The following is a 143,431-nucleotide window of genomic DNA, read 5'->3' as shown; positions in this document are numbered from 1 at the left end:
GTTTCATCCCAAATGAAGGTTTTCACAAACATTTCTCCCCACCTCACCCCAAGCTAGTGCCAGCATCAAACATTTTTAACCTCACAAAATATTCCATCCGTTTTTACTCTCCTAAAAAAAGTTTTCTGTTCTCCCAGCTTTCTTGAGACTGTTACTAACATGTTATGCACATTTTTTTTTTCCATTTTGAAGGCGTTTCTATAAAAATTCTCAGATATCTAGACAAAACCACTGACAATTCTTCCCCAAAAACCACCAGCTGGTTTGGTTTGATGATTTCAAGACTAAACCAACAGTGAGCATGGCATTTTTTTCCACATTTCTCAGCCAAAAACATTGCTGATCTGGAGAGGTTTCTTGGTGACTTTAGGAGCATCTCTGAGACCTGTGGTGGGGCCAGGAGCAGCAGCAGCACCTGCACAGGACGTGTCACCACCAGCATCACACGGGCCAGAGATGTCAGGCAGGTGGAGCCACGTGGAGCAGGCTCATCTGGAAATCAGAGATAATCACATTTTCCTGGCTGGCAGGCCCATTAGGGGATATCTTCATTAGCGCTGGGGAGGCAATCAGAACATCACCACGATGATGAGAGCCATAAAAAGCTGTCCCTGAATCGTGTCAGTCACAGCCAGCCCAAGCCCAGGCCTACCCTCTCTCCTCCTGTCACTCAAGTGAGACAGCCCAAATTTAAAAGCCAAGGAGCTGTCTGCCATTTTCTCTGGTGTTTTAGCCACTGGGACTCAAGCTTTGCCAACTGTTAGCACCTAATGTTGCAACCAGCACATTTCAGCTTCAGCTTGTGAGATTTCTGGCATTTCACTTATAAAGATGCTGAATTCCTAAAAAAAGCGCTTTTTGCAATGGAAGCTTCTCATGAAAAATTATTCACACCCATTTTTTTCACCAAAGTGTGTTGAAAGCCAAAGAAAAAAAGCCAAGAAGAAAGCAGCAAGCAAGCAGAGCTGGAAAACTCCCTGGGGAGATGAGACCCTGGCTGGTGTCACGCCAGTGCAATGCTGTGATTCTGGTCTCTGCTTTTCAGGGTTGGGACCTTCACAAGTTTCTCCTGTCCAGGAAAAGGAAGAGCTGAAATTATCATCCCCAAGGGACAGGGCCACAGGAGATCCTCCTTCTGGGACCATCACTGGCACAGGGATGCTGGTGCCATCCCAGACACTGGCTGGGCTCTGGGGTGGCTCCATTCTGCTCTCCCTGGTTTTCAGCAGCTCCTGCAGGAATCAGGCACCTCCCAAATGTGTTCTCACCTCAACAACCGAAATCCCAGCTCTTCCAAACTGTTTCTTCAGGCAGCACCCTGCCCTCCTCCTCACTCTGACAGCTCAGGAGAGAAAGCACATTTCTGGGTGCAGTCTGACACCAGGCCAACCTGAAAGCTGAAAGTCAAAGTGGATGAGAAGTGGATTCATTATAGACTAATTAATCCAGCAAAGGACTCCTGCACAAAGGTTGATGACATTCACTTCAGGATAATTTTGAAATAAATATGAGGATTCATAAAGGAAAAAAAAATACAGTCGGGAAAAGATTATTTTTGAAGCACAAATATAGCTCATTTCTAGCCCCCCTCCTCCACATATCAATTAATGAAGCAAATCATCTGTCTGAATCAAAGATGTGGGAGAAAAACACAGTTATCTATTTGAACTACAAAAAAATTAAAGGATTTAAAATGAAACATATAATTAGCCTGTAGGACTCTCCGCTGTAGGTTATTGAGGCAAAAAAGAAAAAGTCCCTTACTAACTTTCAAAAAGGCCTCGACAGCTACAAGAACAGCTTTTGCTGCTCTACAAAAGAGGGAAAATGTTCATCTGCTGGAGGCAAGCAGGTCCAGCCAGAGCCCAGCCCTGGGCTGCAGCGTCTGTAATTCTGCCCTTACACGGGCTCCAGCTGTTGTCAGGTTTTGCCTGTTTTGTGTTCTTTTACTGGTCTTAATTTTATTTGTTTTTAGCCTACTTGCACATGCAGGAGCATCTCTGCCCACGCTGCTGCCACCAGGGACTCAGCAGGTGCTGATGTGATGAGGTGAACACTGGTCTGGGCAAGGCTGACTCTGGCTTCCAGAACACTCCGTGGCATCTTTCTTCCAGAGATCATCGCTTGATAAACATGAAATACCTGTGGGTGGCGTCTGAAAAGGCCTGTTATCACCAGTGTTTGTTTGGGAGTGCAGGGGCTGTGGTGCCAGGCAGGACAGGCAGCACTTTTCCTCCCCAGGCCTGGCTCCGTGCCCAGGCTCCAGCGAGGCTGCGGAGCCTCCGCTGGCATCGCTGCCAGAACAAGCGCACAGCGCCCTGGCAGGCAGCTGGAACCATTCCCCTCAACCCTTGTGCCACTGGAAACACCTCAGAGCCAAGGGAAACTCCTGCTGGTGGAGCTTTTGGGGATGGGCAGCTCAGCATAACCCAGCGGTGCCCAAGGAACAGCCCAACACTTCTGCAGGTAGAGCTGAGGTTCCGCCAGCTCACTTAAAAATTTACCAAATCACTTGATCATGATCTTAGGAAAAAAATACCACAGTGAACTGAAAATTATTCCCTCACAAATAAGATCACTTTGACTAAGTTACTTGCTTCCCCTTCAGAGGAGATTTAAGGTTTTCCTCTCTTCCTCTGCAATCTGGCTCCCTTTTGAAGTTAAAAGAAAGAAAGGTTCAGGGGCTTTTTTACTTAAGAAGAAAAAAACAACCTACTCCTCTTTGAAACTATTTCTTTTAGACAATTGCTGTCTCAAATTTTAACAAATATTCGCTAATTTGCACCTTGTTCAAAAGTGAAACAGTAGTTTGATTTTTTTTATTCTATTTTTTTTTTTTGCATACTGAATGTTACTTTCCCTTTCTTTGTCTTAGTGGCAGAAGGGAGAGTCTTAAAGAAATCAAACTACCAGCTCCCTTCCAGATTTTCACAATTTGTTATATAATTTCTTAAAAGGAGCCATAAGGCCACTTGGAGGGAAAACAGAAATCTTCTAAAAAGAAAAAAGAAAATAGATTTTTTCACCCATCTTCTTGTAGATGAAGTAGATGAGACTAAAAGAGGCATTTCATTTGAAACATTGAATTCGAGCCCAAGAAAAAAAGCTGACAAGGTGTCCCTGCTAGGAAATTCATTCTCAGCAAGCAGACAGAGGAAACCAAGACACTTTCTTCAAGGACAAAAAGAAAAGAAGTTTGGAAAAATATAAGGTCAACTTAAAACACCTTTTTTTGTGGGGTTCTTTTTTTGGGGGGTGTTAAATTTCTTTTTCCCAAGCTGTATGAGAATAGATGTGTGGGTTTGTTTTCCCCAGGAGCAGAATTGGGGTTGTGTGTGTCCCAGGATGATGGGCAGAGCTCTGTGTGTGTCCCTGCAGGCTCTGATGCTGGAGCAGGATTTCAGGAGCCAGGTCCTCGGGGCTGCTCTGCGTTGCTCCAGCAACAAGGAGCTCATCTCCTTGAGCTGAGCCACTGAGGTTTCCCCTGCAGGAGCAGCCCCAGCAGGATGGCACAGCCAAGGGGACAGGGGTGGCCCAGGAGCAGGGAGCAGAGAGGCTCAGCACCGCGCTGCTCCTGCAGCTGAACCTTTGGGGTGGCTTTGGGAGCACTGTCAGACACTGCAGCTCCTCTCTGTGCATTATCCCATGTGGAGAGGCTGGCTCCCCTGTCATCCTCCAGCCTCCTTCATCCCTGAGTCTGCCTCCTCCTGCTCCCTCCACACAGCTCCATCCATCGGCAGGCCCCCAAGGGAAGCTGGTGGATGCTCCCAGCCTGTCCCTTCCCAGAGGGAACAATTCCCTGCAGCTGCTGTGATGGAGCACGAGCAGCAGCTCCCCCAGACCCAGACCACACCAACAGCCCCAACAACTCCATCTCTTCCAGAGGGGCATCTCCTGCAGAGGGGCTGAGAGCTCCTCCTGCCCAGCCCCAGCAGGGAGAGAAGCCCCAGGGCTGCTGGGCTCTGCTCAGGCCAGGGGGAGTGGGGAGGCAGCGAGAACACAAACTGAGAGCAGAGGTCAGAAGGATAAAGGTGTTTCTGGGTAAGACAGGCTGATTTTCACAGCCAGCTCTGGAGCTGGGCAGGGGTAAAGACTGGGAAGGAAAAACCAGCCCCTGGCTTGTTGTTGTTTGTGGGTTTATGAGCACCAGTGTGGGCGGTGGTGGGTGTGTTTGCACAGCTCTAATCAGCTAAACAGTTTGTCTGTAGCCCAGCAAGAATGGCAAATTAACCCAGGATTCTGGTGCTGGAGACGTTTTGTACTGAAAAGATGTGTTTGGTGGCAGACTCACAGATTCCCTCCTGGATCACACATTTCCATCAAGGATGTTTTCTCTCCAGTATAAAGCGAGGGAAAACAAAACCAAACAGCCAAACACCCTTTCCAATAAAAATAAACGAGCTTAAGCATCAAAACATATCTGCTATTTGCTTACAGAAAAATATAAAGTCAAAGCCATCACTAGCAGACTTTCAGGTCTTTTCAGCTCAAAAATGTCAGTTCATTTACAAGTTTCTTCCAATTTTTTTAATGCTTCCAGATGAAAACCAAACCAATATTAAACCAAATGGATTTTCCCTTTCTCTTTCCATGTTTTTTCATTGAATTTTCCCTCTGGGACTGTCCCCATCAGTTCTCTCCTCTCCAGGGAACTCTGCAGATCCGTTCAAGGATGCACAGCCAAGACCAAGGAGTTTCCACTGCCCTGTTCCTGCCTGCAGCACATCAGCTGAACTCTGCATGAGGTACATGGAATGTCCAGTCCTAGGCCCAACTGCCCCACCTGTGCCTCTGCTGCTCTCAGACAAGAGGATTGACTCATTTTCCCTGCTGTGTCTCAAGCTGCACCTCCCTGGTGAGAGCAGCACAGCAGCCTCCTCCGAGGAGCAGGAACACGGGCACCTGGTCAGATCCTGTCAGGGGTAACTTGATAATGTCATGCAAATGAAATTGTTCTGCATTAACAGAGCCTGGCCATGATGCTGTTACGATGAAGAGAGCAGCCCTGAGCTCTCACTGCACCAGGGAATGGCTTTTGGCCACATCCTGCTTCATCATCAGCAGCCACCCCGGCCCCATGCAGGCATTAAAGCTCTGGGGGTGTCAGGGGGATGGGGACAGGTGAGCATCACTTCAGGGACCTCTTCCTGCTCCTTCAAGACACATGGGAGGTCACCACTGCTTGCTCTTCTCCTCTCTCTATTCTTTACCTGCTTGGTTTTCACAGATTAGAAAACCAGGTCTCAGCTCTGCCGGCCCAGAATGTTCCTCCCTCCTCCCCAGCCACATTAAAAACCACAGGAGGGTATTTATACAAGGAAATCTTTGCAGAAAATCCCCTTCTTGGTCCCTGTGGAGCACTGGGTTTGTTCTTCCCCAGCTCCATGCAGCAGAAAAGCTGCTTTCAAGCCTACCTCCTGCAAAGACAGCTCTGCCAGCCCCAGCAGTGATGGGCTGCTCCTGCCTGCACAGGGATCACTCCATGCCTGCATTGCCCCACCCTGGGCACATCCCAGCCCTGCTTTTGGTGTCCTGTGGGATTTCCGTGGTCCTGTAACCCTGTTGTGATGCTTGAGGCTGCACCTCTCTCTCCACAGCTTGTGGGACTGATTCCTGCCAGCAGCTCGACAAGTATCTCAACACAGAGACGTTTCTCCAGTTATTATTTTTTCTTAGCTTTTGGTAACAAACTAGGGGAAGCAGAAGATGACGTCTCCTCCTCCTCCTCACTGCTGGCACCCTTGTGTTCCCAGGCAGGAGCCATTCCCACAAGCCCTCTCTCCAACTATTTCCCCAGGCTGCTTCCCAGCACCGAGGGGAGAGGAAAAGACCATTATTGCTTTCAAAATGAGACTCTGAAGAAAATATACAACCAGCCCAAAACAGTAATTGTGTTTCCCAGAGCGGCCCTTTGCTGCCAGATACTCAGGAACCCAGCTCTAGCTCTGGCTCCTCATCCACAGCCATCAGTCCCCAGGGCACTGCTGCCTGCTGTGGGGCAGGGCAGGGAGGGCAAGTCCCTGGAAGTGTTCAAGGCCAGGTTGGATGTGGCTGTGAGCAACCTGGTCCAGTGGAAGGTGTCCCTGCCCATGGCAGGGAGTTTGAAATGAGGTCACTTTTAAGGTTCCTTCCAACCCAAACCATTCACGAGCCTGTGGTTCTGTGATTCTTTTTTTGTGATTCCATGGGCTAATGGTGCTGCCTGCTCTGTAGGGACGGGGCTGAAAGCTGCAGCCACAGCCTCCACCACTTCTTCCACAGCCCCAGGGTTGGGCTGCAGGGTGCTACACTCCCAGCTGCCATCAGCAGGCTCACCTGGGACCCTGAGGAACCTGTGCCTCGCTGCCTCTCCTCCAGCCCAAAGCTCAGGGGGAGCTCCCCATGGGTCCAGCCCAAAGCTCAGGGGGAGCTCCCCATGGGTCCAGCCCAAAGCTCAGGGGGAGCTCCCCATGGGTCCAGCCCAGCAGCTGCTGCAGCCCTTTTCCCCCATGTCCGGCGTGGTCTGCAGAGCTGTGTTTGTCTTCCTTCCCCACAGGCTTCCAAGAGTGAATGTGAAAGCTGGGGATAGAGCTCCTAATGCCCCACATGTTTCCACTCAGGAGCAGAGCTATTCCTTACTATGCTTTAGACTTTTAAGATGTTGCAGCCTCTTTTTTTTCCCCTCCTCTCTGCTGCAGAGGCAGGAGCTGGGCTCGGGGAGCAGCTGAGCATCCCCAGCCCCAGAACAGGGAGCAGGATGGGGCTCACGGCTCCTGTCCCACAGCAAGCTGGCCTGCCTCCTCCCAGCAGCTGTAATGCAATGCTTTGAACCTAAAAATGAAAAGAGAAAGGGAAAGGATGTTCCCTTTCCTCCCCTGACACGTCCCCGCGCACGCACACTCTCCTGCGGACTTCTCCTTCGCCTGCTATATCAAATGGCCGTGTCTTTTTGAAGTTACCATGGCAGTGAGAGCAGAGCAACAGCACAACTCACACAGGGGGAGAGAGCAAAGGAAAAACGCAGGCACAGGGAAGGGGAGGACAGAAAGGGGCCGAGAAGATCCTCTGATGTCTACAAGATGTGGTGCAGAAAAGGCTTTCCCACCGGAGAAATTAAAATAAGCAAATAAATATCCAGCCATGAGAGGGCAGACAAAAAGTAAAGAAAAGCGAGATCTAAGAGCAGTGCTGGGAAAAGGACTGAAGTAGAAGCCAAGCAGAGACAGAAATTCAACTAATTAGAGAACAAGGTGTGTACAGAAAGAAAAATGGATGAAGGTGAAAGAGGATTTGGCATCTAAACCTAGAACAAGGATAATTTCAGGAGACAAAGCAAGAGGAACTGCCAGTGACAGGTTGCTTTGGAGCAGCCAGTTCTGCCAACAGTCTCAGGGTCCCCTCCCACCCTACACCCAAGGGAGCACCTCTGCCTGACCTCAGACTCTCCAAGCCCAAGACTCTCCACCCGCCACCCTCCTGGCTGGGTTTGCTTGCACCGAGCGGCTCAGTGCGAGGTTTGAGCTCAGGGGGTTCTGCACCAGGAAAACCCCACAGCTGCTCAGCCCCGCACTGCTGGTGCTCCCTGCAAACCCCACACACCTCCAGGGGCTGCAGCAGGGAGGGAAACAGTGCATGCTTCAGAAAGCTGGCACAGCACAGGGTGGGGAGAAGGAGGGACAGCCTCATCTCAGCAAGGTGCTGCTGCTGCTGCTGCTGCTTGCACAAAGTCACGCTGCAGCGCTCCAGCTCCTCTCCGTGCTGTGAGGATGGAGCTCTCGGCTCAGAGTCCTGTCCCCACCGAGTGAGGAGCCAAGCCTTCCCTCTGCACCTGATAATGGGAAACTGGGGGCTCTGGGGCACTCGTGACCGGCCTAGAAATGCCTTGCACAGCTGGCTGGGAAAGCACCAGTGACCTCTCTTCCAGATTAGGTATCTCCTAGCATGGATCTAATCTACCCCAGCAACAAAGACTCGACATTTCCCTCTTGGGCTATTCCACAGATTTCCTTGCCAGAGAGTCATTCAAAGCATCCCATTTTTTCTCAGCATGAGCCTGTACTCCCGGTAGAGCCATGCTAAATAATTCCTTTTTTGCTTTGGAAGTTTAAAATCTTCATCTGTCATTTTGGCATTGTACCTTATTTAAAATGGTTGACATTTCTTCAATTCCAGGCTTACCTGGAGGGTGCTAAGCAGAAGACCAAGAGACTGGAAAACTTTGCAGAGAAAAAATCTTATAGAAGAGGAGTGTGGGATGAAAACAGCATCCCACGCATACTTAAATACCAGCATCCAGAGTGAGCAGGATTATGACTGCTTGGCCTGAAACAAATGGTTCCATTTGCTGCTGCTAATACCATTAAATAACCAAGAGAGCGAATGTCACTGATTAGAAAATAGCACAGAGCGTTCGCAAGCGCTAATCAACTTCACAGAAATGTTAACTTCCAGACCTAAAAAACCCTTGGCAGTGTCCCTGTGAAGTTATTTCGGGTGAGGCTCTGCATACCGGAGCTGTCCCTTCGCATTAGGCTTGATCCCTGCTCGCCGTGCTCAGCACGGTGAACCCTTAATGCTTTTCAATTACATGACAAGCAAAGCAACTTATTGGTGCTCTTTATGTTAATGTCCCGATATTTTTCATATTTATGATATCTAATTACATTTGCTCCTGAGAGTGATGCAATGTTTAGGTATGGAAGATTGAGAAGACCGCTCTAATGTTAATATATTTACATTATGAAAAAGTAATACATTACATAGGCAGTCTGCTGCGTAGGGCTGGATTTCCAGATGAGCTCTCAAGGCAAATCCATTATCTTCTCCCTCCTCCTGTCCCCTGTACAGATTCTGATAACTGGCAGTGTTTAAAGTGACTGCAGCTGGTATCATGGTGCCAAAAGGGAAAAGGTATCTTACACATGCATGAAATTAAATAGGCCCAAGGGTCTCAGAGGACCACACTGCATTTCCAGGCAGAGGAATTCAAGACGTTAGCTGAGAAGATCAGCATTGCAAAAATGGTGCAAAAAAACCCTCAAGAGAGCTGGAGAAAGGCAGGCTCCCTGTGCAGTGCCATCAGAGGCCCTGTCTGTGAAAGTCTTTTAGCTGGGAGAGAAGTCTCCTCAAGCCCCTTTGGTTTTAAACTGTCTTTTCTCCTTTGGCCAGGGAATGGTGCACGCCTGGCAATCATCAGGACATCCTGCACATCTTATTGCCCTCTCAGATGAGGAGGAATGATGTATTTATAGGAGAGGTTGAGCTGCTCTGTTCCCTAAGGATCACCTTCTGGGAAGGACACGTTCCCTTCGGGACTGTCTCCTCCACAAATGCTTCCTCACCAATCGCATCTTCGAAGTTCACCGAAGAAGCCAAGAACCAGGCTGGTGCTTCATACATTTTTTAGACACACCTCCAGTAGCTAACTCAGAGCTAAAATGTGTTATTCAGTATGAGATGTCTGGTTGACTCAGGAAAGATGTCAACTGCAAACGAAAATTGGGGGGAACGGGAGGCAGAAGCTGAGAGCAGCCTTTCTCCAGGGAACATTCGCCAACCCAGCGGGTGCTGAGCATCTTCATCCTCTGCTCTGATCTGTGAGAGATGAGCTTGAGCCACACCTCCTCTAAATCCAACAGCTCAAACACTGGCTCCACATCAAAACCCCTAAAGAGCCCTTCTCTGACAGCGAGAATGAGTGAGAAGCACAAGATGTCCAGCAGCAGCAGCAGGGCTGGAGGAGGGACCAGCCTGTGCAGGGCTCATTTACAAATTCCTGGTAAATGACAAATCGGTTTTTAATGAATAGCAACTGCAGCAGCAGTCTCAAGGCTCAAGTGGTTGACACTGAGAACAGACAAGTCTGGGGCACACAAGCCCTGCTAATAAACACGAGGTAACAGAACAAAACAAAACAAAACAAAAAAAACCAAAAAACCCAACACTAATAGTTTCAGAATCTGTACCAACTTCAGCAAGTCTACCTGATCACCCATGAGCTGCTTATAAACAAGAGTTTGTGCTGTCAGGTACACATTAGAAACCTCCTGGGGCACTTGCTCTGTAAGAGACCCTGAGAGCCCCCTGGAAGGGCAGGTTGCCCCTGGACAGGTTAACTGGACAATGAGGAGATGGGGAGGTGGCCCTCCAGCACCAGCTTCACTCCAGGGATTTCCATTTGGTACAACAGGCTCACATCTTCCAAAAGGAAAGCACACAAAACTAGGTCTTCCTGGCTATTTCTACTGCTCTGGATGTAATTTCTGTCTCCTTAGAGTGATGTGTGCTTACACTGAGGAATTGGGAATGACTCCTGAGTCAGTAATAGTGGTGGGGAGGAGGGGGGTTGCCTGCAAGTCAGAACTCATCTACATTGACAGAGAAGTTGTAAGGCAGCTTCTGTGATTTCCACCCAAATTAAGCCTAGCACAAAGGAGGATTCTCAACCTCTTCTTTTAATGAGCACAGAGCTATAAGGACAATTACTCTGAATGAAATAAAATTAATTAACGCACACATTTGGGGACTAAAAATGCTTATTATCTAATATGTATGAATTTGACCTAGCTTAAAATTAATGACAGAGCCAGGATGTACATGGCATTCAGGTTACATAAAACTGCAATAAACATGGTGCAAAGAGAGATGTTGCTGATCCTTTTAATATCAGCACTGTAAGAGCTCAGAAGAGCGGATGAAAGCATGTGCTGTACATAATTTTCATAGAAATTTGCTTCAGTTGAGCTTGTACTTTACATGTGTTTTAACAACTGAACTTGCTGGCAGGAGTGAGCTTGGCAAAGTGATTATTAGGTAATACTTCTATGAATATTTTCTGGGGCTGGAATTCTCTTTTGGAAAAAGGCTTGCAGGGTGCAGCACTTCTCTTTCCGGGATGCCAATAGCACTCACGTAATTGATGGAGTTTGTGGTTGTCTGCATCCTGGCATTTCAGCCTGCATGCCTGCTTTAAATGCTTGATCAGGAATTTTTGTTCTTGGAGGATTCTTTCAAGGAGAAGCATCCATCCAACCTGAGAACATAAGTACACCATGTGGCCTCCTGATCCAATTAGACTGACCAGTGCACTTAAACTCCAGCATCCAGAAATATGCAATTAATTAATCACTTACATGCAGTCAACAGGCCACAACTTATTCATCCAACTCATCTAGTAAGAAATAACTGAATTACAAGGAAATTCAAGAACATCATAAATTGTTCGTGGATTACAGCAAGGCAGAGTTTATTAAATAACTAATCCAAATTACTTGGGCCGTTTTATGTAAGACAGAATAATTTTTGTGTGTAAGAACTTCTTGGATGATGTTAAAGGGCAATTCTATCTGGATAGTGCCTGTGAAATCACATTTGGCATCTTGAGAACTCCAGCTCAGCACGCTTCTCTTATTCCAAAAAAATGTAGAAATGTGTAGTTTTACTCATTGGTCCAAAAAATGAGCTTAATGGAAGTGAGGCACCACGGGCCTGCCTGTGCTGCCTGATAATGTGAGGCAAAGCAGAGGAGAGCTCCCAGCCACCCTCACTGGAACCCCTCAGGCCTACACTTGGAGAGTGCTACCAAAAACCACCCAAGGATGCACAAACGACGGAAATAAATCCTGCAGTGGTCGTGTTGAGGACAGAAGAAGATCTGTGCCTAATTATAGTGCCCATTTCCAAGGCCAGGCTCCTTCCCCAGCGCCTCCCCCGCCTCCAAACCCGGGGGAGGGAGGAGAATTGGATGCACATGGTTCAACAGGATTTGGACCAAGGATGGCTGAAACTTGGCAAGTCTCGTGAATCCAGCTGTCTCCTACACACACAAATCCAAACCCATGTGAAAAGAGCAAAATAAAATCTCCCCTGCTTGTGCACACGTGTCTGCAAGAACCAGGCCCGCCTGGACCCGGAACCCAAGGGAGATGCAGGAAGGATAAAACAGAGAGCTGACTTCCCAGCCCTCTGCAGACACAGCTGTTAAATGCTCCCTTGGGAGCAGGTTTCTCAGGGTGGCAGTGGCCAGGAAAGGGGAAAGGCTGGCGAGCAGCTCTCACTCCCTGCGTGAGGGTTCCTGGCTGCCCCGGCACTGTGCCAGGGAGGATGGGCTGTCTGCAGACCCCAAACACACCAGGGGGAAAGATTAATGGAGAAAAAGCCTTTTCCCGTGGCTGTGATGGGTTGAGGCAGCTCCAGGGACACAAGGGTTGTCTCACAGCACCAGTGACAGGGAGTGGCAGTGAAAAGAGAACGAAGACTTGCCATCCCTCAGTCAGGAGGCCACGGATAAGAGTTTTCTGAACTAAGCCACAGGTTTATGTATGTAACCCCATTTTTCTACAGTGAAATCTCCCGTGTGTAACTCCCATGTAATTCCTTATTCAATACTTCTATAATCCTATTTTTCTTCTGGGGAGATTTCCTTGGCTTTGTCTGCCCCCAGATCCACATCAGGATAGAGGCTTGATTTATTCCTGAGGGAGAAGACTTCCACCACTCCTCCCAGCTGCTGTGAAGCAGTCTCTCAACCCTGCAGAGGCAGGACCCTTTCCTACTCATGTTATTAGCATTCCCTACTACTTGCATGTTATTTTTCTTTTACCTCTTCATTCTCTCTTTTTTTTAAAAAAAAAAAAAATTCTGCAGTGAATTCTGCTTCAACACCCACATGTCTGCTATTGAAGCCAATCAGCAGGATTGACTCAGGTAAGTTCTTTTATTAGGTACTGATTTCTTTGTGTCTGATGTCTTTATCCAGACTCCTTTGAAAATCCCATTTTGGCTGAGCATATTGAAGCAAATGCCTCTCTCACTCTCTTTCATTAGCAATTTTAGGGCAGCTCTGGCAGGTTTTTCACTCCTCTCTCTTGAACTCAGGGAAAAAAAAGAAATTCTGCAGTAGTTTTATCTCTTTTCACTGTCTCTGGAGGATGTCCTGCCAACACTCCCACACCCCCAAAATTGGACAGAAAAATGTAGGTCTTGGGTAGTCTGATGGGCTGAGATTTGGAAGCAACAACATTTCACAACACTGGCTTTCTAATTCCCTCAGACTAGAATTAGTTCTGCCACCAACATTTTGCCCAGGGCCCCCAACCCCAGGAGTGCTCACAGTGTGTGTCTCTCTCACATATTATTATGCTCCAATGAGGATGTTCCTAGCAGAGCTCTAACGTGTCTGGCACGGATTCATGTTATATCTAGGTTTTGACATTGGGCCTGCTCCTATAGAAGTCAACGTCAAAATTCCCTGTGAGTGTTCAAGCACAAGGATCAGGCCCGCTTCCCTGATTTATGCAAGTTATTTTTATATGATAGCGAATTGGATGCAGTATTATAAAGCCTGGAATTAATCTGCATTCTAATACATTATAAAAACCAGCAAAAAAAAATTTTTAAAAAATCCCAAATTAACATCCTCCTTAACCTTTATTTTTATCAAGTGTACTAAATCAACTGAAGAATAATTGCTCTGAGGACTATGCCAAATGAGTGCACATTTAGTTTACATATTCCCTAATGTAGTATGAATTGATGAACTTTCTGAGATACACATGATATAAATGATCATGATGTGCCATTCTTAATTTCTTTCAATTGTGTCTGCAAAAACACTTTGCTCTTAGAATGAAAAGTGAGTTACGTGCATTCTGGACCCACAGGAGAGAAGGAAACACTCTTGTAAGAATTTGCCCTTTTGGCAAGAACTGGAGCTCTCCTAAACGAAAAGGTCAAAATCCTGCTGTACAGCCACTGGCTGGGACTTGGCCTGCTGCAGTGAGAGGATTAAAGTCCAACCCCTCTCAGCCCCTACCTCACCTTGTTGGTCCTTCCTCCACATCAGCTTCCTCTGAATGCCCCAGCTCAGCTCCCAGCCCGACCCAGCCCTGTGCGAGAGGAGAGGAGGGGAGGATGCTGCTCCCTGCGCACGTTAGCTCGGCTCTGGGGCCAAGTGCACTCCCACCCCAGCCAGAAGGGTGGCTGAGCCACAGTCCCACCCTGAAGAAGGGCAAGCAATGAGCCACTGCTGTCCCCCTGAGTGTGAGCTGTGTCTGCAGTTCAGTGAAGGCAGCAATGCCTGCCCTGGCAGCCAGCTCCCTCCAGCCAGAGCAAACAGCTCCACGAGCACGAAGACCTCACAGTGACCCTCTCTGCTTCTCCTGCTGACCACGGGCACAGACTCTCTGTGGCACCATTGCACTACCACATGCAATTACCAGATGTTGTCCATACCCTCTGAGTCTCCCAACCTTGTACGACCTTGGGCACCTCTTCTCTGGTCTTCAGTTTGCCATCTGTTAACTGGGGCATGATAATGTGTTACAGGTTTTAGAGCCAAATAGGATAAGCAGTCATCTGAGTTGGAGTGCTGTATAATAGAGGCCACTGGACTTCCCTGAATTCTCTTTTCAGTCAAAGCAAACCTCCTGGAAAATGTTTCCTGCTTTGATTTGCTCATAGCTAGACTCTGAGGATGCAAAGGAAACGTGGTAAATGGTGCCAGCGTTAATTAGCGTCACAGGCAGATATGTCTGTGCTCAGCTCCCTGGATGGACTCCTGGACTTTGCTGACCAGAAGTGCCCAGCAGAAAGGTTTGCTGCCCAGATAGCTCAGCCCACAATCAAAGCACCTTTCCTTTCCTGTTATGGCACTGAACTGTACTAATAACACACTCTAATAGTAATATTTATCAAATGTTCCAGTCCCTGCCTTCAGCCATATGGTTCCTCCCCGGCTCGTGCCAAACTCCCCTCAGAGGGTTTGGCACCAGGGAAGGGATGCCAGAGCTGAGCTCTTCCCTCTCGCTGTCCTCTGCTCCAGATGATGGCTCCTGCACCAAGGGGGTCCCATCTCCATTAACCTTGATGGGCCCCCCAGCAGTGACAATAACAGCACCTGGGGGATGGCAGAACCCGCTGCCCAGGGAGAAACTTTTCTTCTCTGACACCTGTGAGCAATCTGGGGCCATTAGCCATTTCACTCCAATACTAATGATGCTCCCTTCAGTCATTATCACTTATTTTTTTTCTGTAAAACCCTCAGTAAAGCTGAATCTAACAGGTCATTAAAAGCCCAGGGAAGCCCTGACTGACTTGATCCCAATTGTTCCTTATGTCTGACAAGATTTTCCCTATTGAGCATTTGACTTGCATTTTATGTTGCCTCATTAAGCTGTGCTAGACTTTAATCAAGGTCAAACAGGGGCAAATCTGCCTTTCCAGAATCCAAACAGCTCTTACCAAGGTGCTGATCTGCAGCTTCTGCTCTCCCCATGGATGGAGCCCAGTGGATTTCGTTAACCTGGGGCACGACCCACACCCCACAGGGCCCGTGGAAAAACCAGGACACACGGTTGCTTATCCTTCATTAAAGCCTCATCCAAACCCTACCCCAATGCCTCTGAAGTTAAACGCCTGGACAAGGAGATCAGTGAAGGAAGAACGCTGTGGCACAGCATGAATAAAACATATTCTAATTTTATCAACACCTAGAGTCCCAGTCTTTAAAATCCTGAGGTATTTTTTTTTTCCTTTATAAGGTATATGATGAACAGCCGATTACATTTTTGATGTCTTTTAATGATCATAATTAAGTATGATCCATCATTGTAATTTCACCACTAAATCAAGGTAGATCACCATAAAAGTCATGATAAATCTTGCTCTTTGCACAACTATTCCTGAGGATGAACCAGAAAATGAAGTTAGAGGACTTGGGAACCTCTTGGCTCCGTCAGCAGGAGCCTGAGCAGCAAGTGCATCCCGATGTGATGAGTGGAAGTTCTGGGCTCCACTGGGATCCCTGGGCTGCACGGCTCCTGTCGAGACCTGTGCCTCTGGCCCTGCTCTCCTCCATCCAAGGAAGTGCATCCTTGGGCTTCTCTTCTGCTTCTTTCTCCCCCTGAAAGTCCAGTGGTTCTTATTTAAAGGAAGTTGGTATCCACAACACACAGCTCCTTGGGATATTCCCTCTGCACACCCTCATTCTGACAGAACACTGCTTTTAAAGAGTAGGAATACATGTGCAGTCCCCCCAGTCGTGGCTAAAGCCCAACTCCTCCCCACTGGAGGTCAGGTATCACCCCATAGCCCATCCAGAGTATCAACTCTTTAAATTACTCTCTAAGGAACCTTACAATGGGACCATTACAGCTTCCACATCGCTTCAGATATCTCATCACACGTTCCTTAACAGCAAAAATCTTGGTGGAACTAACAAAATTAATCTCCCTTGGCCAAATTCAAGCTTGAGGGTCTACATGAAAGTCTTTTCCAGACTTTCATCTGCAATTTCAGTTCTGTTAGACACTGTTCTGCAGTGTTACATGCCACAGATGGCTGCCTACCCAAAAAGTGTGATAAGAGCTCCTGGGAGTATAAAAAGCAAAAATCTTATGTAAGTTTCTCAGCCCAAAAGTTGAGCAAATAAGTGCTAAAGTATCTTGTTGACTGCTCTAGAAGTCTCTGGAGGAAAAATAAATAGTGGCACTAATATAGAATATTGATTTTTCCATGTAGTTTTGTGTGATGGAGCATGCTACAAGTTCACCAACCCAAGCTCTTAACAGCTCGTATAAGAGATGTACAGTACTCATCATCCAACAAATGGGGAAACTGAGTTCTGTGGATGTCAAATGCCGTTGTACAGGATGCCAGTGACCAACTTTTTCCAGGTACTAGAGATGGTTTCCTCCTAAAGAGCACAGAGAGAACAGAATGAGGTCCCTGGAGAGGACAGTAAAATGGTAAATTTCCCTCATCATGGCCCAAATGGAAAGTACAGTAAAGGCCATACATCACAGTGAGATTCCCCACTCTCCTGCAAGCTAGCAGAGGGCTCCCATCACTCTCAGACTTCTTTCTCACATTTATTTTAATCAAGTTTCTGTCATTTTCTGGTCCGGGTACAGCACAATCAGCTCGACCTGCCTTTGGCTCTGTGTCAGGGGTGTCATATTATCCATCCATGTTACACTGGCAATGCTTGATAGCCAGGAAGGTCATTTCATCTCTAATAATTCCCCCAAAGGGGATATGAAGGTAGAATGATTACAGAGTCATATACCTTCTTGCAGAATACCTCATCTTTGTTCCTAGATTATTTAAATGATAAATGGAAATTGGCCAGGGAAAATCACTTAGAAATGAACTGTGGTCATAAGCCATAGGAAACACATTCAGTTTCCAGAAAAACAAAATAAAAATCATCATTATTGTCTTTACTGGATACAGCCTAAAAACAGATGTTTAAAGTATTGTAGATTTCACACCACATACTCTTATTAGGGAGGGAAGCACCGTGAGGCAGAGTTCTGGTTTTACAGGGGTCCATCTCTGCACAAATGGCCCAATAATCTGAAATAACCTGTCCAAACCTGGAGCTGCTACTCTGATGATCTAGAGAGAAGGCTTGTGAACAGCCAGGCTCCGTAAGGCAGAGGCACTCACATGCTAATCTTAGACTGTGCCAAGTTAAGAGGAAGCAGAGATGCTCCTACATAGCTAAAAAAATAAGCTGGGAGCTTAGATCTGAGCTCTTTCCAACTGAGGATGACAATACAGTAATTCTAAAAATGTATTATAATTTTTCATCCCTCTGTCATCTGAAGTTTTGCTTTTGCCGCTGCCTTTGTTCACATGCTTTGAAATACAAGTAAATACCTCTCCTAATCATCTCTTTGTGCAGTCAGCTGGGAGAAGCAAGCACAGGAATGCCAGTGAGGATGGCAAGGTTCACCCCCTGACGCTGCCCCTGCGCAGCCAAGTAGCCCTGGGCTACCCAGCCCAGCCCAGCCAAGCTGTCTCAGACCTCCTGATTGCAAAATGAGATTGCAATAATCCTGCTGTGGCTCTCTGATGCTTAATTAATGGTTGGGAAGATCTCTGCACGGTATCTGCTCTGTCAAAATGCCAGTGCCTTTGCCATGTTGCTTATGAGAGGAGCAAACGACAGCAGGCGGCTTGTGGCAGCCCGCGCCGCGCCATCCTCACCATCCACGCTCCTCCACCTGCTCCTGCCCCTCTCCCGTCTCCTGGCTAATGTTTAAACCATAAATCATAAATTTAAGGCATTCCTTGCTCAGGATCAGCACGGATGGGATCTTGGTTTGTGGCTAAAGCTTGGGGGCGTTGTGGGAGTACAAATATTATCGATGTAAACAGTTCCCTGCTTAGCGGCACAGGTTGAGTTTGTGGCCATGTACTGAAATCCACCTGCTTTTCCCCCTGCTCTGGGCTTTTCCTTTATTGACAGCTTAATCACCATTGTGTCTGCTGCTGATCTTGGAGGATTTGCTATGAATTGCATTCACTTGCTTCCACTGTGACAATACCTGCTTTGCTAATTAACCGCCTGCTGGACACGGTTACAAGCCACAATAAATATTTTCTGTCCCAGAGAATAATCACGATGCTGCCATTTGACCTGAGGGTTTTCACATCCTTTGATTTTGGGGTTTCCTTTTTCCTTTTCTTTTTAATTTTGGTCTTAAAACTCTCCTAGGTGTCTCACTGAAAATGCAAACAGATGTTTCACATCTTATGATCCAATGGCCCATTCCACAAACCTAAAACACTAAAACTTCAGGCACGGATGTTTCTATCAAATGAAAAGTCCATATACTCCTTCCAGCCTGGTACAAAAGATAAAAAAACAAAGGTTAGCTTAGGGAAGCTTAGTCTCCAAAAACCACCAAATCCTTGGAGACTACCAACAATATTAGTAATTACTGCTCAAAGCAAAGCTGAGTTGGCATGGAGACCACCAAGAGCTGGGTCTTTAAGAGATCAGCTCCTATTCAACACCTATATTAAGTGCTGTATTAAGCACCTACTGAACCCCAGAAAAAATATAATCACAGAATTATTTCTAAATGGACTTTATAGTTTTTCATGTCAAGAAAAGGGGGCCATGAATAGAAAGGGCAAAAATCAGCATGGAGAAACATTTACCTCAGCCTCTCTGGGTGCCATTAATCACCCTTTCTGGAAAGCCTGATACAAAAGCCATTAAAATTTAAGACAGGAAAAATCACTGCCATTCCTACTGCTACAGCTATTGCTGCTGCTACTACTCTTAATTAAGGTCTGAGAGCAGTTAAACATTTAAATATGATAAGGCTTGGAGGTGAGCTGAGTTGCCAAATGGGGAAAGAAAACATTGTCAAACAGAATCAGGGAGAGGAGCCCGGGCAGGAAAATGAGAGGAAGAAGAAATGCAGGATGCGCTGCCAAGAGCCTGCACTGAGACCAGGAGTGAGGCCAAAGTTATCGTGGTCTCAGACACTAAAAATGAACACAATTCTGAAGGGCTTTTCTGCTCAGGTACCCTAAGACATGGCTCAGAGGAGATGGGTTTTTTTGAGGGCCACGTAGCACAAGGAAGGGCTGAACACAACCCCACGGATCCTTCCCTGGAGAAAAGCCCAGGTCAAGAGCCAATATGAAATGAAGAATCAGACTCACAGCCAGATGTGTCACATTTTCAGCTGTAGAAAGCCAGTCCTGGAAGACCTCTGGGTGATGGAGGGGGTTTGCAGCATTGCTGAGCACAAACCACTCGACATAACTTGTGCTCAGAAGCGGCTCTGGGCATTACCCGTGAAGTTATTGTCGTATTGTATAATCCACATTTGCTTTATGATGACACAGTGTCTTCCCTGCTGGATATTTTGCTTTTCAAGCAGTAAGACAATAAACTACAGTCCCTGACAAGAAATGTTTTCATTGCCATTGTTTTAGAAACACATGTTTTCTCATTCACTATCAGCACCACCTAAATCAAAAGAGGTGACTTTCACAATAAATCAGATAAGAATGGCTCAAAAACTGATATCTGCCAGCTTGTTTTCTCCCTTAATGGTGCTCCTGAGGCAGGCTCAGATGTGTTTTCCCCGAGCAGCCCAGGGGATGGGTGTGAGGAGGATGGCAAGGCGCAGACAGAGGCAGACTGTGGCATCACAGCGGTGCCCTGGCTGGCGTGGGTGATCACTGAGCACCCCTCACACTGTGATGGATGGCACTGCATAAACTGGAGCTCTGTGGGAAGAATCCAGAGAAAAACAGGAGCTATTAACCATTTCCCAGCCCTGTATTAACCAGTTCCCAGCCCCAAAAAGGGCACTGCTGAGCAGCTGTCTCAAAAGTCACGGTGAGCCCACAGTACAAGAACAGGCACTGGCAAGTGCCTTAGGGATCAGGACAGACTTTTGGCTGCCAAAATGAGGATGCAGATGCTGAATAAAATCCAGTGCTGTGGTTTTGATGATCGCAATTGATGGCTTAGGATCCTCTCCTCTTTCCCTACAGGATCCTGGGACACACAGGATAAACATAAATGACCAAGAGGATCATCTCCTTCAAGCACCTAAGCAGACGTTTGCCCAGCTGGGGATAAGCACAGGTTGTCTCAGCAGCTGTGAGCTGCGCTGCACGCTTGCACTCTGCATCCAGGGATGAACAATAACCCTGCAATATTCCTGCTCGTGGATGTTGGAGAGGTTTCTGGAGGATGAAAGAAGGGTAAATGGAGGAGCTGTGTACTGCAATTCTTCATCTCAGTCTGCCTCAGCTGGTGAAGCACCACGCTGAAGTGAGGCATTAGCAAAGATGCCTGAGAGGAGCAGGTGGGTGGTGATTAGAGTTATTTCTTCTCTTGCCCTGGGTGAATCTTTTCTGTGCTAAAAGAATGTTTCTCACACACAGGCAAATAACTTATTCTTTCCATTGTCTGCTGTCCTCATTTTCCTCCACAGACAGTGGATCCAGTTTCTCTCCTCAAGGCAAGGACATTCCGTGCCCTCATGTGGTCATTCCCTCCTTCTCAGACCATCACTGGTCATTAGGGCACCTTACTCAGACACAGCTTCCCCTTGGAGCCCTTTCAACCTCACATCCAGAGCTTGTCTGAATTTTTAAAATTCTGGATCATGTTCCCTTGCATTCTGCACTCATCTGCATCACCAGAGCTGTTGTCTGGACTCTCATTATCTCAGACCTCCATTAACACAACATCCTCCATTAAAGCTCACAGTGAATATTGATGCTGAAATCAGCACCTTTCCTGAGCACATCACAGCCTTCCCAGAGCCCTGTGGCACCATCTGTACCCTGCACCCATGCCTTCTCCCCACGACTAGCCATCACTCCCTGTCCCAGCTGGCACTCTCCATTTTAGCCTGATGGTTCAAACCTCTGCTATTCTGTTCCCTGGGAAACCTTTCCTTACTTCCTCTTCCTACCCTTCAGGACAGCAGAGAGTCCTTGTAAACCTTCACCTTGTTCTCCTCAAACATTCCTTAAGATGCCAGTTTGTGCTATAAAAATACAGACATCAATTAGGCTGTTCATGTGTTGCAAACAGCATTTAAAAGGGTGTCTTGCATGTCCAGACATTATCTTCTATTTTTCCACCTCAATGTCTGCATTTCTGTTTGTCTTGTCTTTTAAACAAAGTTTCATAAGGTGGAGACACTTTTTGTAGAGAAACTTGTACATGATGATCCTGCTCCAGAATATAGAATATAGAATATAGAATATAGATTAGAGAATATAGATTAGAGAATATAGAATATAGAATATAGAATGGAATATAGAATATAGAATATAGACTATAGACTATAGAATATAGAATATAGAATATAGAATATAGAATAGAATATAGAATATAGACTATAGAATATAGAATATAGAATCTAGAATATAGAATATAGAATATAGAATATAGAATATAGAATAGAATATAGAATATAGACTATAGACTATAGACTATAGACTATAGAATATAGACTCTGTGCCTGATGCTGCAGGGATAACAGGGAAACTGCTCCCTCCTCTTGGCAATTTTCCAGTGCAATGCAGGGATGGTGTCTCCCTTGGATGTTTTCTGCTGGTTTCTTCTCCTGTTCAACCCTTGCCTATTTCTTGTCTAGTGCCTGCTCTCCAGTACAAACTCCTTCCCTTCTCAGTTCTCACCTGTCCCCAGGTTTTTCTCTCCCTTTGGAGGTTCTGTCCCTCTGCCTTTCCACCACTCAATCCCCTTGCTTCCATCACTCAGGGCCTACCCAAAGCCCCACTTTTTTCCTGCCATCTCCTTGTCTCTCGTTCTGCTCTGTCTCCCTGCTGCATTCCCTCTTCCCTGGGCTCTCCTGCCTCCCTGTTCAGTCTTTCCACTGATAATCCACGTTGCTGCTCTCTGCTCATATCTTGAAACACAGGCACATCTCTCACAGATGGAAATAAAAATATATGAAAAGAGGAATGAGAGATAAGACAAGGCCCATTGCCTGTCTCATCCAGCACACTTCCACTGGCACCAGCTGTTCCAGACAAGAGTATTAAAATCCCCTGAGCAACCTTAGGAATCAAACTCCCCCAACAGGAACATTCAACTGTAATCCCTAATAGTTACAGATCATTTTGTGTCTTAAGGCAGGAAGTTTTATGTGTCTGTATTAAAACATTATAATTCAAGGCATGGATATCTCATAACCCAGATGTGGGAAGTAAAGCAGGACTTGCTGCTTTTCCAAATCATGACTTAATGCAAGAAGGGGGATCAGGACCTGTACTGCTCCTGCCCTGCTGTGCTGGAGCACAGAGGGAGTGACTTCAGACAGAAAGAGGGTGGGGTTAGGCATTAGACTCTTAATTAGATATTAGAGAGAAAATCTTCCCTGTGAGGATGGTGAGGCAGTGGCACAGGTTGCTCAGGGAAGCGCTGGATCCTTGGAGATGCTCCAGGCTGGGCTGGATGCTCTCAGCAGCCTGGGATAGAGGAAGGGTTCCCTGCCCAGGGCAGGGGGGTTGAAGTGGTTAATCTCTCAGGTCCCTTCCAAACCATTCTGTGATCCTACATCCCAACCCAGGCACCCCTGGAATGTGCAAAAGGACCCCAGAACCAGCACAAGTTCACCTGGAGGGTGCCAAACCCCTGTGCCAAGCCCCACCATCCCCTGTGACTGCCCAGCACGGGAAAGGGCTGCTGGCAGTGTTTGCTATCAGCAAGTGACAGCAAATTTGCTGGTTCCTCTCACCCAGGTCATGCAAGATTCACAAGGATCCCACACTGCCTGGCTCTGCAGTGCTGGAATTCAGGTTTGCTGTGATTCTGGACTGAGCTTTCAGGTTGCAGCAAACTCAAGCTTGTGCCTTACAGACCTCATTTAAAAAAAACCAAACAAAACAAAAAACAAAACAAAACAAAACAAAAACCTTTGCACAGTTCTAATTTTCATTTCAGCACCTCCAGGCTTACTAGAAAGCTGAGTTTGTACCGGCAGAGACATTAATTTGTATACAGCAACAAAACAAAAATTCCAAATTAAACATATGAATTCAATTGCCGAAAACCACCCTTTTACTGAGGGTTCAAATGTAATGACACTATCATTTAGAATAGCCTCATGTGGGTGTGTGCCTCCCCAGAGCCATGAGAGGGAAATAAACCACATTAAAATACAATTCCTCCAGCAGCTTCTGAGACGCAATCACAACCTTACAACAGGGATTTTTCAGAAGACAGGGTTCTAGCTCAATAAAATCTATAGATGGGGTAGTCCCAAATGGCTCATGTGCAATTTTTATTCTAATCTAAAGGTGGAAATAGTCTTTATGTATACTCGTGTGTGCACAGAATCCTCACCATCAGAACTGCTGAGTGCCTCATGCTTGGATTCTTGACCTTGTGGAGTCTGTGTAAAACCAGAAATTTAGGATGTGGGGCAAAGATTGAGGCATAAGCACTGATGTCACCTGTGTGAGTACCTTATGTAGCTGCTCTGTCCTGGCAGGTACCTGTGGGGAGCATCCAAACCAGATTATTTCCCCCTGGTGTGGGAATCAGGGGGATGCAGCTGATGTAATCCATGGGAGTCCTCAAAGAGCTGCTGGCACCAAGGGGCTTGAAAGAAACTGAGGAGCTGTGCTGCAAAAATCTTCTCTTGAAACCACAACTGTTCCATAGAAACAAAGCTGAAAAAAGGAATAAATGGCCAGTGCTTGCAGCAGAGGTTATTTGCACTCGGGACTGCCCAGCATATTTCTGTTTGAAATGGGAAACGCTCTGCTTTGGTCTGCAGCTTCTGAACGTGTTCAAGTGGAAACAATAAATAAAGAGCACAGATGTGGACATAGATGTGAAAGGGCTTCCATCCAAGAGACCATTACCCAGGCTGGGATTCCCTACTCCCAGAAAAGAGATACCTAAGGAGGCTATAAAATCAGGAATGTCATGTAGGAAAAATAAAGGGGGCAATTATTTACTGTTTCCAACAATATAAAAAGTAGAAGACATAGCTGTCTGGAAATGATTTGCAGCTGACTCAACAGAAACTGAGGAAAGCCCTTCTTCCCATGCTGCAGAGTTCAGTTCAAGTCCAACAGGCTCCCAGGTGCTGCTGGTCACTGATGTCCAAGGGGTGGGAGGACTTTTTCTATCAAACAAAACATATCAAGGAAGATTCCCTAGGCACACAGGGGCATGGGCTTAGTCAAGCCTGCAGAAGACAGGACTTGCATGACAGCCCCTCCGTAAAGCCCAGCACCCTGAGCAAATCCCATTTATTCTCAGCTTCATTCAGTGCAAGGACCTTAGAGGGACCGTGTGAAACCCTGATATCTTGCTCCTTGTCTCTCCAAGTTGCTGGGTGTGATCAGAGGCGACGACTCCCACCCAATAATCCTGCAGGCTTTGACCAGCCTGTTCCAGTGACGTTTGCATCGATCAGACAAATGGAGAGGAAAGTATTAGTAGGATTATGCTCTGAAAACAAATCCTAAATACCCATCACATTTAGTATCCTCTGGCTTACCCAGCGAGAGCTGCCACCATGGTCTGCAGCAGAGATCCTGGGTGTATTCTCAGACAATCTCTGTGCAGTTTTCAATCAGATCCGCTCCTGGTGCTGGGCTCACCAGCGCACATGACTCACTCCCAGAGCGTTAGGAAGCATGAAGCAGAAAAACATCCAGAAAGCATTAGATCACAATCCCAGTGACAGCACTGACGATTACTAAGGGGGCAGAGAAAAAGGCTCATATTAAAGACTTTAGCTAGGGTGAGTATTTTGCAGCATTTAAAATTCTTTGAAGATTAAGTCTGTGTTAAAGACACCCTTGCTCAGAAAAAGCCAACCTCTGGCTGGCATTATATGATACAGCTATGTGGCCATCCGGATTTTGACTTCAATCATTTCCATTGATTCACAGGCATTTTGAAATGCTTATGTTACTACATTGGATTTAAATTTTGTATCAATGTTGTCGTTGCAGAGCTGCTCTGCCTTAGAACACTGCTGAGCAGTGCGTGGCTGCGAGGGGCTGAGCTGGGGCTGGCACCTCTGAGCCAGACAGCTGCTGACCAGCACCTCTGGAAGCTTCTTGTGCTCCCTCTGCTTGTAACCTTCAAGGTTTTGGGTGTCTTGGAAGGCACGAGGCCTTTGCACATTAAATTCTCCTACTCTCTAATTATCAACTAATTAAGGAACAAACGGTGTCGGGGTGTTTTGGTTGGTTTGTGGGTGGTTGGCAGCTGCTTCCCTTCACCCCTGTGCAGTGTGGTTGGACAGTCATCACTGTATCTGCTGTCCCCAGCACACCTGGACCACTGCAGGTGGCAGGAGCAGCCTCCCCTCAACCTCCTCCCTCCTCTTCCTCAGGCCAGGAGCTCGATGAGCAGCGCTGGCCCAGCGTGGAGCCAGCCTGTGCTATGTAGGGCACAGCAGAGCTGTGTGCTGCTGGGAGCCATCCTCTTGTGCTCAAACACAGTCAGCCACAGGTTCTTGCTCAGTGATCTGCTCGGTGCGGTGAAGATGAGCTTCTCCCTCAGCCCTGACACCATTACCCCGCTTGGCCTGGCTCCCTGGCCGGAGCTCTCCTTCCCCTGCCGGGCCAGCTGCACGCTCTGGCTGGGCTTTCTCCTTCTCCTCTGCCCCATGCTCGGCTCTCCAGCAGCCCCTACAGAGGGGATATTAGCTCAACCCCCCGGTGCCTCTTTTCCGGAGCTTGTGCAGGGAACGGTGCTAATTACTGCCTTACATCCTGCAGCTTGAAAGGAATTCGCAATGAAGCTGACAGAATTGGACTGAGCACGGTGGAAGAAAGTGAAACTTGAGTGTCAGCAGAGCTGTGACAACACCACAGGAGATAACTCAACCAAACGCATCTGCCACCCTGGGCCCTTTGCCCCGTAATAAAAGAAATGAAGATTTTGTGGTGAGCCAGGGCCCCGCAGCAGTAACAAGAAATACAGCTCCTCCTGCCTGTGAGGGGCTGCCCAGGCTGAAACAAAGACTTGTGCCAAGTTACATGTGGACAGGTCTCAACCAGGACTACATTTTTCCTTCTGTATTCAGTACAAAAGTGGTTCTGTTTCACAAAGCTGGAATGGGGAAAAAAGCCCACTTCCTCCTTTCAAGCTGCACACAGTCACTAAATCTTTGTTGTTCCCTAAATGCCTGACATCAAACATTCCGAAATCAGAGGAATTATCTTTTCCCCAGGCTTTCAGGTCTGTTCTATGGGGGTAAATCATGGCTGACATGTTAAAAGCCAGCAAACTTTGAAACAATTTTAGGAGATTCTTCCTCTTTTCCTGCCCTCTCGAATGCATTTAGGGATTGGTATCCAGGGCACCTATCATGAGAGTCTTTAACCAGAATCAATAGAAGGAGAAATGTGTAATCAATACATTGATGAGTACAGCTTGACCTTTCCACAAGGACTGCGGGGACAAGGAAGCATTTAAAGAAAGTTTGGCTAAGTTTTCATAAAACAAATTTCAGATTTTGAGAAAGTTCTCAGCTATAAATAGATCAGGACAGGGAGCAGACATCAAACAACTGCATATGCAAAGGGCCTCTGGCCAGCTTCTGGTCTAACCCTGCCACACAGCCCATCTCCCAGCCTATTTGCACAGCAGCCCATGGCAAAAATATAAGATCAAGTAGGGGGAAAGAATAAAATCCCAATCCCCTGCTGTGGCTGCAGAGAGCTCTGGGGCAGGTCGAGCCCCTCAGCAGTGCAGCAGGGTGATCTCACCAGAGCGGGGCTGGCCCAGCACCTCTGCCCCAAGAGGGACAGCTGGGGAGTGCCTTGGCCTCCTCAGCAGAGAGAAATGCAGAAACAGAGGCAAAAGCCGTCCCTGGCAGCTCTGGAGCTCGGCAGCAGAAAGGCAGGGCTGACCCTGCTGCTTCGAGAAGGCACGCTATCGCTGCGGTGCCCAGGGCAGCAGCACAATAACTCCCTCAGAGAAGTGCACAGCTAATTAATTCCCCACATACTGTGCTGTGTGTGTGCTGCTGAGCAGCCACCACTGCAACCAGAAATTAGCCCGAGAGTGAGCACGACCCAGCAGCCAGGAGCTGACTTACCCTGTGCCCATCATTTGGGTGATACCGACCTAATGAGAATTTATGAGCAGCCAGGGAAGTTCTCCTGGGCTGGAGGATGGCTCATGGGCCTTGGTTCGTGGGTTTTTCTTTGCTGAGAGGGCAGGTGTGCCTGGTGCTTCTCCTGGGGAAAAGGACAAGCAGTGCCAGCACAGACCAGAGCACAGCAGTGCCCAGGCTGCCCCCAGAAGAGGAGAAGAATCCCGTGGGAGCTGCCCACAGCCTCTCTGCCCAGCAGCTCCCCTTTGCAGGGCTCAGCATCCTTTGCTGGGAGTCCCTGGGCTCAGCTCTCCTGCCCAGCTTGCTGCAGGTGGGAGGCAGAAGGGGATGAGTGCAGGAATGAGGCAGGGCAGCAGCAGCTGCACAAAGCACCTCACATCTGCAGCCAGGGGAGCAGGCTGTGCTCCGAAAGACATTCCAGGAGATCCAACTGGAGCAGCAATCAGCATCAGGAACCGCGTCATCTTTCGCTATAGGTGATTTTGCAAGCAATTATATAATTACTGCTTTCAAGATTGGCATAAAAGCACCACAGAACTGTGCCAAACTGAGCTCGGGACTTAAAAACACTTGGAAACCTTTGACAGAGACAAGAGGTGGGACAGGGTCATGGCTGCAGAGCTTGGAGGGGACTTGGTGACAGAGGCTTCATTTTCTACTCTGCTGCAGATTTCCTGGATAGGACCAAATATATAATTTATCTCCATTTCCAAAATGGAAATAACCTATTTCTATTAATTTGCAGCAGCACCATGAGCTGCTGGAGGCAGCTGTGTGTTGCCCAGTACAGCAGGGTGTCTAGCCCATTAAAATAAAAACCTCAGCCTTACTAATTGTGGCCAATTCAGGACTTGTATGACAGGCTCAGAGTTTGAAAATTCCAAAGAAATTCAGAAAAGAGCAAGGCTCTGTTTTGCACTGACAGTATATTTGGTTAAAAACATTATAGACAGATAAATAGATATTACAAAGTATATGTTGCATATACATATGTATACTCACATACTGAATTTTTCTTTAAAGCATCTCTGTTACATTTCCCCTGTAAGTGCTATTGCTTTTCCTGTGCAACTTCAAACCCTGAACCACGTATTTTAAAGCAAAGAAATTATGACCAAAGGTATAAATACATCTTAGCCTACCACTGACTGACAACATGAGCTTCATTTTCATGCTTTATAACACCACCTGAATCACTAAATATATTTCTGTTCTTGTAAGACAGCATTCCACATAACTTTTATTTGTGAATAAAAGCAGAAAGATGCGCACACGCTGTTGAAATCAGGAATAAATTATTTTGGCAGGGTCCATTACTCTGGGAAGCAGTCGGAATACCTGGCAACATAAATACAGAGCAAGACTCACGCTAGTCTGTCAGCAGCCTTTGCAGTGCTCGTCCCAGCTCGGTACCTCTGCTGGGCAAAGCCTGCCCTGTGAGCCCTCCCCGTGCTGCCCACAGGCCCTGGCTCAGCAGCACGTGCCCCAGTGAAGCCACAGCCTCACCCCTGGGCTTCCACCCACTCCCAATTCACAATTCAGCTGTGCCAACACCCCACGGACACGGTGCCAGCGCTGCCCCTGCAAGCCTGGGCACTCACAGCCCATGGGCACCCCAAACAAGAAGCACTGTGGAGGGATGGGGTCCCTCAGGAGGCAGGATTCATAGCAGACACTCCTCAGGAGGAAAGAGAATACATTGGCATATTTAGAGAAAAAACTGGGAGCAGCTGAGGAGAACAGCAGTAGAAAAATAGTGGATTTTCATCTGAACGTGCAACCGGCAGGATTTTTTAAGAAATGCTGAATGACAGTAAAGAGAAACATCAAAACATCCTTCAGTCACTCTCCTCTTGCATTCCATGCCCTTTTCCCCAGGCAGAGGAGGCTGTGTCCTGCTGTACCACTGCCCGTGCTGTGCCACCCTGGGCCACCACACACCCACGGCAGCCCTGCTCAGAGCCCAGCTCTGGCCAGGCTGCTGAGCTGCCCCTGGGCTTTGGTGTGAGCAGACAGACTGCAGCTGTCCTGACAGCTCCTTCCAGCCGCCGTGGGCCGGGGATCCCCCGTGATCCTGCAGGGAGGGCTGGCTTTGTGGGAGCTCTAAACGGGTGACGCGTTCCTGCGGCGTCCAACAGCGTCAGCCGGTGACAGTGATGTATGGAGCCGGGTCCTTGTGGCTACACCTGAGCTCTAATCCATGTTCATCTTCCATCAGACACGAGAACAAACGTGTCTGAGCTACATCTACTGCCCAGCAGTGGACGTGGAACGATCCCTGTTTGGTGTCAGCCCTGCTCCAGCCGTGACACCAAAGGCCAAAACCGGCTACAGCCAATATGTGCAGGAGTATTTTCTCAGATATCTGTGAGCATTTATTGCAAATGCTGTTCAGCTCCTGATGACTATATAAGTTATCACAGTGCCCCCATCTTTCCTGTCTATCCACTATCCAAATGCCTTTTTCACGCCAGTCTTCTCAACAGCAAAAGATACCTTCAGGGTATCCTCGTATTTCTAAATATCCCAGAAACTGCAGATGATTTACTCTCACAGTCCTAATGTAGCTCAATCCATTCTCATTTTCTATTTGTGACAGCAGTAGTTTGCTAAAGAACATCGGCTCCTATCAGTTCATATCGTTCATGACAACTTTACAGTATCTGATATAATTTCTAATTTTTGTGCCTCCGACGGCGGAGCGCAGCCCGGCAGCTGCGTGTTCCGGGGAAGTGCGAAGGCACAGTCTGCATCCCCCAGCAGATGGTTCTCCATATGGACACAGCAGAGGAGGACACACTGGTGCTGCATCACCAGTGGCAATCCAGACCCTTCCCCCAGCTCTGTCCATGGGCTCCACACGGTGCTGGGAATCCTAAAGCTCAAGTGCTGCCACACAGACCCAAAACGTGTGTGTGTGTGTGTGTGTGTGTGTGTGTGTGTGTGTGTGTGTGTGTCCCTTCACTTCCCTGCTCCAGGGAGTTGCAGGCAAGCGTGGCCACCCTATTTGTGTGCACTCCACCCCAAGCTGCTGTTCTGAACTTGTGCTTCTCCACTTGAGCCAGGAGCTCCTGAGCACCATCAGCTCCAGCCCCCTGTGGAGACAGATGGCATTTCTCCAGGGACACGTGTCCCAGTGTGGCTCAGAGGCCACAGCCCAGCTGCCACTGGAGTGGAGCAGATAATCAAAGCCCTGCCTGCTGCCAGCTAGAGGAGATCCTGGCCACAGCTCCTTCTGCCAGGGCAGAAGAGGGAATCCCAGGGTAGTAGCCAGATCCCAATGTCTGTAATTACTTATTGACCTGAACATCTTCACTTGTACCTTCAGGTAGAAAATCTGTTTGAAATTCTGGAGCAGAACCTTCCAGACAGGATGATTGGACTGTCACCAAGGAGATTATTTTTCAGTGAAGTAACATACCCATCTCTGCATGATCTATGGATCTGACAAACCTGTTCCTGGAAGTTCCCCAGTGCCCCTCCACAGTGGATATTCACTTCCACACACAAGCACTGGATTTGGTTTTACTTCCATACGCAGAGACCAGCACTTGCACACCCAAGTTTCTTACAGAGCCTGTCTGCAAAGCACATCCCACACCCTTCTTCCTCCACTTTCCTGTTGCTGATGGCACTAAACACAAAGAAATGTCACCCAAGTCTGTTCCTGGAGACAGAGCACAGAAGAGGAACGTGTCTACTTTTTCACTCTGTGAGGAAATGGAGCATCTTCTGAGCCACCAGTCCCAGCAAAGCCCGTTAGGAATGAACATAGATGAGGTCTCCTTTAGAGCCAGTGGTCATCAGAACTGTGGCATGACCAGCACCAGGTATTCCAAAATCCTAATTCACTACCTCAAAATGCTTGAATTCAGCTAAATAAGCACAAAGAAAATCAGTGCTGGGCTCTTGGTCACTTCCCTGCTCCTGAGCACTGAGGAGGCTCTGCCTTGTCATGCCCAGGAGCTCTCCTGTGAGCCCACCTGCAGGGCCTGGGCATGCAGCAGCAGCCTGCAGCTGGGGCAGCAGCTCTGAGCCAGGGCAGGGGGTTCAGTGCCCAGAGGCACGAGGAGACCCCCACATCCCCTGTGCCCTGCTGCTGGCCCTGTGCAAGCCTGCTCTGCCTGCGCCTTGCTGCTTGGCACCCGAGGAGCTGCAGGACAACGCCAGGCTGGAGGTGATGCCTGCTCCTGTCTGAGGGCTGAGGGAGGGGAAGAGCCAGGCCTGAACGAGTGCTGGCTCCCAAACCCTCCCCTGCACAGAAACTGCTGAGGCTCTGTGGCCTGAAATCCCACTGGGCAGCAGAGCAGCCTGACAGCTCAGCACAAACTCGGGACAGCATCCCTGGGAACAGGAGCTCCCAACCCCAGCACCGTGGTCCCACAATTCCACCATCCCCTGAGTGCACAGGGAGCCAGCCAGCCACTGCAGCCCCTTTGATCTTTGCTGGAATAAAAGGCTAAAAAAGAACAGATTGTTTTCTTAAAATGAAGGGGGGGGAAGGAAAGAGGGTGAGAAGGAGCAAAATTGGACTGCTAGGTTCATCTCAACCATAAGAAAAAGTATTTTTAACTTCTCTTAATGAGGACTACTTTTTCCAGATACTACCTAATTATTGCAAATTGCTTCATCTTTTAATTGTTACTGCAAGGCAACTAAACATTGTTACGTTGATTGCTCAAGAGTGGATTGTTAATGGCTTTAATCATTTGATAATCCAGTAATACAATCAGTGTAACTCTGCACCTTGTAGGAATAATTTTTGGTTCCACACGCTAGGAAAGATATCTTGCCTTACCATATGTCAGGCACCACAGGCCAGATCCTGCCAGCCCTCCCCACATGCAGCTGCACGGAATCCTTGGGAGCTCGGCTGACCACCAGGGACAGGGACAGGACAGGACAGGGACAGGGACAGGGACAGGGACAGGGACAGGGACAGGGACAGGGACAGGACAGGGACAGGGACAGGGACAGGGACAGGGACAGGGACAGGGACAGGGACAGGGACAGGGACAGGACAGGGACAGGGACAGGGACAGGGAAAGGGACAGGGACAGGGACAGGGACAGGGACAGGGACAGGACTGGGACAGGGACAGGACAGGGACAGGGACAGGACAGGACAGGGACAGGGACAGGGACAGGGACAGGGACAGGGACAGGGACAGGGACAGGACAGGACTGGGACAGGACAGGGACAGCCTTTCCCTCACCTCACTTGATCCCCCAGCACAGATGTGGGTGGCTTTTACTGGTGATCACGGAGGCCAAAATACAACTTTGAGGTATAAAAACACCACTGGAAGGTGAATTCCTTCCGAATCACTGGGAGTGAAGGGAGGAGGGGCACAGCCTGACAGGCTCAGTCAAAAAAGTCAGTTCTGACAGACAGCAAGGAGACTAATGAACTAAAGGGTTGCTTTGATTTAGTCTTCAAGGAAAAGGAGACAATTAAGAGGCTCTGTAATTCAATAACAGTTAGCAGGAAAAGGAGCTGTCACAGGCACAAGCAGCAGTGCCAGAGCACAGACACCCTGCAGAGGAAAGGAGCAGTGGGACATGGCCTGGCACAGACCCCAGGAGTGTCCCCAGCACCTCGGGGAGGAGGAGGGGAGGTAGGGGGCAAGCGTGCTGTATCCCAGGAGGGCGAGGGAAAGCAGGATAAGCACAGCTCAGCCTCCCTCCAACAGCAGATAAAATTAAAAGGGCATTAAATGAAGCATGTGCATTGGGGAAGGTGCCACACATAAACTAAAGGGATGGAAATCAGGCAAGCCCCATCCAGGAGGAGGCTGGCAGAGCAATTTATCCCCAAATTTTCTAAAATGCTCTCCAGATCAGTAGGATCCATTTCTACTAGGGTTTAATTTTCTCATGTGTTGGGAGCATATTGTCCATCAGATGTCAAGGGCTAGGCTGATGTTTGCTGGCCAAGACTCCATGGTGTTTCCACACATGCAGTGCTCCCACTGGGGTCAAATCTGCCTGCAATTAAAAGAGAAACGAGCTCTCCACCCTTTGGTGATGGCTCAGAGCAGTCAGGACCAAAGCTGAGGGATGCTCTCAGGATGCACTGCCCTTCAAGCCTTCTCTGGCCATGGCCAATGGAGCAGTACCCAGCCCTGGCAGCAGCAGCCGCCCAAAGCAGGAGTGTGAAATGCAAGCTGGTTCTGGCACTCAAAAGCACATCACTGAATTACTGAGACGTCTTTTTCCTCTGTCACCCCTCCCTTTAGTTAAAGGTAACTTCTATCCCCAGGAGAGTGAGGAAAACATGCTAAAGATGAACTCTTTTGCAGAACAGAGCGTCTGGCAGGGAGCTGAGACCACCCAGGGGCTGGGACAGCCAGAGAAGGTGTGAGACGCCACCACCTGCCCCAGACCTGACCCTTTGGGTGATCCCCTGGCTGTAGGGGGGGTCTCATCCCCTGGCAGCAGCTTGGCACAGCCCCTGCCCTGCAAACTGCTCCTTGGTGCTCTCACTTGTGGGCAGCACCCACAGGGCTCGGGGTGAGCCCTGGCTAATGCCACAAGCTCACAAATGCAAGCCCCAGCATGGCCAGGGTGTGGGGCAGGGAAGCTCTGGAGAACAGGGGAGTCTCCTTACACGATCAAGGCCCTGGAGAGGTTTTTTTTGACAGTGCAATAGGATATTTTGATTTCAGAGTTTACACAAGTGCTGTTATGGGCAGCTCCTCAGCAGACAAGGGCTCAGAGAGAGCCGTGTCAGATGCTGTATCTATCACCAGCAAGATCCTCAAGCGGGAGGCTGGAGCTACACAGATCATAATTTTTATTATCAAAACATCATATGGCTCCTTACATAGTGTAAATGAGATGAACTACGGGAGCAAAGATGTAGTGCTGATTAAAAATACATGTGCATGTACCTCAACAGGTCAGAGTCCAGTGGGCAGAAATGTTAAGTGGGGTCCCACTGAGTGCCCTGCAAGGTCAATACGATTCAATAGTTTTATTAACAACTTGGAAGCCCAACCAGGGGTATGCTAATGAAATCTGAGCATTTTACCAGGATGGGAGGGTAGCAAATAATTTGCAGGACAGGAATAAAATACAATACGAGCTTGATGAATTAAAGAAGTGGCCTGCAATCAATACAAAGAGATTCAGCAGGACAAATGCAAAAGATTAACACATAGGAAGGAATAAACAAAAGGAGAGAGGCTGTATGGAGATATCTGGCCAAACAGCTATCCAGCAGAGAGTGGGCTGGGGGGATGATCGATTGAACAGAAGTCAATACCACCAGGCTGCTGCATCCCTGCAAGGTAATTATTCTGCTCTTCCCAGCACTCGTCAGGCTGCTGTTTGAAGCAACACACCCAGATCTGGGCAGCACGTTCTAACAAAGACAGACAAGCCAGAAGGAGTTCAAAGGATGACAAAAAAAAATGCCAAAAGAATTGGGAAAACAAAAAAATCTTTGTGTGCATGTGAAAAATGAGCAGCCAGTGCGAGGCCTGGCTCTGCCTTTGTTCCCTGCCATTCCCAGGACCCTGCTGAGGTACAGCCCCAAAACTGAGGCTGGGCTCAGACACAGCGTGAGGAGGGACATGTTAAACAACAGGGTGCTACAGATGGACTAAAGGGACACAACACAGATGCTGGGATTAATTAGGGCTCATTTTGCCCCTGGTGAAATTGCAGCACTGGGCCAAAGCTCCAGCAGAGAAAATTTAGGGGGAACTTAACTCTGTAGTGTTTCCGAAAATTCAGGCAATGGAAAGCAACGGAATACCAGAACCCTCCTCTTGGATGGAGCTGAGACCAACCAGAACACAGCACAAAAAAGAGAGAAAAAGAAGAAACCTGGTCCCAGTGCCCAGAGAAGTCTCTGGTTGGAAATGCTCTGCTTGCATCTACCTATCACACCCAGTCCCCACAGACCCTCCTAGGAGGGATTCTTGGATGCTGCAGAAATCCCAGGGCACACAGGAGCCCCAAAAACTCAGAACTGAGACTCACCTGACCCCCACAGAACCAAAGTACCACACATCCAGTGCTCCCACCACCATCAGACCTGGCCCAAATTAAATCAGAAACGAGCTCCCCAGCCTTTGGTGACTCAGAACTGTCAGGAATGAAACCTTGGCTGCAGCTGGAGCAGGGACCCATCAGAGCTCCCTCTGCCCCAGCGCTGAGAGCTGGAGGAGGGAGCAGGAGCTGGAGGAAGGCAGAGCCTGGAGAGGAGCCAGAGCATCACTCAGTGCTCCAGCGTGGAGACGGAGGTCTGCAACTCCACAGCACAGTGTGCAGACTCCTGCCAAAAGCCCAATTGCACCATCTGCCAAATTAATATTCCTATTTTTAATATCTCGTTTAAAGGGAAACATTAAGGGGGAAAGGGAGAGAAAAATAGAATACCACCTCAGTGATTAGATTTACAAGCTCTGCAAGGAATCGCACCAGACATCGGGTCTGCTTCTTTCCTGTCCTCCTGTGATCAATCCTCTCTCCAGAGGTGCAGGGCTGCCGGGTCGAACGCGGGGAAATGCACCACTGAACACCAAGCTGCTGCTGCCACTGCCACTTAGTGAGGAGAGCAGAGCGGGGAGACTTGAGGAGATGAATCAACATGGTTCATTTCTTCCTGAGGAGCTCTTGCCCTGTCCTATTTCCATCCTGGAAGCAGCCCCTGTTCCAGGAGACCTTGTTCTCCTGGAAGGCACGCAGGCATTGCACCCTGGGCACGAAGGGGAAAGTGGTGAAAGTGGGGAGGAGAGAGAGAGAAATAAAGAAGGAAAATCCCTCCGGTGAACAGAAATGGAATGCACAAGCCATGTGTCAGGGAGGAGACAGCCTGTGGAGTGGGCAGCAGCGGCTGATGCTGAATTAGCGGGGGAGCACAAACAAGAGGCAGATGCTGGGAGCCACAGCAGTGTTAACAATGCTGTGGAGCTGGGGCAGGGGCTGATCCTGGCTCCTGGCCAGCCACCGGCTCCCCCTTCCCAAGCAGCACCTCCTGGGGCTCGCCCAAGCCGCTCCCCGGCTGAGCAGCAGCCACCGCCGCTGATGCTAATGGAATTAAACATTTATATGCTAAACAGGACGAGGAGTGAGAGAGGGGCTTGGATTTCTCTAGGTAGCGGACATGTCTGAGGTTAATGCCTGCCAATTCTTATTTGCTCTGCCATGTCAAAATCCATGTCGTTATTAGGCAGCCCATCAGTCCCCCGAGGCCAGGAGCCCATTAGTTGTGTCCTGCTCCTCGCAGCACTTCACGCTCTCAAAGAGGCAGGGAATTCATGGCAGAGCTGCTCCCACCTGGGAGCCTTTGCAGGGGACCAGCCTGGGGCATTAGGAAGCCAGCCTCAAACGAAGTGCTCGGGAGGGGCCGCTTTTACCTCTCTCAGCCCGGTTTGGGGGCAAGCACGGTCACCCTGACACGTTCTTTGTGCTCCGAAAGGTGAGACGGCTTCCTGACCTTCCTCTTCCTCCTCCAAAACATTCTGTGTCTGCTCCTACTCACTCATTGTTGACTTTACATTGCGGGTCCTGTGGAACACGAAATTTCCTTGGCCAGTAAAAGGTCCGAGTTCAGCCTGGAGCCACAAATTCCGTGTGGACAGCTTCCAAAAAGGAGATCACCAAAGACACCGTGGGCAGGAAATCTGCCTTACCTCCCGAGCAAATACTTCCGCAGAGGTTTCCCCCCCGTACAGGCAGGATCCTTCCATTTATTTCTATTCCCAAGGCTCAGATTCAGCTGAACTGAAGCAGTTACTTACCTTTAATCAGGAGCATTAGTCGCTCCATTGAAGTCAATGGGACTTCTCAGGTGCTTAAAGCAAGGAATGTGCTCCGAGTGTGCTGCTAAGCCAAGGCAAGTGGTGGCTGATGGAGACCGAGAAAAAGCAGCCAACAAATGAACCAGAACCATCTGCAAATGACTCCCAACTGGGCAGGCTCCCTTCTATGGCCTCAGACTGCTTTGCTTGCTGAAGAATTTTTCATTATGAATGCAGAGCTCTTGCTGCTGCTACTGCTTTTAAACGATGCTTAGCAATGCCAACCCCTCGGGGTATCCTCAGCCACATCTGGAGCCTCTGGGCACCTCCAGCCCCAGCCTGGGCTGGTCAGTGCCAGGGAGGCCAAAATACTTTAATCCAAATGGAAAATAATCCCACAGCCACCGGATGGGGAATGCTGTGATGGATGCACTCCTGCCTGAGTTAGGCTGGCTCAAAGCATGGCCCAAACATGTTGGTGAGGTCTAGGACACCATGATGAGCTCCCAAAGGAGGGCTATGAAGAAGGTGAAGGGTCTGGAGGGGAAGCCACACGAGAGAAGCTGAGGTCACTTGGCTTGTTCAGCTTGGAGGAGACAAGGCAGACCTCAGAGCAGTCACAACTTCCTTAGGAGGGAAAGAGGAGGGACAGACACTGATCTCTTCTCTGTGGTGACCAGGGACAGGACCTGAGGGAATGGCCTGAAGCTGTGTCAGGGGAGGTTTAGGCTGGATACAAGAAAAAGGTTCTTCCCCGAGAAGAGCTGGGGCTCTGGAATGGGCACCCCGGGACAGCGGTCCCAGCACTGATCCTGACAGAGCTCAGGAAATGTTTGACAACACTCGTGTGACCCTTGGAGCTGTCCTGTGCAGGGCCAGGAGTTGGACTGGGGGTGCCTTCCACCCCAGGATCGTGTGTGACTCGATGTCCTCCAGGGCCAGCTGGCAGGCAGGGACGAGCACCTCGCAGCTCTGCTGCTGCCGTCATTTCCCTGCTTGAGCTGAGTCCGTGTGAGGGCACCTTGAGGAACTCTGAACGTTCTCCCCATCTGCCTTCCTGCCTGGTGGAGTGGATCCCTCCACGTTTAGCACAGCTGAGGGAGCAGCTCAGAACCGGCACGTGGGCAGGTGGATTTGTGCTCTGACGAAATTGTGTTAAATCCTGAGGTGTGCGGGTTGCCGTGGGAAGGTGGCTGTGGACACCTGGGACAGAGGGAGGGAGGCTCTGCAGTGAGAACTGTGCCTTGCTCAGCCACCTGTGACCCTGGCAATGAACACCTGGGAAAAACAGTTCTTCCTAAAAGCTCAAAATTCATGTTTTACAAATAAGCCCTTAAAAATTCACCGTTTTCTGCAAGTAAACTGCCATAAAGTATTTACAGCTTTCAAAGTGAATCTGAATGCAAAGCAATTCTTCCCTTTTCCAGGTGAGAAGTTTCAGAAGGTCTAGTCCTAGAGCTGTTTTCAGTGTAGATTCTGCATGTTCTCTATTGCTTTTTAAAGACATTATAGGTGGCAGTTTGATTTTTATTAATTATTTCTATTGCAGCAAAACACAAGGCTGATGTGATGAGGCTCTTATATTGTGTAGGAGTAGCAAATAATGAGATTATCAAGTTGTGTACTGCCTCTGAAATGCTGTATTGGGGACTTGTAACATTTGTTGCAACATACCCTGTAGACAGTATTTATCAGAGCAATGCAAAAAGAATCCACAATATTCGGCTGGCTGTTGCTGCCTCTGTGCTGTGATTGCTGTGGGAATTCAGGGAAACCGTCTGAGTGTCCTCCCCACAAGGCCCACACACAACAACCACCATGAACAGTGAAATGAGCTTCCAGCCTGTTCCAGAGCGTGTCCTTGAGCAGAGATGTAACTCACAGATGTGCCAAGGCTTGGAGGTGACCTGAAACATCCTGGAGGAGCTGCTCCCCTTCCCCAGCACCCATCCCAGCAGGCAGCACCCACGGGGGGCTGGCAGTGCTGGGGCTGCCAGCCTCCCAAACCAGCAGCCCCTCCGTGTCTGCAGCCAGCCCTCGCTGGCAGAGATGCCTACATGCCAGACAGGAGATGGATATCTGTTCCAGAACGGGATCCACCAACCATGAAGGGAGAGAACTGCTGACAGAGAGAGTGTAGCTTACTATTTAAATCCCACTTTAAAAAATGTCTTTCTTAATAAAATTTCCTTAGTGGAGTCTCTCTTGTGTACACAAAGCCGTGGGCAGATTTCCCAAAGGGTACAGCAGAGATTACAAGATACAGCTTAGGCTGGAGCATCAGGGGGTGGATGCTTTGAACTCAGGGGGTTTCTAAAAGCACAAGGGAAATTATTCAAGAGTTGAAGTATTTCACAATGTTTTAATAAGGGACAAATCACTCATTTTTTCTACCCTCTGCAGATCTGTCCAAAGAATCACAAACATTTTTCCTCCCTCAAATCATTCTCTAGTGAGAGTGATAACAATACATCCCCAATAGCCTTACTCCACCTATAGATCTCAAAGCACTCGATAAAGTTTCACAGGTTTCATGAAAGCTGTTTTCAGGGGCAGGGAGAGGTGAAGTGACTTCACTAAAGACCTAACCTAAGTAGTCGGATCAAAAAAAATCCCTTATTATAGTAACACAAAAGCTTCGTTTAAGATGCTACAATTTGACATCATCCCAAAAAATATAATGCTTTAGGGCATGACTCCACAGCCATTAACGTTTGTGGAAGGCTTTCCATTGACATCGGTGGAAGCCAGGTCTGCCTTTTAAAAGCTATCCCTTCATGCACTCAGACAAGCCTTTTTTTTTTTCCCTTCCCATTTGCAGCTGATGTTCTCCAGCCTATTTTCTGGAAAGCGACGACTTTTCCATTTTCACATAGAGCAACTTTATTTCCATGGTATGCCAGTGTGCTTGGGATGTCATGGCGTGGCTCCCAGAGAACACTAACGTGACATGACAGGCAGATGCAACTCGCCTCAGCAGGACAAGCCAGGGAAGAAGTTTAAAGCAGCTTTATTCCGAGGAAATGTGATGGGGAGGGAGGAGAGAAGGGGAGGACTGAATCCCCCATTTCTGCTTCCAGAGAGGCTGGAAGTTTTCCAGCCAGGTTTTAATGCCAGCACGGCACCATGGCCCCAGAGCCACTGGGGACAGCACAGAGGGCACTGTCAGCCCAGCCAGGGACAACTGCAGCATCCCAAGGCAGGGTGACATGTGTCTCTGCTTGATTTACCAGCTCACAGTCACACAGCCAAGTTGTGTGCAAGCTCTGGGATGCCTCCCTAAACACCCAGGAGACATGGTCAAGCAGAGGGGCAAAAGGAGTAACCGATGTTGCCTACCCAGGCTGTGATGCCTCGGAGTGACAGCAAGACACTGAGGCACAGGGGTGAGTGACAGAAGGACCATCCCACAGCTGTGATGGCACGGAGAGGCTCGTGGGTGTCCAGGAGGGTGAACTCATCACCCAGCTGGGCTAAAGCAGCAAGAGGATCTGCATCAGGTCCCCTCTGGAGGAGGGTGGGTAGAGGCTGGGGACCTCCTCGCCTCCCTTCTCTGCCAGCTGAGGAGCAGGAGCTGTCCAGCTCTGGAGGTGTGAGCAGCCCCCAGGCACCCCCTGCCCTGCTCCCTCACCCTCTGCAGAGCCTCTGGCTCAGCCAAGCACCCTGGCTCTGTTCTCACCTCAGCCACGCAGATTTCTTCGGGAATATTCCCCATCATCCTTCATTTTATCTCCCCTGCTTTCCCATGCCAGCCTGCAAGTTTACAGATGAGAAGGCAGAGGAGTTATAAAGTACAGGTTTCAACCCCTGCTCTCCTGCAGATGTGCAGGGCATGTTTCACTTCTCCCACTGTGCATAATCTCACCTGACCCCCTGGACAACCAACACTGCAGAAACATCAGCTCCAGTGCAAGGCTGCCAGCACGCCCTGCTCAGTGACAGCAGAATTAAAGCTAGCTCGCATCTTGCAGGGCCCCAAACATGCACTTTTCAGAAGCTTCAAGCAGGCTGAGATAATTAATATCAATATTTATTCATATTCATTAATATCCTTTCTATACAGCGTGGAACACATTCTCAAAATCCTGCCGAGTGCTCTCTGGCTCTCTCTCGGAAGGCACGACTGCTTCTTCCAGCAAGTTTTGCGGGACTGTAGCTCTGCAGGCACCAGGAGAGCCCTGGGCTGGGCTGGGTGATGCCCTGCTCCCCCTCCCACCTCCGGCTGAAGCCCGACCCTCTCCGAACCTCCCCAGGCAGGGACACGGCTGTGAGGTTTGTGGCTCCCTTTGGCTGTACAAAGCCTCAGGGGTTGGTGGCTGCTCTCTGCGGGGTCTGGGGGTCTGCCTGATGTCGCCCCACCGGTGTCCCCCTGGCACAGGAGGGTCCGTGTCAGAACAGCGGCTGAGCGCCGGGAAGCAGCACAACAGACTGCCGACGCAGAAATTACTCCAGGCACAAAGAAAACACCAACAAAGATCCTACTCGACAAAGAGAGGCAGGAATTTCACAGCAGAAGAGAAGAATAAAGACTTTAAAAGCTGCTTTCATTTCACTTTGCAGCTCTGTCCACGGACAGTCGAACTCCAAAAACGTTAGGGCTTGGGGCACACTGCAGGTCACCAGGATTTCCTCATTTATTGCTTATTTCTTATATGAGCTCACTACAAACACAGGAGTCCTCGTCCTCTTTGCATTGTTTGGAAACAGCGAGACTGAATGGGATCTTTTCTCTTGCTCTCGTTCTCCTCTGAAGGGCTGCAGTAATGAGCAGAGGATGCAGTTCAGTTCGCTGAGAGGGGAGGCTATTAGAGCTGCTGCTCAACACCCACATCAGAGCAGCAGCTGCCTCCTCTCCTCCTCCGGGGACTCACAATCCAGCAGCTCCCCTCAGGAAGCTCCAAGAGGAAGGTGCTCCTGAAGGGCACTGCTGAAAAGGCTGATTCCTGCCGGTCCCACGCAGGAGCAGCTCCTCTGCTCGCAGAGCTTCGGAGCGGGGCCAGCCCAGCTGGGATCCTCAGCTCAGGGAATGCCACAGGCACTGGCCAGATGGATGCCCCATCATGCCAAGGAATTTGGGTTCTCTGAAAACTGTCACAGGGCCAGGCTGAGATCGCTGTGACCCTGAAGAGATTATCACCTTAAAGTAGGTTAGTGTGTTAATAAATTAATTATGCATGGAGGTAGCCAGTTGTCTGAGGAGAGAAGGATTAAAATTACCTCTTAGATAAATTAGGAGCAAGACATCCTGTGGGGAAGGTGAAGAAAGGAAGATGTGAACCCGAAGGATTCCTGCAGGAAAGCCAGATGTGGCCAGAGGTGAGAGCTGCCCCGCCGCTGGTGGTGCTGTGCCTGGAGCCAGCATCCTCCGTGTCCAGGGACTGCCAGAACCACCAGCCGGGACACAAACCACGAGGGGGACACGAGGGATGGAGGTGATGCCAACCTGCAGCTCAAGCTGCCGAAAATTCAAAGGCTGTCACCAAACTCTGGGTGGGATGAGATAAACGCTCTAGGATCCTCCTCCCCCGAGAAGGCAGTGATTACTGAGGACATTTCCATGAGCGGTGCATGATCTTTATTTTTTCATGCACAATGACCTTTAAAAGTACTGGCTAAGCTATTTGCATTGCCTGGCCCAGAGTTCCAGCAGACAGCAGGAAGACGAGCATTAACCTTAATGGCTAAATCACTTCATGCCACCGCAAAGATGGAACACTCCCATGAGTCGACAAAAGGCTGTTTTCATTTGATTATTATCTATTTGAGCAGCAACAAACATGTCTTAGAGCTCAAAGCTGCAAGCCACCCAGTGCTTCCCTGGTTTTCTGGAGGGCCAGCCCAGGAAACACTTTGGGATACTTTGGGAAGGAGGCAGGACAGCTTCAAAGGCAAAGTTTGGGGATGAGGTGGGGTGGGAGAGGCCACGGGCCAGAACAGTCACACCGCCTGCAGTGGCTGCTCTGCTCCCACCATGCAGGAGAGCTGCAAATCCAGGTTTGACCCCCAAACCACCCTGTGGCACTGACTGAAGGGTTGTGACTCCTTGGAACTGGGATCTCACACTTTCTTTTCAGCCACACAGTAAGGTGTGAGTTATATTTAAAACCACAGTACAGAAACAGCACACAGAGGTGTAAATAATATCACAGTGCCCTCAGCACGTGACTTAGGTGAAAACACCTTCTTTGGAGTGGGTTTATTTATGTGTACATACACATAGAACCCAAAAGGTGGAAGCAATGCTGAAATGAATTCCTAGAGATTGCCCTTGGCAAAATGATGTGTTATTCAGCCAGCTCTGATAATTAAAACCTCCCATCCAGTCAAGGTCAAAATATGGCCCTCATCCAAACATATGTACTGCCATGGAAAGGTTTGAACTGATCCTAGAGATTCCCACAAGGGATCCATTTGCTGTACCTCTGACAGGCACACAGCCACCTCCAATCACACGGCTGTTTCCTAGCAGCTCCCAGAATTGCTCTGTGAAGATTTTGGAAGGAAGACAAGAGCAGAAGCTACAGAAATCAGCCAGCAAGAGGTGGGAGAGTGAGGGTGTGTGCTCGGACCCAGCCAGGGCACCTACTCGAGCCTCTCCCCCTTCATCACATCAGCTTTAATGACTGGTCAGGACCAGCCCTTGCAGAGATCACAACATCCCGAGCCACAGCCAGTGCTTTAATTCTGGCCTGGAGTACTGTCATTAAGCCACGGACATCACCTCTCCTGGCTTGCAGCCCCCCAACACCGAGCAGCACCTCTCTCTTTGAGTATCTGTGTGTGTTCCATGCTGAAAACACCTGCAGAGCAGCAGGTCTCACCTCTGCCTGCTTGCTTCTCCCACTCACCCTCCCGAACCCAGGCTGCCCAGACAAACACATGCCCAAGAGAGCTCCAGGATGCAGGAACTTCCAGGCTCACTGTCCACTCCCCACACAGACCTCAGGGATGGTGGGAGAGTTGGAGCAAGGTGATATTTAAGGTCCTTTCCAACCCAAATCATTCTGCCATTCTATGGCAATGTACCTGGCCCAGCCAAAATGCAGACACAAGATGAATCCCGGTGATGAGTCCAGACCTGGAGCGTAGACACGGAGGGGTGAGCGTGCCCAGGGGATGTGCAGGCACCTGGAAAAGCCAGCTGCCTGCCCGAGAGGTCAGGGGCTGTGGCAGAGGGCACAGGAGACACCGGTAACAACTCCAGGGACCGGGAAGATTTGACACAGGACATCAGTCAAAGCCCTCCTACTACAAACTACTCAAGAGGAAGCATGTGATGGTATTATTGGAGCTTGTATTGTGCTGCTGAGCAGTGCTATTCTTCATGTCCTTTTGTCATTTAAGAGAGACTTTTGTGACAGCATTTGCCTATCTCTTGTAATTCCGTGCAGGTTTGTGAAGTGCCCTTTTTTTTAAAAAAAAAAAAAAAAAAGCCATACATTAGATTTCCCCATTCTCATTTTTCATGATGTACAATACTGTCTAAATCAGTTTAAGATCAGGTCTGTACATCATCTCTGGAAATGAATACAAATACCTCTTATTCCAGTCAAATTAAATAATCAGGAGATACTGTGGCCACTCGCATATTGAATATGAAGAAACACAGAGCCTGGAGGTTTCTGCTGCTGTGAAAGCACCCACACTGCAGCCTCTCTCTCCTTCCCGGGGTCACCACCCCAGGGAGAACCAAGGCCAGCCCTGTGTCCTGCAGCAGCCTGGGGCCAGGGGTGGTCTGCAAGGGGGTGCTCAGGGAGCCCCACTGCCCCTCTCCTCTCCAGAGGCTGCAAACACCGAGCTCCTCACCAGCAGGTTACGGGGACCTGCGGGCTGCCCCGCTCACATTTACATTTTTATGCACTTTTAATCCAAAACATCACTCAGCGTTCACTGTCAGTCATGCCTGCCTGACCCAGCAGAGGCTGGGGGGGCTCCCCAGCCCCTCACTCTCAGCACCAGGACCTGCAGCCAGGCTGGCACAGGGCTCTAACATGGGACATGGGGACAGCACACAGAGCCCCTCTGGAAACCATTACCTCCTTGGAACTAGCTGCACTTATGCTAATTGGATGGAAAGAGGAGGAGCAGGTGTGGAGGGCAGCAGGAGGAGGCTGGGGGGCTGCAGGTACTGACCCCCAGCCGTTCCTGCCTGCAGCCACGGGCATCTCTTGGCTGGTGATGTGAACCCTCCAGGGGCACCCTCACCCTGCCCTGAGCACCGCACCTGTCCCCACGGGCAGGGAGCACTGCTGGGCAAACCCCATCTCTGCCTGCATCCTGCATCTCCCCAGCTTCTTCTGCCCCTGGTTCCGCACTCAGCTCAGCCACCCAGCTCCCGAGCCGTGTTTGGTATGCCCAGCCATGCCTCCAGCCATCGGTATTAGCTTCCTCCTCAGCTGCTACAGCATGATTTTGTTTGGGTGATGGAAGCTGAATGCAGTAGTCAAGGCTGACACATAACGCTGATTGATATATTGGCGCATAAGAGTTTTTATGTTACTGGCAAGTGACTATCAGGCAGTGTGACTAGCTGCCTGCCCCTTTTCAACTCACCAGTGAAAAAATAAAAAGTAAAGCAGCGGTGGATGTGGCAGGAATGCTAAAGGAGATGCTGGCCTGCCAGCAGGCTCTGGGAACTGCCTGCCCCAGCCATAGAAGCTGTGGCCCAGCCCGAGGACAGGAACATCTGCCCAGCACAGCAGTGAGGAGCTCGGCTCCTAAAGGAACCTACACGTAAAGGAAGTGCTGAAATTTGTGCTTGGGATGAGCAGGACCACAGAGGCTCAGCACCAGCAGCATCCTGCCCTCTCCCTGCCCAAAGCTGGCCAAGCACACCCATGTCCCCCTGTCCTTGCTGAGAAGGAGCTGAAGCATCCTCATCAGAAGCGTTCCTGGGCTCACAGCAGCCCCAGGGCAGCAGCTGCTCTCCCTGCACTGCCCAGCTTCCCTGCAGCACCAGCCACCATCAACCCAGTCCAGGCAGCCACTGAGGGAAGTAGACTCAAGCATGGGACTTGAGTAGTAGCTTTTATGAGCTTTACACAAAAAAAAATATGCCTTTATAAAAGCTTAACAGCAGGTAGGCATAAGGCCATGAGAAACAGGGAGGTGGTAATGGTCTTTTGAAAGTAATTCCTTTCAACCATAAAACCAAGACTTGATGAAAATGATAAGCCATGGGATGTGGCTGCCTGATAGTGTATTAACATAAATGCTTCAAGCAGCAGCCGCTGCGGCCCCGTGAGCCAGAGGGAGCGGGGGAATTTGCAGCCTCATCAGCCAACATGAGGAGCTGCTGCACAAAGAGCCCCGTGAGGAGCATGGCACTGATAATTAATTGTTTAGCTGGAAATAGGCCAAAATGGGTCCATCTGCAAGAGCTGCCCCTCCTGCTGCCCACCCAGACAGGACAGGGAGTGGTGCTGGGACTGAGAACTAGACCTGGTCCCATCCCATCTCATCCAGGCAGAATTCACATCAGCCCGTGATGTGCACAAGAGCAGATCTTGTTTCTACGTCATTTACCTTCTCTGCATTTTCATTGCCCTGGTCCCTGGGGGACAAGCACACCCCTGCAGAGAGGCTCTTAGGAGGCTGTTTCCAAATTCAGATCACCTTTCAGCAGGGAGATTTTCACCTCCTCCAGACCATGGCAGCCTCTGTGCCCTGCACTGCACAAAGCCCCCCTGACTGTTTCCTGGAACACAACTTCTGACAAATGAATTTCCAGGATTCCAGTGTCCCGTTCCCTTACAAAACTAATATTCCAGTTCACTGGTGTCCCCGCCAGCAGGATGTGATTTGGTTGCACAGTCTATTATGTTCCAGAACGTGAAAGGTCAGGTTTAAATGGGATTTTTCATTGTAAAAGTCACCTACATGAATGACACGCAATACCACCACAAGGCATTTGTAAAGCAGACTCCAGGATTATGGATGCACCATTTACTTCTGTTTATCCCCCAAACAGGAAAGGAAAATATTTGCCTCTCCACACCTCAAACTTAAGAAATTTCCCGTAGCTCTGTGGACTTTGGTGGCAGAATGTCAAACAAACAGGAATGCAGGGAGCAATAGACAGAGCAGGACTGAAATCCTGCCCTGAAGTTTCATTCCAGCCGGGCTCCACCCCAGGAGCTCTGAAGGTGCTCTGTGCTCCAGGTGCTGGGATGCTGCAGGTGCCAGCACCTCCCAGTGCCAGTGCACAGGGATGGGACACATCACTGCCCACACGTGAGGAGACGCAGGAACTGAGCTCGGTGTGTGCCCCAGTGTGTTCTCCTCGCTGCTCAGCAGCACCCAGCCCATCCCAAACCTGCTCTCCCTGGGTGAAGCCCCATCTCTCGGTACCATCGCCCATCTTTCTCTTCACGCTTCCAGTTTTCACTGCCAGGATAAAAGGGTTTTGAAAGCAGACTCCTCCGAGGACTAAGGGAAAAAAAGGATCAAGATGTGAGACTCAAGGGGAGAGGGGAAAGGTTTTGGGGACAAAAGAACAAAGGCACTTTGGCCTTTCAGGATCACGCGTCTTGCTCTGGCTTACTGCAGAAGATGCAGAAGAAAGGGAGAGCCCTTTCAACACAGAAAAGCAGAGAAAGGTTCAGCACAGGGAGCAGCAGGAGTGAGAGCAGTCCCATTATCTGCCAGAAGTAGAAATAAGACTGGGGGAAAGAATGACTTAAAAATAAAAGGAACATTAAAACTGATGTTTCCCGGAGCATACGTGTGTGTGTTTCTTTCCAGGAGGAGGGCATTTGGAAGGATAAGCAGGGTTAAAGAGCCTCATTCATCTTCCCCTTACAACTGTGCTGACTCAGAACCTGGTCAAACAAGTTTAATCTTTTTAGCAACAACAAAGAGAAGTGGAAGGAGGGTGGAAAGAAGCCAGCCTGGATGGGCAAAGAGGGAGAAAAAGAAAGCAGAGAAAGAAAACTTCCTTTTTACAGCTTTTGGTTATACATTCCACAGTAGAAATGTGTCCTGATAAGCTTGGGAAGAAAACCAGTGTCCCCAGAGTTGTGGCTCTCTGACTGTGCTCCTCCCTGGTGCTGTCCTGCAGGAGGGACAGTGGGGACCAGGTGGGGACAGCACCAGTGCCGAGCTCAGGGTGGTGGGGGGTGGCAGAGCAGTCAGAGGCACAGTGAGGAGGACATTTGAGAGCTGGGGATGGAGCTGGAGTCTCCTTGTTCCCAGGCTCACACACTGACACACACAATGTGTCACACATGGTGCCAGCCAGATGCTGGCAGCCCTGGCATCCAGCAAACCTCAGCTTCACCGCAGCCCGGAATATGTTTGAGCTCCCTGGGCCAGAGGAATATCAGAGCAAGGCAAAGAAACTGCTCTTGCCTTTTTTTTTTGGAGAAGAACAGCATGAGGACACCACCGTTGTGTTTTTCCTGAAATGGAGGTGTTCATTAACAGCACTGCTCTGGAAGGAAAATGGCCATCACAACAGGAGAGAGAATGCTTTAAAAAATCAAATACACCGTACAAAATAATCTTGCACTGGCTGGAAGATGAGGTCTTTTTCATCCTTAATTTCTGTAATTCCCAGTCATGCTGAGTATGATGCATCCTCATTTATAATGTAAGAGTTAAAGTTGGGGCAACAATTATTTTCAGGATCCTATAATCTCAACTGTAAAATTTCACCCCAGGCTGAAAATGAAAGAGCAAATCCTTCACTTTGGCATGAGCTGTGTGAGACACAAAGCAGTTCCACTGCTAGCGAGTTACGCAAATATAAATGCACATTAGATTCCCCACTTAACTTTTTTTTTCTGATCTTGAGCCAAAAATAAGATCTGAACTGAAATATGAATTTTTCATTGCATGTTTCTGATTCAAGATGTAAAAACAGACTTCCGAGGCTGCAAGCATCTACCTGTTCCCCACCTCCAGAGCCCCGGAGATGTTTTTGCTGAGCACACACCCTGCAGACAGCCTCGGTGTCTGGCTGTGCTGTCGGCTGCTGTAGATCCTCTCTGGAGCTGCTCACTCCAGCCCAGCTCTGGAGCCCTACCTGGCTGCACACTGCCAGTCAGCTTCAGAAATTAAAGGGAAAAAAGCCTGGTGAGTGCTGCAGAACACGGCCCCCCGTGGAAAGCTCTGTGCACAAACAGATCCCAGCTCAGCAGCCAGCGTGCCTGGCACCATCTGAGCCCAGCCTGGCTCGGGTCTGTGTTGTGCTGAGCTCTCCTGCCCCAGCCACGCTGTCTAGGGAGCAGCAGCCCTGGAAGGGAGAGCCTTGGATGGGAAAGCTGGTGCTCTCTCAATCCTGCCGACCTCCAGACCTCAGCAGCCCATCTTTGTGTGGGAAAGGGGTGCTCTGATGTGAGGCTGTTTTGCAGATGCAGACACGAGCCCTGCAAAGCACACCAAGAGCTGAAATGGTGAGAGGCTGGGGATGGAACGAGCAGGAATCCACATGGATTGATGGCAGTGGCAGATCTTCATCACATGCCACCAGAAAACACCCACAGGTGCAGGGACACCTGGCAGGCCACATGAGCCCTCTCCTTTGGTTTGGTTTGACTGTTTTTTCCTCCCTTTAAGGAAAAGCAGCATTCCCCACCAGGGTTGGCTGCCCAGCATGTTGGGCAGGGCAGGCAGAGTCAGACCTGTCCTCCTGGCCCAGGCAGGAACAGCAAAGGAGCCCGACAAGGCAGAAAGACCAAAGTCCTTCTTTTGGTCATAAAATCTGGCAGTGCTACGACAGGCTGGGGAAACATCAATTACTGTTACTGTTGCTCTGGCCATTAAAAGGAGGAATGGCCCCTGCTCTGGAGAGGGCTGCCCTGGTCTGATCTGGGAAAGCATCCCAGGACAGCCCTTAAGCACCTGCTTAAGATTCAGCTCATGTCAAAGTGTTTCCCTCACTTGGGCTGGAGTAAGCAAGCACTTAAGGGATTTTTTTTTTTCCTCCAAGCAGAGACAAACCATGGCCACACAGACACAGGGCTGGGAGGAAAAACAACAGGGGAGGCTTTTCCCTTTCAAAAGACCAAGATGATTTGAAAGATGGCAAGAGTGAGTCTGCAGAAGAGCCTGTGCCGTGGGACACAGGGCAGGTGCATCTGCAGGCCACGAGGGAGAGGGAAGCGCTGAAGTGCTGTGCAGCTGCAGACAGCTGTGGGTGCAGCTGTGCTGCGGGGGCAGATCCTCATCCCCCACGCCTGCACCCACCTTAGCTCAGGAAAGCACACCCAGAATGACCTCCAGGCAAAACCCTTCATCATGTTCAGCTTAAGAGTGTAAGGGACTGATCTGAAGCAGCCTGGCTTGCCTGGAGTGGGTGGTGGCAGGGGCTGCCCCATCTGCAGGTGGTGAGAGTGGCTGAATAGCAGAGTGGGACATGCCCCAGTACCTGCCTAGAGCACGGGCTGAGGATGGACACCCCATCCTTGGGCACTCTGCAACAGCTCCAGTCATGCTGAGAGGGAAGTCAGACACCAATTTAAACCTGACTGCAGCATTTACACACGTTCACACATTTACACACATTCACACATTTACACACATTACACACGTTCTTTTGTCCCCAAAGCCTTTCCTCTCTCCCCTTGAGTCTCACACACATGTACATAAGGCTGAGAGATGACAGAATTATATAATTTGCTTGGTACAGATTTGCTGCTCAATTTTGCAAAATGTAGCGTGTGATGCAGATTGCTATGAGTGTTTGTTTTTAAATACCAGATTAAATGGGCACATAAAATTACCGTAGCCTTGAGCTGATCCATTGCTCTATGACATTTAACGTTGGGTTGCATCAGTCATGCCATGTTGCGTTGCATCACATAATGTAATGTGACATGACTGATGAATCCAGACCTCCTGCTCCATCACCAGGGAAGGCTCACCAGCCTGAGAGCCATGGCTGGTGCTGCCACACTGCTGCTCCTCCTTGGGCTCCCCAGCCAGAGCCCCCCAGGATGTGCAGACACACACAGGAGGGATGAGCAGGGTTTCTGGAGCCTAAACATGCCATAACAGGCTTTTCTCCATTTTCAGCTCCTTCTCTTGGCTCTGGAGTTGCCCCACAGAGTGCTCATCTGGTGCTCAGCACCCTCAGCCCTGCCTGGGCCCCGAGGAACCCTCAGTACAGGAGGGGCTGGCAGAGGGCTGCACACCCTAAGTGGGCTGGTGAGATGGGGATGGAAATCCACACTAAGCTGCAGGGAAGAAAAATGGATTGGAGAGAGCATTAGCTAAATCCCTGAGTGAAAGGAGCAAGGGGGCTCGCTGTGCCGCCGATGCTGGCTTTGAAGCACGGGAGATAACGCTCCTCCTCGGGCTGGGAGGGAAGAGACTGCCTGGGGACCTCATGCCAGCTGGAGGGAGGTGCAGGAGAGAAGAAGGGTGCTCTAGAGCTGCCAAAGGCTGCCCTGCACCTCCTGTCTGTCCTAAACATGCTCTGAGAGGGAGGCAAAGAAAATCACAGGATTTTTTGCCAAACCCATGGGGAGATGAGGGACACTCTGCAGCACCAAGCCCACCTCCGCAGGCCCAGCTGTGCTGCAATGATGCAACTCCTCACTCTTCACGAGATGGAAATACTGTGCCTACACCCTGGAGGCCTCTCCTTCACCCCCACTGTGGCTGCAGCCTCGCCTGGGATGCTCAGCCCCCACGGCTTCCCTCTGCATCCCACCTGCCTCACGCTCCTTCTGGGCACAGCCTGGAAATCAGATCAAGGAAATTATCTGGGCTAAAAATAACCTAGATATAATCCTTTAAACTGCCAGAGAGGCAATCAAAATTACGATATTTAGGGATTTGCAGGCAGTAGCTAAACGGAGATTATGGTATTTAAATTAGCAGGGGAAGGAAGGTCCATGGGGCCGGGCCCCTCTCTGAGCAGCCCCGTCCCAGCAGGGCCAGGCCCAGACACTGCCCAGGCTCACTGCCCCCTCACTCCCGGCACAGACACAGTTAATGGCAGTGAGATGGGAGCGGTGGAGGAAGCCAAATTGGAGTTCAGTTCTTGGAAGAAGCGTTATCCCACAGAGCAGGCACGGCTCCCTTCCCAGAGGGCTGGGCGCGTTCCCTCAGCCAGCGCGGGGCCAGCGCGGCCCGTTCAGCCATGACCGCTCACACAACTTTTACAGGTGACTGTCCCCTCTCTGTGCCGCTCTGCCTGGACACTTGGCAGCAAGGACACGGCCAGAGCGGGGTCAGCCTGGCTCTGACCAGCACACCCACAGCAGCACACACTGACCCAGCCAAACACCCCGGGGGAGAGAGCCCCTCACTGCACCCGCTGGGCTTCAGCCAGTGCGTAAAGCCTCCTGGAACATGCAGGGCTTAGGCCCCAAAATGTGGGGGATTTAGGAGCCACAGCCCTGCTGAGCCCAGGGATATGGGCTGGGGTACGAGCCACCCTCTGCTACCTGTGTACAGCCCAATGTACATAATGTAATTTATATATTGTGTACATAAAGAGGATGTAATGTCCATCCTCAGTATGCACACCCCAAACCACAGCAGAAATTATCCACGGAACATCAAATACTGAACCAGGAAACTTCCCTAAGCCCAGCATGGGGTTAAGCTCTGAAATGTCTCACCACAGGATTGTACAGATGATTAACATTTACTTGAGTTCAAGAAAAGAAAGGAAATGAGTAGGAGAAAATTCCCTCGTGGGCTGAAATATCCCAACCCATCCCAACCCATCCCTTTCCAGCTCCTCCAGCCCACCGCAGTGCTGGGGGTGGTGAGAGCCCTCGGGGAGACAACGGGGCAGTTTTGCTCTTCCTACGCTCTTCCCAGGGCTGTGGGGCCAGAGCCCCTCCCAGGCTGGCTGGCCCTTTACTATGACCTGTTATGACTGCTCTTAAATCCTTAAAACAGCTTAGTTTAAATGTCAGTGAAAGATCACTGGGAAGAGCACATCCACAGCCGGTATCAGGGCTCTGCTGACAGCAGGTGATTTGTTATGTTGCCGTAACACGATCCTATCTCCAGCCAGCCCTCCGACGCTAACATCAGTTCTGAAAATGCAGTATGGGCAGCCCAGACAGGAAAGGCTCTGGAAAACTTTGCCCAGGATAGAGGCACTGCCATCAAATCCTCCAGGACATAAAATCCCTCCTATCCCTTCATTCCCAGTAAAGGTGGGGTTAAACATCCCTCTGTAATCCTACAAGGACAGGTGTGGTGGGCTTGGAACTAGGTGATCTTTAAGGTTCCTTCCAGCTCAAACCATTCTCTTACTGAATCCTCTTCCAAGAAGACTTTCCAAGTTTCCCAGTACTGGAGGGTGCTGAGGACTGGGGCACCACAGGGCAGGGAAAGCCTGGCCGATGGAGCTGAACTGCCCACGAGCACAGGCACATGGGCCCAGCTCTTTTCTAGGATTCTCTGTAAATAAAATCTATTTCTAAGATCTCAAACCAATGAATTTTCCCAGTGGATCTTTACGAAGTTATTTAGCTGGAGCCTCTTGGTAATTGTGATAGATTGAGACAATCGTCCTGGCTGGAGAGTGGGCAGCAGCAGGAGAGGGGATAAACATGGACAGCAGCTCAAGGCCCTGGAACAGATTTGATTTACACTGGGGACATTCATCAGGGCACAGCAGCCTGAGAGGCACAGTCCATCTTCAGCTCCAGGGGGAACAGCGGTGGGAGGCACAGCCCCGGGAACGAGCCTGCGTCGAGGGCTGAGCAGAGCCCGGCTAAGGATGGCAGCCTTCCCCTTGGGACAGCCTGCAGGTCTCAAATGGCAAAGGCACCCGTCACCCCAGATCACTGCAGTGATCTAAAAGCCTCCCAAATCCAATCCTTTAAGGAACAAGATAGAAAACTATAGAAGTACTGGGAAAAATAAGTGGCTAACACCCCTGCTCCCAAGAGTCAGCAAAAGGAAGCAGCAAGGAGGATGCTATGGCACAATCTGCTGTAAGGTTTGATGCTAAAAGAGAAAGAATTAAATGCATAATTTTACACAGCACTTTAAAAAAATCTATTTTCATTTTCAGAGATTGGATTTCCTTCTGTCCCTCTCCCAGGTAATTTTCTCTCTACTCGGCCTTATGCTGGTGATTTCTCACCATGCTTTCAGCAAGTGTGAATGGTGAGCTGCTTTGCAAACTCTGTTCCCTCTAGACTCAGATTATTATTCACTATTGATTCATTGCATCCATCCACAAAGATGCGGACTGCAAAATATCCAGGAGCAATACAAGAAAAGCAATACAAAATACCATTAAAAATGTAAAGAGCCAGCCACCCAGACACAGACGTGGGATATGAGCAATGGCAGCATCAGCAGGCTGTGGCACCAGCTCCCAGCTTCCCTTCAACAAACCCAAGGGAATCTGAGGCAGAAGAGGACAAAAAGCTGGTGTCTAATCCTGACTTTGCCCACAAAAGCTTTCCAGGGGAGTAAGGGCAGCAGCCCTGGTCAAAGGCAACAGCAGCAGGTCCAACTTCTCCCCAGTGCACCAACGGTGGGAACACAGGAGGGTGCTGTGCCTCACAGCAGCAGGGAGAGATCCCAAATCCCCTAAGTCCTAGGTATCCCACTCTGTCTCCTGGTGATCTAGAGCAAAAAAACTTCCACCCTGTACAGCCCCACACTCTACAGCAGCCCCAAACCACCGGTGATGGGAGCTCCCTGTGTGAGACCATGCCCAAGGTTGTGAGAGGAGCCTCAAAGTGAGATTTCCTAGAAAGGTAGGCAGGATGCCAAGGGACTGATCCTTCTGCCGTGCCTTTGTGGAGGTGAGGAGCCTGGCTTTCCCCTGGCCAGGGCTCAGGCATGGCAACTAACCCAGACATCCTCTCCGGGCAGGGCAACAGCAGGCGTTTCCCCACCACCCTCATCCTCCCGGCTGCAATTCAGATTGAAAGCGATTTAAAGCTCGTCTTTGCAGACTCCCCCCTGCAGACTCCCTGTGAGCAGCACCTCACAGCAACATTCAGAGGGCACCAGAATTTCTCCATCTCCTTCCCCCTGTAAACCCTTCTCGTGAAAGAGAAAAGAAGAGGAAAAATACATGGCTTACTGCATACTCCAAGCAGGAAAACCTACGTACACAGAGCACAGAAATAATCTAATTCAGGGCTTTGTTTTCAAGAGTTTAATATTCATAATGCACCTATTTTTATATTAGCGCTACCCATGAATATAAGTGAATAATTGCAGCTGATTAAAGACAAAAAAAGAAAGGAAATGTTAACACTGAGACAAACAAACACTGACTGTGTGGTAAATAGAAACACTCAAGGATTGAATTCCCTGGATAAGAAGTGGGAGGGGGCAGTGAGAGCAGAGAGTTCCTGCCACAGAATTCCTCACAACTGATTGCAGCTCGTGTTCCTGCTTGTACCTTCCGACAAATAATTTACAGTGCTAATGTAGTTTTTGCTGTCCAAATGGTCTCAGCCCCAGTGTAATACTGTGTTTGTCTTTTCCTATCAAACACCAGACTGAATTTGTGTTCCCTCCTGTGTACCCTTCCACTGGTGCTTCCACACAACTAAACTGGGCAGGCTGGGACCACTTCAGCTGGGCAAAGGGAAGGCAGAGCCCAGGGGATGGGAGCACTGGGAAAAAGTTCCCTTCCCTCCAGCTTTCCATGCAGCTGTCCCTGATCCTCACACCTCTGCATGGGGAGGTGCCACCAGCCCTGGGAGATGCTCTGTGACCCCTGGCCCTGAGTGAGGGGCACCCATGGGTCCCTCCTCTCTATGGCACCAAAACAAAAGTCTCTTTGTCTTGAAAAAATACAATTGGTTTTCTGACTTCTGGTCAGATTTTCCACCAAATTTAACACCCTACATGTCGTGCTCAAAACAGAGCCTCTAAGAGCATAAGGCATGGGGTGTTAAGGTTTATTTTATTATACAATATTACAGCCATTCGAGATAGATTGTATCCCCTGGCAGTTTCAGAAAAGTTTTTTCCTTGTATTCATTAGAAGGAAAATAAAGTGCTTGCAAAGACTGGGAAATCCCCAATTTCAGTTAAATTGAGTGCATTTCAGGGACTTCACCTTCAAGAAGGCAGCAAGATAATTTACATTCTGACCTAGATTTCTAACCCAAATGTATTTGCCTGAATGGGAAATGACATTTCATTTGCTCAAGGGTTCTATTTATTTAATTAATTATCAAAGGAAAGGGATGGAAAGAAAGCCTTTCCAGATTTCTACCTAAGAGTTGGGAAGAGATGAGACTAATTCTCTGGTCACACATAAGAGGGGGAAGAGTGGTCCCTGTGAGGTCACTGAGCCTTCACTGTGTGATACCCAGGTCCAAAAATCTGTGCTGAAGCTCGAGTTTTGGGTCAGTCAGTGCCTCTGCCCAGTGGGACCTCAGCCCACAGACACCCTGTGCTCTGGTCCATGTGACAGCAGGAGCTCAGACAGCAATGGCAAAGCCCAAAGATGTCTGGGGATACACAAGACGCTCCACAAATGTTTCCAGGAAGCTGGAGTCCCAAACAGCATGAAATCAAGGGGGTTGCATGTAGGAAAAAATACTGTCTCCATCTAGGAAAAATGCTATCCCCATCTATGGGAGAGTCCATGAAACAGCTCAGAAGGACCTTCAAGCACTGATCCATTTGCCTTCACAGCTTGGGAGCTTCTGGATTTCTTTCCCAGCTCAGTGCTGAAGAGGGACCACAGCTGCTGTGGTTTGTGTTTTGCAGGATGGAGGAGCAGCAGCCAGCAACAGGCAGAGAGAGGAGTCCTGGTGACCCCAAGCCTCCTGCAGACACCTCCCTGTCTCCTCCTGAATCCCTGCTTCCACATCCCTCCAACTCACGGCATTGCTGCTGCCCTTCCAAATAGCCAATCTCACCCAGAACAGCACTGCACCGTCCCTGGCTCCCAGCTGCTCTCCCTGCATCTCTTCTCCCTCTGCACATTCCTGATGGAGTCATACTGAGTCAGATGATTTCCTGCTCCGGGAGGAATGAGGGCAGCAGCACATCTGAGTCAGACAGCCACAGGACCCTCCAGCAAGGCTCTTTGAAGCTCCTCACCTAACAGACTCTGCAAAAGGCACGTAAGGAGGGAGACAGAGCCTCATATTGCACCACAGAGCTAATCGCCATAAGAGAAAAGCCTTTGTGCACCGTGAAGTGCAGGTCAAAGCAGCTCAGCTCGAGTGCCATCAACAGCTCCTTGTTGTGACACAAACAGATGCTCATCACAGAGCGATAGACAAATGGAAAAAGCAGGACAAATTGACATAATCACAAAGTAGCACCTTTAAATATGAGTGTGCTAAGATAAAACCTGCCCCTGCTCTCCACCTGCGTTCTGGCAGGTCCCTGGAATAGTTATGGCTGGTACATGACAAAAACCAAGTCATTAGCTCAGTATTTGCCGGCAGCCAGTGCCAGACCTGTGGAATTCATCTGGCTAAGAGGTTTATTTTCCTCTGCTTCACTCCTGACAGAGCCATCTTTCACCAGGCACACGTTTCTCCACCCTCCAAGCAGCTTAGTGCGGTCCCACTGAGGACAGGAGCCGCTCAGGAAGATTTCCCAGTGAAATTCCTGAATTGCACCTTCTCTCCTCTCGCCAGGGAGCTGCTCCTCAGGCTGCATACACAGCCTCCAACACCACTTAACAGCCATTGGGAAATAAAATCTCCCCTTTGGCAAGCGTGGGGTGACTCTGGGCAAAGGGGGGATAAGGAGGGTGGTGTTTGTGCTCCGCGGAGCTCCCATTGTTCCCAGCCCTTGTCCCCCTGCCCGATCCTCACTGGCCAGCTGCCTTCCTTCCCAGCCTTTGGAAGAGGATCCTTCCCTTCCCTTTGTCCCTGCCCCACTCTGCCGGCAGCACTGAGAGCCCAGCACTGACCTCTGACAGGAGCCAGCAAAGCCACAGGGACACGGGGACACAGGGACACAGGGACACAGGGATATGGGAACACAGGGACACAGGGACACAGGGACACAGGGACACAGGGATATGGGGACACAGGGACACAGGGACACAGGGATATGGGGACACAGGGATATGGGGACACAGGGACACAGGGACACAGGGACACAGGGACACAGCCTGGCCAGGACAGGGAGCATGTAGCACGGGTCAGGGCTAGGCAAAGAGTGGAACTCGCATACTAAAAAAGAATAAAACAAACAGAGCAGAAGAAAAGTGTGAAAATGAGCCCGATGTTGATTATGGGAAATATTCCTACAGCGGAGGCTCCTCTTAAATTATCCAGGAGCTGCTGGATGAGAAGGGCAGTGAGCCTGGCAAGTTTTCTGTGCATGCCCAGGCTCCAGGAGCAGCTGCAGTGAGAGTGGCCGTGCCCACCGCCCTCCCTGTGCTCCGGGGGCCCGGGTCACACAGCAAAGGCTCCGTCTGGGAGATGGCTCCGACCCGGGCAGCGAGACAGGGATTGCACATCGGGGATCAGAGCATCCCTCAGCCACAGCCAACCCAGATCACCCAGCTCTGAGCGTGGCTGGCAGCACTGTCTGTCGGGGGATGCAGGCTCTGCATCTCTCTCATGCTGTCTGGAGCCGTGAGTGTCTGTACAAAACCCAGTGCCACCTCCTTCTGCCCTAGTGGTGGCTCCACAAGGCCACAAGGACTCCAGCCCACTGCTGGCAAGGATAATCCTTCTGCTGTGAGTGCCTCGTGCCCCTGCTGGGCTGACTCCAGCTGCCCAGAGCCCACCCTGCTCCCAGCTGGAGCTCCTGCCCCAGCCTGCTCCACCTTGCCAAGCTCTCCTGCAAGGGAGGGGGAGCAGCACCTCGGGCACCACCGAGGAGAGCCTCAGCTGGCACCAGCCAGGAACAGCACAGCCTCAGCAAGAGGAGGCTTTGTAGCACAGGTCTGTTCCCACACCTCCAGCCCATCCTGGGAGACACAGTGACTCTGCTCCACACAAGCCACATGCTCCTGCACTGCTCTGTGCTAAGGACAGGAGACAAGTCTTTCCGTGGGCATAAACCCGGCACACAAAAATAGATAATTCTCTGCTCCAGCCTCCAGACTGTGAATGTCGTTGAGGTAATAAATTGCCCCCAGCTACCCTGTGCCCTCCTGACCCCAGCCCACTAAGGTGTTTGCAGGTCACCGTCTGGCTCACCTGATGCATCCCAAAATACCAACCTCCTCCAGAGAAAACCATGGAGCTGAATCAACTATGGGAATCAGCTCCACACACTGCTCCTAGCACGTGCAGGCAGCTCCTGCCGCCTGCAGAGCCGGGCTCCATGCTGAGACAGCCCTGCCTGCAAGGACCTGCCCAGCTCTGACCACACAGCCCTGCCTGCAAGGACCTGCCCAGCTCTGACCACACAGTCCTGTCTGCAAGGACCTGCCCAGCTCTGACCACACAGCCCTGCCTGCAAGGACCTGCCCAGCTCTGACCACACAGCCCTGCCTGCAAGGACCTGCCCAGCTCTGACCAGGTAGCTCTCTCTCTGCAAGGACCTGCCCAGCTCTGACCAGGTAGCTCTCTCTCTGCAAGGACCTGCCCAGCTCTGACCAGGTAGCTCTCTCTCTGCAAGGACCTGCCCAGCTCTGACCAGGTAGCTCTCTCTCTGCAAGGACCTGCCCAGCTGTGCCCAGCTGTGCAGCACGACCCTCCCGGTCCCCGGCTGCCCTGGCCGGGTGTGGAGATGCCGTGCTGCTGCAGGAGATAACTGCTCTGGGAAGCTGCTTTACACTGCAGGGAGCATTCCCATACAAAAAGGCTTACAAAAAGCTGGTGTAAAGAATCTCCTTACTGCCGTAGCTCCAACCTAGTAGGAGTATAACGTGTACCCCGACATACATCTGCTAAGACCTGGCACTGTAGGGTTTATTTTTTCCCTAAGTTATTTTTTACCTCCCTCTGGTCCTTGATTTACCCTGCATGGGAGGATTTATACATTCCAAAGAGCCTGCAAAACGCTTTGTGGAAGAGTGCAAAAGAAGGGTAAAACAGCACTGGTGTCTGCTTCTCCCATGGGCTGGAGACAGCCGGCCAGGGGGGAAGGAGGGGAGTGCGAGAGGAATCCAAGGGCTGCTGGGGTGGCCACACGAGCAGCCCCATCCCAGTTCCCCTCCCAGCTTCGCAGTGCCTGTAGTGGACAGAAGGCAGGACAGGCTGGGGAAAGCATCACCTTGGCTGGCCGAGGGTGCAGCTGCAGCTCACCCAGCGAGGGATCCATGGGATCACCCAGCGAGGGATCCATGGGATCACCCAGCGAGGGATCCATGGGATCACCCAGCGAGGGATCCATGGGATCACCCAGCGAGGGATCCATGGGATCACCCCCGTGTGCTCCCCAGCCCGGGGACCTGGCAGGGACACCCGGCTCATCCCGGCCTTGGCTGTGACCACAGCCAGTGGCCTTGGCCAGCACAGCGGCTTCCCAGGGATGGAAGGACAGCAGGGCCAAGTGCCCTCGAGGATTCTGGCACTGCTCCCCAGCAGCACTCGCAGGGACGCAGCTGTGGCAATGGGAATGTGCCGGCAGAAATCCCCCGGTGTCAGCGAGGATGCGCCAAGGGGGGAGCCTGTCCCCCAGCACAAACACTGCCCAATTAACACGTCCTGCTTCTCATTCCCACACTGCTGGCACATTCTCCCCGGGCCCTGAGGAAGCAGAGGAGCTGCTCTCACCCTGTTCAAACCAGGGGGCCACTGCACAAAGAAAGGGCAGGGAAACCCAAACACCATTTTACCCAGATGCTTGACACTGGGTGATCAAAGCCTTGCTGAGAGGAGCGGCCCTCCATGAACTTGCGGGGAAGCATTTAGCCCAATTTCCTCAGGAAATGAGGCTGGTTGAGTCACAACTATTAGTCACAGTGCCTAATGAATTCTGAGCCCCTCGGCCAAGTTCAAACACTGTCTGGAAGGGGAGTGGGTGCGGTGTCACATTCTGAGGGGTTTTGGGGGGCTGCAGAGCGGGGCTCAGGAGCCACATCCCGGTGTGAGCGCTCCCAGGATCAGCTCACGCTGTCCCACATCAGCCCCGAAGGGAGGCTGACCCAGCTCAAACACCCACAGCCCGCTTTTCCCCCTGCTGTGTCCCCCAGGAGCAGGGACACCACCACGGGCAGTGTCTCTCCGGAGGGACCGGCAGCAGCAGCAGCCTCCGTGCCCGGCCAGGAGCTCGCTCCGCTGCAGCCCACGGCTTGCTGATTTATGTTTAAAACACAGACAATTAAATTACATGGGAGCTGATGCCGCTAAATGCATAAAGGCACCGAAATGCCAGGCCTCATCGGGTTGCCATGTAAATCACCATGGTTAAGCTGGTAACTGAGAGCACAAATAGCAGGGCTGAGCATGCATCACCCAAAACTCCCTGGCAGCAGCAGAACCCGGGGGCATTTCGGGAGAACCTGCAAGGATGAAGGGGCACGATGGATGGGCTGGCAGGGGGGCCTTGACCCATCGGGGGGATTTTATTTTGGGGATTACACCCCAGGTCAGAGCCACCGGGGAGGGAGAGCCAGGCTCCAGCAATTTACACACCCAGCAATTCAGGTTCCAGTGAACTAAAATCAATACAAATAAAGGAATAATAAGAGACATTGCAAGGATGGATGGGAAAGAAATAGCCAGCTACTCTGGTAGGAAAAAAAAATGACAAGTCCTGCTGAGCTCCAGGCAGTTCCATGGAGGTTTAGGGTGCTGTGGGGCAGATTTAGGGCGCTGTCCACATCAGGGTCCTCTGCAGATCACAATCCAAGCCACATCAGGATTTTCTCCTACAGGGAAATTTTTGCTCCTCTCCAGCCTGAGAAACACCTACAGATGTGCCAGTGCCCTGAATGCTGCCTCAGAAACAGCCCAGAAGCCAAAAAAGTTGAGAATGTTTTCTTCAGTGCCCTTTCTTAACAGCTCTGAGCACTGGACTTTTGCTGCTCATTAATTAACTCGTTGTTAATTAACGAGCAGCATTCCTGGCATGTGTCATTGAAGAGGAGCTGAGTGCAGTGGTGGGGAAGGCATGGGAGAATGGGAGAGGGGAAAGGCATGGGAGAATGGGAGAGGGGGAAGGCATGGGAGAATGGGAGAGGGGGAAGGCATGGGAGAATGGGAGAGGGGGAAGGCATGGGAGAATGGGAGAGGGGGAAGGCATGGGAGAGCAGGGGAGCAGCTCCTCTCAGCAGATTTTCACAGCAGGAGTGACGGAAGGCACGGAGCTTTGGGGATTTCTCTGGAAACATTAGTGCTGCCAAAGGTCACCCATTTCTGTGAGAGCTCCACAATTCAAACAAGCAGCCCTTGCAAGCCAATTAACAGCAAATGTGACAGATCTGGATTTTATTTATGTAGCATCTAGCAAACAAAAGCAGATTTCAGCCCCATCTAACAGGGCCACAGAGCCTGGCAGGGCCACGAGCTGGGTCGCCTTGGCTTGCTCGGTGCACTCAGCACGTCCCCATGGGTGTCAGGTCTTCCACAGCAGCACAGGCTGTGGCAAAAAGAACAACCCACAAATTACCACCCGTGCCACAACAAGTACATTTAAACTGAGAAAAAAAGGCAACCCGCTTCCACCCAGAGCACAATTACACGGTGCAGTTTATTGCCACCAGATGTTGCGGTAGCCAAGGGCACAAGCTGCTTCAAAAGAGACAGCACACACCAATGAGGGAGTGGATCAGCTGGCTAGCACGCCTGGCAGCCTGGCTGCCATCCCTGGCTTGGGGCATCCCATGTCTCTGCCTGCTGGAAGCCAGCAGGATCTGCTGCAGGGAAACTTGGGACCTGTGTCCAAGACCTTCTCCCAGAACCTGCTGGGCACAGAGCTGAGTCCTGGGCTGGGCTCAGAGCTGAGTCCTGGGCTGGGCTCAGAGCTGAGTCCTGGGCTGGGCTCAGAGCTGAGTCCTGAGCTGGGCACAGAGCTGAGTCCTGGGCTGGGCACAGAGCTGAGTCCTGGGCTGGGCTCAGAGCTGAGTCCTGGGCTGGGCTCAGAGCTGAGTCCTGAGCTGAGTCCTGGGCTGGGCTCAGAGCTGAGTCCTGAGCTGAGTCCTGGGCTGGGCTCAGAGCTGAGTCCTGGGCTGGCCCAGGCAGCCTCGGCTCTGCTCATGGGTGGCAAGGTGCTAAAGAGCAGAGCTGGAGTCAGTGGCACCCTGGCAGGAGCTGGAAGTGCTCCAGCTGTGCTCTGCAGGGCAGGTGTGCAAAGGAAATCCAGATCCAGGCCACAGCTGAGCCCTCCTGGCTGGGGGCAGCCACCTGCAGAGCTTTTTTTTGTTTGAAATCACGATACTGCACCACAAGTCAGCTCAGCTTCACTCTTCAGGCTCTTCGGGGGCGCTGCAGCATTTCCCACACCGCAGCTGGACCTTGGGCACACAAGGGACACACCTGTGACCCGCTGGGCACACAAGGGACACACCTGTGACCCGCTGGGCACACAAGGGACACACCTGTGACCCGCTGGGCACACAAGGGACACACCTGTGACCTGCTGGGCACACAAGGGACACACCTGTGACCCGCTGGGCACACAAAGGACACACCTGTGACCCGCTGGGCACACAAGGGACACACTTGTGACTTTAAATTTAAAATAAAATTATATAAATTTAAATAATAAAAATAAAAATTATATAAATAATAGAATTTTTGGTATAATTAAAAAAGTTTAATAAAAAGACAATCAGGAGACAGAAATAAAGCAAGTAGTTAAACCAATGAATAAATATGGCTGGGTGTCTTGACATTTAGCCAAGAGCACACCTTGCTAACAAAGACTTGTTTTTTAGAAGCTCTGGTCTGTTGTATATTTATTGATCTTTATGCATGATTCAAATTAGTTTTTTAAGTTTAGATGTTCTTTTGTTTAGTTTTAACTTCTCCCCCCACAGTAGATTAATCTTTTTTTGGCTTTGTTCAGTCTCACAGTTCTTGAAAACAGGTTCAATAAATTCTTCCCTTGGAGCTCTGGTTACTGTTATCTTCATCTGGATAAGATAATCTAAGAATTTGGGGGGGTGAGTTCTGATTATCTTTTCATTTTTTGGGTTATATGAATGAAAGCAGTCTTTATTTTAATACTTTGTTATACCTTAAGAAATATAATAATATTATATTTCTATTATATATCATAAATATATAAATATATAAAATAAATGTATATAAAATTATATAATATATAATATAAATATATAATATAAAATATTTATATTATATATAATTATAATATAATATATATGTGTCACATATATATTACATATATATTATATACAAATATCATATGTATACAATATATATGTAATGTATACATGTGATATATATATTATATTATATTTATATAAATATAAATATAATATGTATGTATCATATATAAATTACATATATATTATATACATATATCATATGTATACAATATATATGTATCACAGTACTACTTCTAAGTTTGGTTAATAGCAGAAATAAAAGAAACTATATTAATACAGCAAAGTTTTCTAACATCATGCATGTAGCATTCATTTGAACATTTGCAAATAGCCAGTACTAAAACCTGTATTTATAACACAGCAGTGCCCCACCCCAAAGTGGTCCCCAGCTGAGGGTGAGGAGAAGGACTCTGTCCCCTGTGCCAGCCCTGGCATGCAGTGCTGCAGCAGCAGGAGCATGCAGTGCTGCAGCAGCAGGAGCATGCAGCGCTGCAGCAGCAGGAGCATGCAGCGCTGCAGCAGCAGGAGCATGCAGCGCTGCAGCAGCAGGAGCATGCAGCGCTGCAGGAGCAGGAACATGCAGTGCTGCAGGAGCAGGAGCATGCAGTGTTACAGCAGCAGCAGGAGCATGCAGTGCTACAGCAGCAGCAGGAACATGCAGTTATGCAGCAGCAGGAGCACGCAGTGCTACAGCAGCAGCAGGAGCATGCAGTGCTGCAGGAGCAGGAGCATGCAGTGCTGCAGCAGCAGGAGCATGCAGTGCTACAGCAGCAGCAGGAGCATGCAGCGCTGCAGCAGCAGGAGCATGCAGCGCTGCAGCAGCAGGAGCATGCAGCGCAGCAGCAGCAGGAGCATGCAGTGCTGCAGGATTCATCAGTGCCACTCGCTGCTGGGGCTCGCACACACCTCAGCCCAGCAGGGGCACTACCCAGCTTTGTCGTTGCAGAAGTACTTTTCAAATATACATATAACAAACCTAACATCAAAGATCCTGAAAGAGAAACTTCTTTCAGATGATATCCAGGGCTCAGCGTCTCCAGAGCACAAACAGAAGGGATGAATGATGCTAGAAACAACAAAGAGAAGTAAATTGTCTCCTCTGGATGAACTCAAGCTTAAAATCTCCAAAAGGAACTTGCCTTGCTTTTGTCTCTGCTGAAAATCCACCTCCTGCCTGGACAATACACGGCTATTCAGGAGGCAAGAGGCAGCCAGAGAGCTGCGCTGGAGCCTGGATGAGCTCTGTTTACAGCCCCAGAGCTCTCCAGGGGAACAGCTGAACCTGAGCATTTGCTTTGCTTGGCCTGTTCAGATCTCCATCATATTAATGTAATATGTTGATTAACAGCAACAGGTCACCCTCTGAGGAGCCTTTCGTTCAATGATATCGACAATTCCACCAGAGCTCATCTGCACCCCCCAGAACCAAGTTACACAAGGCTCCCGTCTGCCCCTTTGAGCTGGTTGAACAGAGGGAACCTGGGCTGAAGTGGGATTTGTGGGACAGCCCTCAAACCCTCCTGGATGGTTCACACAGGAAAATGCCTGGAGCCAGCCAGAGCAGCTTCAAGCCCTCCCCACAAGAGCTGCAGCCCCTAAAGGTGGCAAGAGTGGCCCAGCAGCAGGGCCCACGTCCCCTGGGCAGCAGCAGAAGGGGCAGCACCCATCTCTGAAAGGCAGCAGGAGCCAGGCTGGGAGCACGGAGCAGCACCCAGCTGCCGTGTGTCACGTAAGGAGAGACATCCCCAGCCATTACATAAATTGCTGATTCGCCATTTAACAAGTTAGCATTAATATTTATTGCAGCATGTTCACAATTGTAAAGATCTTCATTTAAAATGTTTTGTGCCTCACACCCTGTCAGCAGGGAAAGCACTATAAGGCAGGAAGCAGGCTTGCAGGCTCTAATGCAAAGTGATGGCTCTGGCTTCAGAAGGGAAGCCTATTTCCAGCAGGAACATCTGCTCTCGGCGTGGAAAGTGGGTACCTGGTCGAGGAGACCGGGAGCAGATGGAACGGGAAAGCTTCTCCTCCTCTTGTCACAGACCCACAGCAAGTGAGGTTCCCCACCCATCCCCGTGCTCCCCTCTCCTCCTGCTCCAAAGCAGCCGTGGAGCAGGGGGTGGCAAAAACACTTGAATTGTTCAGGCAGCGAGGCTCTCCCAGTTTAAATCCAGTGCCAGGAGCCACGCTGCTGCTGGCAAGGCACTTCCCCATCTCTCACACTCCTGCAGAGCCACAGCCAGGCTGGGGAGGAGAAGAGATTGGCATCTCCGACCTCGGGGAAGGTGAGAGCTGTCAGCACACCCGGAGGAGGGAGAAGGAGAGGCTGAGCTGAACCAGGCAAGGGAAAGGTGAGAGGACTGTGAAGTAAAAGAAAGATTAAGGTGGAAAAGTGAGAAGAACTTAATGCTAAGATCTGTTAAACCTCCCTCTTGCAAAGTCTTATGCAGGTGCTTAACTTTGCAGGCTGCGAGTAATCCAATTTAAGTCTCGGCAGGATTTAACAACTTTAATTCAGGGGAATTAATGATAGTGCGCAAAGTTAAGCGCACGCTTACTGGGTAAAACAGTGTGAAAAATGCTCCTTAGGAGAGAAAGCTTCGTGACTTGGGACTTTTAGAAGTGGAAAAAAACACCATCAAATATATCGAGAAATAATCTTGCGCTGGGTTGGAAGAAGCGTTTGATGTGACCTAAAAGTCTCTTCCATCTCCGACTTCTATTAGTCTGTGACAAGACTTAAAAGGTCAGCCAGTCCACCCCTTTGCTAATGCAGGATTATTCCCCTCAGCACAGAGCCTGTTACTTTGCCCAGTCCAGTTTCAAATGAAAAGCCTTGCAAAACTTCCTCTTCCCCAGGACCATTATCCTCCCAATTCTAATGTGTTTCTTTTTGTCAATAGTTCTGTCAGTATAATGAAATCCTCACTGTGCTAAATTGCTAAAAAAGATCTAAAAGTCGAATCTTCTTCTAATATGACATGAAAGTGCTAGTATAAAAATAGGATTGTATTAGCGATTCTCCACTGTATTGTATTAACATCCTATTTCACTTAAGGGAGGCAGGACTGAATTATCTGCGGATTCCTCCAGCCACTGCTCTTACAGAGCTGTGTATTTGGGGTTCAGAGCTGCATGACTTCCCATTAAAGCAATACAATAAAATCCTCTGCGGCATGCAAAGTGCTGAGGCAAGCGTTGGGGCACGTGCCAAGCCCAGAGCCCAGCCCTGGTGTTCCTTGCACCCAAGCAGAGCCCACAGGCTCTGCAAAGCGGGGATGTGGAAAGCGCTGCGGGGAGGCTGGTGGTGAAATGTGACGGGGTAGGAAAGAGGACGGAGAGGAAAGAGAGTCTAAGGAAATGCCAGGGTGAAAGTACCCATTGTGACAGCACAGGAGCTCTGGCCCAGCCCAGGTGAGAGAAGGGAAGAGCTGGGGGCAGAGCCCCTGCATCCTCAGTGCAGTAAAACACACATCTGTAGCCAAGAAATTCACTTGCCAGGGAGGGGTCTGATGCTCACATCACTCTTCAAGGAAAAAAGCTCTGGCATCCTTCAGGAGGGCTGGGGAGCAGCACTGGAGGGGTGGGGAGCAGCACTGGAGGGATGAGGAGCAGCACTGGAGGGATGAGGAGCAGCACTGGAGGGATGAGGAGCAGCACTGGAGGGATGAGGAGCAGCACTGGAGGGATGAGGAGCAGCACTGGAGGGATGAGGAGCAGCACTGGAGGGATGAGGAGCAGCACTGGAGGGAAGGGGAGCAGCACTGGAGGGATGAGGAGCAGCACTGGAGGGATGAGGAGCAGCACTGGAGGGATGAGGAGCAGCAGACACCAGAGGTGATGCTCACAGCTCTCTCAGTGCTGCCAGCAGACCCTGACCCGCTCAGCAGAGCGCTGAGCACAACCTTTGCCTGCTGCTCAGTGACAGCTACACACAGCTCTTCCCCTCTGCACCGGGCTCTGAACTGGCTTTCAAGCGAGAAACTTTGTACATCCTGTTCCTATCAGGATCCAACAGAGGTTAATACAGATTTTTGCATTACCTTGCAATAAAACTCAATGCTACCATAGCCCCATTTTCCCAAAAATCAACTCTGAATACTTGGAAAGCCACTGAGCTCCGGTGAAGCTGTGGGGAGCATCCCATTTACCAGGAATCTGGGGAAAAAAACTGTTTCATCTTGTTTCAGCCCACTTCTAGTCACTATTCCCAGCATGTTCTGCAGCCGTGCCCTCCCTGGGATTTACTGGGGCTTATTTTCCCAACACATGCTCCTTCATTGCTATTCTTTTTCTTCTTTTTCCCTTTTTTTCTTCTTTTTTTTTCTTCTTTTTTTTTTCCTTTTTTTTTTTTTTCCTTTTTTTTTTTGTTAACTGCATAGCAGAAAGCTATTGAGCAGAAAGCCAGTGGGGAGCCACAGCTATTGTATCTCTGGTTTAGTTTCTTATCTGCTGAGGGGTCCTTTTGTGATTGTGTTGTGGAAGGACACGGAGACAGCGCCTTTTATCACCAGCACAGCATCTCTGGAATGAAAGGAGAGGCAGCGGGGATGCAGATGTGACGTTAAAGTATAAAAATCCACCATATGGTAAAGATTGCTTCAGCTACAGTCTGGTCAAGATGTTGACACTTTGGTTATGAAAAGCAATATGTATCTCTCTCCTGGTGGTTTCTGTTCAAATTAAATGTTTTGTATCAGGCAGAGAACTAATAAAGAGCCAGGTTTTCCCTCGACAGAGGACTAGTAACAAATATGGAGTAATGTGAAAGCTGACTTGAAAATTACTATTCCCAAAGATGCAATAAATGCAGAGATAAGATTTGCTTTGAGGACTCGAATGAGATAAATGCTAAAGGTGCTGCTGGTGGGAAGGGAGTCCAAGGGGAACGAGCAAAAGTGAAAAAGGAGCATTTAAGAAACACACTCTGACCTGTCAATGTTTCTGTTAACACTGAATACCTCCCGGACACCAGGTACTGCTTCAGCCTCCTCCTTCCACAGCTCAGCACGAGCAAAGGACCAGGAAAAGACAAAAAAAAAGAAGTTATCTGGGTGTCAACCACTGAGTGTTGAAGCAAAACTCAGCTCCAGGCTCTGTCAGGGCTTTGGGCAGGGCGGCGGTGCCCAAAGGATGGGATGCTGGGGAGGTCGAGGCACAGCGGGCAGGGCTCGGTACAGACAGCCAGGGGCGCACAGGGACCGGGGCTGAGCTGGAAATGAGAAACTGAGGTGTAAAACCAACGTGAAACCATCCCAGGCTGCTCCTCCATTGTGGAGGAGCAGAGGTTCCAAGCTGGCTCAGGCTAAAATAAACTTTGCACATCAAATATTGAGGAGGCCGAGCCCTCCTCCCGAGGCTGCGGGCCCGGGCTGCGCGCCCCGGGCGGGCTCGGTCCCGCTGCCGCTCCCCGCATCCCCAGCGCTTAATGCGAGCTAACAGCCCTGCCAATGACTTATTGAACAGCAGATCAAGAAACATCCCAGCTCTCTTTGGAGACTTCAAAAGCAGCTGAACACTACCAGTATCCTCCGATAAAGACACAGCTTTGCTGTACCATCTGCCTCGGGGGAGCTTCCCTCCGCCGGCGCTGCGGAGGGGAGAGGGGCTGCCGGGGGAACATCTCTGGGCAGAGGGGACATCTGTGGGCAGAGGGGACATCTCTGCCAGGGGGGGACATCTCTGACAAGGGGGGGACAGCTGTGGGCAGAGGGGACATCTCTGCCAGGGGGGGACATCTCTGCCAAGGGGGGGACATCTGTGGGCAGAGGGGACATCTCTGCAGTGGGGGACATCTCTGCAGTGGGGGACATCTTTGCCAAGGGAGGACATCTCTGCCAAGGGAGGACCCCGCCACCATCCAGTCCAGCAGCTCAGGGGACCCAGGGTGACCCTTCCCCTGACAGGATCATGGCTGTCCAGCCAGCCCCCATCACCTTCAAGGAGGTGGATGAATTTACTATGGCAACAAGAAGGAAAAATTAAAAAAAAAAAAAACAGTATAATAGTAAAAAATTATTTTCTTTTTTCCTTTTCGCTGGGAGACCCTCTCAGCATGGCTGTGAGTATCAATGCTGGACAGCTTCCCTAGGCCATGAGCCAGGGTGAGGCACTGCAGGATGCAGAGCCATGCTAGGGTTTGGAGACTGGGACTAACGATGGAGGAGGGAGGGTAGAGAGCCAGAGCTCACTGCCAGCTGAGCCAAACTCCTGCCTCACCCAGCCAGGCCAGCCACTGCTGTGCTGGGCCTTCACACCCACCAGCACCTTCCTGACAGAGGTGGAGGGTGAACCACAGGAAGGCAAATGGCAGCAGGTTGGAGGCTTTCCCTTGGAATTTAGAGCTGGAGACTTTATCCCTTTTCTCAGTCCCAAGCACAGGCAGGCAGGGCTGGAGCAGGAAGACAGGAGAACCAGTGTGCTCTAAAGGAGACCTTGGGACTCACTTGCTGAGCAAGGAAAGAATGTCCTCCATCAACAGATGACATTTCCCACTGGGAAGCAGGGAACCTAAGTTCCATGACCAAAGTCTCTACCCCAGGCTGAGGTTGATAGGAGATTTGTTATTGATTCACTGTGGCCAGAATTTCATCCTGTGATTTAAACCTAACTCCTCCAAAGAGAATAAGATCAATTTTACAGAGAATCAAATACATAAAGAACAGCCTTTGAGCTGGTGTGCAGCAGACACAGAGAGGGGAGTTTAAAAAAAGGTTCTTTCCCTATCAGGAGAGTTAGGAAAGGGAAAAAAAAAAAAAAAAAAAAAAAAAAAAAGGGGAAAAAATAATCTGGAGATTGTTTGCTCATTTTCCCTTTCTCAGTCAAAACAGCCCTGTCTCTGCCTCCTCTCCTCATGGGCACCAAGGGAGGTTTCTGATGGCAGTGCCAGGATGAAGCTGCTGCAGTCCCCACCCCTGGAGCCTCCTGCGCAGATCCCCACCTCACATCCAGCCCTTCCAAGGTGGTCCCTGCCCCTTGAAGCTGCACCAGCACCGCAGTGGCCAAGCTTGTCTGACCTGCTGGGGTCTCACATCCACCAAGGCTGGACCAGGTGATGGGCAGCCCTGAGGGTACAGGGGGACCCTGCCCCAGTGACCTCCACGTTTGGGGATATGAGCTCCCACCAATCAGCCTCCATTCCTCCTGGCTGGGAAGCTGAAAACCCTTACACTAAGCTTCTCCCTTGGAGGTTTTATTATCATAATTCCTTTTTATTTTTGCCTTGGAAGACAATTCATCACCCTCAGGCAGCATAGATTGGCCTCTGCCAAGGCTGATGATCTGCTTCTGTGCCGCTTTCCCCTAAAGCACAGGACCAACTTGGAGCTCCTGATGTCCTAAATCTGTGCAAGGCATCAGCCTGGTGTTTGACCCTCTGCTGCCATCCCAGCCACCTTCCCTTGCCCTGGCAGGAGCACCTGCCAGCACCACGGCAGAGGCTTCTGCATGCAGCCACCCCCTGCCCATTATTTAACTGCAATCCAGAGACAATTTTTCTTGGGAAAAGCTTTTAAGCTTGATCAGTGATGGGGTTAATATTGTTTGCCCTGTGTCTCAATTTTTTATCTGTATTAATGGAAACTGCCACGGCAGGGTTTTCCACAGCGGCACCACAGTGCTGCTTTCTTGGGTTGTTTTATCTTCCAGGCTGGGTTGCAGTGACTGATCACAGCCATGTCCCCACAGAAGCTGCCCAGACCCCACCAGTGTCGCGATGTCCACCCTAAAGCCCAGAGCTTGTCCCCAAAGAGCCAGCTGTCCTGCAGAGGGGAGGGCTGGGCAGGAGGGAGCAGGGCTGGGAGCAGAGGTGAGCTCTGTCATTGTGCACCTGCCTGTGTTTGTTCTGCCACGGCTCTTCGGGGATGCTCGCTTACATCACGTTCAGGAGGAAAGGACGACACCACAAAACAAAAAGCAGCTGAAGTTAAACAAGTGGAAGCTCGCTGGGGCTGCTGGGGAAGTTGGACACTGGTTCCTGCCCAAGGCAAGCAGGCAGCTGGGCCAGCACCTTCCCCACCAGCACCAGACACGGGAGCAGAACCTGGATCCAGACAACAGAACAGCAGAACAGCGACCACCACTTGCCCCTCTGGGCCCACAACAAGCCCTGAGCAGAGCCCTGCTTCAAAAAGAGAGATGTTAAATATTTTTTGCTCTGTGCTTTCACGCCTTTGATTCCTCCAATTTATTTATTCTTGTCTTTGTGGGCTTAACAGTCAGAGTGTACAATAAGTCATTGCTTCTTAATCCAATTTGGCTCTATTTAGATATTCCAGTTTAATATCAAATGTAATATAGAATAATGTCCAGAAGAAACAGGAACAAGATCCATGTCTCTGAAGCAGCTCTGAACCTTGCCCAGTGAGGGCTGCCTGCTTTCTTTGCTAATTTGCTAACCCCGGGGTGGGTTCAGCACCCCCAGAAACTCTCTGCCATGGGGGAGGGACAGCCAGACCCCTGCCCAGCCCCAGGAACCCTCTCCTGGGGAGGGTGGGGAGCTCAGGGGACCAGGGATGGGATCCCACCGGTGCTGGGGGAGCGCAGCCCATCTCCAGCTCTCTTCCTGCTATCAGCAGTGTCACAGCCAGCGCTGCCCGGCCGGAGCCCCCTGGCCCAGGGACATCCCTGGGGCTCGCTGCACCCCGGGATCCTTCCCTCGGCACCCAGCGGCTGCCAGCGTGGGAGCCAGCACATCCCTAAGGGCCAGCGGCGTTTCCAGACAGAGCGATCCCGGTTTCATCTGCAGCAGATGCTCAATCCCTCCCTCGGCCCTTCCCGGCCCTTCCCGCTGCCTGGGCTCAGGGGACCCTGCGGGGGACAGGGACAACCGGCAGGGACACGTCTCCAAGCTGCCATCCCCAGCCGGCACAGCGAGGGATGGACGGGGGGATGAAATCAGGAGCAAAGCCAGCGCTCCGGCAAGTGCTGGATGGGGCTGGGATGCCGCGAGAAGAATCTTCCTCCCGGGGGGGTTTCAGCCCCATCCCATCTCTCAGCCCTGGGCCCCCCAGTGAACCCCACTCAGCCTGGGCAGCCCCAGACGCTGCAGGGAGCTCACCTGGGCACTCCTCCCCAGCCTGGATCAGGTCCTACCTGGGCATCTCCTGCCTGGGTATCTCCCACCTGGGCATCTCCTACCTGGGCACTCCTGCCTGGGCACTCCTGCCTGGGCATCTCCTACCTGGGCATCTCCCACCTGGGCATCTCCTACCTGGGCACTCCTGCCTGGGCATCTCCCACCTGGGCACTCCTCCCCAGCCCGGCTCAGCTCCCGCCTGCCAGCTGAGTCCTTGGTGCTGGCACGGTTTGGCCCCAGCTCCTGGGTGCAGGCAGGGTCACAGCCTGGGAATGTTCCAGAGCCTCCTCGGGCACGGGAACTGCTCTGCTGCAGCACTGCTGCTGCCCAGACCGGCTGCAAACCCCCCCCAAACAAACACCAAGCACCAAACAACCCCCCCCAGCCCAGAGTGATCCCCTTCTAGCCAGAGGGTGTGAACAGGCTGTAGGTGCTGGCACCGGGCTGGCTGTGAGCCATCACCTGCGGTCTCTGTGACAAAGCTGAGCCCAGGCCAGTCAGACCCTGCTGGTTTAAAGTGATGGGGCCTCATCCAGGTGTGGTTACCTGTGTGCAGCTGACCTCTGTTCCTGTGTGTCCCTGTCAGGCAGGATGATGCAGCTCAAGCATCTTCCCACCCCAGGGACAGGGCTGATTCCCACATCACTGCTCCTGTTCCTGTTCACCTTGGTGTCACCCTGACTGAAGCACTGGGCGAGCCGAGACCTTGTGGGAGCATTTAGTCTGGTGGCCACAAGGTGCTCAGATGCTCTGTGTGTAGGAGTGGCCCATGAAGCACTGCTAATTCAGCAGTGGATGCTCCTCACCATCACCAAAGCACTCTCCTGAAAAACTACAGAAAAGAAATTCTTCTCTGCCGTGCCTCTCATGGAGAAGTGTGCGCTGGGGGTGTTTGCTCACTGTGCTCATCCCTCTCATGGCCGTGTTTCCCGTGCAGGTGAAGGTGGCAGTGCAAAGGACCAGCACCGTGCCCAGTGTGGGGGCTCAGAGCCTGCCTGTCCCGCTCCATCACCGCTGGGGATGGTGCTGGTCCCTCCTCAGGAAGGACCATGAAAGTTCTGCCTGAGGTTTGCAGCCTCTTGGGTGCCGAAGCTGAGCAGCTGTGGGACAGGGACGGGGCTGGGGTGGCACCCAGCCGTGCGCTGGCTTCTGCAGGAGCAGCACCTGGAGCCCGTCAAAGCAAACCCACTGAGGCGTATTTAACCAAACACTTACTTTCCATTTTATTCAATAATTGCTTTAATACTAAAATGCATTAGATGCTCAAAGCAGAGAAAAGAAAATCACATTTAGGTGGAAAACAAAGTTCTCATCAGATGAAAAAATCCCAATGTGGCAGGTACACCATTTGGAAACAGAATCATAATAATTTAATAAAGCTGCTTTATCATCTTCATAAAATAGACAGAATGGTGATTCTTTTTTTTTTTTTTTTTCCTTTTTCCATTTTGTTGTTTACAATGATTCAATCACTGTGAAAATGTACATAACATACATATCAGCATATACAACAATTTATTCTTCATATACTCGGCAACGGAGACACCATGACGAGACGTACCGCGCTCGGTGCCGCGCCCGCCGGGGAGAGCCGGCTCTGAGGGTGTCTGGAGCCGGCTCTGAGGGTGTCTGGAGCCGGCTCTGAGGGTGTCTGGAGCCGGCTCTGAGGGTGTCTGGAGCCGGCTCTGAGGGTGTCTGGAGCCCCCAGCCCAGGCAGCAGCAGCTGAACATCAGCTGCCAGCGGCGGAGGCTCCGTCTCAGTCCCGGCACAGCTCGCAGCGGGGGCGGCTGGGCTTCTCCCCGGCGGGGACCGCAGCTCACAGGTTGGATCAGAGATTACCCATAGCTGCAAAAGCAGCTGGAGCAACAAGACCATCAATTTTCCCCAATGACAGACAAATGTGTTTCCATTCAAAATTAATTTTTTTTTTTTCCTTCCCCCCCCGTCCCCAAGAATAATTTCAACATATTCATCAGACAGTGTATTCTTCACAAAAGCAACTCGTTTCCTATTTGGAAAAACTAAAAAAAAAAAGGAATTCACTTTTGCACAAAGTGTGATCCACAGGCCACCTCCAGCTCACAACAAACAGGGAACGGCAACAACCTCAGCAGACAGTGCTTGGGGGGGGATTTTTCCAGCCATCAGTTGTGCCCCCAGGCCTCCTCCATCCCTCCTGGCACAGCCCTGCAGCTCGAGGGGAAGGCCGGGGGCTCCAAGGGAAGAGCTTGGCGCTGGCCCCCGGCCCCAGAGCTGCTCCAGTCGGGGTCCTCGTCACGCTCGGGGGAGAATCCTCGCTGCTCGCCGGGACAAGCAGGGGAGCAGAGCAAGTTTGCCTGAAGGAAACCGACAGATCCCAGTGATTTTTCCTAAACCAAATCTGAGGACAGGTTTAAGTTATTAAAAAGCACGATAATTACATCTGGAACCCTTCCAAAAAGCCTTCCTGCCCGCCCTGCAGCTCGGAACATTTTTTGCATGGCCAGTTTCGATGCAAGTAGGAAAAAAACCAAGAGACTGCGATTTGCCCAAGAGCCTGAACTCATCTCGAGTGACACAGAGGGACAGTGACAAGAGTACCAAAATATTCTGGAGAGGGCCAAGGCAGCAGAGCCAGGGCTGCTCCCTGGGTCTCCCCTTGGCCCTGCACAGCAAGGCTGTGCCAGGGAAGGGCCCCTCGCTCACATCCCCCGCTGCAGCCCGGGTCAGCCCACAAAACTGGTGTTTAAATGATTTTCTTGGAGGCATAAGGGTTTACTGACCTCTTTAATGCCCCCTTTTAATACAGAATTATTTCACATTCTATATCTGCTGTGCTTTTATTCAGAGTGGCAAGGAACGTTTCCTCTGGGTAAATTAGAGAAATGTTTCTATTTTTTCTTGTTGTTTTTTTTTTTCCCCCTCTCTTCCTTTTCAGTTAGCATCTATTTTTCATCCAGAACACGAGGCTGGTGGTGGCAGCTCTGCAGGCAGGGGGCAACGCTCGGCAGGAATTAAGGGCTGGTGCTTTTCCAGGCAGCTGGGGATGATGATGGGGCACCGGTGGGACCCCCACTCCCCACCACGGGCCATGGGGAACCCGGGTCCCCTCCTGGCAGAGGTGTGGGGTGGTGCTGGGGACACATGGACACGTTGTTCTGTGAAACCAGGAGCACCTGACAGATGGGGCATCGCAGGCTCTGCGCTTTCCCTCCCCCCCAAAAAAACCTCCCAGAGCTGACAAAACCAGGTAACATCAGAATAAACTCAGCTTAACAGTTACAGAACACCCAGTTACTCCAACAGCCCCGAGCCAGCCCCTCTCCCCTTCGCTTGTGTTGTAATAAAACACACATTTGGGGAAAAAAACCAGAAAGAAATGACAGCAGTAACAGTACACAGGCAGGAAACAGAAACAACATATCCCTGAAAAATGGGCTCAGAATCCAGAAGAGGGGAGAAAACCCCCAGTTTGCCTTCTGGAGGGATGCAGGACATCGTGGTGACGCGTGGGACGGGAGCTGAATGAGGTAGTCATCACACCAGTGACGGAAGCATCACAAATTTCATTAGACAACTGTTTTTTTGTTGATTCTTTCCCAATTCCTGGCCCTAGCAAGTGGCAGGGGGAGCAGGCTGACTCTGGATCTGTCTTGGACCAGCTGTGGCTTCAGGCAAGATAAATCTGCCCTAAAGAAATAAATGGCTGGAGTTCAATTTTATTTTGAGGATAATAACAACTGGAACTTGTTTTCTTGTTGTTTTTCATTTAAGTAAATCAAGTAACAAATACTTTATCATGATATGTAGACCTAGAAAGACTCTTTCTCTAGAAACCACTAATTTCAACTTGCTGGTACAGCAAACATTGGCAAGAGCTATATATTTTTCCTTCCATAATCAATTTAAAATTCTAGGAAACATTACTGAGGGTAGGAAAAATCTGCCCAGTGAAGGGTTAATAATAATAGCAATAATAATAATAATAATACACTAACTGAAATCCTCCTACCTTACTCATACCTCACTGAGGAATCATCGCTGCAAGAGAGCAGAGAGCTGTGGAATCCCTTCCCTCTCTCCCTTCTACAAAATGGCTATTAAAGTAGCTCAATTTTCAAATCAATTTTATATGAGTAGATTTGTACCCACACAAAAAAGTCCTTAATTATGAGAAAAAAATAAATAATTGCTTTAATTTTTTCTCCATTAAGAAGGCACATTAATTGAATTAGTAGCGTTGTTACATATTACCTGTCTGCCCCTAAATTAACGTCACTATTGCTCATTCCATACTTATTTATGATGCAGGGATAGAAAGAAATCGGAACAGTCTAAAATCCATGCCATGATGTCATACCTACATGCACACTCTTGGTGCAATCATGGCTAGGAAACGCTGACTTGGAAGTGTGTGTGTCTAATTGAGAAGTTAATTTAGATCTCTTAAAATAATTCCATCTCTTTGACTTGGAAATGACTGGAGGCGAGGGATATCTAAATCTGGGAACTGGAAAAAAACCAAAATAACCAACTTCTGGAAAAAAAAACCTTTCCATGCATTGCCTCGAAATTATGCAAAAGAAACTGGTAAGGGGAAAAGTTCAGCACAGTGCATCCGACAATTGCAATCCAGGCAGGGTTTTCCCAAAAATGCCTTCCCATAACGCCCTGTCCTTTTCCTGCAGGAGCTGGGGGAGGCTGCAGGCAATGGTGGGGGCTGGAGGAAGCGCTTGCTCCACGGGGGCTGCAAACTGCAGGCTCCCCAAAGTTTAATTAAGATGATTGTGATTTATTTTTTTTTTTATTATTTTTTTTTTTTTTTAAGCCTGAAAGCCTTTTGCCATCACTAGACATACAGTAATTTGCAATATCAAATACAATAATAGTACAGGTAAGTATGTGACAGCAAAAGGATTCATAAATGCAGGGGTGTCCATAGCAAAACACCAACACCTTAAAATACAAACAACCTCGTGCTGGGTGAATTTGAACCGAAACTCACCCGACTGCCACTTTGAACAGTCCCACACAAGAAACAGCCGCGACTTCGTCCGCTACAAAACCGCCGGGGTGGTAACTAAAGGTGTCCGAATAAGGAATTTGCCACTCAATTCTCTCCAGGAATGGAAATTTATCTTCGTTTTGAGATACAAAAATATATAAACTCCGAGGAGGGGGTACCGAGCGCTCCTGAGGACTGGGGGGGTCTGGCTGTGCCCCCGCCACCCGCCGCCTCCCGGCAGGAGCAGAACAGCGGCTCCTCCGCTCCGGCTGCACACACCCTGCCGCCTGGCGAGACACGTGCGATTGTCACATTAACGATAGCTTCGCTTATAAACAATACATTTAGGGAAAGCTTTTAAATACAGCAATCTGTGAACCATTGGTAAGCGATAAAAACAATCTGCGCTGGGAGTCGTGCGGTCCCTCGTCCTCGTCCTCCTCCGGCCGAGCGCCGCTCAGAGGACGATGTCCTTTAGTCTCCGGGCGCCGGGCGAGTCCTTTTCCCGGCGCTCCTGCAGGAGCGGGTTGCCCTCCTGCCCGCTGCTCTCGCTGTCCGCGCCCCGGGGCTCTGCCTCGGAGGGCCGGGAAGGACCAGTGTTCCCCAAGGGCTCCCGGCTGCCGGCGCAGTGCCCGGCCCCGTAGGGCGCTCCCGGCTTGCCGGACAAGGGGCTCTTCAGGTGCAGGGGCGAGGTGATGGGGCTCACGGCCTCGCAGCCGTTGCCGGCCTCGCGGACGGCGCCGCTCACCTTGGGGCTGCAGGCGGCCGAGTCCACCGTTCTTTTGCCTTTGGGGTTGGCGAGCCGCTCCTCGGCCGGGGGCTCGCCGCCCTCCTTGCCGAAGGTGGCGAAGGTCCTTTTTGTGCTGCAGTCTGCGTAAGGCTCTGCGTCCACCGCCGTGGCCTCGATGGACAGGGCGATGACGTTCCTGCCGTGCTCGGGGGACTTGGCGCGGCTGGGCACGGCACCGCGGGGCATCCAGCACCTGTCCGAGTGGCCCAGGATGCGGCACTCCTCCCGGCAGTGGAAACCCTCGCTCTGCTCTGCGGGGAGAAAACACGAGGCACGGTCAACGGGGTGCCCACAGCCTGGCCTGGGGGAGACCACGCTGAGCCAGGCGCTGAGCTCTGTCCCCCTCCCGAGCCGCGGTGATCCCACCCCAAACCTACACCTCCAGCCGTGACTGCGCCTCAAACTGCCGCTCTACGGACTGGAGCTCAATCTCCAATAGGTCGTGTGTCACCTGTCAGCACCAGAACAGAAGCCTGGCGAAGGAGTGACGGCAGCAAATCCATCACGACAGGGCTGTCCATGTGTCAAGCCCTCAGAACCAGTGGCTCCCGGGTTTAGTGACCAGTGTTAAAAGCCACCGTGTTTTAAGCTTGGTTTGACGTGACATTTAAGCTTGACTTTTTGCAGAGAGGGGAAAGGAACAGAGGGAGGAAAGAAAAGGGGGAGGAGGGAAGGTTCTTCGTGGTTCTGTGTATATGTGTGTTTTAACTTGTTGCTTAATCCCCAGCTGACCTCTCACACAACAAAGGCTTTATAAATCTACAAGATTGTCCACTCCACTGAAGATTAAATGTGTCATTCCCAGTGCTGGGGCTTTATTCATACAGGAGCAATAAAGATTCCCTCTCTCGACTTGGGGCTGCTGTCCCACCACCACTTTGCAGTGCTGAAATATGGACTGGTGCTTTAACCCCTTCCAAGGACCCTCCATGAGTAGGTCCAAGGGCTCCCAGGTGAGTGCAAAGCCTCGTGCCCGGGGCCTGCGTGCATTCCTGCGCTGTCAGTCAACCCCAGAGGACTGCACAGCTTCACCCCCACATCACAGATGGACAAACTGAGGCTCGGGGAAGCAGCCAGGCTCAGCCAAGTGCAAAGCTGGAAATCAAATTCAGCAGTTTCACCATGCCCAGCCTTTGCTGAGCATCCGACCGTGGCTCCTGCCGAACGCCGCAGGATCCTGGCTGCTTTTCAGTCTCAGCTTTTCCTTCATTTGATAAGAGCCTGTAATTGCAGCCAGCCCTCATAAAGCACAACCCTTCCCCACGCAGAGACGTGGCTCCTTCCTCCCATAACCTGCACACACTCGCAGCAATTTCGGCTCTAATGCCATTAGCCGGACGAGCCCACGCTCGGCCGGGGCCGCTTTGATGGATGGAAGGAGGCAAAGGTGCAGACTCAGCCCGGGTTTCCTCCCCGTCCGTCTGCGAGCCGTTCATTCTGATGCTCTGTACATCTGTGTGCATAACCTCCGCTCCTCAGACACATTGGTATTTCCACCACATGCGAGCACCAGGGCAGCTGATAAAAATTCTCAGCACATAACACAATGCACCAAAATATGAGCAGCTTAACACTTACAGAGAATAAACGAGTAAAAGGCAGACCTCAAAAAAAATAAAAAAAAAAGAAAAGGAAAAAAAACAACAAGGAAAGGTTTTTTTTTTTTTTAAAAAAGAGAAGAAGCCAATTAATTGAAAAATATATGGGTAAAACATCAGCTTTTACTCTACATCAGAGCAGCAAGCCAGCGATGTGGAGCACAGGGCTGGGTGGAGGGGCGGAGGTCTGGCTTTTGGCAGCTGCCTTTACAGCAGCTTGAGAGAAGGATGCCCAGAGCCCTACACACAGAACAACCAGCACCGAGCTCTAAAAGCCCATGATCTTATACTTTGATTCTGTTAATTTCAAGTACTTGAGCTAAATAGAAAGAAAAAAAGAAAAATTGCCTAAAAAATGTTGCTGTCTCCCTATTTATCCACAGCTTAACTTCAAAAGGGTGCTACAGGCATACAAAGTTGTGTAGTCTGGCTGTGATAGCAGAGGACTTGGTGATGGCTGGAGGGGCTACAGAAATATCTTGGATTCTCATCCCCGATGAGACACTGATTTATTGTGCTGTGTGACCTTGGGCGTGCTGCTGGAGCACACATCACTTCAGTCTCACCACAAACATGAAAAGCTGGATCTGGGAGTGTGCTGGGCTGGCTGGTCCAGCACAGGGAGGCACAGGGGAGCTGCTTCTCCTCACCTTCCCTGCCCAGCAGCACAGCTCAGCCCCAGATCCGTGGCACTGCCATAGCCAAGGCAAACCTCACTCCAGAGGGAGCACGGGCAGGTTTGGCTTGCCTTGACCCATTTATTCCAAACTGGCACATTTTACAGCTAGAAACTATTGGAGATCTTCCCTGACCACTGCAAGTGGACATTGCTCAAAGCCTAAAGAGGCACCTGTGCTTTAGAGCAGTTCATTCAAGGGCACTGGCCTGGCACCTCTCTGCCAGGGAGATGATCAGCTTTGGACATCACCATGCTTGTCCAGAACCTGCAGCAGCTCAAGTGCAGGGAGGAAAGGAGCTGGAAAGCATTACATTAAATTGCACTGTTTCAATCTTTTGTATTAGGAAGGGAATGATAACAAGTATCAAAGAGGCCAGGCTGACAGGCAGAGGGGCACAAGTCACCATCATCCACAGACCTGAGCCAACAGGTAGTTCCATGGCACATTCTGTCACTCTGCTTCTGTGCTCAGCACACATCTCAGCTTTGAGACCATGCCCTGCAGCCAGGAACCATCCAGCTTTCGGGGACAACATGTGTCTAGGCTGCCCAGAGCAGCCTGACCTGGCAGCAGACACAAGGACCAGCACAGAGCCCCAACCAGCCGTCTCTTCTCCATGGCAGAATGGGGATCTTCAGCTACCCACCCATCCATCGCTGTCCCAGCCCTGTAGCTGATATAAAATACTATTTTTATGCCTCAAGCAAGGCCTGTTGATACATGGAAACACCATTCCTCTGCTATTCCAGGTCCACAGCCATGCACAGCAGGGTCTGAGCTCCTCAGTGGCTGACCCCAGGGCTGGTCCCTGCACCCTCCTCCTGCCCCAAGCAGAGGCAGGCAGGGAGCTCCTGGTGCTGCCCTTTGCAGCTCAGTCTGACTCACCCAGCCTTGATGGCACCCAGGATGGTCATTCACGTTCACATTCCATCACTGTGCTGCTCTGTATTGTTCTTTACCACTTTAACAACCAGAAACTGGACAACAGGAAACTCTTTCACAGCCCTAGAACTGCCCTAGTCAATACAACTGTTACTGTCTGCACTGACAAAATGTTCTTGATGCACGGAGCAAAGCCCAGGTAACAACCACCACACACAGGGCACGGTGAGCCAACACAGGCTGTCCCCACCCCTGTGCCAAGGACCAGCAGCTGCAGGAAGACCTGGTGGGAGAGATAAACCCCCCCCACCAAGCCAAGACCCTCAGCACTTCCCAATCCCACCGTGCAAGCTCTTGCTCAGAGGAGCAGGGACACAGGGAGGATGCCCAAAAGCCAGAGCCCAGGAGGAGCTGGCAGAGGACATGTGGTGGCCACTGCAGCAAGAGCCTCCAGCTCCACGCAGCAAGGGCTCTTCTCTCGTTACAGGGGGATTAAGGAGTGTCCATGGTGCACAGAACCCCTGTCTCCTGTCCAGCACCCATGCACCTGCAGCAGAGCGAGGTGCAGCAGGCGCGCGAGGGCCCGTTCAGCTCTCACAGCAATTGAATTATCTCCAGTGGAATTGCAGCGCTGGCCAAAGAGACAAAGTTAAATCGTAGCAAGGTGCAAGTGCCTGGGAATGTAATATTCCTGATAAATGGCCAGATGACATGTGCTGTTATACAATCTAAGGTGCAATTTGGGCGATGACAATAGTCCCTGGAGTTTCCATTTCCAAACAGCCGCTCAGTTCAATCCAATCCATGTCAGAGCAGCTCTGCCGAGGTGAGTAAGTAGAGCTCATCTGTGCTATTACACGGGGAGCAAGGAAGAGGAGTGGAGGAGCTGCTTGAAAACAAAAAGGGGAGCAGAAGAGGGACTGGAAGAACCCCAGGGTGAGCAGCCCCAGCCCCAAGCCCCCGTTCCCACGGCGGTGCCTGGACCTGGGCAGTGCCACAGCTGCCTGGTGCAGGAGCCTGGCTCTACCTCCACATCTCGGTGTTTCTTCAGCAACCCCATGATTATACTGTAATCACGATGACACTGCTCCTGGGTACAGCAAACAGCACGATCATTAAAAAATTCATTTCAAAATCTTCCTGGAAGCTAATAAATTTTACAGCAGTTTCAATCCTTTCTCATTGCAACAAAGAAAAGCTTAGTTCCAGACAAATTAGAAGTAAATTGATTGCCTTAGGGGAATCTATTCAAATATCACTTTTCCATGTTAGAAATCTCTTCCTGAAACAAGAAGGGGAGAACCAGGGAGAGCCAGCACGGGAGCAATGTGGAAAAGCAAATCATTAAATCTCAGTTCATGAAACTGAGGGGCTGGGGGGGGGGGAATCAAACTTAAAATAAAATGCAAATGTCTCACTGGGGTGCAGGCCCAACATTTGTGACAGAATTTATGAATAATAAATATGAATAAATAGTAAACACGAAGGGATCAAACACTGTTGTGGATGTTTACTCATGGTTAGCCATCTTTCATGGACAATGTGCAACTGCATTATTTAACACTCCTCTTCCAGCTACTTCAGGGTTTCTTTTCAACTCCAGCACCTTCATTTTCTTGGGGGTGCACGCACACAAGGTGCAAGGCTTGTCCCACAGCCCCTGTGCAGCACCCAGCACCCAGCACAGCAGAGTCCCCTCCACCCCTCCAGGAGTGGCTGTTCCCAGCTCGGGGCACTGAGCACCACATTACACTCCAGATAAAATATAAGCTCCAGCAAAATACAAACAGTCCCCAGCCATGGCTCATCATTCTCTTGTAAATTAAGACTCTGCACCTCTCCCTTATCTCTTCTAATAGCATAATATCAGGAAACAAGAGGTGGGGAATAGTGTATTATGTTTGTGACCTATGGGCTTTACAGAGCCTTCCTCGCCTTTCCTAATAAGAAATCTCCAGTCAATGCTAATCCTGGCGTGGCTTCCCCTGCACAATGCTCAGAGGATACTAATAACCAGGGACAGTGACAAATGCTCTTTACCGCAACAAGAAGCCTTTCTTTCCCTCTCTTTCACCATTATTCGGGATTTATGCAAGCTAAAAATGCTGTATTTTTAATCCTGGATTGTCTGTCCTAACACAGAAGGTCAACAGTGCTTGGGCAAAGCACTGGAATTAGTTTAATGGAACAAGGGCTGTGATTTAGATTAATTTATTGGGCAATTGCTGCTAAGGAGCCATGGCTGCATGCAGCTCACGGGCAGTGTTTGTGCAATGGTCAGCAGAGGTGTGCGAGAGGGCTCGATCCAGCTGCTGCAGACACAGACAGCTCCCAGGAAATGCTGAGGATTGCCACTGATTTACACCAGCCACGAGCTGGCCCACTCACCTGTTCCCCTGCTCCGTGTCACACCAGTGACCCCCTCTCTTCTGCACAACTGTCCCTGTTGTGTAAAACTCCTGTTTTACCAAGGAGGGCTGAGGCACAGCCAGGCCTGGGTGCCTGGCCAGCTGCAAGCCAGAGGGGAAGGAAGGACAGACCTGATGCAAAGGATCTTCTCTGGGGATGCTGATGCCTTTGGGATGAGAAGCAGGCTGTGGGAAGCAGGGTGATCACCAGAAGCAGAAGGGGCTGGAATGTGGGTATGCCGTGTGCTACAGCAGACCCAGCAGGTATTATGGGCTGGAATGCAATTTAATGCTGGCTGCTCCCCTTTATCCAGGACCGCAGGCCAGTCCCCACCTCATTCACAAGGAAAAATTAATTCCCTTTCAGAAGGCTGGCGGAACACACCATTTAAACTCCAATTAATCCTTTCCTTAAGTGGTCCGTGGAGCTCGCGCCGGCCCCTGAGCGGCGGGGATTTCACCTCCGAACCTCCACTGCTCCTGCCTCCATACAGGGCTCATTAACATCCTAACTGGTCTGGGATGTGGGATCCAGCCCTGGGAGAGAGAGGAGAGCACTCTGGGCTCTGATGGACCTCTTCCATCCCGAGCCATTACTGCTCCACAGCTGATGGGCGCCGCTCCCATTAAGGCTGCACGGGCGCAGGATGCAAGCCCTGACTTCATTACTGGAATTCAATTTCATTAGCACCGGATACAGAGGGATTGTCCTAAATACACTCTTCCTTATACTCTTTTCATGTTAATGCAACCATTTGAGTATATTATACCCTGCAGAGATGGAAACATTTCTAGTCTGTTTAAACACATTTCCCACAATTGGGAGCAAAACTTTGTCTCAGTTTATGCCTCTGACACCAGCTGCCTTCCATTTAATGGGACTTTAGTCACTGAAACAAATTAATCCAAAGGTTACTGTTCTCTGCTGTTGTCATAGACAAAGCAAATTCACATATTCTGTCAGGGAAAGGCAGGACCAGCCAGGCAGCCACATTCCAACAGCAGCAATAAATCAAATTATTACTCTGTCCTATTCAGAATCAGGCACTGGTCAGAAAATGGCAACTCAACGATTCTGATAAAAATCCAACAAAACAGAAATTACAGTTGGGGAAGATAAGAAGCAATTCCTGGATGCCTGTGCTGGGCCAGCTCCTGGTCTCGGGGGGCTCGTGGTTCGTGTCTTACTTCAACCAGCACCTCCCGTGGCCAGGACAAAACAGAAGAGCCCCTCCTGATGGTTCTCCTGCAGGGATGTGAAGGCCAGGGTGCTGCAGGGAGGCTGCCTGCCCCTCCTGCTGCCACCCGCCCAGCACGGCTCCCCCGTCCCTGCCATGTTTCTGGTGGCTCCACACAACAAGTGAGAAATAAAGGAGCCGAGGTTATAAACGCTGATACATAATTTACTCCTATTATCAAGATTAAACACATCTTTGCATGCTTAGCATAAAACAACTGCCTTTCCCCAGATTTCTCAAGGACATGCATAAACTTCATTATTATCTAAATAATCAAAAGAGTATTTCAATAGAATATTTAACTGTCTGCCTCCTGGAAACTCACAGCCTTAATCTAACACTGATCCTCTGTTGTCCTTCATGTAAATATTGTTGGGACGTCAGCCAAAGCCTAGGGAAGTGAGCTTCATCTTGGTGGATGGGAATCTCTCGTGTCAGATACAGTCAGCCTGACTAATGAGACCTACAGCTTGCCAAAACCTACAGCCTCGCTGTCTGTTCCAGCCATTGAACGCGCTCAGAAACCCAGTGGCACCAGCCCAGCAGTCTACAGATCCCAATCAACTATCAATAGCTTAAGTGTAAGTGATTGTGTATGAAGTACGAGCCAAATGTGTTTCCTTTTTCAGTTTTAGGACCTTCAGTATTGTTATTGCACCAGTAATGCTTGCACGGAATTAATCATAGACGTACCCACAAGGCAAAACATTATGAGAAGCTCTTTGTACTTTCTAAAAGTGTGCAGCTCAGAAGAGTGGAGGGAGCTGGAAGGCTTCCCAGCACAAAGGGGCGTTCCCCATCATCAAGAGAGAGCGAGGGAATTTTACGCCTTTTCTTAGAAAACCGAAATGTTGGTTGCTGGCCATCTCTCATCATGACATTGACCTCTCATGCCTCCACCCTGGAGCTCAGCATTATCCCCTCCCTGCTGCTCTACTTTGAGTCTTTTTCAGATGAACACGGGGGTTTTTCCATGCTGGTGGACCTTTACTCTCAAGTACAGGGATGCACCACGACGAGATGTTTGCCTGGGGGGGCAAACCAGAAAATCCCACAGGGATGTGGGACAGCCGCAGGGACAGGTCTGCAAAAGCTGCTCTACATTGTCCTGCACCCAGGAGTGACCAGCCCCATGACCCACAGGGACACTCCTGCTCTCTCTGCATGGCCATGGAGCTACAGAGAGGGCTCAAATCCAGCTCCACACCAACGAGGCAATGCCAGGGAAATGCCAGCTGTGGGTTACACTGGCCCCAGGGCTAACAGAAGAGATGATAGAATTGCCAAAGTCTGAGAATCTGATCCATTTAATTAGATAAAACTTTGTTCTGGCAATTAAGTTTACCTTCATTAATCCAGAGGGGAGACAAACGTGCATGTAAAACTACTGTAAGGTCAGTAGTTAAATCTAAAACCTCTTTATAAGCTTGGGGAAATGACTTTACCTGTGAGTCACAGACAAGCTCAATTCCAGCAGCCCAGCTGGGGTCCCATCCTGTCCCACCCCACCCCGTTCCGTGGGCCCCACAGCCACGGGGGTGAGATGGAGAACAAGCCCTGGAGCATGTCTGGGGTTGTCAACTGCAGAGCCACAGGGAGATTGCTGAACAACAGGAATGGGAAATAACTGCGTTTTCATGGCCTGCACTGCAAGGAAAGCAGTCGGGCTCCACAGCTCCAGCCCTCCTGGCCAAGCTGCTGCCAACCCATGGGCACCTGGGCAGGGACTCTGAGTGCTGCCTGGGGGGCTGCACACCCCACTGGGATGGTCCCACACAGCCCTTGCTGTGGCTCCAACACAGAGGTGGGAGGCCCCTGTTCCCCAGGGTGGGGAGATGGCTCTGCATTTCTGGTTTCCCGAGGCACATTCCTGCAGCGCTGCTCCGAGGTCAGGCTGGATTGTGTTGGCTCCTGGCCCCAGCTCACAAGGCTGTCAGCTAAATTGCACCACAGCATCGTTACTCCCAGTGATGGTGTGACAGACAGACAGAGCCCAGCTGGATTTTCAAAACCTAAGCACTTCGCAACACTGACAGGCAGGAAAAAAAACAACCACCAACCCACAACCCTCTTAGTCTGAGCAGGTTTTATCTGGAAATACCCAAAGCTAGTCAGCACAGGACCCCACAAAGTCATTCCTCCCGAACCACTTTCCTGACCAAACCTTTTAAGTGTCACAGGGAAATAAAGAGCGATAGGCACCAGCCCCAGCGGCGTTACCTGATTAGTCTGGTCCCCACCGCATCCTCAACACCACCCTCCTTCAGAGGGATAAAGCAAGGCTGAAATGCCTGATGTCACTGGTGCTTTCAGACAGTCAGCACAAGGAGAAGAGTCAGGCTCATCACCCTGGAGTTCAGCACGGGGAGCAGTGATGCAGAGCAGAGATGCCCCAGCAGCGAGTGGGCTCACCCCAAACGTGCCCCTCTGCACCAGAGCCAGCCTGGTTCTCCCCCTGAGCACGGGGAAGGCAGAGGGGAGGCAGGCAGCACAGTCCTGCAGCAATTCTGCTGGAGCCTCTCTACAGGGACCCACCCTGGCTGTCTGCAGCACAGGGATGTAATGCTGCCTCTCTGCCACTGCTCGCTCGCCTCATTGCTGAAACACTTACACATGCAGCATGCATTAGAATTAAAAAACCATTAAACCTCGGAAAGGAAAAACTTTGACAGGATGCGTAATATACCAAGTATAATTAATTAAATTGGATGAGGCACTGGGGGACGAGAGAAGAGTGGATGGAGACTGTTCTTGGAAAAGGGATGGTAATGCACTAATGTTCAGTGTGTGCCATTAAAAACCAGCCTTGAAGAGGCGAGGATGAGCGACAGGGGCTTCCAGGGATGGCACCAGCCAGTTGGGCACCTCGGATGAGCAGCAAAGGAGGCGAGAGGGTGAAATGCAGCCAATTAGAGTAATAAAAAAATGGTAATGAGGGTGGAAAAGGCACAAGAGAGATGGAAAAGCAGAAATGGCAGCAGGCTGCTAAACAGCAGTGCCCTACCAGTGAGAACCTCCTCCAGAGAGCTGCTCTCACCAGGGCACAGACAGCAGACCACCTTCACCAACCAGCTCCAGGCTGCCTGGGGCCGGCACAGGCGAGAGGGGATTCATCCTGGAAAGCATCTGACTCTCTGTGGGATTATTCTTCAGCTATTTGTAACTGCAGGTGCAGTTCCTTAGCGTGGGTAGCACCCTGCTGCATCCATCCATCGCCTGGGGTGGGTGAGAAGCAGCAACCAAAGCTGGGGCCAGGGTGGGAGCATCAAAGGCAGCCCCAGTCAGCACAGCAGGCACAACATGATGAGACAGGCACAGTCTGGCTGTTCAGCAGGACAAAGTTTTAACAGGCTTAACAGCATCAGCACTGATCATTAGGCAATTACAACTGCTGAAAGTTGACAAAGCACCAGGACCAAATGAATTATCTCCCCAAATCCTGCAGGCAGGAGCATGGAAAAGAGAAAAGTCATTGTCAACAGCCTCTGATAGCTCACTGGGTGCAGAGCAGTAACTAAAAACTAAAGGGCTGTTCATTTACTTGCTGTTTTGAGAGATGAAAGGGAAAGGCCAGGAAATGAGATCTTCAAAAATATTCTCATCACTCAGGGAGTGGTGGGAGGGAAGGTCCTGGAAACACTGATACAGCCAGGATTGCTCAGCGCCTGGGGACATCTGATTCAGAGGAAGGGACTGCGTGTGTTTGGAAAGAGAAGGCAGATTTTGGCTGGGGGAGCTGGCTCCTGAATCATCCCCAGCGTTACTTGCTCAGTTCTGCACATTCCTGCACTGGCCAAGGGGACAGTGCTGAGCTCCTCCCCAGGATGTGCCAGAACCCAGTGCCCCAGGGCTCTGCAGAGCCCAGTCCATGCAGGAGCACCGTGACTCCCTGCTCTGCTCCCCTGCAAGCCCGGGATGCTCAGCCCTGTCACGCTGCTCAAGCACAGCCCCTTGCTCTGAGTGACTAGGCACGCTCTTCCGAAAAACATGCAAATGCCATTTAAAGACTCTAAGTGATACAGAATATATCACATCCCTTGGGAACCTGTTCCAGGGGGTAATTATTCTAATTCCTAAAATCATGCATCTCATTTGCAGCTGGAATTTTCCAAGGCAAAGCTCCATCTCCCAAGGCTCTGTCTTGTTCACTCAACTAGGGAGATGCTCAGCAGAAGAGATCTCCTCTTCCCTCAGCTCACTTCTGAACACAGCCTCAGATGACCAAAGTCTCCAGCAAGGTTCAGAGCACGTCCCCTGAGGATGCCATCTCTCTCGGGTCCTATTTCAAGCCCAGTGGTCTCAGCTGAAAGAATCCTGGTGGATTCTAAAGGCTTTGAGTGAGGTCCTAAATGTCCAGACACGTGTTTGGAGGGTGGGAGCCAATTTGTTCACCTATGCCCAGGAGCTCCTGCACAGTGTCCAGAAGGCCAGGGGACATGTCTGCACTGACAAGGCATCTCCATCTGCTTGCCACAGCTCGGTGCTGCCTGCAAGGCAAGGCTGCCCAAAGAAGGGCTTGTGTGGATTTTTACAGTGAATTAATTTAACACATCCACCTAGTAACAATGGGGAAGACTGACAAAGCAGAGGTCAGCCAATGAGGGAATTGCCAGGTAGAATTGTTAATTTTAATTACTTGTCTTCATTAAGATGAGGTTTCTGGATCCTACAGTGATGACTAATGGGTCAAAATATTTGCATGAGTGAATAAACTTCCGTTAAAGAGTGGAACAGACACAGAATTTTTTTTGGATTTTACAGGGGCTTTTCCATGACATGACGCAGAGAATTCCCAGAACCCTGCAGTGTACCAGAGGGGAGCAATCCGTAGGTGCAAGATAAACATTTTTATGAGGCACAGAAGTGCCCAGAAAAAGCACGACAAGGTGGAAGTAAGCGACAAACGAGGTAAAACATGGATTATACTCGAGCTGTTTGTGTCTCCTTGGCACTTGAATGAGTTGCAATACAAGCATCAGGGCTACCTGTGCTCCTGACAGCACTGAAAGGAAACAAAAGTTTGGAACAAGCCAAACACATTCAATTTGCTTGAATAATTTAGGCTGCTGAGTTATCATGTGCTTCATGGCCTGTCATCGAGAAGAGCTGCACTGCACAGGGAAGGTCTGTAAATCAATGCATCTGAGGGACCAAAACTCATCAGGGAGAGGCTGCAAAAGCAACTCCTGTCACAACAGATGCAGGACAGGGACTCACTCACGAGGCTGTCGGCATTCCTGGGCTTCAGGGCTGGCTCCCTGCACACCCAGCAGGACATCCTGAGCACACAGCTCCTGCTGTGTTACCGCTGAAGATTAATAGATTACGTGAACACAGGTTGATGTGCGGTGAAGGAACAGCAGAGTTTATTTTTCCCCCAGGATTTATAGGCTCCTGACCACGGCCAGGGATGGGATGGTCAGGATAACACTTTCTCACTGCACTGGCCATGAGAGATGCCCATCACAAGACGTGGAACAGAAAGAATGTACACATATCTATGTTTACAGTTACTGTCCTGGGAAAGTCTTTAGAAAACCATGTCAGCAAGCTCAGAAGCTGAGTTTTCAGGGCGACACTGCTGGAACGTGCAAAGGGGCTACAGGAGAGCTGCAAGGGACTTGTGACAAGGTCATGGAGTGGCAGGGCAAGGGGGAACAGCTTTAGACTCCCAGGTTAGACAAGACATGAGGAATGAATTCTTTACTGGGAGGGTGGTGAGGCCCTGGCACAGGTTGTCCAGAAAAGCTGAGGGTGCCTCACTCCTGGAAGTGTCCAAGGCCAGGCTGGATGGGGCTCTGAGAAACATGGGATAGTGGAAGGTGTCCCTGCCCATTGTAGGGGAGCTGGAAGCAGATGATCCGTAAGGTCCCTTCCAACCCAAAGCATTCTGTGATGATGATGATGATGATGATGATGATGATGATGATGATGATGATGATGATGATGATGATGGACTGACAAACACAGAGAGTAAAAAACAAATCCAAGCCCAGTGTACACATACTGACCTTCCAGGACATACCTGAGTGTACCTGACTCTCCTCCAAGGTATTTATACCCTCCAATCATGCAGCTACTGTTCCCAAAAGACACCTTCTCTGACAGTTCCTGTATTACTACCACGCACAATTTTAACTTCAGGTTTCTAGCCAAATTCCTCCTCCCACACAAGAGCTGCCCCTTTATAACTTCTCCCCAAGCTGTAGCTGAGCCAGGATCACAGGTAGCTGAGCTGAGAAAGTTCCTCTCCTGGGGCAGGTGCCGAGGCTCCTCGCCTTTGCCTGCTGAAGGCTCTGACTGGGAACGTGCCCGAGCAGACGCCGTGCGCCGAGCTCGCACCAGCTCCTCCTCTGCCTCGTCTCTTTACTGAAGCCAACACTTCCATAGCAGTCAGAAGGAATCAAGTGCTCGACCTATTTTGGTTTGCAAGAGATGAGGACACCCACCTCCCTTGGCTTCTCACAAAAATTTCCAACCGACGCTCTTCACTCTTTCATTTTTCACAGAAAGCAGTGCAGAACAGCCACAAAACCTGCTCTCTCTCCAGCACTCACCCAGCAGAGCCAAGTTTTCTCCCCAGGAAGTGCCTGAAGCTCCTTGCCTTCCACCCCCAGCAGCTGCAGGTGCTCAGTGCCCCCCAGGACGTGGCAGCCCGTGTCCCTGGGCAGAGGGAGCCGCCTGTGACTGCCCAGCCGTGTGCCAGGGCAGCTCTGCACTCCCGGGATGCCAGGGAGCATCTGTGGTGAAATCTCACCCAATGATCCAAGATAGTTCTCTCCAGCTGGGACTGACTGAATATAGCCTGGGCACTGGATGATGTGGGAAATCAGTCGTAGCCGAGCACAAATTGCATGCATAGAGGTAATTACTGCAGCACAAGGTTGGTAGCACCACTACCCACATGACAGTATATCTCAGCAATTTTCATTTCCTACTGCTTCAATTTAGAGAGGGGGTTTTTCATCTGGTTTTTTTCCTTTTTTTTTTTTTCCCCTGTGGTTCAATTTATGCTCCTTTTCCTGCAGGGACTGACGCTACCCCAGGATTTCTTTGGGCTAAAGCTCTGGTTTCACTACAACCACTCATTCCACACACCCAGATGTCCCCCTGTTTATGACACCCAGACCTCGAGCCTGGCCCATCTCGACCCAGCTCCAGTGCCCTGCCCCAGGAGTGGCTGTCACTGCCCAAAGCTGAGGTGGCACAGCAGTGACCACCTGTCACCTGCTGGCGTGTGCCAGCACCCCCAGCCAGCTGGGGATGTTGGTGATGGAACACAACGTGAAGCCGGTTACAAAGCAAGCTGCTCTTCACAACTGGAAAAGGGTGAAATGCAATAAGGAAAATGGAACAAGAAGGGGTTTCTGCTGAAAAACAAAAACATTAGGAGAGCTAATGCTGAGAGTGGGGAAAGGGATCACTACCATTACAGATACTCATCAAAAGCAGGGGCCACATTATGCGTACTGTGATTATACACATCCTGACTAACACAGATCTACAATATAACACTTGCTACGAAGAACTTACTTTCCAAACAGACACAGGGGTTAAATGCAGGCTGGAAGGGGAAATGCCTGTGCAAAGGCAAGCACACCCAGCCAGAGCCTGGCACAGCCCACGCTCCTGCTCCCCAGCCCGCCTGCTCCCCACGTACCTGCGTGCACCGGGAGGAAAGGCTGCCAAACTTCTCCATAATTCTGTGACCCATTTAAAACCATCTAGTCTTACATTCATATATGCTGTATGAGAAATAAAATATAGCACTCACGAGTCTTGAGTGGCAGCACTTCCCTCAAGACAGATAAAAGCTGAGAGTTCTCTTTGCTGTTTGGTGCCAATTATTACAGAGTTTTGACTTATATATTATTACATAGACCATTTAGTAAAACAACCTACATACAAACGCAGTGCTGTGCCTCCCTTCAGCAGATTTCTGCAGGAACTGGAGCAGTTCAGCCACTCACCCATAACACTGTATTTTGGTCCTTCCCCTGCACCCAGGGGAGACACAGTCCCTGCCCTACAGCTCTGCTCAGCTAATTAACAGAGGTCAACATAATTTATCATCATCACACATATAAATGGAATTGCACCAGGCTTTGGAGGGAAAAACAGCAGGCACCCCACTTGTGTCAGCTGCTCTGGAGCTGCTGCTCACACCTGAAGCCCCCAGGCAGGGCTGGCACCCCAAACCTGCCGGGCCCCGCAGAGCCGGGCTCACCCCGCTGCTCCTGCTGATTATTCCTTTAATAAAGGGCCCTGTATTTTCCAGCGGCTGCAAAATTGTTGCAGGTTGCCATGGTAAGCACACACTTTCCCATTTAGCAGAATAATAGGCAGCTTTGTATAATTCACTGATTTCAGATGATTTCTCACCCCAAGCGCGAGTCGCTCAAGTTACATAAGTCACCTGTTGTTTAGTCAATCTGGCAATTTTAATTAGAAGAAATTTTTATGATTCCTCTTTGCAACACTTAGAGTAGCTCTGCCACCAGAATGCCGAGATGTCTGTAAATTATACAGGTCCCAATCACATCTTTTTTTGCTGTTTTAATTACAGTAACATTGCAGCATTAATCATGTAAGCCTCTGTTAAACAAGTAACAGCCATCCTCTATCATAATTAAAAAGAAAGGCCAAGCAAACAGGAGCTCTGGAGTTTACCATATTTTCTCTGAAAATTATATTTTAACTTAAGAGTTTCACAAACAGTAGTTTTATTTGGCTCTAATTAGTGTTGTGAAGGAAACACCGAAAGGTTAATAAGAGATGGTTAGTTTGTAATGCAAGTTTCCCAGTGCCAGCCCCAGCAGTTCAGTCTGTTTTCAGAGTCATTAACGATGTGGATTGATTACAGGAGGAGATTGGGAAGTGCTGGCTTGCTGTGTTAGCAGAAGGCTTGGTTTTATTCATATACCTTCCCTACTGTTAAATCTGATGGCCATTACCTTGACCACTTTGCCAGTCTTAACTGCTGTGAGAAGGAAAGTGTTAAAGGTTTCCTTAGAAGTTACTGGCAAAGGGGGAAAAGAGGCCACATGAGCCTTTTTCTGGCTTGTTTGTAAGGCAAAAGGAAGTGGCAAGCTTGCCTGAACTGTTTATTTATCTTAAAATATCTTAAAATTCAAGTATTGGGTAGTGGTTCTGGAAAAGGAGGCTTTGGAAGAGCCAGGGTTAGAACCATCCCATCTCCAGCTGAACCCTGAGACAAAGATCTCTGCAAAGGTTCTCCTTGGGCTGGAGTTTAGGAACAGTTAACAAAGTCAAGCAGAAATAGAAGCTGAAACTGTCTAATCTGAAATACCTCTTCTTCATATCTCCTACAAATTGCCCTCCAGTCACCCAGCAAAAATATGGGTAAGCAATGACTGAATTTGACAAAATCTCATTAAAATGTACAATAAAACAGTAGAAACTCTCCAAATTTCTGGGCTGATCATTCATCCATTACAAACCTACACAGCAGGGCATGGATTCAAGTTTTAATTTTCCTCTCCAAGTTGCCAAAATGTTCACATCTGGTGAACGTTCTCTGTGCTTAGGTGGAAAAAAATTGATGATCTAAAGGTTATAACGCCCGTGACCCTGAATGGAATAATTTCAGTGATGAAGACTCTGCAAGAACTATCTTTGAAGGAACCTGAAAGCTGAAGGAAGAGTGCCAGGAACGTGGGATACAGGACAATGCTTCCTATGCAAACAAAGGAGGCTGCACATCTGTTTGTTATTTAGTTCTGCTGTTGCAAGGAGGGACTGGCTTCACTTACTGCTAGAGATGACTTCAGTGTCACCCCTGCCCCCCAGCCCTTTCCAGCAAGGACTTCTCCAAGCTGTGTTACTGGGAAGCCAAGGGAGAGCAGCACAAGGGATCTGTCTGTGCCAGGCAGCAAGTCCATGCAGGGATTAAACCTCCTGGAGCCACCCCAGCCCTGCTCTGCTGCGACGTGAAGGGGGTGAAGGGAGCCGAGCTCGACGGAGGGGCCGCCTGTCCCTCTGCCCAGCTCTGCCCACCCACATCTCCCTCTGAAGGAGGAGATGAGCTACATTCAGTGCTCTAACTAAAGGTATTACGCCCCTCAACAATCCTGGTTAGGGAAGGTCAGCAGGAGCTTGGGGAGGATGGAGAGAGCGTGGACAAAGCATCAGTAACCTCCACACGGAGCTGACTTGGATGCTCAACACGCAATCATTTAAGAGTGTGGGAATCATAAGACAATCAACTCTTCTTCCCAAAGACCAGCTTACCCACTTGTCAGAAAAATCCTTCTCGGGGCTTTCAGAGTGCTGTGAGGAGCTGATTGCTCCCTCCAGGCCGGCCACTGCAGGAGCAGCACTGAGCTCACTGAGGCTGCTCTACCAGAGCTGTGCAGTAATACAGAAATCAGAGGAGCTGTAATCACTGACACTGCCCTGTAAAGAAAGCTTACAGCATTTATCCATCTTAAGGGATGTGCTGTCACTCACATACCAGTGTTATACTTTGTGTCTTGTGCTGCATATATGAATACAAGACAGTAGGTATTTTTATTAATTTGTAGAAACTTCCAGAGAAATGCAGCCTCCAAAGCCCTAGAATATGTCACTTAGGTCTTTATGTACATGCTGCTCTACAGAAAGGCTTTTCTGCAGAGTGAAAGGGGGCTGTAGGTAGAACGACTGCTGGAAATCAGCTTACAAAAAATTCAACGGTTTCTAATACCTGTGTTTGCCTCCAGTTAATACCATTAGTCATGTTCTCAATTCACAACTGAAATACACCCAGATACTATGGAGATGAGCCTAAGAACCAATTGGAATATTCCAGATAAAACCTGATCCCCTAAATCATGATACATCTGAATAATTTGGGATGCAACCAGCAAGAAAAGTTCCAGTGAATATCACAGGCCCATTTCTCCTTTACATCCAAATCTTATTTCTACACTGTACGATAGTATAAAGAAGACTTAACATAACTATTTAAATATAACCCATTTCTATTCAAAGAACCCTTCATCTTGCTGGAGTTTATGGGTCTCAGACACAATTAAATCTCCCCTGTGAGCAAAGTTACACAGATGTGGAAATGTATGCGGGATCAGGTCTTTGCAGATGACATTTCATGTGAACCTTTACTGCTGATCTGGCACCAGAAAAGTGGAAGTGATGCTTTTAGAAGCAATTCTCTGTAGAGATCCATTACTGACATTGCTTAAAACCCTCTCATTTTGATTTTAAAGCTTTTTCACTATTATATGGCTGTGGTGACTATTTCTAACACTGCCTTTTTTATGATTAGTGTGTGCTTATTATTTTCGTATTTTCTATTTTTATTTTTATCTTAAACAGTGAATCACTGCTTCATTGGAACAATGATTTTCTTTCTGTAATTGATGGCTAAAATATTGGCCAGCACTGAGAATTAAGACAAGTGTGAAATCTGTTGCTTCTAACATTAAAAACTGATATTCCAAGTATTTCCTTTCTGATTTCTATGCTGGCAAGAGCTCCTATGACTTACAGAGTACAAGAATGGCTCTAGCTCAAGGCAAGGTGAAAAAGGCACTAGAATACATTTAAGTGTATCTAGGTGCTTGTGCACATCCACACAAAGAAAACAAGCCAGACCTGCACAAACACAATGATTGGAAGAGGGCAAAGGGATTTAAAGAAAAAAGTACCAGTATGAGCAAAACCAAGGGAGGAATAACTACCTGAATCACAAAACAGAGCATCCAGCCTCAAAGATGCTAATTCAGGTCCTGAGGGATCTAATCAACCTCTTTGTTGAAGTAAAGATAAAACTTTTTGACAGCAAACGCTTTCTGATAAAATGGAATTTTCAATTACCCTGTGAAACATCTGGTCCACGCTGCCATTTCCAGGGAAAGCCACCACCACAGTCTGCAGGGCTGGGAAACATTTCCCGCTGAGTTCTCCCCGCGTTGCTGGGAGGAACAGGTGTCAGAGCCCCATGGCAGCGCTCCCGCCAGCACGCACGCTTCAGCTCCTCCTGGAAACCAGGCCTTCCTCCAGGGCTGCACTTGGAGCCATGGCTACACCAGGACGTGGAGAAAATCCACCCCATCTTGCGGTGAAACACGCCAAGACACCGGGGGACGCCGGGATTTAACCCCATCCTCCAGCAGACTTCTCCAGCCATCCCAAAACATCGCTGAGATCCAACAGCCGCTTGAAAACACCCCTCTCTCAAAGAAATCCGTCTGGAAGTTCAGCCCAGGCCGTCGTTAGGAAGAGAGCAGCACATATAAACTTCCAGCAGCGCTTAACACCTCCACAAATAAACAAACAATTAACCAGCAGCCAGGCAATCGCGGAAGGTGGAACGGCACCAGTGCCCGCCTTCCTCTGCATCCCATTCGGTGTCAATTAGCAAGGGAAGGAAAACAATCCTGGGCGACAATGAACTCCAAATTGGGCACATATTAGAGCAATTAAAGCCATCTTTTCATCAGATGAATTTATAATCAATAATTAAGATCCTGAGGTAAAGAGGGACTGGGCAGAAGTCCTGCTCCCAAAATACGCGACGTGGCTGAGCTCCAGGCAGTAATTTCTGATGACCTGCTGCTACCCACTAAAGCTCAATGGTCTCCATGCTATGGTTTGGCATTTTTCTGGAAATCTAAGTCATTTCCAAAGGAGGAGAAAGGGCTCCTGCCAGTGGGACTGGCAGGTGGTGTCACTCCCACCCTAGAGTGGCACCAGCAAAGCGAAACTGGGGCCCTCACACCCAAGCACTCACCACTGGTGCCACTGGTTCCAGAAGACAAAGGAGCTCGCACCCATCCAAGCCCACCTTCCTCTGCAGGAAATGCAGCATCCCAGTAGGCAAAGGCTGGCCAGAGAGGTCCACACTGACCACCCCGAGCCACCACAGAGGGATCATCCCCTGCTACCCAGCTACCAGGACTCCTGCCAACCGGCCTTGGCAGATCTGGGGTTACCCACCGGGCAGATAAAGACTCACAAATTATTGGGACTCAGTCTGAGGGCTGGCCACTCAGGAAGGACTCGTGGTGCCACAAGCTGAAGTCCATGCCCAGCAGAGGCTTGCCTCAGGAGAACCACGGCAGAGATCATTACCATCAATGTGCAAAATCCACCCCATTTCTCTGGGATTACACGAGATGCAGTTTGGGCAGGGACAACAAGCAAAAGCAGAGCACGGGTACATGAGATGCCATGCTGCTCTACAGACAAGAACTGTGTGTTTGGAGCAGCAGTCAGCCAATAGTCCTGCACATCCTTGTCAATGAATTTCTTGTGTTTCCTCCCCATCCTGCCACTCTGCCCCAAAATCAGGTAAAAATTACCAAGCCCAAACCATTGCTTTAATCATGTGGGAAACGCTGTTATCACCATCATTTCAGCTTCTTGATTTTCCTGATTATTTTCTGCAGTTCCTGTTTGAGAAATCAGCTCAGGCAACACTCTGTTTAACCTTTTTTTCAGCTTCTGTGACAGTAACCACTCACTCCCCCGCCTGTACTGCTCCTCTCATCACTCCACCAGCACCCTGACCACCTCACGGGGTTACCCCGAGCTCTTCCTCACAAGGATCCCACAGGACAAGAGATTTGGCTGCAGCACACCTGCCTGCAGGTGCAGCACCAGCACGCTGCTTCCCTCCCAAAAGCAAACCACACCCAGGAGCACCAAGCCCCTTGGCCACTGCAGGATCGGGAGACAGACAGGTTGTCTTCAGAAGTCACCTTCTGGAACACACCTGATTTTTGGGGTGTGTTTTACATGCAGTGAGGAGCTCATGTGGACTGAACCATTCTACTTCCACCTGACTCGTCCGATGAGCTCTGCCTCCAACTCAGCCTCTCTAACTTACTTGCATTGTTATCAGAGCCAGCACACAGACTTATCAGAAATGTAATCCCTGTAAAACTCTATCTGCAGTCCATTGAGATTGGATTTTTTGCTGAAGAAATGTGACAAAAAATTAACAGATGTTGCTCAGACCATTCACCAGGATGGGAATCAATTATGAACATTTCTGCTTCTACAGTCATCCCTTACTACAAATGCATCTTAGGAAACCCTCTCCTGATCGAAATGAAAAAGCATTTCTTTGTAATAGAAGAATAATAAATGATAGCTATCAGCCTGCATTCTCTGACACGGTGCTGGTCCACAGAGAATTAAACTGACACTGTACAGTTATATAAATGTTTAATTTTTTTCATCTTTGGCCACAGTAGGGTTGTCTGGAAATACATTATCGCTGCGGCTGCCATCCCTCTCCAATTAGTGTGGCTGGCAGCGTGGAATGTGTAGGTGACCTCTGTGTTCCCCTCCTCGTGGAGTCTTACAGGGTTAACTATGGCCATTTAACAGACTCTATCGAGAATTAATACAGAGATCAGATTCTCTCCAGAAAAATCCCACACTCTGTGGCGCAGATGGCAAGAACTCTCTCTCCCCCATTTGACTCTTTTATGACAGCAAAACAAAGGCTTTTAATGATGTTTACCATGAATTGAATTAAACAGCTGAAGACCAGTTCATAATCACAGCATTTTGTTTTCATATCCTTAAGTCTTTTAGCAGTGGGGTTTCCAGTGGAGCCTCAGCTACAGCTTATCTCAAGATATAGCCAAGTGCCCCAAGGCTCCCCGCGCCGGAGCACCAAACCGCACTCAGGCTTCCTAATTGAAAAAGACAGGATGTTTGCATAGGATGTTTGCATCCCTCAGACATTAAAAGCGACATTCATGGCCAAGTACAAATGACACTCGGGCTCAGTTGAACTCCTCTGACTTCCTTCCTCTAGCTAACACCAGTCTGATTTCAGAGCAGGACTTCATCCCTGCACGTGGGGACGGTAAGAGCTGAAAGCTGCCACCTGTGCAGGTGAAAAGATGCAAACCCTCCCCCACCAGCCTGAGCTAATCCCCTGTGGGACACCTGACTAATTGTCTACGTGCTCTGCAGACCTTTGGGAAAGCTGAGAGCTCCAGGGCTGGGACAGGAGCGCTGGGAAGTGCACACACTATCAGTGCTCGGGAGGGCAGGCGGGCAGGGACCAGCCCTGGGCACAGCACCCCTAATTCCAGCCCTAATCCCAACTCCAGCGCTCACTCAGGCAGATGCTCAGGGCCTTGGGTTTTCTGCCTGTGCATAGAGGATAATCCCAGCTGTTCCCTTACCCCACAGGCGTGGTGTGAAGATTAATTTACACCTCCCCAGCACTCTGACCATGCACAGCGCTATCCCCAGCGGGCACTAAGTGTCCTCACTGCACACCCAGCAGGGCAGCAGCAGAGCCCCTGGTGGCAGTGTTGGGGGCAGTGGGCACCCCCAGGACACAGCAGTGGCTCACCTTGCTCGGGGCCCTGGGAGCCCATGGAGGGGACGCTGGTGTTGAGCACATCGTTGACGGCCGTGTCGCAGTAGAGGCCCCGCTGCACGTCGTGCTCGCTGTCCGTCTGGTCGCTCTCCTCATGGCCACTGTCCTTCAGACTGTTCCCCTCCAAGTCCTTGAACGTGGAGCTGCTGGGGAAACACAGCTGTCACATACTGGGTGGGACAAGGTGGCCCCCGACACGGCGCTGCAGCGAGACCTTGGGGTGGGAGGTCCCTGCCCTCCACGGCAGCCCACAGAGAGCGGGGAACACTCCTCTGAGCCCCAAAACACAGCAGGCTGCTCCTGCCCCGGGGTGTGGGGTCAGCCTGTGGGTGCCCTCAGGCTGCCCTGGGTCTTACAGAAGCTCAGAGTGAAGCAGAGTTTGAAATAAAATTTAAAAAATATACATTAAATGAGCTGTTTCCACATCTTGGCTCTCCCGAGTTGTACTACCTCATATTGAAGTTACACAAGATCTAAAGCCCAGTTTTCTAGGTTATAAGCCAAATCCTAATCACTTAAAGCTTAAAAACAAAAGTCTTCCCGGAAACAGGAATGTCTTTTAATCATGATGATGCATTTTTATTTTTAAAAATAAACCAGTGATTCTGGGTCCAAGTTCATGCAGCTTTAAGGAAATCTGATACACAGCCAAACATCCTTGACAGCCTCTGCAAGGATGTCCAAGGACTGAGCTGCTCCCAGATTTCCCCCAGGGGATGAGCAGCCCCAGCATGGAAGGCAGCCCCAGGCCAGAGGGATGGAAGAAGGGCAGCTCCTAGGAAGACAGGCTGAGAGAGCTGGGATTGCTCATCCTGGACAATGTTCTGGGAAGACCTTAGAGCCCCTTCCAGTTCCTAAAGGGAACTCCCAAAAAGGAGTAACTTTTTACAAGTGCAAATAGTGATAGGACATACAAAAAAGAGGGAGTGACTTTTTACACAGGCAGAGAGTGACTGGACAAGGAGGAATGGTTTTAAACTGGAAAAAAAAGAGTTGAGATTTAGATATTAGAAAGCAATTCTTCCCTGTGAGAGTGGTGAGACACTGGCACAGGTGCCCAGAGCATCTGTGGCTGCCCCTGGATCCCTGGCAGTGCCCAAGGCCAGGCTGGACAGGGCTGGGAGCAGCCTGGGACAGTGGGAGGTGTCCCTGCCATGGCAGGGGATGGCATGGGGGTGATCTCTAAGGTCCCTTCCAGCCCACCCCATTCTGTGATTCTCTGAAGAGCTGCATTTCTGGCTGCACTGGGACCCAGCACCCTGAGAGGGGCCGTGCCCCAGGACCCTGCACTGCTGTGAGCAGCAGGGACACCAAGACACACCTGGCCCAGGTGGCACAGCCTTCAGAGCACCCTGTGCTCCTTCCACTCCCAGCCTTGGCACGGGAAAACTGCACTCACTGGGAGGATCCACCTGCACCCACTTCTCCAAACTTTCTCACTGGCTGGTTTGGTGTGAAACGTCAGTGACAGACACGGCCTGGGCTTCAAAGCCCCAAAGAGCTGGAGATTTTCATTACTTTGAAAAGCCCTTTTGTGTCTCCACGGAAACCAAGCAGACCACCTACCATCTGATGCTCTGCAAAAGCACACAAGGGGGGAGCTCTGAAATACATATAATAAATTGGTAAACCTTCAAACATTTCCTTTTAAATAAAGATGTCCCTATTGAAGCCGCTGACTTTGATTCCAGGCGACATCAAAGATTTTTAAGTTAAGAAAGCACTACAAATCTACAATTCATTTGTGTGTGTGTGTAGATGAGTGAGAGAGGCAAGCAGACAACACAGGAAAAGTACAAATAGATTAATTAAGTGCTGGATTTGAGAAGATTCACTCACCAAAGATAGCAGAGATACAGCATCTTCATAAAGGCAAAGGATGAAAATGATGCCACAGTATGTTACAGAAAGTATTTTTTGCTCTCAGATGTCTGCACAGCATTCCTGGCACCCGTTGTACTTAAGATACAAGACAAAGGTAGAAAGCCAGGGGAGCCGCTGTCCTACACGGAGCTGCTGCTCGTAATGCGCAGGCAAGCCGTGTTACGAGGCATTTATCTTCCCTGCAGTGAGCCAGACCGTAATGCAGCAGCCACACCACACGTTTCCACGGCTGACACTTCTCTAAAGGATGGGCAGGTCTGGGGGAATCGGCAGCAGCAGCATTTCCCAAACAATACAGCCTCGGAGCAAGCCCCACTGCGGCAGGCTGGAGCGCTGTTTGCCTTTATCTTAGGTGTGAACGAGGAAAGATTAATAGATTTGGGGTTTTTTCAGTGTGCCTGAAGACTCTCTGGCGAGGAGCACAGGCCAGCCAACTCTCCCAGTCACATTAGCATCGTTAAACACCACGAGCCACGCAGGCAAATACACCTGCTGAACCCGCGCGGCTCCAACAATGCGCTCGCAGCTCCCTCACTGCTCAGCTTTTTGAGATGTAAACAAATGGGATCTCAGCCAGGCAGATAATTGGATATTTTTTACTGCTCAGATCAGATCTCAACAGTTCAGGGCTGGCTTCTGCTGTCTGTGAAACCCTTGGTTCAGTGATGGCTTCTGCAGAGCCGCCGAGCGCAGCCCCGCTGGGCACGGCTTGCTCCCCACACCCCGGCCGGGCCCTGGGGAGAGGAGGGAGGTGGGCAAGGAGCTGCTGGGCCCATCCTGCACCCCAATCCTCATCCTCCTGGTGAGGAGCACTGATGGTGCTGTGTGAGTGCCCTTCCCGGCCTCCTGCCGCTGGGGCGATGCTCAGAGCTGAACCCCTCAGCCCAGGGGGTTCAGCTGGGTCACCCCGGCCTGAAACTCCCAGAGACATTCCCTCACCACTGCTAGGCTCTGAGGAGAGCAAACCCAAACCCAAAGTGTTCAGTTTTCCCAAGGGTAACTGCCAGGTTGCAGTTGAACTGATTGTTTCCTTTCACACATGGAAAAGTCAGCCCAGCAAAGCGCTGTTTGCCTTGGTATTCAAACTAAAACAGCGAGCTAGAACTGTGAGCTGCATCCAAACAAATTACCTGCCCCCAAACAACTTGGCTTTTTAATTTTCCCTGCCTCACATGGCAGGGAGATCTCACCACCCAAATCTATCCTTTTATTCCTGTGCATTCAAATGGAATAAACTCCCAGAATTTGAAAGTTGTCAGGGTAACAGCACTCTACCTCACTTACTGCACCTTCCCAGAGAGAAAAATCCAAAGAGAAGGAAAAAAAGATTTCCTTTATTACAAACCATGAGCAATGGGATTTAATGGGAAGTAAGTACTGTTTTAAAATCAAATTATTACTCTTGAAAAGTTATGCATATTAAAATAAGCAAGTTGTATATGAAGCAGTAAGAAAGAACATTAAACCCTTGGGATTTGGCTGGGCAAAGCCAAGCCCTTCAAGCAAGCCTACATACCTTTTTATTAAATGAGCTCTGCTGTTCACGTAGTTGGAATCAAAGGAGTAGTTTTCAGTCTGGAAGGAGGAAAAGAAAAGGGAGATGGTTACAAGTCTGATTTCTCCATGACTGGGAAGAGTCAGGTTTGCAGGGCCAGGATGAAACCCTGCGAGAGGGAAGGAGCATCCCATGATGGCACAGGCCCCTGCAAGCAGGACAGAGCCAGGCATGGAAAACTCCAGTACCTGTCAGTCTTTCCACCAACTTTCACCAAAAAAAAAAGCTGGCTGGTGACCACAGAACAATTTGCAGAGAAGAAACAATGTGACTGTGCTCTGTTACAAAACTAATTGCTTTTAATTCCCTGATGGACTCAGTTCTGTGTGTGTCAATTTGACTGAAAGTTCAAAAGGTATTTTTCTTATTAGTGTATAATTAACATGTTAAAATATTTATTGCATAGATATGTAAATGCCAGCAAGGTAATCCCTTGCCAGAGAATTTAATGTGGGCACTTTTCTTTGTTTTACATCATTTCATTTGCAGAGACAGTGGGCTCTGTTATTAATAAAAAGGCAAACAATGGGTGACATGCTTAAAAGTTGGAGGGGAGTAAAAGAAGGGGAGAAAAGTCAAAGGAGTTGTTATTTGCAAGCAAAACCCACTAACTCGTTCTGCACTTGAAATGCTGTCTTTTAACCTCAGATCACACAGGCCTGGCATTCTGGTGCCAGCAGCAGGTAAGGAACCAAGAGGAGCAACCAGAAGGTAGAGGAGAGAGCAGGGGGACAGCCACGAGACCACGGTGGGAGCTGTGCAGAGGGATGCAGTGGCAGGTGCATGGTAGGACGTGATGGGAGATGCTTGGTGAACCACAGTGGTGGAACACGGTGGGACCTGCACAGCCTGGCCAGGATCCTTCCTGCACTTCAGGGAGCCCTGAGGATGCAGGATCTTGTACAAGCCAGGCCCTCCAGCCCACCTAAAGTCGCCCCAGGTCCCAGCTGGGCTCCCAGCAGCCCCACCCCTGGCCCTGGGGATGCTCCCTGCCTCCTGAGCAGCAGAAGGAGCAGTCTCTGCTCTGCTCCCCTTCCTCCAGGACACAAATGGGAACATCCACCTGCCCCACCACAGCCCTGCCCTGCCTTCCCTCTGCCACGCTGCTCCTCGCCCCGTGGCTGTTCTCCTTCCCAAAGAGTCGCTCTGGGATACTATGGCCTGTTTTTATGGCAATTATGAACATGGTAAAAATAAATGCATGCATCTTTAATGTCTCAATAAATAAAGGAAAGCAGAGTCTGCTGCTAACGTAATCACAATGGCAGGATGCAGGGAGTGGGGCCACTGCAGCAGAGCCGAATGCGAAATCCAATCATACCCCGGCAGAGGTTACAGGGCTCTGCCAAGATAATAAAGCAGAGGCAGCTCTGGTTAAGTGTAACCTTTTCTGGAATACAGCACAGTATCTAATTTACCAAACAGGAACCTCCCAGAGAGAAACATGCGAGGAGCAGCGAGCTGGGGGAGTTGGCCTAGCACTCAGCACAGCTCAGTTATTACTTTCACACAGTAATTACTGCTGGAGAGTCACGCTGGAGATTTACTGCACAAACTACTGGTCCCTGCAGTTCCTGCATCCGTGCTCCTGCCGGATGACTTTGATGCTTACAGCTCAGGAGCAAACAGACACACACACGTTTTCAAAGCATATGATAGCCAAGAACCTAAATAGCACAGAAAATACCTGATGCTGTGCTCAGTCCCAGCACTGCCATCCCCAGCATTCACTGTCACCCCACAGCATTCCCCCCAGGCAGCCTCACAGCAGACCCCAGCCTGCAAATGAGCTGAGAGCAGCCAAGCAGTGCAGGGCAGAAGGGATGGGAGCCAGTTTAGCACAATCCTGTCACCTCTGTCACCCAACACTGGCAGACCTGGGAACAGCTCCCACAAGCCCAGAGCCCCAGCTGGCTCTGTCCCTGCATCCCAGCCCCACCAGCACGCCCAGCAGCAGGGAGAGCCCCTGCACCCAACATCTCCACCCCTACGTGTGCACAGTTCAGCCCTGGGACAACCAGGAGAGGAACAGCTGGCTGAGAGGATGCAGACAGCAAATTTCAATAGTTACAGGTACACTGAAGAGCTCTAAAACACTCTGGATGTCCACTCTGGATGGACAGTGCATCGCCAAGGCTTCAGGGGCCACAGAATACCCAAGGTCATCCACAGGGAAAGACTGCCACCAAAATCCCCAGGTTGAGGAGACACCACATGTGCTGCCATCAAACTGCCACAGCCAGAACACAGCTGGCACTAAATCCCCCTCGGACCAACATCCCTGGGAGCTTTGCTACTGATTTCAAACCAAAACCAGCGACCATATCCTGGCTCAACTCGTTCACTGATGAGCAAATTCCCCGTGACTCGTGTTGGATGGACTGGAGCCATGTCCTTCCTGGGTGCTCCCTGCTCCCTGTGTGCCCCTCCTCAGGATGCTCTGCACCACTGATGGAACCCAGCATCCACACGGAACACGAGGGTTCCCGAGGGGCTGGGCACAGCATCTCTTCCCAGGCTTGGGATTTCCCCACCACTGGACACAGCACAAGTGATGATATTTACTCCCAGATTTCAGACAAAACAAGGAATGACATGGCCACAGGGATGGGAAATTCTCTTCCCTGGGTGTGCACCCTTGGAGGTGAGAGCTGGCACAAGGCTGGGCTGCCCATCCTTCCCACACTAGCACACTCCCTCCAGCCCAGTTTCTTTACTTAGCCATGGGATTATCTGTCAAGGTCATCTCCATGCAGAGCAGGGGATCACAATAGAAAAATGAAAAAAGAAACAAGAGTTTTCATGGAGAAGGGCTGCTTTACAGCTTGCATTATTCAATCAAAGTTCACTTGATTTAATTCTAGTTCATCCTGCAAGGTGCAACCACTTACAAACAGAGGCAAAATGATGGGAAAGGAGAGTGTCTTCAACATGTCAACATTTTAATTGGGAAAGGATCCGCTTCCTCTCTTAATGAGACCCAAAGAACAAAGTCAAAGCACAAAAAAGAGGGAGAAGGTAAGGCTGGCTGGCACCGATGAAAGTGTGCTCTTCATCAAGTGCATCACTGAGAGGCTGGCCCTCATCTTCTTCATTATTTTGGCAAAAGCAAATGAACTGTCACTTTCTCACTAATCAGCATCACTCCTGTAGAAATCAAAGGGGAGCCCAGCCCCAAGTCCAGCCTCTCCTTTCCATGTTCAGAGCCAGGCACAGCGAGGACCTCCCAGCCACACTGCCAACCCTTATCTCCTGCTCGCTGTAACTGAAGAAAGGATGCTCACACTCGTCATGATCAGCCCCACAGCCTCCGTGCCATGAATAAACAATCCATTCCAGACACTGGGAACGCTGAATAACACCTTGCATGAAGCCTGTGCCCTCAGCCTGCGTTTCTCTTGAAGGAGAGACACCCTGCTGTCCTCCAGGCTCAGGATTTGCTTTCCAGATGCCAACGTGTTGGTGTCAATGCCATCAAAAAGAGCCCTGGCTTGGCATACAGCTTACCACTGCCTAGTTTGAAAAATGCTTTGAACCACTGCCTTAGCAACACAAACATAAATATAACAACAGACACACTCCGAATTGAGCAATCAGGAGGGAAATATTAAACTTTTTTTTCTCCCCTAGCGGTTGCTTTTGGTTGAGGACTGCCAATTCCATTAAATTAAAAATAAAATAAAAAAAAGATGTACAAACGTCAGTACAACTCTTCTTGACCTGGATATTGACAGGGTGACTTCCCCGACAGCAAAAGGTCTGTTAGCACCAGGGCACTGCTCTAACGACTGCTCACTCCCTGCCTCAGAAACAGAAATAAACCCTGGCGGATCCAAAGGCAGTTTAAGAGGAACTAAACCAAGTGCCAGCAGAAAGGTCAGCGGGCTGCAGCAACTCCGGGCACGAGCAGCACTGTGGAGTGCTGGAGAGGCAGAGGATGCTGGCTGGGGTCAGTGCCCAGCACAGGAGGGACGTGTCCTGGGCCATGCCAGCAGGCTGGGATCAGCACAGCCGTGTCCCTGCAGCCTGCGAGCCCCAGGACACATGCTTGGCATCTGCTTCTCTAGCACTCTTCCCTCTTTTCAGCCATTTCAGATGTGGGGTATTTTTCAAACCAAACTCCACAGAGGGGAAAATCCAGCTTTCTCCACAGCATGTGGATCCAGGCTCTCGACAAAGGGTTTGGTTCCTCAGTCCACACATCAGCCCCCAGCCAAGTCCACGGTTGTCTGGAGCTCGGCCCATCTCTCCCAACCTGAAGTGACAGGCATCCATCCATCTGCCTCAGAAGACGGCTCCAAAGCATCTCAACGCAGGGGTTTTGTGCCCTTCTTCTCACTTCAGGGTGAAAACATTTCTGTCTTTCCACAAATTATTGTAAACCTGCTGCAACCTCCTGCCAAAGCATGTAGGGACTCTTCACAAAATCAGCTTCATAAAAATGACACATTTAGCACCACTTTTTCAGGGTTATCCCTTGAGCCTTTTTTCCCCCTGTGTGCCTTGTTAATAAAGCTTGCATGTCACCCTTTATTATTAAAAAACAAAGCGGACCTTTCTCCAAGGCTGCAATGTGCATCTCTCCTTTTGGGTTTCACAAAATCCTCCAGAAACACGCGACGCTCCTCATCCTCTGCATCAAGCTGCACATCTCCACCGGGAGCACCAGCCTCCTGCCTTTCCCTCTGTGCTGCAGGCATCACTGGGAACCACAGAAATGGAAAATTGTTCCCAAAAATCCACTGGGCCTCCCTGGTGGGAAGGGTAGGGCTTGTAAGACCGCTTCTCCTGGTCCTTCTGTATCCTCAGTCCTGTTCTCCATGGGCCACTCAACCACAGGCTCCAGCATCTGCAATAGAACTGATGCTGCCTATTAGGAGATCTCACCAGCATTTAATTCTCATGGTTTGAATTATATTGTGGGTGATACAGAATTCATGCAAATTAAATAAGGACGCTCCAGCTGCACTTGGGAAACAGCGAAAATTTCAAAGTAGGGACCAGGTCAAATGAAGTACGCATCAGCAATGAGGGAAAGCCATTATCATTTAGCAAGCTGCTTATTTAGCCCATGGGAAATAAGGAAGCAGTCTGAGGCTCCTTCCCACGGGGGGCAGGTGAGTAGGAAACCCCACAGAACACTGGAATCGAGCCCCAGGGCCTGAGAGGAACAGCCAGGCTGGGGCTGATCATCTCACACCCAGAAACACGGCTGGGACCCCAATGTCCTCACACCCAGAAACACAGCTGGGACTGATGTTCTCACACACAAAAAAACGGCTGGGACTGATCCTCTCACACCCAGGAACACGGCTGGTGTCCCTCTGTACACCAGCAGGAGCCTCAGCAGACCCAGCTGGGGCTGGGAGGGCATCACGAAGATCGAAGATCGTCAGGAGGGATTTTCCCCGTGTTTGGGATGACAGGTAATTAGCCCCGTGTTCCCCCCAGTGTGGGATGGAAGGTAATTAGCCCCGTGCTACTGGAGGACAGTGAGGACAAGGCTGCCTAGAGCGGGTCAGGGGCCAGCAGCTGTGACCAGAGGCAGTGCCTGACCCACTTGAGGAGCTCTGCTCCTCCTCTCCCTGCTCGCCACAGCCCCGCTCTGGCACGGACAGCACCTGCAGCATCCAGAGCTGGGGAGATGCCAAACTGAGCCCCATCTCCCAGGTCCTGACTCTCCCACACCGGCTCCTCCTGGCATGGTGCCTGTCAGAGGTCTGAGAGCAGCAGCAGCCCGAGGCTTTTGGTTAAACACCAGTGCAAACTCCACCCAAATTCACTACTGGGGCTTCCACCACGGGGGAGAATGGGCAAACGCTGACAGACACAGCGCGGGGAGCGATGGCCAGGTCACACCGAGGAACCACCACCCTGTCCCCTGCCAGCCAAGCTGTGCCTCTGAGACCCCTGCAGGGCAGGGCCAGCACCTTTGGAAAGGACCCACCTGGCCACGGGTGGCCATCAGTAGCTCCAGCCACTCCACGGGCACTGGAGCACAAGCCAGGGGAAGGGCAGAGGACCAGAGGATAACCTCTAGCTGCCAACAGCCCCGGGCAAGACAGAAGGAAAGCACGAAGCAATTCAGCTCTGGAAGAGCATGTAAGAGGCAGTCACCTGGAAGAGCTGAAAGGACCTGACCTCTGGCATCTCCCTCTGCAGCCTCTCCCCACACCCAGCTCATTGACAGAGCTTCTCATGCAGGAGACTGCAAACTGTGAACTACCAACCAACGTCTCTGAAAAAGCAAGCGCATTTAGTATGTGATATTGATGTTTTATAATTAGATGTAATACAGCAGATCATTTTCCTGCACCTGATCAATGAAACCAGGGTTGGTTTGGGGTTAGGCTGCTTTGCAGACACTGATTGCTGCCTTAAGCCTACTGGAGCAGTGCCTCGCTCGCTTCAGCAGGAACAGGCAGAGACGAGGATGTGCAAACACAGCATCCATTTAGATTTACTATCCCCGAAATATAAACAGAATATTTATTTCTGGCCTTTTAAGTAGTAATTCCAAATTTAATGAGGTACAATGAACATTCCTCAGAGCCAGACTCTATGGCTACATAACACCACCAAGCCTCTAATTACTACTGCAGCTTAAATAAAGGACATTTCGTTATGATGGACATTATTAAACACTGAAGGAACTGAGTCCATCCTCCATTTTCTCTTGATGAAATAAAAAGCATTGCAGGGAAATCACTGGGAGAGTTCATCCCTTAGCATCACTCCTCTCATCAGCCTAAGCAGCAGTATCAAGCCAGACTGTATCACAGTACAAGCATCCCACTAATCCATGCTGAACTCCTGTCCCCTCCCCAAATAAATACAGGCTTTGTCATTTTTTGTTTGAAAATGGATGGGAGGCAAGAGAAAAGTTGCTGCTGAGATGTGATTTTGAAAAAAAGGTGTAGGATTAAAAACCCAGATTGAATCCAGGAGCAGCAACACACAACAAAGCCAAAATTACACCACTCAAAGCCACAAACTGTGTCACCCCGTTGGGTTTGTCAGCAGATCAGAAATCAACAGTATGGTTATGAAGAGCAAAAATGCAATCCTAAAACACCTGCTTTACATTCACATGGTATCTGTAGCCCCAAAGCTTTCTGGGGGGACACGGCACAGGGGTCCCTCCGCTGGAACCATCAGCAGAACCAGCAGCAGAAACCTGCTTGGCACCACCCCTGAAAATCTATTGAGAAGCAAAATCCTGACCCAAAAGCAGAGCAGGCTTTCTAGGGAGGAGCACACAAACATGTTTTCACACGGAGCAAGAGCAGCCAGGAGGCTGGTGATGCTCTGGCAGCCACCCAGTGCTTCACCCCTGGCTGGGACAGGAGGGATCTGGGGGCAGCAGGGCAGTGCCTCCCTCCCGTGTGCCCACTGATGGGCAGGGGGCTGAGCTCGCCAGCCCCCCGGGCACAGCCTCTGCCACAGGGCTCCTGCCTCCACATGCCAAGGAAAACTCCCTGCAGGGATGTAACAGCCAATAAACCTCATACAAAGGGGTTTTCCCGTTACCTGTACCTGGGACTTTCAGCTGTGTGATGGATCCACACACGCAGATCCCAGCACAGACTACACCCCTCCCTAAGCAGTGCGAGAAACAATCTGGATCTAATCAGCAGGCCCAGGGTGATGGGGCATGACTTAGAGATTTGTTAAAAAACCTTCCAGAACTGTCCTTTCCCTGCCTCCTGCCATTAGGAATGAAAACAAATGTAACAGAAGAACCTTTTTTTACATGTTCCCATCTCTAGGGCTAAATAAAACTCCCTGTCATTCACCTTCTGGAGTGGCAGGTCAGACCAATGCGTTTTGTAGGGAACAGGAGAAATCACAGATTTGTCACTGCAAAAAGAAGAAGAAAAAACAACAAGGAAAAAGAAAAACCAAAACCCAAAAATCATTGCAGCTGAGTTAAAAATAGGGAAGGCGTGAGGTGCTGCTGCCAGCTCTGCACATCGGGGCTGCACCCCGAGCAGGCACAGGCCCTGGGGCAGTCAGGGGGCACAGGCACCTTGGTCCTGCCCCATTTTCCAGTGCAAACCCCATTTCTTCTGATTTTTGGGCAAACAGACAGAGCTTCCCAAGCTACATCAACTCCCCAAAGTCATCTTCCTCCCACGGCATCACCAGAGGCCAGAGCCGGTCCCAGGCGTGCCCCTGGCACACGGTGACGGGCATGCAGACCCAGCTCTGCACCAGCAGCTCCTGCCTGCCTTCAGCTCAAATCCCCCCACACTGGCAGATAATCAAACCAAGACAAACGCTGTCCTGCATGCTCATGGTGTTATCATTCACATTGTTTATCTGGAATTGCACGGGAAGGCCTGCAATCAGGATTGCCTCAGGCAGCTCCCACTCAGAGCCTCGAGGGGATTTCGCTCACAACAAAACTCTGTATCAAAACCAGTTTTCCCCTATTTTCATTTTTTTTTTCCCTACTTGGGCAAGAAAACGTAGCTCTCCAGCCCACAAAATTACCCTGCAGCCATGAGACAGGCAGCAAATCTGAGCAGGACTGGCCTTCCTCCCACTGCCATCGCTGTCTCACCCTGCATGGGGAGGGGATGTGAAGCCTGGCTTTGCTCAGCTCAGCCCCTCTCACAGCCCCCTGCCTCCCAAAGGTGCCACCAGCTCCAGCATCCCTGGGGACACACCAGCAGCCTCTGCACAGCCCTTCCTCCCCTCTGAGCCACGCTGCCAGCTCTGGGCCAGCAGAAACAGGAACTCAAGCTAACAGGAGCCTGTGCTCTCCCAGAACAGGCTGCAGGGAAGTGAATGACAATGATTAGCTCACCAGATTAGGGGATCTCAGTCTGGCACTCGCTGGATGCCCCTCTCCATCCCCACACTGCCCCCTCCCCTGCCCACAGCCACCCCACATTATTAACAGCCTGGTAAACACAGCCCCTTGGTTATTACAAAGATGCCAAAACCTTACTACTTCTTGTTCCTTCCAGTTAATGTACCATAGCCGAGGATAAATTGCTATTACAAGGAACTAAAAATAAAAATGTTTCAGAGGCCGTAATTGGCTTGTCTTGTTGGGCTTTTTAAGGAGCCAAAGTACCAGTTCCAGGCTATTAGCCCTAAGGTTGTAGGAGAATAGTATAAAATATTTCTTCATTAAAACTCTACCTTCTCCATAGAGGTGTTATTCTTTAGGGTTTTTTTCCCTTTCCTTCTTTTTTCATTCCTCTTTTATTATTATTATTATTATTTTCTTTCTAAAAGACATGTGTTATCAAATGAGCTTTAGTTAAAAGAAGGCTTCGAAAGCCCAGAGGTGATATAAATAGAGCTCAGTGCAGCTGAAGAACCAGCCAGAGCCTTCACTCATCTATTCAGGTCATTTTTCTACAAAAATTACATAATGTTCCTCAGTTGCATCCATAATCTTGGGTCACTTTTAATAATCAGCACCAAATCTTGCAGTCCTTGGGGAGACAGTGCTCTGTGCTGGACAGCAGCCAGCCCACTGGGACAGGACCATCACCACCACAGGCTGCAAGGCCACCAAGGGTGCCCAGGCTGCTCCTGGAGATGGGGATTATGTTTTCCTTCCTGCTGAGGCTTCTCAATGCTATTTGGTTATTAGGAGTTAGTTACCACCATTACTCAGTATCAGCAACAACCACAACAGCCACGGTTTTGTTTTTGGAGAGAACCAGGAATTAGATTCCACGACCCTTGTGGGTCTCTTTCAACTCAGGATCTTCTACAATTCTGTGAACACCAAATGCATTTATTCAGCAAAAGGCTCCTTTCAAAGGAAGCAGATGCTCCGCCGAGCGAGGACGCGGCGGTTTGGCACCTGCTGTCCTGATGACGATGGTGGCGATGCATCAGCAGAACGGCTGTAATTTATGGTCACAACTTTAAAATTGGCTTTAAGTCCTTGTGGAGCCTGCTCCGACTGACAGGAGCACCTTGGGACTGCCCTCACCACGGGCATGGCACAGACCTCTCCGTGACAACCCATCGGTGCAGCACAGCATTACAATAAATAATGACAATATCAGTAATGTTGATGATCAATCTCTTGGTAATACGGCCCAGGAGAGGAAGCACAGCAGAAAAATTACAGCAGAGCCTCTAACCCCTTGCTTTTCCTGAAAGACAAGGTTGGATGACACATTTCTTTGTGAAACAACAACCCAACAGGTATTTACTACTTTTATTTTGTGATGTGAAGGTTGCTGCTAAAAGAAGACCATTTCTGTTAGGTACAATTGCTATTTTTTATAGTGTCTCAGCAATACCTTGTTAAAAAGGGCAAAACAACAGTTATTAATTACCCTAATTAACCCAATTCATAAGACACATTTGCGTGGCTGTCATGACAACTGCTTTGACTAACTTGCCAAGAATAGCTTAGCTGTCCATCCAAATAAATCCCTGATAATTACTAGTCTAGTTTACTGGGCTTCTGTGATAATAATAATTAGTGCTACTGTACAAAAGGTCACGCTAAACAGTTTATGAATGATGCATTTCTCATGGTGATTACACGAGTCATGCAGCACCCAGCAAATGGACACAGCCACGTCTCCAGCACGGAGAGCTGTGCTGAGATGGGAGCCCGTGGCTGCTCTGCCTGCAGACAGCGTGGCAGGATGAGAGGGAGACCTCAGAGAGCTCAGAGGAGGAAGAGCCATGAGTTGGGCTGAGCTAGGACAGCCACCGAGACACCTCCTGAACCGCGGCCAGCAGGCACCACGGGAGATGCTCCTCTAACAGAGACACTGGGAGACACCAAAGAGCTTCCAAGCCTGACCTGTCACATGCTGGTCTCTCACCTCACCGCCTCATTTCCCTCCCTGTCAGGGACAGAGGATCGTGGCTCACCGGTCTGGTCCTGGCATGCTTCCATCAGGTTTAGGATGAATGACAAAAGTGGGGTTAGATCACCAAAGGCAACGTGAGCTTGGGGTGGACAGTCCCAGCCCTGTCTGTCCTCACCTCTGCAGGAAGAAGGCCTCCAGCTCGCAGTCTGGGTGTCTCCAGAGCGAGCTGCAGCTCCAGCACACCCTGCAGCCAGGGGCTGTCCTGGGGGCACTGCTCAGCCCAGCACCGATCCTGCTCTGAGGCTGCTGCTGCCTGCAGGAGCCTCCTCCTCCTCCAGGACCTGCCTGTGCTCTGCCCTCATTTACCTTCACAACAGCAAACCCAGGCTGGTCAAATGTCATTTTAGCTTTGCTGAGGTTTATTGGTGAAAAGCCACCTGTGGGATCCCCTCTGGCTATACCTACACAGAGGCAAGAGAGGATGGGGCCACGCTGCACTGACATTGAAAAACCCTGCAAAACCCCAGGGCAGAGGGCAGTGGGGCAGGGATAGAGCCAGGACCTCTACTTGTAACACAGAGGACAGCTGCCAGCTCTGTGGAAATCCATGAAATCACTCCATTTAGAATAAATTCTAATTAAATACCACATATGGCCCTTATTGTCCATCCCCTGCTATCGATCAGAGGCACTGCACCTAAACAGGGTCTTAATCAGCAAATATTTGTCTGCTGCAGCCCCCTCTTCCCTCACCTCCACCTGGACTGGCAATTATTCTTATTGATTGACTTTAAGAGAGCACCATGCACATGCCTGGAGCTGCCACGCGCCGAGCAAACAAGGGAACAACGGCGGGCTCTGCTGTAATCATTACCAGGGCGAGCAATTGCCCTGTCACACATGGCAGGTTATGGCTGCAGACTGGAGGCAGCAAGGCCAGATGAACGCTTAAAACGTCGTTACAGTGTGAAAAGCGAGGATGTAGAAATGACACCTCCTTTCTCAACAAATCTGTTCCCCGAGCATCTCCCAGCTCCAGGAAGAATTCATCTCATTAAGGCTGAAGAGCCAACAGAGCCCTTGGAGGGGGGACATGGGATTGTGTCCTCTCTCTGCATGGCAAAATAAGCGCTGATGAGGACGTCTTAGATCTGGGGAAAGATGGATTTGAGGTCCCAGAAGTATTTGGGTACCTTCCCCAAAGGATTTTGGGCTCGCCTGCACATCCTCCCCATTTGTGGCCAAAAGTACATGCCAGAAGATGAAATGCTTTTATCAGACCAAAAGGAGAAATGAGGGAAACCTGATGCTGAGCAGAACATTCCCCAGTTTTCCCAAGTGAAGTCTGCAGCTCAGTTCAATATGTTAGTGCCTAATGAAGGTTTCCCCCATACTCTGCAGGGTACAATCATTCTCCTCCTAATGAGCATGTGTTAATGGCATATTAATTCTGACAACAACTAAGTGCAGAGAACAAGAGATGAACGAATTCCAAAATTCATCTGTTTTTTTCCCCAAACAAAGGAACCCACGGCGTGGCTGAGCAAGCCCCAGCCCGGCAGGAGCCCTGTGGCTCCCACAGCGATGCTGCCAGCTCTGGTTTGGGGCTCACCACGGGACACAGAGCCTGGACAGGACACGGCTCTGCTCTCTCCCTGACCCAGTCCCCCCAGCCAGCTGCACAGGGAGAGCTCAGCCCAGGCACTGCCCCTCCACACAGCCACCCTGGGGCTGAGCAAGGAGGCAGGGGAAGCACTCCCCAATGCCTGAGAAGTGTTCCATGGGCCCACAGGTCTGGGTGCTGCATCAGAGCCACCAGCCAGTGAGGATTTGCTTGCTGAACGTCGCCAAAGCTGGGTCCCTGCCAGAGCATCCAGATGTGAATCTGAATATGAAAAGTCCAGGAGGGAGCAGGTGACAGAGGCGCAGGCGCGGGCTCCGAGCCCCATCCTGCTGTCGGCGTCCCAGCCCATCTGGGTTTGTCTCAGCAAGTTTACATAAGCTCTCAGGCACGGAAAAGAACACACAGAATGGGTGTTTTCCTGTTCTTTCATCTTTGCTTGTGAAAACAGCTCCCAAAACCCTGCCAGCTCCCCCAAACCAGCACCAGTCTGCCGCAGCATGTGCTGCCCACCACCAGGCACTGCAGGCAAGAGGAAGCCTGATTCCCTCACTGTCCAAGCTCCGAGTGCTCCTGCCATCACTTACATTTACATTTCCAGATCGATAATCGATGCTAGAATCAATAACAGGGAATTTAGCTACATTATAAAAACAGTAAAATCAGCCAATACTGAGAAATGACTATTGAGTCCTGTGTTTTCTGTACTCACTTAGTCTAATAATGGTGAATGATATTTTCCAAGTACATTATTCAGCAATAAAATCACCGAATTATTTGATCTCTTTCTAACCTTTATGATTCTAAGCACTCTTTTTGACCCAGATTGAATGAGGCAACATCTGCAGAGCCTTTCACAAAATTGTACTCTGTGTGCACTATTGTAGGTCTGTTGCCAAAGATAAATGTTATTATTTTAAAGCCATCATCCTTCTAATAGATGAGCAAACACACTGCATTAGCATAGCCTGCAGAGCTGGAGCACGGGTGAGAAAATGCCAGAGGGGTTTCACTTAATGGAATTTTACATACCTGACTTAGGATGGGTTAATGCAATCCACCAACACGGGAATTTTAAAACCTGCCCTGTGGCATACACCTGCCATTACAAACGATGGTATAATCCAACAAGCTCCAGATCCCCGTGAGAAACGTTGAGGATTCACACCCAGATCTCAACAGGGTGTTGTGATGAGGACTTCACCTACAGGGCTCCAACACACCTTGCCCTACACGGTTTCCAGCGACCCGTCTGTCCTGGTGTCAGGTGGAGCAGGGCTGGCTCAGTTTCCATCAGAGGGTGTAGGAAGTGCCAAAGCTGTCACACCCCTGCCTGCTGCAGCATCAGCTGCACTCCAGCCCTCACAGACCTGCCAGAACTCTCTGTAATTCCATGTTCAACAGGGAGACACAGCAAGGCCCAGCACTAATCACTTGTCCAGATGACACAAGCCATTACTTCCCTCTGAATTTAGACAAGGAACTAGAGTGAGACACTGGAGCAGAGATGTGGTGCTGTCTTCTCCAGCAAAGCCTCCAACAGGGGCCACAGACAGGCTCTGCCCTGGAAGGAACAGTGGAATTTGGAGCTGCCAACAGCCTGAGTGTTCCTTTGCCAAGCCCTGGGTGATGCTCTCCTGGGGACAGCAGGGTCTGGAACTGTGCCCCAGGGGACAGGACCCAGCACAGCCCTGCCAGGGCACTGCTGCCTGCAGAGCGCCCCACCCATCGCCAATTCAGAGCACGCTCTAATTTGAATTATAATTACACTTTTAAGTACACAGATTACAACTATTTATGCTACAAATAAGACCATCCTGTATTTTAATTAACAGAAAATGATTGGAACTCAACTATAGCCTCTACTGGGAACAATATCTAATAATTTATTGAAGCAAGGCCATGCCAGCCCCACCATGGCAGGAGAGGGGGGGTGGGCAGGGCTGGGGGTCCCACCCTGCTGAGCCCTGACACAAGAGCAGGAGCTGCTGCCAGAGTGGGCAAGGGGCTGGGAGAGAGGATCCCAGGAGAGAGGGATCCCAGGAGAGAGGGATCCCAGGACAGAGGAATCCCAGGAGAGAGGGATCCCAGGAGAGAGGAATCCCAGGAGAGAGGGAACCCTGGAGAGAGGGATCCCAGGAGAGAGGGATCCCAGGAGAGAGGGATCCCAGGAGAGAGGGATCCCTGGAGAGAGGGATCCCTGGAGAGAGGTATCCCTGGAGAGAGACTGATCCCTGGAGAGAGGGATCCCAGGAGAGAGGGATCCCAGGACAGAGGGATCCCAGGACAGAGGGATCCCTGGAGAGAGGTATCCCTGGAGAGAGACTGATCCCTGGAGATCCTGCAGGCAGAGCCTGGGGATGGAAGCACAATGGCTCTGCCCCTGCTGGTTGATGGGAATTCAGGAAAGACCTGAGCAGGGCACAGGCAGGGAGGGCAGGAGCCCAAGGACCTGGAAGGGCACCTGGCTGAGGAGCTTCTCCAGCTCAAAGCCCTCAGGAGGGACTTCAGGAAATGGCAGCTGGAAAATACAGCTCTTCCACCCAGCCAAGCAGATGCACACAAGGTTATTCAAAGGCTACTGCACTTGGCCTCAGTGATGCCTCTGCTGTGCTATATGTGAAGGAAACAAGAGGGAGAAACCACACGGTTCAAATCACTCCATACAACACAAATTCACTTGGATACTGCTGTAAGAAAGCCCATAAAGTACCATGCAAGACTATCCTTTTGATGAAATTTTTAAAAAAGCTTACTAGAAATCTTTCCCAGTTTAAGAGAAAATTCTAATCTGCCATGTAAATATAGTTGCAAAAGCTTTTTTTATAGACTTCACGAGTTATGCATTAGAAATATGCATCAGAATTTCAAATTTTCCAAGAGGAAATATTTAAGGAACCTACCAACCCAAACCATTCTATGAATCTGTGAAAACAAGAGGAGCTTCTCCACTTCCAGTAAAAGTGAACCATAAAATCCAAAGCAGTAGCATAAAAACAAATGAGATGTATCTTATTATATGACATATTATATACTCACATAATTAGGTGCAATATGTAATAATTCTATACACACTTTTTGTATGCATAGGGATACAAGTGTTACCATGGCAGTGTTAATGTTTGAACCCCATGATCTGAGAGGTCTTCCCCAACCTAAATGATTCTGTGATGTGGCACATCACAAACACAAGATAGACAGTATGTAATATATAACAATGTGATCATACCCATGGCAGCACACAGGCCTTGCTGTTAAAGACAAGCAGCTACTGCCACACCAGCCCTAATCCTCCATGGATCCTTGGAGCAAACCCCTTTGGTCCCTCCCAACCAGGACCCTACCATGGGCTAGAAAACCCTTGGAGAGCCCAAAGAGCTGCCAGGATGGAGAGGCAGCCCCAAATCACCAATACAAAACGTGTTGTTTACTGGGGAACTTGCCAATGTTCAACTCTTAGTTGAATTCAGTCTTAAATGCCTTTTCCAACCTAAATGATCTGATGATCTTAGGAAAAGCCAGAGAGTGTTGAACTAAGGGCTTGCCTAAGACCCAGGGAGCGTGGCATGGTTAAACATGAATGGGAGCTGGCATATTTATCTCTGTTGCAAGGTATTCAAGTGAATTTCTCCATACAACAGCTTGGAGCGATTACATTAAGAGATGTATAATTTGGTTAGGCTGACCTCAGAATGGAATAAAGAGCTGCTGATTTCCATAATGTCAGCTCCGACGCTCAGAGAGGTCAGGGAACCTCCAGCGATACACAGAGCACTTTGGGAGTAGTTTAGCTGAGAGATCTGCTGGGATTTGGGGCGAGCAGGGACAGCAGACAGGGAGGTTTGGGGGTCCCCACCCCAGCAGCTCTGCTCGCTGGCGATGCACAGCGATGCTGGCCGCCCAGGCAGGACCAGGAGCAGTCCCCAGGGAGGGGATAACCAGTGGATGGCTGAAGCTGAGAGCATCACTCCTGTCTGGGGGGCTGCAGGATGAGGGCTGGGGCTGCTCAGGCACGGCAGGGCACGAGCAGAGCCGTGACCCACGCTCACCCGCCGTGGTGCGCATCACGTCGCAGGCACAAAAAAGTGCTGAGTTACAGTGACCTCCCAAGGAGAAAACAAGACTGGCAACGCTGCCTGCGAAGTCAGCCTTCCCACTAGTGCAACATCATCTCTGATAATGCTTTAATTATTACAGCTCTGAAAACAAGCCTCATTTCATCAGCCTGGCCTGTCTCAACACCGCAAACTTTCTCCGGGTTGGAAATCAGCTCCTTTTTTTCCCCTTTCCCCTGCTCTACTCACAGTATTACTCAGAAGCAAGCCAAATCCCTTCCAATTATGTATCATGACGTTTCCCCAGCGCTGCACTAAAGCAAGGCCCTTCACTTCTAAATGGCATGGTTTATAACAAATTGTCTGTTATACCAGACAGAAACTGATTTCCTCAAACCCAGCATATTAAAGTGAGTACATTCATTCTGGTTGTAACACACAAAATGTGATTATAACAGACACTTTGGGGGCTTTTTAAGGCTAGCAGAGAAGAGGAGGATAAGCTGGAGGGGAAGAAAGAATTGACAAGTAGAGAAATGACAGAGAAAGAGAAACAGCCACGCTGATTTCATTTCTTACAAAACAAAAATCTTTGTGTGTTGTAGAAATGTGCTTTAGTTAACACCAGCAGATAGCCAGAGCAAAAGCTGCCGGTGCTGCCTGAAACGAAAATTGCTCTATTGTGCTTAGAAAACCATTTCCCACAGCGAGAGGAACCCTTTCCAGGTAGTACAAAGCAGACCTGAAACCAAGGGGGCCTTATCCTGCAACTGTTGCTCCCTCAAATAATCCCTGCAGCCACCAGAAGCCCCAGCTAAACCAGTGTGAGTGAGGATTATGCGGGAGTGTATCAAGGTTGGGGGATTAGACCAGGATTATCACTAAAACCAGTAATTCCCCATCTTACTGATGGTGGCCATCAGCTCGGGAGGGGCAGCTGGCCACGGCTCTGGGAGCTGGTGGCCGTGTGGGTTCCCAGGGGACTCGGGTCCTGCTGGATCAGAGGCTGCTCCACCTTGACCTTCTTCTTCAGAGGGCCCCACCAAAGCAGCACCAGAGCAGGACCAGGCCTGATCCACGCTCTGCTGACAGCGTAACATCAGTGCTGCCACTCCCCTTCCAACACTGCCACCATGGAGCCACCCCAGAGCCCAGAGTCAGCCGAGAACTCCAGGCTAATTCCACCCTGGGACATCCAGCCTCTCAAGGAGGGCTGTCCTGCTCCCATGTCACACCTCCTCTGGAATGCCTGCCCTGGGCTGGCCACCACGGTGTCCCCAGGCGAGATCTGGGGACAGAGCGAGCTGCTGTCCCCAGGGTGATTCCCGTCCTGGAGCAGCAAACAAACGTCATCTCCCAAAGCAGTGCAAATCTGGGACATAAAACTGCCTCTGAAACACAGATACAGCCATCACACACATACTGTTCACCTTGTAAACCAACAAGTCAAAATCCAGGCATGGAAGTGTTACCCAAGGGTGGCTGCTCTACATGCAAGTCCTGTCCCTTGGATCCTAAAAGGCTGGGCATTCAGACCAGTTTCCACACCACCCCAATGCAACACGCATTTTTATCAAGGAAGCTGCCTAATGGCTCCTATTAATTTTGATTTTTAATCTCCTGGTACAACTCCCAGCAATATACATGCAAAACCTGACAAGCCCTTTTGGTTTCAAAGCTGACTTCTCCTCCAGCTCAGAAGGAAGATAAAAAAGAGTTCTGGGCAGCAGCAAAGCCTCTGAGCAGCAATGCCCTTGCAGCTCCAACGTGTCCCACTCTCCCTGCTGCAAAACAAGCCCAAACACTAACGGGGGCTGAGCCTCCCGCTGTCAGCCACGATCACCAGAGCTGCTCACAAACGCTTTGTGCCATCACTGCCTGCAGCCTCACGCCCAGAGCCTGTGGGCAGGCATCCCTGAGAGGCACCAGGGCACCCACGGGAGCACTGCAGGGTCACAACAGCCCAGGACATCACTGCAGGGTCACAGCAACAGCCCAGGACATCACTGCAGGGTCACAGCAACAGCCCAGGACATCACTGCAGGGTCACAGCATCATCCAGGACATCACTGCAGGGTCACAGCATCATCCAGGACATCACTGCAGGGTCACAGCAACAGCCCAGGACATCACTGCAGGGTCACAGCATCATCCAGGACATCACTGCAGGGTCACAGCATCATCCAGGACATCACTGCAGGGTCACAACAGCCCAGGACATCACTGCAGGGTCACAGCATCATCCAGGACATCACTGCAGGGTCACAACAGCCCAGGACATCCCCACCGTTTCCCCAGGCTCTCTTGGCAGCCGTACCCTGGCACAAGCAGAGCTGACAGCCAAGCCCAGCCCCACCCAAAGGGAAAAGCTTTACAAGGGTGGTCTCAAACTTCTTTTGCACCCTCAGAGCAGGGCTGCAGCCCCCACAGACACCACCCTTTAATCCTTTCCAGGTCACCAGGGAAAGATGAGATGCACCAACAAACTCAATTATTCCCAGCCCCGAGACCTGCCACCGCATTAGAAGAAACATTTCCTGAAGCTCCACAAACAAGCCATCCTTGGGGACTTTTATTTCAAGGCTCCTGACTGTTAAAGTAAATGAGGCTCACGTTAAAGACCAGCTACATCACAAACCCTCTGCTCCTGGGGCAGCCTGTGTCTGTCTGCAGAGGCAATCGCTTACCCCCAGCCACAGCCATCACATGCCAAGTGACACTGCCAGAGACGTGTTTACCTCGTATTTTAGCTGCTACCAACCCATGCTTTGCCTTCCCATCAGGAAAAGTCACTCCTGGGTGGAGCAGCAATGATATCTCCCTGATGCTGACACCTCATAAAGCCTCCCAGGGGAAACAACGCGGCTTCATCGCTGGAAGCAATTCAAACCAGCCCAGACAAAGTAGCACTGGAAGCACTGCAGGGAATGGTTTGGCTCTGTAAACTCTGGGCAGGGACTGTTTATGAAATCCTCAGCACCCAGGGCTGTGCCAGTAGCACCCTGCACAGCCACAGCATCACTCCACAGCGCCTGCTCCAGCAGTGACCGGCTGCAGGGACTCAGGGCTGCCGTGATCCTCCCAGGAAACAACTTCTGTGGAGTTCCTGCGTCACCCTGTGTGCCAGGACAGGGCTGTCACTCCAGCACCAATGAACAGACTCACCCACAGGGGGCATAGGGATCTTTAGATGCCAATAGAACCCACACCACCAGCAAGACAGCTTCACCTGCAACAGCTGGAAGCCTAACACTGGGGTTCTGCAAGAAACATCGACATTTCCACCCTGAACTAAACTTCAAACAGCTTTCAGTTGGGATTCCTCCACACCATACCCTGATCCTGCCCTTTTGCCCAAAAGCACCTCCGGAGAGCGAGCAGATCCCACCAGGACGTGTTTCCCTCGCACGTCCCTTGTGGGACTGGTGAGCTGCCCGGGGAAAACGTGCCACTGCCGCTTGGCCACTCGTTACAACACACAAACTGCTTTCTCCAGGCAAGCTAGCAGCTCCTCACAGTGCATCTCACCTGCACAAGGGATAGGAAAACAGGGCGAGCTGGAGCCACGGGAACAAGCATCCCACCTTCCTCACAGGAGGGTGAACAAGGCAGGGAAATCTCTGGAGGGCACATTGCATGAGACCCCAGCCCAGCTGCTGTACCAAAGAGAAGCACAGGCAGCACTGCCTTGTGCATGCAGCTGCCTGCCACCAGCTGAGTTATGATGCTCCTGATGGTCCCTCCATCCTCCCTGGCACCTGAGACCTCCCAGTGCCAGCATGCACTTCTGGATAGTGCCAGCATGTGATGGATTTTGTGACTGGTGGCGGTGAATCACAGGCTGACAGGATGCTCCACTGCTCCAGTGCCCATAGATGTACCAGCCAGAGATGCACTCCAGAATCCTCTCCAAAAGACCACTCCAGGAAGACAGCAATTCCCCAGGGACCAGCATGCCAACAGCAATGGTCACTGGGTTGGGCCAACACTGGTACACAACCTCTCAGAGCTGCTTCTGCTTCGGTGGAAGTCAAACACCAGGGTTCAGTAAGCACTCTGCCAATACCACCACAGCAGGACCAGGCCCCCGGCAGCAGCCCTGCAGAGGGCCAGGCTCAATTCTCTGCAGGACCAGGATGAATCTGAAGCAGCTCCACTGCCTTCAGCAGCAGCATTTTGCATTTACACCACCACCCTGAACACAAAACAGAGTGAGCCATAAATATTTCAGCTGCTTTTTCAGCTTTGTTATTCTGTTCAAAGCATGAAACATGACAAACCTTTGATTGTTTTGCTTAAAACCAAACAATAATTCAAAGAGAGACAAACAAGCAACGTTAAATGATGCCTGTGATGTACAGGAAAGCCAAAGAATTAGAAGAAACTGATGAGGATGGTGTGGATCAGAGCAGTCCCTTTCCCTGCCTTCGGCAGGTACCACACATCCCTCCCATGCCAGCCAGGGTCCTGCACAGTGAAGGGACAGCACTGTGCCAGGTGTGCAGCAGGTCACAACGGGGCATCCTGCACTGTCTGCACCCCCAGCACAGCCAGCTGCCTCCAGAGGAGCAGCCACCAACATCCCTTTCAACAGCCTTTGAAAAAAACTTCTGTGAAGGCAAGTGTCTCCTCCTTGAGCATGGCCACAGTCAGAGCACACCTGCAAAGCAGCCACCTCCAGCCTCCTGGGCGTGTGGAGACAGCCTGGCCTGGCCCATCCCCACCTGGCCACTTCCGAGGGTCCCTGCAGTGCCTGGGGGTGACACATCCACCCACGGCCACGCATCAGGGCTGCCCCAGAACCCACAGGCGAGCACCGGCTGCTCCCCCTGCCCATCCTCCATCCCTGCCTCCCCCTGGGGTGTCAGACACCCAGAAACCTCCCAAGTGTGCTCTGTCCAGCAGCCAGAGGCCAGCAGAGCCAGCGTGCTCAGTGCCAGCACCGCCAGAGCCGCGGTGCTCGGCTCCTGCCCGCGCTCACCTCGGGCAGCGGCATGCCGTTGATGATGAGGTCGGGCTGCTGGGGGCTCTGCCCCGTGAAGGTGTGGTGGTAGATGTGGTTGGAGCCGGCGTTCCTGTTGTTCTGGCTCTCCACGTTGAGGAAGGTGCTCTCGGAGCGGCGGCAGCCCAGCGGCAGGGTCTGCTGGTGGTAGTCGAAGTAGTTGAGGGAGGAAGTGAGAGAGGAGCAGCTCACAACGTTCATTTTATCCGTCTCCTCCACGTCCCGCGGTACCAGGCGGATGTCATTCTTGCTGATTTTCTTCTTCTTGCTCGATTTCTTCTGATGCCCGTAGGAGTACTCCGCGATTCTGGGGGACAGAGGGAAAATGAGAAGCTGAGAGCATCCTAAACCCTGCCCCGCTAAAAACAGACGCAGAAACCCAGAGGGCTTGGCCCCCATCTCCATGTAGGCTTCTTAGTCATGCACGTTACGTCACGGTTTGGGTCTGGTGGCACGACACTGTCTTTAGCTTATTCTCATATGCAAAATGTTTTCGGGTCAAATATGTAAAAAAAAATGGCAAGGAAGAATGCTTCTGTTTTGATCTGGTGTAGGTAATTGCTGATATTTAGTTAGTAGAAGTAAACTCCGGTCTGCAGAAGAGTAAAATGGAGATGTTAAAATCCATGAACTGAAAAGGGGACCTGCATTCATTTCCATGCCTAATAAGGATTTTAAAAGTGATTTAATTTGGTCTCCATAAAGAAAATTCAAAACGAATACCAGGTTTTTTTTCCCCAGTTCATTTTCCATAGCAGTAAATAAAGCAGCCCCAGAAGCAGTCCTAGCTGGCAAGCTCAATACTCTCACACTCCAAAGGCTGTTTGTTTATTAATGCTTTATCTAAATTGCTGGTGTTTTGACTGTCTCCTGATCATACCTGATCTCTTCTCCAATTCAATTCCATTCCTCCCTCGCCCTGACACGCACATCCCCTTCTGCCGGGAAATGCTTTCACCTTCTAGAAATCAGAGAACAACAACCGTGTGTTTTGCAAAGAAAAATGATCCTTTTTGACCTTTTTATTTTACTGCAAGCTTGTTTTTCTCTGCCTTTCCTTCCCTCTTTGCTTCCCACCTGCCAAAAGAATCAATTGATGAAGCGCCCTGCTTGCCTTCTGCAAAACACCAGAGGAAAAAAGTTACTGCAAAACACCACCCAAGCAAATAACAACAAATTATCTGCACCTTGCATTAGTTGGGTCTGCTCAGCTCAGAGTGACTGTAGCTCATCTTCCCACACTGAGCACCACAAGAGTCCCTGCCACGAATCTGTACATGCACAGCACTGGGCAACTCAGTGTTTCCCAGGGAAGCACATCAAATGCTATGCACAGTCAGAAATACACATTTGAAAGTCAGGATTTTGCTCCTCTTCTTGTTATGATAACAGCATAAAAAAAAAAAATAAAATCCAATAGCTGTGGCAGAAATAATGGGATGAATAAATAATACAGTTTATCTGGAAAGGCAAATCTTGGACAAATATTCTTGTTCCAGAAAGCTAATCGCCTGAGCAGGAAAACGCCACGAAGTCCAACAGCCCTCATATGTGCCTCATAAATTAACACGTTTTTTTGAAGACTCTCCAGCAGCTCTTGTGAGGAATCTCTAAAACAAGGCACTGCAAAGCCTGCAGGCGTGGGGAGAGGGTGCCCCATGGTCACTGCTGCTGCTGAGCCTGCCTGGTGCTTCCCCACCTCTGCAGCTGACTCCTGCTCAGACACACACTGATAACAGCCCCAGCACCCCCCTGAGCGTGCAAATAAATCACAGGAAGGCAGGCATCTCTGTTGTGCCAACAATCTATATGCTGCTGACTCGTCTAACAACGCTTGATGAAGCTTTAATTGTTTTGTTTACCTAAATGTTTAAGTTTGGCAATGCGAGAGCCCAATTATTTCCTGCAGGCATTCATTTTGCTGTCCTTTCTCTATTGACCAATTATTTAATTAAAGCGCACTTCATTAATCCCTAAGCCGTCACAGTAAACCCAGGGCTTATACGTATGTGAGAAGCTGTTAGGGGCACCACCACAACACGATTTTTATCCATTCAGGTCCTATCCTCCTTTAATGGGCCGAGCTGGCAAGAAATCTGGTCTGTGAGCTTTCACTTGAAGCTAGACATCCCATAATACAGCACAGACCGACCTTTATTTGCAGATGATTTTTCCCCCATCGAGCAAAAAGGCTTATATACGCACTTTCCGCTGTGAAAACGGGGTACAATGCCTCGACTCTCCGGCATTATTTCTGCGTAAATAAAACTTTAAAGCCCGCACATCCCCCCGCGCCGCTGAATTGCCAGGGGCGAGCGTGCGTTTCCAAGGTAGAGCAAAATTAATTTCCATCCCTCCTCTCTGAAACGACTCGGTGCCGAAGGAATGGAGAAGTCATGGCTATTTCACTAGTAACAGGATTAAACCATTTATGAGGCATTGCAGCTGCTCTTTTATGGCATCTGATTGATATTCATGTGTGGTTAGCATTTGTCTCCTAACTTGTGTAACACAGAGAATAGTAAAAGAGAGACAATAATCGCCGGGCTGTTACATATTCAGGGGACTGGATTTCCCCTATCAGCCTTTCAGCCGCTCCAGGCGCGGGGCTGACCTCCCCTCCGGCATTTCGGAGCCCGGAGCACTCATCCAGCCAGGGCAAAACGGCACGGAGCTGCAGAAACCCTCCCCGGCAGCATCCCTGGCAGCCCGGGCAGCTCTGCCTGGCTCCGGAGCTGCGCTGGGGGGCGGCCGGGGGGGCTCTGCCGCCGCTCTCCGCGCTGGCCCCGCGGCCGGCCGTGCCGAGGAGCCGCAGCGGGCACACAATAGCTCCTTTGAACGGCCAGCCGGCCTCAGGGATGCTCGCACCGGCTGCTGCGGGGATGCTGCGGTGCTCTCCCCCCCTCGCCAGCCCGGGGAGCTGTGCCGGGGACGGGGGGCTGCCCACGGGCACCAGCCGTGCCCCTGTTAAAGCCTTCTCCTCCGCGTTTTGTGATGGAGCACGGAAAATCGGGGATGCTGCAACAGATTGTCGAGCCGCACAATTAAGTCGATTCGTTAGTCCGCTCTCCTCGCGGAGAACAATTTCTTAAAGCTTAGCAAGAAATTTTCTTACGGGGACAGGAACCTCACTTTTGTTCCTAAGGCAAATCCATCCACCCCTCTTCACCACCCCCAAACGCAAAAGTAACTGCGATGGCAAAAATCAAAGCAGCCCTGCAGGTGCACGTAAACAAAGGTATCTTTACCTGCAGTTGTAGGTCCTGATTTCCTTGTTATCCCTTTTGCACTTGACTGCCACAAAGATCATGGTGACAAAAAGAATGGCTGCAATAGACCCCAGGGCAATAATGAAAATCAAGGAGAGGTTAACAGATCCTATGGACTCCTGGGCATCCAGGGCAGGAGACAGGTATATCAAAATCAAGGCAGAAGCAGAGAGAGATGTTTTCCCATGGTCATGAGCCACCACGATGAGCTCATAGGCTGTTTTGGCATTTTCCCCAAAGGCTCTGGTGGTCCTAATCTCTCCATTCACCTGGTCGATCTCAAAAAATCCTCTGTCTCCTTCCACCATTTCATAGGAAAGTCTGCCATTTTCACCCTCATCATAGTCATCTGCCTTGACCACTGTCACCAAGTAGCCAACCCCCGCGTTCCTGGGGATGTACACCTCCGCCGTCCCGTTGACCAGCGGCGGGGCCGTGATCACGGGCGTGTTGTCATTCACATCCAGGACAATCACCCTGACAGTGGCATTGCTCTGAAGAGAGGGATTACCCCCATCTTTCGCCAAGACCTTGAACTCAAAGGCCTTGGTCTGTTCATGATTGAAGGACCTCAAAGCATAGATATCTCCAGAGTTGGGGTTGATGGAGACATAGGTGAAAACAGGCATGTCCCTGACTTGGGAGGGCACGATCTGGTAGGACACGCTGCCATTGAGGCCCAGGTCGGGGTCTCTGGCCGAGACAGACAGGAGGTAGGCCCCCGGGGTGTTGTTCTCCTGCACGATGACTTGGTAATAGGGCTTGGAGAAGTGGGGATGGTTGTCATTCTCATCGGTGATCTTGACAGTGAAGGATTTGGTGGCCTGCAGGGAAGGGATGCCATTATCCCTAGCCTGGATGGTGAGGTTGTACTGGTCCCTCTGCTCCCGGTCCAGCCGCCCATCCACCAGGATGGTGGAGAAGCTCTCGTACTCCTGGAGTCGAAAAGGCACATTGCCCAGGAGCTTGCACTGCACCCGCCCGTTGGCCCCGGAGTCGCGATCCGAGACGCGCACCAGGGCGATGACGTACCCCGGCGGGGCGTTCTCGCTCACCTCCACCAGCTCACTGTTGACAGAGAGCAGGTTGATGAGGGGCGGGTTGTCGTTGGCATCCTGGACACTGATGGTCACTTTGCAATGGGCAGGGATGGAGTTAGGCCCCAAGTCCTTGGCCTGCACGTCCAGCTCGTAGACGTGACCCTCCTCATAGTCAATGGCACCGCTCACCGTGATGAGGCCACTCTGGGGGTCGATCTGGAAGAGCTCCCGAGCCCGCTCAGAGACGTAGCTGTGGAAAGAGTAGAGGACCTGGCCGTTGGTGCCCTCGTCTGGGTCAGAGGCATTGAGGCGGATGACTGGCGTCCCCGGTGGGGCGTTTTCAGGCACGCTGACGGTGTAGGCTGGCTCCTCGAAGAGCGGGTTGTTGTCATTGGAGTCGATGACGCGGATGCTGAGCTCCACTGTGCCAAAGTTGGGTGGGTCGCCACCATCCAGCGCCGTGATCACGTAGCTGTAGTGGGACTGGGTCTCACGGTCCAGGCTCTTCTCCACCACCAGCTCAGCAAAACGGGACCCATCACCCCGCGTCTTGGTCTCCAGCCCAAAGAGGTCATTGGGGGTGATCTCATAGCTCTGCACACCAAAGCTGCCCGAGTCCGGGTCATAGGCACTCTCCAGCGGCACCCGGGTGCCAGGGCTGGCCGTTTCCGAGATCTCCAGCTCAATTTGGTCGGTGGGGAAGCTGGGCGCATTGTCGTTTAGGTCCTTGATCTCCAGCTTGATCACGCAGATCTCCATGGAGCTGGACATCACCTCCAGCGAGATGACACACTTGGGGCTCTGTCGGCACAGCAGGTCCCTGTCGATCTTCTGCTTGGTCACCAGCAGCCCGGACCCGGGGCTGATGTCCACCAAGTGGGGGGCCGAGTTGGAGACCACCCGGAAGGCGGCGGGCTGCCGAGGGTCCAGCACGAAACCGGCGTCCCGGGCGTCCTTGGCGACGTTGGCGATCACCGTGCCGGCCCGCTGCTCCTCCTCCACCGAGTACTTGAGGTTGACGAGGGCCCCGGCGCCGGCCCACAGCAAGGCGGCCCCCAGCAGCGCCGGGAGAGCCCCCATGGCCGCGCCCTCCGCCCGCCGCGCCGCGCCCCGACGGCCGCGCGCCTCAGGGGCCCGCCGCGCTCATGCGGACAGCGCCCGCCGGGCTGCCCCGGCGGAGGGCGGGCGGGCGGCTGCGGGCACCGGAGCCGCGGTCCCCCGCGCACACGCCAACGCCGTCCGCTCAAGCGCTCCGTGCCGGCGGCGCCGCGGAAGGGCCGGGCATGGCGAGCGGGTGCGGGAGCAGAAGCGGGCTGCTGAGCCGAGCGGTACGGAAGCGAGAAGCGAGGAGCCGAGCCGTGCCGAGCCCGCTGCCGCCGGCGCTCGCTGCGGCGGCCGCACGCCACCGCCCGCCGTCCCGAGCGGCGGCGGGCGGCGCGGGGGCGGGCGGCGCGGGGGCGGGCGGCGCCGAGCCGCAGCCAATGAGCGCTCGGGGGCGGGGCCGGCGCACGGAGCAGCAGCCAATGGGATCGCTCCGTTGGCCGGTGGCGGGGCTGGGGCGGGGCCGCCGGGGCGGCGCGGAGCCGGAGCGGAGCGGGCACGGAGCGGAGCGGGACGGGTCGGAGCCGCTGCCCACGCTGGGATCCCGTTATCCCGGCTGTCCCTGCTCCCCCTGCCGCCCCGCGCCGCTCAGCCCGTCTCGCTGCCCGCGAGCTGCAGAGGCAGCGGTGTTTTGGTTCCGCGGCCTCGGTCACCGGCGGTTACCTCTTCAGCGGGTGCGCACCGGGCGGTGGCGGATCCCCGCGGGCAGCGCAGGGACCACCGGGTCCCGCGGAGCGCTCCAAGTCCGTTCAGTAGAGACTGAGCCCTCTGGGGCAGGAGGACCCCGTCCCGCCGGGCAGTGCTCCCGGGAGCCGGCGAGGGGCCCGGGACCGCCCAACTCCCCCGGGAGGCTCCAGCCCCGCAGCGTTCGCTGCACCGTGCTGATCCCCGGAGAAAGCACCTCGGCACCGTGTCCTCCTAACAATGAAATAAAGCGTTCCCGGCTGCGTGTGCCCGTGCCTTACCTCCTGTCTCCGTGCGCGCCGTACGCACGGTCCCGGGCGCTCTGTGCAGGGGACCGGGGACGGTCTCACCGGGAGGGGGAGGCGGCGCGGCCCGGGCGGGTCGCGGCTCGGAAACCTCCCAACACGCCGTTCCCCTCCCCTGGTTAAAGGGGGCCGGTGCCGGCTCGGCTGTCGGCAAACCACGCCGCAGCCCGCCGGTCGGTAGCGGTCCGGCGGCGGCGGGGAAAGCGGGGCGCGGGTCCGCTGCATCTGCCGCGGCACAGGTCCCATTGCGTGCTGGGCATGGGGAAGCGATGTCTCGGCGGTGCCGCGTCCCGCGGGCACGGCCCGGTGTGGCCCGGTCCGGTCCTCCCCGCACCGGCCCGGCCCGATCTGGCCCGGTCCAGCCCAGCCCTCCCCGTCCGGTCCCGCCTGTCCCGGTCCAGCCCTCCCCGCCCGGCCCGGCCCGGCCCGGCCGCGCCGTCGGGCCCCGCCGCGCCTTCCCAGGCACAAGGGCGCCATCTCGCGGCCGCGCGGGGGGCGGCACCGGCACACGGGAGCATCGGGACACACGGACATCGGGACACGGGGACACCCAGACACGGGGACATCGGGACACGGGGACATCGGGACACGGGAACACCCAGACACGGGGACACCCGGCCCGGGCGGGGCTCCTCTAGGGCACGGCACGGCCCAGCCACGGGCCCTACACGGCTGGGAGGGATAACAGCTGTCGCCAGGGACAGCATCCATCCCCGCTCACCGTGCCCGGGACAACATCCGTTCAGAGACACCGTCCCCGTGATCCCATCCCGCGCCGCAGAGTCTGCCCGGGGACACCAGCGGCACCTGTCCCGGCCAGCATCCATCCACTGACTGCATCCCCCGGCACAGCATCCCCCCGCGGACACCGCCCCATGAGCTGCCACCCGCCCAGGGAGGGACGGTACCCAGGACAGCCGCGGGGAGCCCCCTCCTTCTCGCAGGGCTCCTCCATTTCTGCTGCCAGTGGGACAAAACCGGCAGAGGAAAAAGCCTTTGCCAGGTGTTTCTCTCCGGAAAGCAGCAGCGTAGGTCACTGTGACCCACGGGGGAGCGGCAGTGGGACATGCAGGGGTGGCAGGTGGGGATGGCACGAAGGGACAAAGCCCTGTCGAAGTCTTCCGTGAAAAAATTAATTCTGATGACTTGAACTGTGCCATGTGGATTGAAAACCTGGCTGAGGGATCATAAACAAAGGGTAATTAGAAGCAGGAGGAGGTGTTTATGGGGTACTGCAGGGATCTAGGTTAGGGCTGCTCTCATTTAATACCCTCATTAATGACCTGGAAAGAGGGAGTAAACTACACATTAATGAATTTGGCAGATGATGCTATACTGGGAGGTGCTGTGAGCTCCAGCAAGCATAGAAAATTAACACAAAAAGGGCCTAGTGAGATTAGAAATATGGGCAGGAAGCAGCGAAAGGAGCTGCGCCTTGGACAGATGTGAGCGGGCGCGGCTGGGACGCAAAGGCGAGTCGGAGCGACAGCAGGACAGGCAGCGATGGCTGAGCCGAGCCAAGCCACGCCAAGATCCAGAGCAACGCCCCAGAGAAAGGCCCGGGGCCAGGGGCCAGCAAGGGGGACGCAGGAGCTGCTGTGCATAGGGCAGCAGGGACGGACCAGCCCCCGGCGCCGGGGTCCCGCTCGGCCGGGGGCGGCAGGGAGGGGCTGGGGGCTCAGGTGTGGCTGCAGCCCGAGCACGGGGGTCCCTCGGCACAGACGTGTTGGCGGCAGTTCAGAGGGAAGCCACACAAATGATCAAAGGCACGGAGAGACTGATTTCTGAAAGAAGATTAAAAGGCTTAAATATATATATTGCTCGGTTAAGAGCTGTCCATGGGGAGACAAACTAAGAGCCTTACAGATCTGGTTGGAGTAAATAGAGAGGGAGGGAAGGAATTATTTAATAGAGTACAAGGGGCATCACCAGAAGGGATGACAGGAAATGAAGAAATGGAGCATTTAGGTTGAATGTCACAGGGGAAAAATCCCCTCTGCTGACAGCGAAAATTATGAGGCTGCGACGTGGTTCCCTGGAGGGAAAAAGTCCTGTGGCTTGAGATATTTAAAACCAGACAGGATCAGGCTGAATATAAAGGCACCTGGGATCAGCTACTGGCAGGGGCCGTGCAGAGGAGCAAGAGCTGGACTGGGATGCACCTCATTTCCCAGCTCTTTTTCCACTAAGTATTTCTTTATGGATCACACCTATAAAAGACCTGCATTTTTTAAATTTATTGCATATATGTATTTCTGCTGCTATAAAGGAAAGCACTGACACAATGGATGCTGTGCCAGTCACCTCATAGCCAGGCAGGGCTAAGAATGCCCTGAAATCAGAGAAACTTCACTTCTGTACAGATATAAAGGAGGATCAGAAGTGGGTGAATAACTGATACCAGGTTGCTGAGTGTAGAACCTGAACAGTATGATGTGCCTTGGAGCACAAGGTCCCCAGGTTCGGCTTCTGTAGAACATCTCATCTCTCAGTGCTTTTCTGCAGGATGCTCTCCAGTTGACCAAGGAGAAGCCAGGCCACAGCTGGCCAGCAGCAGAGCACCTGTAACCTTTGCTAACACTCCATCTGCTCACCCCAGCCAATGCTCGCTTTGGCAGAGGCTGTGACACGATCCCTTTGGAACAAAACAAGCATCAAATGCAGCCCCACCTCTTCCCCATCTCCTGCCTCACTGGAGGTCTGTGCGTGCTGTCAACAAAATGGATTAATAGTCCTATTATCAGTTCAGATGGATGGCCAGGGTAAGGAGAAAACATCGCGTCCCAGGGAACTCAAGTAGGCACATTAATAAAGATGCCACACGTTGGCTCTGAAATCTAAAAGCTTCGCTCCACTCCTTGCAACACAATTAGCAAAGCCCAGCACCCCTGTTGCAATGCACCTGATGATGCCCTTAGCATCACTGCCTGGTGGCCTGGCTGGCAGGGAGGGAGCTGCTGACACGGTGGTCCCCACGTTCCCCTTGGCCAAACCCCCTGCAGGAGCTGTCCCTGCAAGCCCGTTTAGTAGCAGCACCTCATGCTGCTGCTGGAGAGCTGCATCATCCCCTTGGAGCGTCAGGCTGGGGCCACAGGAGGAGGCTGAGGAGCAGAATGGCACCAGCACCTGTCCTCACACACCTCATTGCTGGGGCTGGCCAGCACAGAACAGAGATCCTGATCTGCCCACGCTGTAGGATTAGGAAAGCTTTGAATTATAAGCAAGTGGTGCAGATTGCAGCCCTTTCTTTGAGCACTAATGTGATGACTCCTCTCCAGCCCAGCGTTTATAGGTGTCTCTCTCATGCCTGTCAAAAAGTAAATCTCAGCATCTGAAAGACGGATATTTAAAACCACGGCATCGGAGGGCTGGCAAGCCCGGGGGTTTAATGAAACATTCCTTGTGCAGGGATGAGGGAAGGGGACAAGCAGGGGATTGACCCTTGCTCACAGATATTTCCTGCTCACATCCCTGCCTCTCCTGGGCTGTGGGACTGCAGAGGAGGGTGAGCTCTGGGGTTCAGCCTCTGCTTTACATCCCTCCCTAGGCAAGGCTCCCTCAGCTCCCTGCACGAGCTGGGACCCAAACCCGCCCTGATCCTCTGCTGGAGCCAGGGGGGAGCAAAGCCATGCCCCAGACTCTCTGCAGAACTGGAGAGAACACACACAAAATAGTTTGAAAATTTGAAATTTGTTTTAAACATCAAAGAGGAACTTTATCTTTTTAATTTTTCAGAACCTTCCTTTTAGTTTCTCAGTTCTGAAGTGTTGTTTTCCCCCTTTCCAGCACCTTTTTCTTTTAGCTACTAGGTGAAGTAAAATAAATGATGTAGGTTTATTTTTTCTTTTCTTTGCTTATCCAGTTCTGCACAACTTGAAAGCTTTTCAAAGTATCTAGTGTCAGGAGTTGCAGTTTAGGTTTGTGGTTTTTCTTCCCCTAGAAATGTTTCTAATATCACGGTGAAGTAGAAAAAGAAAAAACCTGTAGCATAGAAAAAGGAAATGAAAAAATTGGAAAACTCAGAGCAAAATCCCTAGACCACTCAGCCATGAAACATCTACAGTGTGATGAGAAAGGGAAGCCCTAAAGAGAGAAAAATACAAGTTTTATATATATTTAGGGGGGTGTTTGGAAAATAAGACAAAGTATTCAGCTTAGATTGAAACACTGTTTTTTCCTTTCATCTTGCAGGAATTCAGTGCCTGTTCTCAAGAGGGTTTGGAGTAAGATCCTGGCCAGCTCTGCCCATCAACCCTCTGAGAGCCAAACTTTATCGAGCTTCTGCAGGACTTTCAGACATCTGTCTGTGTAACTCTGTGAGCAGTTTGCACATAATGCAGATAAGAGACCGCTGCTGTAAAATATTGAGTCTTTAGACTATAAAAAACTGTCTTTCTAAGCTGAAATCTAACTTCATTTGTACTCCTGCAATTCCACCCAAGTCAGCAGGGTTTCCTGGCTGTTAGCAAGGGCAGCGTCTGGCACACTCCTTCCACTGAAGAGGTTAAAGTGCCAAAGAGAGGACAACATCACTCTGAGGAATTCGATAAACTCCTATCACTCAATAGTTTAATTCACTTTTACTGATGCAGCATCTTTTATCAAAGATTACATAATGCTGAATAATCATGAAGCACATAATGCAGAGCCAGACAGGCAGTCATAATCAGATTTAAAGCCTATATTAAAAAAGTAACAGGTGCAGGGCTAATTCTCTGCTCCAACACTGGTGTCGGTCCAGAGGAAGCCCGCTGGACCCACTCCCGATTTACACAGCCTGCCTGGCAGCAAAACCTGGGGAAAGGGGAGAAATAATGGGATGGTGCTTTCTGAAGGTACCTGAGGAGCCAGGCAGGCACATCCTGTGTGAACAGAAGCAGCACAGGGCACAGCAAGGAGCTGGGAGGGAGCTGCCTCTCTCCAGCCTGCACGGGGCAAGAGCAAGGCAAGGACAGCCAGCAGCACAGGATGGTGTGGGCTGGAAGGGACATGAAGGATCCTCCGGTTCCAAACCTCCCCACAAACCTTCTGCTGGCCCAGGTTGCTGCAAGCCCTTCCAAGCTGTCCTTGAACACCCACAGAGATCTATGGGGATCTATGGCTTCTCTGGGCAACCTGTGCCAGGGCCTCCCCACTCTCATAGGGAAGAATTTCTATCTGATATCAAACCTAAATCTATCCTCTGTCAGTGTGCAGCCATTTCCCCTTGCTCTGTCATTCCATGCCCTTGTTCAAATCTCTCTCCAGCTGTCCTGTAGTGCCTTTAGGTACTGCAAGGGGCTCTAAGGTCTCCCTGGAACTGAGACATGAAGCAAAAAATACTGCATGATTCAGGGGGCTGCAATAAGTGATACAGCCTTTTCCCCCACCTCACTGGGCTGTGTCCTGCTGGCTGCTGCAGGATCACACCAAAAAACTGAGCAGCTTGCTTGATTTAATCCCATATCTTGCAAGAAAAGATGACCTGAAGGTCTGAAGAGGGCTGCTGATCACCCCGGAGTGGCTCCCCACAGTGCAGTAGCTCACCTGCACCTGGCAGCCTGTGGGGAGACACACATTCCAGCCATGCTGGCTAAATATTTCCCATGCAATCAATTCCAGGGTATAAAACCATCAAACAGGATAACCTTGTGATCAAATGGCCAACAGAGAAAAGTGCTTAATATTACCCACTCCAGGTAATGAGCCGTATTTCCAGCTCAGGCCCCAAACACACATCACCGTGTGCTAAATGCCCTGCAATTGCCTGCACAACAAGTTAAGCAAAGATTAAAAGCGAGGAGGAGCAAGGAGGGAGGGTAGAAAATGAAGCACAAGGAGATGGGGATGTGTGCAGGAGGCGAGCCAGGGAGCAGCTCACGGTGCTGGACCTGCCTTGCACACAGGCCTGGCTGCCTGGCTGTGGCACAGACCCTGCTCGGTATGGACCCTGTTCAGTGTCCCCTGTTCAGTGTCCCCTGTTCAGTGTCCCCTGTTCACTGTCCCCTGTTCACTGTCCCCTGCTCACTGTCCCCTGCTCACTGTCCCCTGTTCACTGTCCCCTGCTCACTGTCCCCTGTTCCCTGTCCCTGCTCGCTGTCCTTGCTCCCTGTCCCCTGTTCAGTGTCCCCTGTTCACTGTCCCCTGCTCACTGTCCCCTGTTCACTGTCCCCTGCTCACTGTCCCCTGCTCACTGTCCCCTGTTCAGTGTCCCCTGCTCACTGTCCCCTGCTCACTGTCCCCTGTTCAGTGTCCCCTGTTCACTGTCCCCTGTTCACTGTCCCCTGTTCACTGTCCCCTGTTCCCTGTTCCTGCTCACTGTCCCTGCTCGCTGTCCTTGCTCACTGTCCTTGCTCGCTGTCCCTGCTCGCTGTCCCTGTTCACTGTCCCTGCTCACTGTCCCTGCTCACTGTCCCTGCTCGCTGTCCCTGTTCCCTGTCCCTGCTCACTGTCCCTGCTCGCTGTCCTTGCTCACTGTCCCTGTTCCCTGTCCCCTGCTCCCTGTCCCTGCACGGGAGGAACAGACAGCCCCAGGCTTCACAAGGCAGCGATGCCACGGATGAATTAAGAGGCAACCAAACCTCTCTCTGCAGGAGATCCTCCCGCTGGTGAAGGTTATCCCAGGTGATGGGACAATCTCTGCTCTTTCTACCCTGCTTACCAGCAGCACATCTTAATTCAGTCTGCGGGCCCCTGCCTGGACAAACAGATTGTGAAGGTTGGGAATAAAGACACCTGGGGAAAGACAGTGATTTAGTGAAACAGAGCAGTGCAGTGTCTCAGGTCTGATCAGCTCCACAGATAACACACAGAGCTCAGCCAGCTCCTCACAGCTGCTCCAGCAACACCCATCCCATCTTTCTAAACACTCATGAACAGAGCTAAATCACTTGTTCTGCATTTCCCTTTCTTCTTTTCTCCCCCTTTATTCCTCCTACATGCTACTTAGTCTGCTGCTGACCCCATGCAAGGGGTCAGAGACACTGCAATTCTTCCAGCACAAACTAGATACCTGGCACTGGCAGAATGTTGACAGCTCCCAAACCCCTGAGCCACAAGCCTCCTTCCCAGCAGGCCAAGAGCAGGATGCATTTCTGGGATATACAGCCTCCTGCTGCAGCACTGAGCATCAGCTGGGGGATTTCAGCAGCATTCCTCAGCTGCTGTGGTTTGTCCTGGCTCCAGAGCTGCTGATGGAGATCCAGCACCAGGTGAGAAGCAGCCGTGGGGCCGAGACCAGGCTCCAGCTCCATCCCACCAAGGTGCCCACGGCAGGGAATCTGGCTCTGGTTTTGATTTTGGCATTCCAACGCTGCCTGCCCGCATCCCACACCCAGCAATTGGCAGCCCAGGCACCAGTCTGCACTTCCCTCCTCCCTGCCATCCCCTGAGCTGCAGACCCAGGGAAACTGTGGGATGCACCCATCACAGCCCCAGCGCTCCCCCAGCATCGCCACGTGGGTCATTTTCACCTGTCAAACTGAGATGCACACGTCATGGCTCCTCACCTGCACTGTCTGCAGTGAGCCTGATGTTCCTGCACCGCAGCACAGCCAGCAGAGCAGCGGTGTTTGAGCTGGGGTTGTCAGGAAAAGTGATTTGTCACATAACAGTACCTGTGAGAGAAGGCAGAAAAAGCTAGAAAAATGCCTAACAATTGCTATAATTATGTCCTCTTGAAATGGCTACACCATGTCAGACAAGGGCTGGCATATCTTATCACAACTGAACCTGGGTGGATGCTGTTCCAAGCCAGTGATTAATAGTCTGCAAGGATTTGTTTTGGCATGGTGGGGAAAATGAGTACAGTGTCTCAAAAAGATGCCAGATAGATGGCCTGGAGCACAGCCCCCCAGCTAGCCACCAGAACACTGCAGAGCAAGGGCTTGCTCCTTATTTGTGGGGTAACAGCATCCTGGCAGGGACCAGCTCCTGCTGCTGTCCTGGCACTCCTCGAGCTGCTGCCAGTGCCTGGCAGAGCAGGTGGAGTGCTGGATGCAAGGGGCAGCGTGCAGGCAGGGCTGCTGGCTCTACCTCCTGCAGCACAGGCATGTGCAGGCAGCCTTGTCACCATCCCTGCATCAGGTGCACCTCCACAACAAGTTCCTGGGCCTCATTTCCAACAGGAGTGCCATGACCAAGCCTTTCTTCTGCAGCCCAGGCTGGTTTTCCTCCCCGTCCCCAGCACTCGTTTGCTCTGGGGTGATGAGACACCCCCGTGTGGGCACACAAAACAGCAGCTGCTGCTCCAGCAGGGCAAAAGCACAAAGCACTGTCCCTCGAGAGGCCACCCAGCTGCCCTGGAGCAGGGGTGCAGGGTGCCCAGCCTGGGGATCTCCCCAGAACCCTGGCACAACGTGCCACCACAGCCAGCATGGACCCTGTCCTTCAGAGAAGGACGTGCTAGGGAGGTGGCAGCAGAGCCCGTCCAGCAGCTCACATCACTCCTCCCTTTGGAAAGGAAGAGGCAGATCTTGGCTGTCTGTGCCATCAGGTACCAATCTCTCAGTGTCTGCTGATGCCAACAGATCCTGATTGTGAGGCTCAGGATAAAAGTGAGCCCAGCTGGGCCACAAGATATATTGTTTGGATCAGGCTGAGAATCACTTATGCAGTGTTTTATTAACCATAATGGATAGCTGTGCTTGGTAAAATGAGTAATAATCTTGTTTAAGGGCTCGCTCCTGAATCACAGTGTTGTTGCCAATGCTGCAAACTTTTCTGTCTGCTCTGCAGGCCAAATTCTGTCCTGGAGCAGGCGATACCCTGAACAAAAGACCACAAATCAGACAGAAACAGCTTTCTGCCTTTTTTTTCATAAGAAATAGGGATAATATGACAGGTAGCATCTCCCTTCTCCCAGTCCCTCTGATTTTCACACTTCATCTCATCTCAGTCCATCAGCAGTGCTATCTTACCCAGCACTTACCCAGCCTGCTGCTCCACATCCAGCTTGGGTGTTTCCCTGGGACAGAGCTCTGCCTGGGGTAAATGGCTGCTGGCTAATGGAAGGAAATAGAGGGGAAAAGTAATTTAGATCAGCTAAGCATTCAGTACACTGTTATTTTGTGATCATCTATAATTTTGATCTATTAACAGTAAAAGGTGCATCTGTTCCCTGGGTTCATCTTGTTTACGGGTGATGTAAACAAGAGCGAGACACTGGGCTGCTGTTTGAGGCAGATTTGATGTTTCTGCAGCCATGAGTCACCCCTGGCAGCAAGGCTGGAGCGTGGGGAGGGCCAGCACCCACCCCATGGAGGAGCTGCCTTTAAAGCAACACCTGCTCCAGGATGTGACACAGGAGTGCCAGGGGAGCGAGGAGACAGCACTGCCATCACCCCAGCTCTGGGGAAGGAGCAGAGGGAGGCAGCAGCCTGGGCACAGACACCCAGGCACTGGGCAGAGCTGGGACCAGAGACTCAGGCTTGGCACCAGTGGGGATCACTGCAGGATCCCAGAGAAAGTCATTGCCTGCAGCTCTCCCTCTACATCTTCCTGACACTTCTCCAAGCAGGTAGTGATGAGACAAGGGGAAATGGTTTTAAACTGAGGGGAAAGGCTTGGATTAGATGTGAGGAAGGATTTCTTTATTCAGAGGGTGGGGAGGCTGTGGCACAGGCTGCCTGGAGGAGCTGTGGCTGCCCCATCCCTGGAAGTACCCAAGACCTGGGTGGAAGTGGCAGCACCGTCCATGGACAGTGTCCCTGCCCATGGCAGGGGGTTCCAATGACATGAGCTTTCAGGTCCTTTCCAGCCTAAGCCTTTCTGTGATTCCCTGGTCCTCCACGCAGCATCCAGGACCCTCCTGCAGCCAAGCTGTGCCTGTCACCCAGGGCACAGAGCTCTAGGGCAGCCAGGGCACAAGTGACCATTGAAGTTAAGGCAGGCACCACGTTCAAAGGGAAAAGCAGCAATTACAGCCACGGGCCTGCGTCAGAGTACACGATCCACTGCGTGACAACACGCCCTTCATGGCAGAGCTGCTGCACAGCCCTACCTGTCACCACTGTTTACTTTAATTAGTGGGTTTGTCAGCTGCTGGGGCAGCCAGGGGTGGCACTGGGTGACAGCTGAGGGGCCCAGTGGAGCCAGCCACCAGCCACAGACCCTCACAGCCCCTCGCAGGACACCCCTAAGCTGGTGTTGAGCTCACAGGGTGCAGGTGGAGGGCTCAGCTGTCCTTGCCCATCCATGGGGGAACGCCTGAGCAGCCAGCCCGTGACCAAGATCAGGTTTCCAGCCCTGAAGAATGCAAACAGCTCGCTGAAATTGCGTCTGCCTCGGCAAACAAGGCTGGCTGCTGCTCCGGGCTGGGTGTCCCAGCCAGGCACTGCCATGGACTGCACGCTGCTCAGCCTCCTCTAAGAACAAATCAAAGCAAATAAATACTAATTAGGTCTTTTGCAGCGCACACAAATGCCATGGGGATCATCCTCTTTAATGTGAGCTGGTTGCCCACCCAGGGAGCCTCCTTTAAGCTCTGTTTCCTCCCAAGCCCAGCACCGTGTTCCCTTTCCTGGCTGCTGCCGAGGCCAGCTCGAGGTGGCTGTCCCCTGCTGTCCTCCCCGAGGGGATGTTCCTGCCAGCACCTGCAAGTGGAACACTCCTCCTGGGAGCTGGAATAAGACCCCTATCTCCAGAAATCACAGCCACCAGCAGCAGCTCTGCCCAGCGGGTTCTGGCTGCTCCTGTCATTCCGGCTCTGAGATTTTCGTGGCTTTGGGCTCTGCAGAAGCCGAGCTGGAATGGACAGGGCTGGTTTAGGCATTCAGCAAATCTGCAGCAAACAGCTTATTGGAAACATTTAGCCCTCTTTCTGTTCATTAACGAAGTTCAAACATCCTTTGATTTTCTTCATATTTGCTCATTATTTGAC

At 50.8% G+C, this 143,431-nt stretch overlaps 1 protein-coding gene across 2 annotated transcripts; it reads right to left on the bottom strand.

The window, feature by feature from the left end:
- Nucleotides 1–74,582: 74,582 nt before the first annotated feature.
- On the bottom strand, nucleotides 74,583–131,563 carry PCDH19 (protocadherin 19). 2 transcript variants are annotated; one of them, XR_001331687.2, is made up of 6 exons: nucleotides 129,423–131,563; nucleotides 126,154–126,481; nucleotides 104,656–104,714; nucleotides 101,229–101,398; nucleotides 78,293–79,333; nucleotides 74,583–75,688 (listed from the first exon to the last, which is right to left on the bottom strand). XR_001331687.2 is itself a non-coding variant. In XM_005526114.3 (5 exons), the coding sequence occupies exons 1-5, from the start codon at nucleotides 131,561–131,563 to the stop codon at nucleotides 78,750–78,752; spliced, it is 3,282 nt and encodes a 1,093-aa protein (XP_005526171.2). In that variant the 3' UTR covers nucleotides 74,583–78,749. The 2 variants fall into 2 exon arrangements, 1 of the variants encoding a protein (XP_005526171.2); XM_005526114.3 differs by having other exon boundaries at nucleotides 74,583–79,333.
- Between the last annotated feature and the right edge of the window lie 11,868 nt (nucleotides 131,564–143,431).

Source organism: Pseudopodoces humilis, chromosome 15 (genome assembly GCF_049639895.1).
Source record: "Pseudopodoces humilis isolate 2021_Gansu_Grassland_sample_001 chromosome 15, ASM4963989v1, whole genome shotgun sequence".
Taxonomy (NCBI): domain Eukaryota; kingdom Metazoa; phylum Chordata; class Aves; order Passeriformes; family Paridae; genus Pseudopodoces; species Pseudopodoces humilis.
The sequence above is the reverse complement of the archived record's forward strand: the minus strand, read 5'-3'. Positions and strand labels throughout refer to the sequence as shown.

What these genes read in the sequence shown, in the direction of transcription:
- PCDH19 (XM_005526114.3), bottom strand. Translation starts at nt 131,563, where the DNA reads ATGGGGGCTCTCCCGGCGCTGCTGGGGGCCGCCTTGCTGTGGGCCGGC. An exon ending in ACGGCATGCCGCTGCCCGAG is followed by an intron (nt 104,715 to 126,153) that starts GTGAGCGCGGGC and finishes TCCTCCTTCCAG; the next exon opens with ACTGAAAACTACTCCTTTGA. An exon ending in CTCCCAGGGCCCCGAGCAAG is followed by an intron (nt 79,334 to 101,228) that starts GTGAGCCACTGC and finishes TTCTCCCCGCAG; the next exon opens with AGCAGAGCGAGGGTTTCCAC.